Genomic DNA, 123537 nt, shown 5'->3' on the forward strand with positions numbered 1-123537 from the left:
ACTGCTACAGACAGGAAAGAGCCTTAGAGAACTCCTCAGCTTCAACCACACGTCATTTCTTATGGAAAAGGAAAGGGGACTCATGGGGCAGAACCAAGAGCCCAGAGAGCAAAGATCCCTGGAGAACGATCCCAGGCATAGGACTGAGCCCTAAGCAAGGAACCTGCAACATCCCCTAGCTGAATTTCAGAATAGCCCCAGACAGGTAAGTGCTGTGTACTCTCCTGTTGCCTGTTTTTGAATGGGAGGGTTTCATTCCTGTATGTTGAATGTGTAAGGAACAGAAAACTTGTCTCTTCTCTTCAGAGTCTTCAGATTAAAAGGAATGAAACTCTGACATGGATGGACCCAGAGATTATCATACTAAGTGAAATAAGTCAGACAGAAAAAGACAAATATCATATATCGCTTATATGTGGAATCTTAAAAAATGATACAAATGAACTTATTTACAAAACAGAAATAGACTCACAGACATAGAAAACAAACTTATGGTTACCAAAGGGCGAAGGTGGGGAGAGGGATAAATTAGGAGTTTGGGATTAACAGATACACACTACTATACAGAAAATAGATAAACAGCAAGGACCTACTTCTAACACAGGGAACTATATTTAATATCTCATAATAACCTCTAATGGAAAAGAATCTGAAAAACATTATATATATATATATATACATACACACACACAGACACACACATATATATATCTGAATTACTTTGCAAAAAAAAAAAAGAAAGAAAGAAAGGAAAAGGAAAAAAAAGGAGTGAGATTCAAGGAGTTGTACCTGAGGAATGGTACCCCACCGAGAAGCCTCATCTGCACTTGGACCTGATCAAGATGATAAGATCCTGGGCTTCAGGTTAATTCTTAAATGGATGACACTTGGTGGTCTTGGGGATAAGGAATGAGTTTATTTTGCACATGTGAGGGATGGAAACTGTTGTAGTCATAAGGCAGACTGGGGAAGAGGGTATTTTCCAAATATGGCACAATAATACTGTCATTCCACATGATCTTTTTACAATGTGACTTTGAGTCTTCTCCCATTAACAGAGGAGGTCAATAACAGGGTTGCCAGATTTAAGAAGGAAAAATACAGGAAGCCCAAATAATTTTTAGTGTGTAACCCAAATATTGCATGTGACATACTTAATACTAAAAAAAAAAAAATGTGATTTATCTGAAATTCAAAGTTAACTGAGCATCTCATATTTTATCTGGCAACCCTAGAATTCCTCACCCTTAAATCTGGGTGACTTTATGATTATGGCAGGTATGATGCTATGTGACTTCCAAGGCTAGGTCATAAAATGAGGTACAGATGCCTGGTTTCTCTCTTGGGTCGTTTGCACTTAGAATATAGTCCCATGCTATGAGCAAGCCCAAGCAGCCTGCGGAGGGGCCACATTAAGAGGAACAGGGGCTGCTGGCCAACAGCGCTGGCTAAGCTCCCAGACAACAGCTGGTACCAACTTGCTAGCTGTGTGGTTGTGTGAGAGCTATCTTAAAAGTGGATCTTTATTCCACCCCATAGTTGAGCCATCCCAGTTGTGCCACTAACTTTCAGGGTTGTTTGTTATGTAACAATAAGATAACTAGAAAACTAGGGGGGGAAAATAGAGAGATAGAGATAGAGAGAGAGAGAGAGAGAGAGAGAGTGAGAGAGAGAGAGAGAGAGACTGAGATTTTAGGGAACTGGCTCATATGACTTTTGAAGCTTCGCAAGTCCAGAATCTGCAGGGTAGGCCAGCAGGCTGGAGACCCAGAGAAAAGCTGTATTCCGAGTCCAAAGGCAAACTTCTATCAAAATTGCTTCTTGCTTGGGAGAGATCAGTCTTTGTTTTATTAAAGCTTTCAACTAACTGGATGAGGCCCACCTATGTTATGGAACATAATCTGCTTTACTTAAAATCCACCAATTTAAATGTGAATCTCACCAAAAAAACACCTTCACAGAAACATCCACAATATTGTTTCACCAAATATCTGGGCACCATGGTTCAGTCAAGTTGACATAAAATTAGCCATCACACACGTCAAAGGCTCAGAGCTCAGGATTGCAGCACTTTTCTTCTGGGCCCTGGAGAGGCCTTGACGCTTTATTATGTACAGCTTCACTGGAAATGACAGAAGTATATGCTCTTTGCTGCCAAAATTTACCATTGATTGGCACTGATGCTAAGTACCTAAATTGCAACTCTGGGGGTGTACATTCATTTGATGACAGAACAGATTTGAAAAATCCATTCAATGCCATATAGGAACTAACCCAAGCAGCAGGATTCTTTATCAGAACCTCATGAAGTATGGGAGGAAGACAAGGTATAGTCTTGATAACAGGCACACGTGCTTTAAGGCTTTAACACTAATGACCAGTATCCAGAGATGAAAACAGAGGTGAGGGTTAATCAGTACTTCTACAACCTTCAGTACTTCCACTTATCCCTGACCTATGGAGAATGGGGAGATGAGAACATTCAGTGCTGTTCCAAAACTGTTTCTGGAACATACCCAACAAGGGATGGACATGACAAGAGCTTCTCTTCCCACCTTGCAAAAATCCTATGGTGGATGGAGGAGTGTCTTGCTTCAGGGAGGCCTTTCCACAGCTCTCCCTTATCTCTCCACCTTCAAGTCGTATACTGACCCCATCCCTCCTCTTGTTTAATCAAATCAATTTCTCCTCCTTGAAGGAAAAGGAGGGGTACTCTTTATGTTATAGACCAGAATATTTCCAGAAATCTGGGTAGAGAGTGATTAATACGTGGTATCTTGCAATATACCTGTTTTTACTGGGTAAAACTCTACCTCCAATTTGGATTAGCACTAGAGAGTCAAGTTCCAGATACCTGGGCCCTTACTTCCCAACTATTTCACATCCATGATACCCATATCTCACATCTAGAAGAGAATTTGACCATATCTACAAGACCAACCTCTTCTTTCTCTAACTGGACAGTCACCCATTATCCTGAATTCCTATGATGCTTGTACATCATTTTACTCACTTATTTGATCAAAAACACAAAGTTGGGCCACCTCCCTGAAGTTTGAATAAATCATTTAATCCCTTAACATCTCTGAGCTTCAGCTTCTTCTTCTGTAAGAGTAACAGTTGGAACATGGCAATTACTATGCCTGCCTCACAGACTGTTGTGACTATCAGATGAGACAAATCGGGGGAAATGCTTCAAAATTTAAAAAGCAAAGAAAATCACAGAATATAAATTATTATATTGTCAGATCTGCCTTATACTGAAAAAATTCAGAAAACAGAAATTTTGTCTGTCCTCCCTTTCAATGTCATCATTCATTCCAAGTTCAAAATTCTGAAGTCATTTTCAATATCACTCTTTTTCATTCTCTAGTCCAAAGTTCATTAAACCTTTGAAAAAATCCCCTACATTCTTCTTTCACTTTCCATCTAGGATGTTCTCAAGGCTGTCTTTAATTCTCCCCTACCCACCTCAGCCAGCAACCTCCAAATCCAATCCTTGTGACACATGACTGCCGTGTTAGTCTTCTTAAGCCATTTATGTTTAGAATTCCATTCCCCTCCTCAAGAATTACCAGAATCTCCTCACTTTCCTGTAGGATAAATTTCAAAGACCTTCACTTATCTTCTCTTCCATTGTTCCTCTTTATAATCTGCCCAATCAGTAAAATCTTTCCTCATGTCTTGGTCATTCCAATGCTCATACTCTCTAATACTTTGCTTATAAACTATTTTTCTATACTGGATGATTCTTGTTTTATCCCATTCTGATAAGAAGTCTAATGTGGTTTATGGTGCTCAGCTCAGCCATGAATCATTAGAAGGAAATGTTGGTTTGTGTCTGCTCTCATAATAACGCTAGTTCCATCAACATCGCTGATGTCCAGCCTCTTGGTACATATGAATCCGGGTAAGATGCTTGATTAGGTTTATAAGTACATCTTGTCCTACAAGACTAAGCCAACAAGGGTAAAGACATTTTATTGAACAAAAAGTGTCCAATGATTAAGAAAAATTAGTACTTGCAGCAATCAACCACATTCCTCTCTGTTTACATCTAAAGTTATGACCACTTAGAGCAATGGAAAAAATTTTGTGTTCTAGAACAGAAAGCAACATTTTAAAAGTATAAAGTAAACAAGGAGCAAAAATGTCAGAAAATCACCTCAAGAAGTCCGCCTCATCTTAAGAAGTTATCCACTTAAAATATAATTTCAAAAAGTTAAAATGACTTTTAACTTGCAAATACAAAATGAACACAAGTCAAAGATTTTATTCGGTATTTTATTTTACTCAGGCTATTAATTAGTAAGAGAAACAGTAAGATATTAAGACTAGCTTAAAGGAGAATTTGAATATATATATGTCCATATATATGTATATATATACATACATATATATTGAATTTATATTTCTGAAATATCTTTGGAATTCTGAAATCGATTACCTAATAGATGTAAAACTGATTAATATTCTTAAGCCCAACAAGATATTAATGTTTAGCCTTCTCTTTTTTTTTTTTTTTTGCGGTATGCAGGGCTCTCACTGTTGTGGCCTCTCCCGTTACGGAGCACAGGCTCCGGACATGCAGGCTCAGCGGCCATGGCTCATGGGCCCAGCCGCTCCGCAGCACGTGGGATCTTCCCAGACCGGGGCACGAACCCGTGTCCCCTGCATCAGCAGGCGGACTCTCAACCACTGCGCCACCAGGGAAGCCCTAGGCTTCTCTTTTTTACCGAGAGAAATAAATTTTACCTCTACCAGACAAAATTCATTTGCATTACTAAGGACAATAATCATGTACTACAATCAGTTTTTTATAAATTACCTTCTACCCCTATAGAAGGCCCATAGAAAACCAGTGAAAGAAGCACACCTGTTTTCAATTAGACAACCCCCAAGTGTACACTAGACAATATCCAGCACTACATTGAAAGGACATACATCAATCTCTTGCCCATTTCCATGTCTGGGACAATGTTTCCTGATGATCCCCATGTAAGCAACACTCCACAGAGAAGTATAATAGGGAAAAAGAAAGCAGGGGTGGTCTGTAGTTAGATCAGCCAAGGCCACAAAATGGAAAAAGAGGAAGGGCAAATTAAAGCTGATGCCCCAATAAAGCACTGTGGGTGGACAGAGGTGCCATCTTGACTTTCAATGCGCTGCTTCTAGGACCTTTGTTACTGTCACTAAGACCTTGCAAACAACCCAGACTCCTATTTGCAACTCCCTAAAAACTTCCCAACTCAGCCAGACAACAGAGGAGTGCTGTACCACAGGCCAAGATGTGGTGGAGGTCTTGAGCTGATTCTGATCAGTTCAAACTAAACCTAAGTCACAAGTCTTTGGTCTCACTCACCAGGATGCTGCCTTCCTTCAGGAGGATTATGGGTGTCCTAGGACACCAAGTAAGAGGTAGTCCCATACAGAGTGGTTGGGTACATTCCAATCAAAAGCTCTGAAAAGAAGGTCATAACTCCTCCTGCTGAGGGGTCATGAGTGGCAAGTTGACCACTGCTAGGGAGTTTCTTATTAGGCAGCTAAACCCAAGGGCAAGTAGTAAAGCTCCTCAACCCAGGGGATGCTCAAAAGGAGAGACAGCCTGTGGACACTGGTCTAACTCCTTTATGGCTCATGGGTAGTGAATACTTTAGCTGCTTGCTCAAGCGGGACATGGAATGGTCTCCAGATGCCATCTGTCTTCCTTTCCCCATGGTCCATCCCAGTTCCACCAAGCTCTCCCCTAATTGGTTGTATCTTCCCCTTTCTCTCGCAACCCTCCCAGCCTAAAGAATGTCCCCAAGCTTCCTCTTATCAAAAAGTCTTCCAATCTATAGTCCAGTCACTTGAGTTTCTCCCCTTTCACTGAGGCTTAGAGTTTTGAAACACAAAAACAAGGATGGCTTTCTTTCTGTCTTCTGCTGTGTCTTTCCTACCCTGATGCAGGGAATGTGGAGTGCCCATTTGACTGGCTGAGAGAAGGGCCAGAAGGACACAATAGGAACAAAACTGAATCAGGTACTATTTCAACAGCATCATACCACAAACATTGTCTCAAAAGCATGGAGTGGATTTGAGACACCAGTGACCCAGCCAAGATGACTGGCGACATAGCTTACACCATCCACAGCTGCACTCAGAGTCAATGCTTCTCTTTCACGATGCTGTTTATTCATTCATTCATTCAAAGATGTTAATGTTTTGAAATTATATTTTGTTAACTACTTTGTCCAAGTAAAGGAAGCATGATGTATAAAATATCAAATAAAAATAAAGGAAAAAATTACTTTGGAGGTGAATATAGTATTCAGAGTCAACATAGGTCAGAAAACATACTGGATGAGAGAACTCCTGAGTTCAAATCGTCATTTGAACTGAGAAAACACTTGTGAAGAACAAAGGAAAATGTAACTGACTGAAGTGCCCTGGACCTTGCAATACACTCAATGGTGATAGAAACAAACTTCCATCTCTATGCAGGTAGAATTGGATACAGAAAATCCATATACCTCTGAATTGAGCACCTGCTGTAGGAAAGGTATTTTCCTGTTAAAGCCATAAGTAAAAGTAAGGTGAGACATCAAAGGAAGAAGATTTCTGTGAGAATAAAAGCTACTTTTTTCAGGAGAAAATCAGTTGGTAAATGGGAGTTGGGGGGGTGGGAGGGACTTAACGTGTTGGAATCTCATTCACAAGAGCTTGGAAAGCTGGTGAAGAAGTTGTGATGAAAACTGTCAACCTGCCAAAACTTATTATTTATGCTATGGTTCAAGGATGCTCTGGAAAATTTGATTTAAAAAAACTGTGAATTTCTTCTCAAAAATGCATAAATACACAACTTTTAAATGTTTTATTTCATTGAAAATTGATTTGTTCGATAACCTGGTATCGATATTGCATAGTGGAAAGAATATTGAATGGGCTCTGCCACTGACATAGGTGAGTTCATGTAACCTCTGTGGGTCATCTGTAAAATGAGAGGGTTGGACTAAATGACCTCTATGTGCCCTTCTAGAACTAACATCACACATGTTTGTAATTGAAGAGAAATTCCATATTCCTTAACGAAGGATCTTGCATTGAAAGTAGGCACCCTTGGGGAAAAGGGTGTCTTCCCCCACTCACTCTTTCCTCCTGAGTTCTCCCTTACTCTTAAAGTCCCTGGTTGACTTTTGTAGTTACCATCATGCTGACTTCAGAAGGACTCTGCATATCCTCATGCCCAAGATGGACACAGGCCCTTGCCTTGGTCTCCTGAATAATGCTTAGATGCACCTGAAACATTTAAAATGGAAATATACACAGAGAGTAGCACACATCTAGAATAAATTGAATCATAAGCTATGACTTACTCATGCTCACTTTGTGATCTGCTGCAGGGGTTCCACTCAGTCTACATCCTCATGGGCCTCCAGGGATAAAAAGGCAAACTTGAACACTCCTCACCTGAAGGTGTCCTTATAGAAACCTAGACTCCTCATACTTCAGGCTCAGAGAGGGTGAGAAAGGCTCAGTTATTTCTTTTATCCACTGAGTTCCCCCTTACAGTGGTTCTGGCCTCTCATCTATATGACAGAAACCAAGAATGGTCTTTTGAGACCTGAAACCATAAAACGTCTAGAAGAAAGCATAGGCAGTATACTGTTTGACATCGGTCTTAGCAAAATTTTTTTGGAAACGTCTCCTCAGGCAAGGGAAACAAAAGCAAAAATAAACAAATGGGACTATATCAAACTAAAAAGCTTTTGCATAGTGAAGGAAACTATCAACAAAATGAAAAAGGCTGCCTACTGAATGGAAGAAGATATTCTCAAATGATGTATCTGATAAGGGGTTAATAGCAAAAATATACAAAGAACTCATACACTCAACATTTAAAAAAAAACAACCAACTTGATTTAAAAATGGGCAGAGGACTTGAATAGACATTTTTTCAAAGAAGACATACAGATGGCCAATAGGCACATGAAAAGATGCTCAACATTACTAATCATCAAGGAAATGCAAATCAAAACCACAACGAGATATCAGTTCACACCTGTCAGAATGGCTATTATCAAAAAGACAACAAATAACAAGTGTTGGTGAGTATGTGGAGAAAAGGGAACCCTCAGGCACTGTTTGTGGGAATGTAAATTGTTCAGCCACTATGGAAAACAGTATGGAGATTCCTCAAAAAGTTAAAAATAGAACTACCATATGGGGACATCCTTGGTGGCACAATGGTTAAGAATCCATCTGCCAATGCAGGGAACATGGGTTCGATCCCTGATCCAGGAAGATCCCACATGCCACGAAGCAACTAAGCCCGTGTGCCACAACTACTGAGCCTGCGCTCTAGAGCTTGTGAGCCAAAACTACTGAGTCTGTGTGCCACAATGACTGTAGCCCATGTGCCTAGCACCTGTGGTCTGCAACAAGAGAAGCCACCGCAATGAGAAGCCTGTGCACCACAAAGAAGAGTAACCTCTGCTCGCCACAACTAGAGAAAGCCCATGCACAGCAACGAAGAACCAACACAGCCAAAAAATATTAATTAATTAATCGATTTTTTTAAAAAGGGAAAAAAGTCTTAAAAAAAAAAAAAAAGAACTACCATATGATCCAGCAATTCTACTCCTGGTTATTAATCCAAAGAAAACAAAAACACTAATTTGAAAAGCTATATGTACCTCTATGTCCATTGTAGCATTATTTACAATAAGCAGGATATGGAAGCAATCTAAATGCCCATAAATAAATGAATGGATAAAGAAGATGGAGTACATACTTACAATGGAATACTACTCAGCTATAAAAAAAGAATTACATCTTGCCATTTGAGACAACGTGGATGGACCTAGAGGGTATTGCACTAAGTGAAATAAGTCAGACAGAGGAAGATAAATACTTTGTGATTTCACTTATATGTGGAATCTAGAAAACAAAACAAAGGAACAAACATAACTAAATAGAAACATAGTCATAGATACAAAGTACAGACTGGTGGTTGCCAGAAGGGAGGGGGTGTGGGAGAAGAGAAAGAGGTATAAACTTCCAGTCACAAATGAGTCACAGTATGAAATGTACAGTGTGGGGGAATATAGTCAATAATTATGTAATATCTTTGTATAGTGACAGATGGTAAAAAAAAAAAAAAGAGGCAGAAAAGAAATGAATGACCTTTTGGAAGACCTCACCCTCACCACCACCACGAATTCAAGAGTCATGCTCTGGCGGGATTCCGTTTGATCCTTCTATTAGGACACAACACAGTAACCCCAGCTCTCCTACTAGGAAATAACACAGGAAAGATATATATGAAAATAGACCAATATTATACACTTTGGTAACTGCTGTAAGGCAGATGTATCAGTCAAGATTAGAGTTGGTGCACGTAACAGAAAACCTAAATAGGGCCAGGTTAAAACACCATAAATAAACCTCTGTCTCTCATGTGAAGAGTTCAGAGGTACATAGTCCAAGGCTGTTAAGGCAACCTCACAGTGTCAATCTTAAATTTCTCCTTCTTTCTGCCCCACCATCTCTAACACATGGTATTTCTTCAAGGGAGCCTTGTGGTCCAAGATGAATGCTGGAGCTCCAGCCAATACAACCACATTTCAGGCAGTATGTAAAGATATAAAATGCCAGTTCCAGTTTTTGCCTTTTGAGAGGATTTCTTAGAAGTCCCAGTCACCATCTACTTGTATTTTATTGGCCAGAGATTGATCACTTGGCCAAAAGGAGTTTAGGAATTGGGCACACTGCCACTCCAAATAAAATCAGGAATCTCTTATGAATGGAAGAGGGGAGAAGGGATATTGGATTGGCTGTAAATTAGCCATCTTTACTTCAGCAGGTGTGTACAAAATACAGTGGGAACTCTGTAGAATGCCTGAGGCAGGGTAGGAAAGGCTTCACTGAAAAGGTTCAGAATTTGAGTTAAAGCAAAAGGAACAAAAGGAATTAATTAGCTTCCCCAGTTGGTGAAGAACATCCCAGGCCACACAAATAGGATGTGCAAAGACAAAGGGATCAGAATATAGCTTGTAGGGAAACTCTAGAAAGTTTAGACTCCTGGAGGGTGGAGATGAGGCCAGAATGGATGATTAGGACCAGATCGTGAAGACCTTATTATGCTCGATAGAGTGTGGGTTTCACCTTTTTTTTTTTTTTTAAGTTTTTTTTTTTCTTTTTTAGATGTTGGGGGTAGGAGTTTATTAATTAATTTATTTATTTTTGCTGTGTTGGATCTTCGTTTCTGTGCGAGAGCTTTCTCTAGTTGTGGCAAGCGGGGGTCACTCGTCATCACTGTGCGCGGGCCTCTCACTATCGCGGCCTCTCTTGTTGCGGAGCACAGGCTCCAGACGCGCAGGCTCAGTAGTTGCGGCTCACGGGCCTAGTTGCTCCGTGGCATGTGGGATCCTCCCAGACCAGGAGTTGAACCCGTGTCCCCTGCATTGGCAGGTGGATTCTCAACCACTGCGCCACCAGGGAAGCCCTGGGTTTCAGCTTTTAGGTAAGAGGGAGCCAAGAAGCAATATTAAGCATGGGAGTGACACAGTCTAATGTTCACAACTCAAAGATCATTCAGCACTCACGTTAGGATATATCCATTAATGAGTGGTGCAAGGGGAATTCTGTCACATCCTAAATGGTTCACCCCAATAGAGTCACTAAGAGATGTTAAGAACATCTCTAGTGCTGGGAGAAAAAGGAAGGAGGAGCAAGGCAAACAACTGGGCTAAAAACACTTTCCAAGGGCTTCCCTGGTGGCGCAGTGGTTGAGAGTCTGCCTGCCGATGCAGGGGACACGGGTTCATGCCCCGGTCCGGGAAGATCCCTCATGCCGCGGAGCGGCTAGGCCCGTGAGCCACAGCCGCTGAGCCTGTGCGTCCGGAGACTGTACTCCGCAACGGGAGAGGCCACCATAGTGAGAGGCCCGCGTACCGCAAAAAAAAAAACAAAACAAAACACAACACTTTCCAAGACTTCCTTCCAAAGACACACACATACACGCAACACACACACACACATGCAACACACACACACGCAACACACTACAGACAAACCCAATATAAACACATTCCAAATCTGCAGAAGTTTACAGGGAATCCTGGGGCTCAGATGAACATAAAGGAGGGAAAAAATTAAGAGATGGATAAAAAAGTAACACTTAATTCTGATCTATTCTTTTGTTCTGTCTTTTATAGATCAGTCTCCCCCACCACCACTTAAATCCTATCTCACTCTTAACATAATAGAGAGCCAATTTTTTAATCAAAAGCCATTTTTAGGATCAAAGAGAAACATATTTCTAGGCGGATAGTATGTTAGTTATATCTTGTAACATCATATGGTAAGGGGTATTCAACTAAAATTAGAGATGATATTCACTGAAATTCTCAAAAAACTCAAATGCCTCCAAATCCAGGGGGGGAAATTGAATCTTTTTTCTTCCAGGATATTTTTCTCAAGTACCAGCGGAAGTGCTAATGAGAGACAGGCCTCCTTGCCATTCAGTGACAAATGTAATAGGTTACATGAAACCACAGAAAATGAGTCTATTTAAAAATGTCAGATACAACACTAAAGGAAAACTAGGTCTTGTATTTTTTCCTCTTGATCATGGTCTAATAGAGACAATTCAGAAATGATTTCTTCTGAACTTGGTGATATTCATGATTGAAATAGTGCTGCTAATGATAACAATGTGTAGAATTATTACATGGAAAGTACTAATAATGCAAATCATATGGTCTGTAGTTGCAGTTCCCCTGCAGATTATTTTTTCCTAGGCATATTTGATTACTCAGAGATTAGCATACTAAAACTCAGATTTGTACTAACATATAGAGAATTGGGGTTTATAAGAACAAAATTAGACAATTAACCAAATTCTCACTTATGCCAGCTTTGCCATGTAAAATAATGACAATGTAAGGCAGGGGGCACTGAACCAAAAACATTATATTCAAATATTTTTGACATCTTACATTTTTGCTTAGATCTATCAATAAATATTTAATATTCTATAAGACATTACAATATCTGAAAAAATTATATAAGCACTTGCTAAATCAAAGGCACAACTCTTAATTTATTGTGTTAAAAATAAGATGCATATTTTGGAATCTTTAAATATTACCTGACTTCTTAACTATGTTTTCAAGAAAAAAATAGAGTATTTTCTTTTCCCTGTTAAGAATTTTTTAAACTATCTTCATATCCCATACTGTTTATATATCTAATGGTTATAGAAGACCATTTTTTTCCTTCTATAAGAGAGATCATTTATAAAGATATATTATATCACTATGATTACAGGTCATTTCCACTGGTTTTAAGGAGTAATAAAATGAGAATTTAAAAATTGCAAAAAGTACAGGCAGTGTCCTTTTTCATATTAGTGAATTTCTATAACCATGTCCCAAAGCTGATGGGTATAGAGCAATGGGATTTTCTCAAAGAAACAAACCTGTAATGGAGGAATTTTTTTGACCAAAGGCTTGGCATCAAACAAATCATGACTATGACCACAAATGTGTCATAAAAGCAAAGACACAACTATAAATTTTGATAAAATTTAATTAGCAAAAATTACATCTTAAGTTCCATAAAATATACTTCTACATTATTTGTTCAAAAGATGTTATTATGCCATATTTGAGTATGCATGATCTATTATATGTATATATAATATAGTGTATAAAGGTACATATAAAAGAATATATATACGTAAATATATTCAATATATGCTGTGTCAGACACTTTTGCCAGCTGATGATGCAATAACAAAAAAACTCAGAAATCTCAGCAGTTTACAACAACAAAGATTTAGTTCTTTCTCCCATTACACATCCTTCACTGGTTGCTTCCACCTCTATTCCATGTCTTCCTCATTCTGGGACCCTGGATAAATGAACAACCCCAATCTGGGACATACTGATCTTGGGGCAGAGAGATAAGAGGAATGACAGAATCCCATAAGGGTAGAAACCCTCAATGGACCATCTGTTAACATTTCATTGTCCAAAACAAGCCACAAGTTTGATACCAATGGGACACAAAATACAATCTCTCAGTGGGAAGGGCAGAAAATTATTGGGAACAACTTTATTGCTTAAGAGACTTCCTGGAAACATGTTTATCCAAACAATGGACTGTTCAGCTCTCTTCTTCACAGGACAGTAGTTCTCTCAACTGGGCAAATCTGCTTGCTTATCAAATGACTTTACCCATCAGTACATCAGAAATACGGCATAGAAGCAAAGCAAAGCTCAGAAGAAAATTCATAGCTGGAAAGTTTATATTTACAAACAAGTCTCAAGGTAGGAAAAAAGGAATGTCAAGGAAAGCAGAAGGGAAGAATCATAAAAAGTATTCAATAATGAATTTGAAAAGAAAAAACATAAAACTATTACATAAATCCAAGAGCTGCTTCTTCCAAAAAAAACCCGTAGAAATATATAAACACAAACCATTAGGTCATCTGATCAAGTGGGGAAATGAGATAGCACAAAAGTACAAAAGTTGAAAATGATGATGGAATAACCACAAACACAGAGAAAACTGGAAGATTCATAAGTGACTACTTTGCTCAACTCTAAGCAAATAAATATGAGAGCCTGAATTAAAAGGGTGATTTTTAGAGAAAATACAAATTATTGATAGTTCCAATACTATTTAAATTGTTCCAGAGCACAGAAAATAAAAAGAATGAAAACTTCTAAATTCTTTTTATAAAACTAGTGTAATACTGGTAACAAAACCCCTAAAAGCCACAAATTAATCCCACTTAAGAATATCAATGGGGCTTCCCTTGTGGCACAGTGGTTGAGAGTCCACCTGCTGATGCAGGGGACATGGATCTGTGCCCCAGTCCGGCAAGATCCCACATGCCACGGAGCAGCTGGGCCCGTGAGCCATGGCCGCTGAGCCTGCACGTCCGGAGCCTGTGCTCCGCAACGGGAGAGGCCACAACAGTGAGAGGCCCACGTACCGCAAAAAAAAAAAAAAAAAAAAAGAATATCAATGTATAATTCTACGTAAAATATTAGACAATAGAATATAGCAGCATATTAACATACCATTTTATTATTATTTATATTTTTGACAAGACCCCCAAAATAGTACCCTTCATCTAGATTCTGAAAAAACTGAGAAATAAGACCCTTGTCTTCTTTATGCTTACAGAACACCTGGAGGCCTAAATATCATCTCGACTTCTGATAAAGGCTGCATTAGGGCCCATAGCTAGCATGCATATCAGAAGGGCTTGCAAAGTGAACCCCAGAATTAAACAGACTTACCCACTCAGTCAGAGGCAATCTTCTACAGGGGTGGAGAGTTGCCTAGGTTATATCATGGAAGAGCAAAGACCTCCTACTCCCTATGGGATGCTATGGAGAAGAAGAAAGAAAACAGAAATGAGTTAAGCATGAATAGTTTATTCTTCCAAAAGTTACATTATCAGGCAAGTCACTCCACTTTCCCTTGGCAGAGTGCAGAGGGGCTTGAGAGAGGCCAGGACTGTTAAACTAATTGAGGTCCTTCATTTTGAAAAGAAAGATTGCGAGTGAAAATTATATTCCAGCTTGTTGGTTTTGTTGGTTTTTTAAAAATTCATTTGGTTTGACCATTAGCCTATGGTCTATATCCATCAAGAGAGAGACCCATTAGGAGAGTATTGCTCCCAGCCTCAGGAGGCTATTCTACCAATAACTGCTCTTTGGATGTCCTTCTAGAACCACTGATGGACAAGATAGATTTTGCCTCCAGAAGGCTATCAACTTGCTTAAGAGTACATTACTTAATAAATCCAAGGCCATGCTATGATTCATGCTCAAAGCTGAAACTTTATTTTATCTACATTTCATTTTCCATTTTAAATTTTGTCCTTGCTACACAGTCTAAAATAGACCATCAGAGGCTCTGCAATGAGAGCAAATGACAACATTAATATACTCCAGTGGTAAAATGCACTTACTGTTGTCCTAGAAGCCCCAGATCGGAACCATGAGGACACAGTCAGCTAGATCTATTTTAGAGAAATTGAATATGAGATGGATATTTAAAAACATTAAAGAGCTATTGCTAATTTTGTGCAGTGTAATAGTGGTATTGTTGCTCTTTCTTTGAAACTCCTTATCTGTTAAAGATTCATACTGAAGTATTTAAGGTTAAAATATAGTGTCTGGAATTTGCTTTTAAATGTTCCATCAAAACAAATAAACAACAACAACAAATAGTTGTGTGAACATACTGTAGAGGTAATAAATGTAAGACTACAGATACGTTTAAGGTATCTTGAAAGCCAAGTAGTCTAATTCTGCCTAGGAAAGTAAGGACAGTGATATTTGAGTGTTGAAAGCTGTGTAGGAATTTTCTGGGCTAATGGGGTAGGGTTACTGGGGAAGAGAATAGCATTCCGGGAAGAGAATAGCATTCCAGGCAGAGGACGTGAGATATGTAAGCTCATGAAGGTTTGGAAAGTATGTTGAAATGGACATGAAGGAGCACAGGGCAATTCTTCAGTAGAAGTTGTGAACAACCTTAGTGAAAATATCTGAGGTAAAAGCATTATTCGTCTTATTCTCCAGGATAGAGCATATCTTGGGTCACAAATCAAGCCTTGGTAAATTTAAGAAAGTTGAAATCGTATCAAGTATCTTTTCTGACCACAACGCTATGAGACTAGATATCAATTACAGGGAAAAAAACTATAAAAAATACAAACACATGGAGGTTAAACAATACACTACTAAATAACCAAGAGATCACTGAAGAAATCAAAGAGGAAATCAAAAAATACCTAGAAACAAATGACAATGAAAACATGACAACCCAAACCTATGGGATGCAGCAAAAGCAGTTCTAAGAGGGAAGTTTATAGCAATACAATCCTACCTCAAGAAACAAGAAACATCTCAAATAAACAACCTAACCTTACACCTAAAGCAATTAGAGAAAGAAGATTAAAAAAAACCCAAAGTTAGCAGAAGGAAAGAAATCATAAAGATCAGATGAGAAATAAATGAAAAAGAAATGAAGGAAACAATAACAAAGATCAATAAAACTAAAAGCTGGTTCTTTGAGAAGATAAACAAAATTGATAAACCATTAGCCAGACACATCAAGGAAAAAAGGAAGAGGACTCAAATCAACAGAATTAGAAATGAAAAAGGAGAAGTAACAACTGACACTGCAGAAATACAAAGGATCATGAGAGATTACTACAAGCAACTATATGCCAATAAAATGGACAACCTGGAAGAAATAGACAAATTCTTAGAAAAGCACAACCTTCTGAGACTGAACCAGGAAGAAAGAGAAAATATTAACAGACCAATCACAAGCACTGAAATTGAGACTGTGATTAAAAATCTTCCAACAAACAAAAGCCCAGGACCAGATGGCTTCACAGGCAAATTCTATTAAACATTTAGAGAAGAGCTAACACCTATCCTTCTCAAACTCACTCTACGAGGCCACCATCACCCTGATACCCAAACCAGACAAAGATGTCACAAAGAAAGAAAACTACAGGCCAATATCACTGATGAACATAGATGCAAAAATCCTCAACAAAATACTAGCAAACAGAATCCAACAACACATTAAAAGGATCATACACCATGATCAAGTGAGGTTTATCCCAGGAATGCAAGGATTCTTCAGTATACGCAAATCAATCAATGTGATAAACCATATTAACAAATTGAAGGAGAAAAACCATATGATCATCTCAATAGATGCATAAAAAGCTTTTGACAAAATTCAACACCCATTTATGATAAAAACCCTCCAGAAAGTAGGCATAGAGGGAACTTACCTTGACATAATAAAGGCCATATATGACAAACCCACAGCCAACATCGTTCTCAATGGTGAAAAACTGTAAACTTTTCCTCTAAGATCAGGAAGAAGACAAGGTTGTCCACGCTCACCACTATTATTCAACATAGTTTTGGAAGCTTTAGCCACAGCAATCAGAGAAGAAAAAGAAATAAAAGGAATCCAAATCAGAAAAGAAGTAAAGCTGTCACTGTTTGTAGATGACATGATACTATACATAGAGAATCCTAAAGATGCTACCAGACAACTACGAGAGCTAATCAATGAATTTGGTAAAGTAGCAGGATACAAAATTAATGCACAGAAATCTCTTGCATTCCTATACACTAAGAACGAAAAATCTGAAAGAGAAATTAAGGAAACACTCCCACTTACCATTACAACAAAAAGAATAAAATACCTAGGAATAAACCTACCTAAGGAGACAAAAGACCTGTATGCAGAAAACTATAAGATGCTGATGAAAGAAATTAAAGATGATACAAACAGATGGAGAGATATACCATGTTCTTGGATTGGAAGAAACAACATTGTGAAAATGACTCTACTACCCAAAGAAATCTACAGATTCAACGCAATCCCTATCAAACTACCAATGGCATTTTTCACAGAACTAGAACTAAAAATTTCACAGTTTGTATGGAAACACAAAAGACCCCAAATAGCCAAAGCAATCTTGAGAAAGAAAAACGGAGCTGGGGGCTTCCCTGGTGGCGCAGTGGTTGAGAGTCCGCATGCCAATGCAGGGGACACGGGTTCGAGCCCTGATCCGGGAAGATCTCACATGCCGCGGGGGAACTAAGCCTGTGCGCCACAACTACTGAGCCTGCGCTCTAGAGCCCGCGAGCCACAACTACTGAAGCCCCTGTGCCTAGAGCCCGTGCTTGGCAACAAGAGAAGCCACCGCAATGAGAAGCCCGCGCACTGCAACGAAGAGTAGCCCCTGCTCACCGCAACTAGACAAACCTCACACACAGCAACGAAGACCCAACACAGTCATAAATAAATAAAATAAATAAATTTAAAAAAAAAAGAAAAACGGAGCTGGAGGAATCAGGCTCCCTGACTTCAGACTATACTACAAAGCTACAGTAATCAAGACAGTATGGTACTGGCACAAAAAAACAGAAATATATATCAATGGAACAGGATAGAAAGCCCAGAGATAAACCCACACACATATGGTCACCTTATTTTTGATAAAGGAGGCAAGAATATACAATGGAGAAAAGACAGCCTCTTCAATAAGTGGTGCTGGGAAAACTGGACAGGTACATGTAAAAGAATGAAATTAGAACACTCTGTAACACCATACACAAAAATAAACTCAAAATGGATTAAAGACCTAAATGTAAGGCCAGACACTATCAAACTCTTAGAGGAAAACATAGGCAGAACACCCTATGGCATAAATCACAGCAAGATCCTTTTTGAGCCACCTCCTAGAGAAATGGAAACAAAAACAAAAATAAACAAATGGGACCTAATGAAAATTAAAAGTTTTTGCACAGCAAAGGAAAACATAAATAAGACGAAAAGACAAGCCTCAGAATGGGAGAAAATATTTGCAAATGAAGTAACTGACAAAGGATTAATCTCCAAATTTACAAGCAGCTCATGCAGCTCAATATCACAAAAACAAACAACCCAATCCAAAAATGGGAAGAAGACCTAAGTAGACATTTCTCCAAAGAAGATATACAGATAGCCAACAAACACATGAAAGGATGCTCAACATCCCTAATCATTAGAGAAATGTAAATCAAAACTACAATGAGATATCACGTCACACCGGTCAGAATAGCCATCATCAAAAAATCTACAAACAATAAATGCTGGAGAGGGTGTGGAGAAAAAGGAACCCTCTGGCACTGTTGGTGGGAATGTAAATTGCTACAGCCACTATGGAGAACAGTATGGAGGTTCCTTAAAAAACTAAAAATAGAAATACCATATGACCCAGCAATCCCACTACTGGGCATATACCCTGAGAAAACCATAATTCAAAAAGAGTCATGTACCACAATGCTCATTGCAGCTCTATTTACAATAGCCAGGACATGGAAGCAACCTAAGCGTCCATCAACAGATGAATGGATAAAGAAGATGTGGCACATATATATACAATGGAATATTACTCAGCCATAAAAAGAAACAAAACTGAGTTATTTGTAGTGAGGTGGATGGACCTAGAGTCTGTCATACAGAGTGAAGTAAGTCAGAAAGAGAAAAACAAATACCGTATGCTAACACATATATATGGAATCTAAGAAAAAAAGAAAAAAATGGTTCTGAAGAACCTAGGGGCAGGACAGGAATAAAGATGCAGATGTAGAGAGTGGACTTGAGGTCATAGGGAGGGGGAAGGGTAAGCTGGGACGAAGTGACAGAGTGGCATGGACCTATATACACTACCAAATGTAAAATAGCTAGCTAGTGGGAAGCAGCCGCATAGCACAGGGAGATCAGTTCGTTGCTTTGTGACCACCTAGAGGGGTGGGGAAGGGAGGGTGGGAGGGAGATGCAAGAGGGAGGAGATATAGGGATATATGTATACGTATAGCGGATTCACTTTGTTATAAAGCAGAAACTAACACACCATTGTAAAGCAATTATACTCCAATAAAGATGTACAAAAAAGCATTATTAAGTTTGATTGTGCAAAGTTGAGACTAGAGTCAACTTTTCTCCACAGGATCATGCCACTTAGACCATTTAATTTAGACTATTATATTTTGTTAAATCAATCTCCTCATCTAGAATGCCATTTTCTTTCTCCTTTATGCAAATAGTAGCTATCTTTCAAGGCAGGACTCAAGAACTCCTTTCAGTCAAAAGCTCTTCTTACCCATTTGTAGTTCAGTGAATTCCCCCTCTTCTAACTCTTAAAAGCATGCTATTCAATATGGCACTTGATAATGAGCTTGTCTATAATATCAGGACAGTTTTCGGTAGGATACTCTCATTTCCTCAGCTAGAAGGAGTTACCTTGAACCAAGCCCAGCACAATGCTTAGGATGTTATAAAATTTATCATGTGGAACATTTCCCCAAGCATTGGGAGAAGGCCAGATGTGGGCAGCCAAAAGTTCGGGCATCCACTCAGTCCCCAGAGATACTCTTTGTGGTCCATATCTCAATTTTACCATCTGGGAAAAAAAGATCCAAAAAAAAGCGAGAGAAAAGGAAAATGAATGTGGTTCTCTGACCTCTCTGAAATGTTACAAAAATGAATGATGCTTAAACTAAAAGTTAAGATGCTTTAATAATGTCAGAAATTCAACATTAAAAAATTTTTGTTGTTTAACGCTATCAATTTTAGTAAGGAATTCTAAAGAAGACCATAAATGAAAATGTACTCTGTGCTAATGACATGACTACTTTTTAGTTTTCAGGAACTAGACTATGAAAAGATAGGAAAGCATGAGACTCTTTTAAAAGGATCTAAATCGAAGAGAGCAGAAGTTGAACAGAAAAAACATAATAACAGAACAAGAGAATAGTAGACATTTTAGTTCCTCTGTTGTGTGGTACCCAGCATTGTGAAGAACAATATCTCTATTGGATAATTCACAGAGAGCTAAACCATAGGCCTGGGCCTCATTAAGGTTGCTACTGAGAGTGTGAAACAAATATGTTAGTCTGGTTGGTTTGGACTGAGAATAGAATTCCTTTGCAGTTTTTAAGGACGCAACATAATGAATTTTTAAGCTATAAACTTAAAAACTAATACACATGGCTAAGCCAAAAGAAACCCAAACGTTAGAGGAAAACATATATTAGTCAATTAGCTTTCTCTCTATCAAGATTAAACACTTATCAAAAGTCACATGAAACAGGAATACAGTCGTCCCTTGGTACCCACAGGGGATTGGTTCCAGGATTCCGGCACCACCAATTCCAAAATACGCAGATGCTCAAGTCTCTTATATAAAATGATGTAGCACTTATTCAGCAAATAGCAGAACGGAGGAACAATGAAAGAGAAATGGGCTTCCGTCATGTTTGGAAGAAGAGAAGCCTTAGGATTTGGGTAACAGCCTGTACTCTGAAGACTGAATTCTACCTGGCTAATATTATTCACTTGTTTACAAAACAGAAATGTCTAAGCCTTTATTTAGTTGGTATATTAGTTTCCTATTGCTGCTGAAACAAATTACCACAAATTTATTGGCTTAAAATGTATTATATTACAGTTCTGGAGGTAAGAACTTCAAAATCAACTTCACTGGGCTAACATCAAGGTGGTGGCGGGCCTGTGTTCCTTCTGGAAGGCCTAGGGGAGAATCCATTTCCTTGCTTTTTCCAGCTATTGGCTGCCTGCGTTCCTTGGTTTGTGGCCCCTTCCTCCATCTTCAAGCCAGCAGCATAGCATCTTCCGATCTCTCTCTGACTATGACTAGTGCTTTCACCATCACATTTTCTTCTCTCCTTCAGCTTCCAGTGTCACATAGCTTCTGTGACTCTGGTCTTCCTGTTTCCCTTTTACATGAACCCTTGTGATTACATTGGTCCCACCTGGATAATCCAGGCTACTCTCCCCATCTCAAGATCCATAACACATTTTAACCATATCTGCAAAGCACTTTTTGTCGTGTAATGCAGAATACTTACAGATTCCATGGATTAGGACAAGGACATCTTTGGAGGGCCATTACTCAGTCTATGACGGTTGAACACATGGATAATACAGATAGACATTTTGATTTATGAAAAACTCCATACTTATTTTACTGGGGAATATAAAGTCTCCATTAAAAAATCAGAAGGAACGATGTGTAAAAGTTCTGTAGCAGCATAATTAGCCCACAAAAACCTTGTTGAAAAGAGCAATTAGTTCCCGAGGAATCCAATAAAGTGGGAACATACTATCCTCTAAGGGGATATTCATCTGTAGCTAGTCCCAATCTCTACTTTGTTTTTAATTTATAGAGATAGTTGAACTACATTTCCCATATTTTTCTCATCCTTAACGTACCGTGCTCTGCCACTAAAAGCTTCTTTATGGTATGGTTTCATTGAGGGGGACTAATTGATCATATCAATGGATAACAGTAAAACATTTGGAGTTGCAGTTATATAACATGTGGTGAATGACCTTGAAAGTCTTAAAATAAAAATATTATTCTAGTCTCTTTCATATATACACATATATATGTATATATATACATATATATGTATTATTTTTGATGGCCTGAACATCTAAATGTTGATGTTTGCCAGATATTTTTTAGTTCATTCTTTTTATTAGCCAAGTGCCTCTACGAAGGCAATGCTGTCAGTGAACAGTCCTATAGTGAGACACTCCAAGTCTCACAGTTCAAGGGTGCTGGCTTTTAGGACCAGCTATCACTTGGTCAGGAGGAACAGTATAACTATAGTATGGGGGTTAAATGTGGTTTTGTCGATTTTTAGCTACTGATTTTAAATTTATGTTTAAGAGAATCATTATGTGGACTTCTTGACCTAAAATGTTTGAAAAAATACATTTATGTAGATCGCAGGGTACACCAGAGCCATAAGGAGGCTGCATGGAGCAATGGCATTTTTACAAGCATTTAGAATTATTTACACTTAAAGATTTACAAATGAGAAAATTCACTATTAGAACCAATTCACTATTACAACCAACAATTCAAAATTCACTGATACTCTCTCTAGAATATATATTGAAGATAAATCTTAGTTGTCTTCTACACTTAGAAATAAATATTTTTTTCTCTTTTTTCCTTGCTCTTCTTTTTCTTTCTCTTGTTCCTTTTTATATAATATTCAATCTACATATCTTAATTCAAAGGGTGTCTAAAATAAGAGTTTCAACTTTCTGTGTAATGAAATAATAAGATGGGAACATACTTTATTAATAAGTACAGGTCCTTCTAACATTCTCATAACATCCACCAGAAATATTCTTTCCTGTTTTTCGAAACAAAACAAAACCACACTCATAGATACAGAGAACAGATGGGTGGTTGCCAGAGGAGAGGGAGTTTGGGGGTAGGTGAAATGGGTGAAGGGGGTCAAGAGGTAAAAACTTCCAATTATCAAATAAATAAGTTGTGGGGATGTAATGTACAGCATGGTGACTATAGTTGATAATATTGTATTGCATATTTGAAAGTTGTTGAGAATGAATCTTAAAAAGTTCTCATCACACACACACATACACAAAAGAAATATTCTTTCCTATCATAAAGATCTAAGTGTTACCTACCACTCTGTCTCACTCTCATTGCTATTGTGGGCCCTCAATCACTTCTGCAAAGTGTCCCCAACTACTCTCTTACCTCTGCTAAAGTGTCCCCAACAGCTGTGGCAGTTTCTAGGAGCTGTTTTTAAAGATCCCTGCATAGTTGATCTGGGCCATATCAGAAATGCAAACTTTTTATTTTTTTCCTCTTCCTCTTCAATGATGTTGCCCATGAAATGGCAGGAGTCTGAGACACTACCTCCCCTGCAACTTCTTCCCTGTAAGTGCTACATGTAGTTGACAGTCTCCTTAAATCATCCCCTGTCCACGGGACACTGCACAGCTTCCCTGCTCAACAGAAGGCAGGTTTCCTTGGTACTCTGTCACAGTGGTTCCTGAGCTGCATTGCCTTGGGATGCCAAAATCTCTCAGAGATTTTGTGGGAAATTTCTTCTTTCTGCTTCCTGCCATAATCCTTCTCTTGCTAGGACTCAGACATGAATCCATATGGTTTGGGCAAAGAGGGGACCATTTATCTGAGACCGTCATTCTGAACTCTGTCCTCAAACTTCTCTTTCCCTTCTAGACCTATGTAAAGCATTCAGCACAAAACTTGGCACAGTAAATGTTCAGGAAATATTAGCCATTACTCTCATTTGACAAAAGTCTCTCCTTCTAGTAATTTACATTCCTTAGAGTTCCATAATTAGAATAATTATTCTACATAAGCCTAAATTTACCTTTTGAAGCTTTCTTTCTGTAAATTATTCCTTGCCATGCAGTCATGAAGTTAAACAGTCAGAAGACCCTGCACTGCATCTCTTTGTGGACACTGCTAGATTAATGAAATGTGGAGTCAGCCCCTGAATGCTTTTATGAGTCCCCAGATGCCCCTGGAGTAGGTCAGCCTCTGGCCAACAGCCAGTGAGGAACAGTGGCTGACTAACAATCACGTGACTGAGCTTAGTGCTGGATTTTCCAGCCTCAGTGGAGCTTCGAGATATCTGCAGCCCTGACCAACCAGCTTGGCTGAAACCTCAAAGACTTTGAGCTCCAGGTAGGCTCTCCGGGATTCCTGACCCTCAGAAACTGTGCGAGATAAGAAATGTTTTAAGCTGCTATGTTTTGGGGTAATTTGTTAAGCAGCGGTAGGTAATGAATGCACTCCTCACTCTCTTTTACCCTGCCTTTTAGTTCCTCTTCCACTGTCACTATATATCAATGTATTTAATTTGTTTATTTTGGGTTTTGGTGAGAGCAAGTGTTTTTCTCTCTGGGTTGCCTTTGAGTCCTCTGTGCCTGGAAGAGTGTTTGGAATGTAATAGGTAGTCAATAAACATTGAATGAGTAATGAGAGTCTAAAATTCTTGTAAAAGGTGAAACTGTTTCAATTTCATTTATTGTTTTTAAATCAGTATACAATGGTCTAATTTTATAGCCATGTCTGCTTGTAGTAGACACCTTTGTGGAATGTTTGCCTGCTCACTAAAATACCCTTCACTGTAGCAGAGGGTCCCTGTCTATAAGGTACAGTATGACCCCTAGTGCTTGTTACTGATGATTGGACAACTGCTGACAACCAGACACAAGATGAGGCAATCAGAAAGTCTCCCCTGAGTATTTAGAATTAAAAATCAAGAGCCTGAGAAAAAAGATCCTCTGTGTGTGGCTGTCCCTGTGTATCAATTAGGACAGGCTACATTGTAAGAACACCAAAAGTAACAACAGAGGTTTCTTTCTTTCTCCAAAGTATTCGTCACAGGATGGTCAATAGGCTTTATGTAGCAGCAGCTACTGAAGGACACAGGCTCTTGGGACAGACATCATTCAAATGTTGCCATCACCTCACCAGGAAAAAGTGAAGTTTTGGAGCATCTCACACAAGAAATCAACTGCTCAGCTGGAAGTTACACAGCATTCTCCTCACAACTCATTGGCCAGAATTACTCACATCCCCTTGGTCCCTCCCTTCCTCCACTCCCCACCCCTGAACTATAAGGGAAATGTGATCCTAATAAGTGCTTAGAAGGTAGAAAGTAGAAACTATATGAACAGCAAATAATATGGAGATAATAATACAGACTGGCCAAAGGTCTGGAAAGATAGATTTAAAAAAAAATGGAACCCCTTTGGTTAACTTTTCTGGCACAGTCTTATTTAATGAAATCAGAGACACAAATCACTTGAGCAATGCACCATAAATGCATATGCAAGAATTGAAAGAACTGCTGCATTTGAACCACACTCATCGGAATTTTGCACACATTGAGCTGTGCATTAGTAACGAGGGACAACACCTTGAACATACCATGTAATGTCACTGCAATGTAATCATTCACTTATTTTGTGCATTTGTCTATGTTTCCAGACTCTCTGGTCACACGTTAATACTGACTTCATTGGGGTTGCTGTGAGGATTAAAAATGAGTTGATTCATGACAAGCTCTTAGCACAGTGAGTGGCATCTTCTAAACTCATTGGGTTAACTATTATATTTAGGAAGTAAGTGAAAGCAGGGAAGGTAATAAAGAGGTACCAGTCAACTTCCAACAACTGGTTGGAAGGTGGTGCCTATAAGAGGTACCAGTCAACTTCCAACAACTGGTTGGAAGGTGGTGCCTATCACTGACATGTTGAATGAAAAAGCATCAAGTCTTCTCCTCTATGTGTGGGGGAGATTACTGATTTGCCAGTTTACTAGTCCGCTTCGACCCCTGGCTATAAAACTACTTTGTTTTCTCTATTGCATTTTTGAACAGATATATGCCGCTCACCTATTACGTGCCAGGTGCTGAAGATGCCAACAGTTCGCAAGATGAATATGACCTTTGTCTTCATGGAGTTCGGATGTGGTAAGCTCGAAATACCTCTGGAATCGGCATTTTCAGCATTTTGCTAAAGGGCCGAGTAGCAGAGGCTGGGCATATTAATGCTAATAAACAGGGCAACTGAGAACCAACTTGCCTGTGAATGTGGGGAAAGGAAGGGAAGAGATGCAACCAGTAACATATGAAGGGAAACATGGGCATGGGGGAGAACTGGAGAAAGGGAAGCTGAAGTGTATCAAGGATGACTAAAATAAAAGGCGGATGAAATTCATATGAAAGGGAAGAGAAAGTTTCAGCGTAGCGACAGCTTCCCAGCGGTCTCGTTGGATCTGGGCCACAGGGCCTAACCCAGGGTGAAGAACCTCCCAAACCCCAACACACCACGTCTGGTAAAGGAACCAGTTCCCGGGAGCGGCGAGCGGCGCGCGGCGCGGCGCGGCGCTGTGACGTCAGAGGGAGGCGGGACTTCCCGTCCCGGTGACGCCTAACCAAGACGGCCACGGTAGAGCCAGCTGCTTTCTAGGCTGACAGGTGAGGACCTGCCTCCCACGCTCGGGGTGACTTTGTAGGAGAAAAGACGGCTGGGCAGGCACGCGGGAGCTGGAACCCTTCCTCTCTGTGGCTCCTCGCAGAGCCCGTGCTGTCCTTAGCCTAACGGCTGCGACCGCTCGGGGGTTCGGGGCCACTTTGGCCGGGAGCCCCTTTGGCTGCTTGCCCAGCGGGAACGTACCATTTGTTCTGCTAACTGTAGCCCGCCTGTGGAGAGTCTTATGGCGGCTCCTCTGGGGGGGTAAGGTCCAGGACGTTGGGCGACTGGCAGGGCAGAAATGACTAAAAGTGACTAGAGTCTGGGCCGGGGACTCCAAAGGTCTGAGTTCTTGTACCAACCAAGCCTGTAGCCCTGGGCAAGTCACTCTCTTCCCTCCCTGGTTCTCAGTTTCCAACCTTGTCCATTAACGGACTCTTTTGATTTGGAATCGAGTTTCTCATCAGGATCAACTTCCTCCCCCACGCCTCTCCCAAATTTGTTACACCAGGTATCCTTGAGAACTGACTCTTGCACCAATTTCTGAACTTGACACTCCCCTAGCCAGTTATTTGAGGTTCACTCTAGCTGCTGTAATATTTCTCCGTGGCGCCAAGGTCAAAACGGCGCTTGCTCCCTTGAATTTGGAGTGCAGCATTTTGGGGAAACAATTGCGGGTCTTGTTGCCTCTACTGAGTGCCATGCATCATGGTATTTTTCAGAAATAGTCTGTCTCATTTTTTCTCATGTATAAATGGGGTACATTAGTAGCCACTTGATAAGATTATTTTATTAACTGACATAATTCATACAACACTTGGAACAGTGCTTTATGTGTAATAAGCACTTAGTAAACATCAACTCTTAAAGAATGACCCGTACACTGACTTTCACAGCTCTCTTGAAGTTTTTTGCAGCAGACACCTAGTGCTCATGCTGCTTTTCATCCACACATAGGCCTTACTGTAAACTGTCACCCTTGTTTTTTTTTTTATTTTTCTACACGAGACAGGTTGCATAATTCCTTTAAGATGCATCCAAGTTGTTTAGTGTGTCAATAGTTTGTTCCTTTTTATCGCTGAGTAGTATTCTATGGTATGTTTGTACCACAGTTGGTTTTACCATTCGCTTGTTGAAGGACATTTGCGTAGTATCCACTTATGGGCTGTTACAAATAGAACTGCTGTGAATCTTTGCTTGAAGGTTTTTCTGTGAATATGTTTTCATTTCTCTAGGAAAAATGCCCAATAGTACAATTATTGTGTCATAGGGTGTGCATTTAGTTAATTCATGTGATCATATGTTTTTTCTTTAGCATCTTGATATGGTGGACTACACTGATTGATTTTTGAATGTTGAGTATACATGGAATAGATCCCACATAATTCTTCTTATACATTGCTAGATTCTATTTGTTAATATTTTGTTAAGGTATAGATATGAGAGGTATTGGTGTGTAGTTGTGTTTTGGGGGTTTATTTGGTTTGTTTCTTTGTTTGTTTTTTGGCCACACCGCATGGCTTGTGAGATCTTAGTTCCCCGACCAGGGACCAGGGATTGAACCAGGCACAGGCAGTGAAAGTGCCAAGTCCTAACCACTGGACTGCCAGGAAATTCCCGTGTAGTTTTCTTTTTTTGTACTGTCTTTGTCCAGTTTTGGTATCAGGGCAATAGTATTCTGTAGGGTCTTTAGTGATAACCCCTGTTTCATTCCTGATGTTAGTGATTTGCATCTTCTCTCTTTTTCAGTGGTGGTTTATTGATTTTATTGATCTTTCTCAAAGAACTAGCACTTTAATTTTTCTGTTTTCAATTTTATTGATTTTTGCTCCATCATTTTCTTCTGCTTGCTTTAGGTTTAATCTGCTATTCTTTTTTCTAGTTTCTTGATTATTCATTTGAGACCTTTTCTTGTTTCTAATGCTAGCATATAGTGCTATAAATTTCCCTCTCAGCATTGCTTTTGTTGCATCTCACAAATTTTGGTGTATTGTCTTTTCATTTTCATTGAGTTCTATGTATTCTTAAAATTTCCTTTGCAACTTCCTGTTTGACCCATGGATTATTTAGAAGTGTGCTCTTTGGTTTCCAAGTATTTGGAGATTTACCTGTTGTCTTTTCTGTTACTGATTTCTAGTTTTATTCCATAATGGTCAGAAACATAAGCTGTATGATTTTAATTCTTTTAAATTTACGTTTGTTTTATGGCTCATGATGAGGTGTATCTTGGTGAATGTTCCATGGGCACTTGAATGTGTATTCTGCTGTTGTTGGATGTCAATTGCATGTCAATTATATCCTGTTGGTTGATGGTATTGTTAGGCTCTTCCATATATTATTGATTGTCTGTCTAGTAGATGTTTCCATTGCTAAAACTTTCCAACTATAATTGTGGAATTTTCTGTTTCTCCATTTAGCTCTATTGGTATTTGATTTTTGTATTTTGAATGTCTGTTGTTCAGTGCATATATATTTAGGATGTCTTCTTGGTGGATTAATCTTATCATTATGAAATGTCCTTGTTCAGTAATTTTCTTTGCTTTAAAGTCTACTTTATCTGATAGTTGCATAGCCATTGTTGCTTTTGTAAAATAATAATATTAGCGTGATATATCTTTTCCCATTCTTTTATTTGCAACCTACCAATGTCATTATGTTTGAAGTGAGTTTCTTTTAGGCAACATATAGTTAGGTCATGTTTCTTTTTAAATCCATTCTACCAGTCTCTGCCTTTTAACCAGTATAATTAGACAATTTGTATTTAAAATAATCATTGATATGTTAAGGCTTAATTCAGGCATTTTATTATTTATTGTTGTTGTTGGTTTCCTCTGTTATCATTTTTCTGTTTCTCTTTTCTTGCCTCCTTGTAGGTTACTTAAATGCTTTTTAGAATTTTATTTGACTTATTTACATTCTTGAGTATAGCTCTTAGTATACTTCTTTTTTTCATGGTTGCCCTAGGTATGACAGTATATATACAGAACATCACACAGCCTACTTTTGTATTGACATTTTACTGCCTTAAGTGAAGCGTAGAAAACTCACTTACATTTACATCTTTTTACCCTTTTCATTTTTTAAATATAATTATCAGATTTCCTCTACATACACTGAATACCACATTAAACTTTTGCTTCAACCATGAAATATTATTGAAGAAGCTAATGACGAGAAACATAATCCATTATATTTACCACTGCTTTTACCTATTCCATTGTTCTTTTTTATCTGAAGTTAAACCTTATTCACTTATTCCTTTCTGTTTGGAGAACTTCCTTTAAGAGATCTTACTTGAGAGGTAGATACGTTAGTGACAAATTCCTTTAGTTTTTCTTCATTTGAGAATATCTTTATTTCTCCTTCATTCTTGATGGACAGTAAGGATAGTTTTTTCTGGTAAGGAATTTGGGGTTGAGAGTTACTTTCCTTCCGCACTTGAAAAACGTTCGCCACTTCTTCCTAGCCTCCTTGGTTTCTGATGAGAAATCTGCTGACAGTCAAATTATTGTTTGCCTGTAGGTAATACGTCATTTCTCTCTGGCTGCTTTTTAGATTTTTTTCTTTGTTTTTAGTTTTCTGAAGTTTGACTATGATATGCTTTGTATTGTATTTCTTTGGTTTTATCCTATTTGGGGTTAACTCAGCTTCTTGAATCTGTAGGTTTTATGTGTTTTGCCAAATTAAAGAGGTTTTTTATAACATTTTCAGCCCCATACTCTTTCTTCTATTTCCCTGGGAATCTGGCTATACAAACGTTGGGCCATTTGTTATTTTCCTACCAGTCCCTGAGATCCTTCTCATTTTTTTAAAAGTCTGTTTTTGTCTTGTTTAGATTTAGTAAATTCTATTGATGTGTCTACAAGTTCACTGATCCTGTTCTGTCAATTTAACTCTACTAGTGAACCCATCCACCAAGTTTTTAGAAATGTATTATATTTTTCAATTCTATAATTACATTTGGTTCTTACTTTTATAAAGTATTTTATTGTTTAAGGATAATTACTTTGAATATCCCTGTAATTTCTGAGCAAGATTAATGATAGCTGTGGATTATTTGTGCATATAAACTAATCATCTTAATCAAGATTTTAATCTTCTCAGCAGAATTATTGCTTTAATTAGCAGAAGAAAAGTGAACACATGTAATTTTTCTCTCCTTGTTTCAGTTAATTTCTTATCAGAAACCTAATAAAAGGGAAATGGGGAAGGAAATGAAGAAGGAAATTTAGGCCCTGGTAAATGGCAAATTGTAGTATCCCACTAGCAGGTGGAGTGGGAATTTTGGAATTCTAGAAAAAAGAAACCAAGAAGCAAAAATGAAATGAAAAATTTACATTTGCTTACTAAAACTTTTAAAGGAGTTTTGTGATATAGTTCCAGATTCAGAAAGCTCCCTCCTTTCCCCCTTTTTCCCTTGAATAACACTGACGATTTTAAGTACAACAGGTAACTTCCCTGGCCATACTTGAGATTTAGGTAATGTTGATTCTTGGTTTTATTGGTTCGATTTCTACCCTTACCAAATAATTAAAAATTAATCATGGACCCAATTGCCAGATTCATTGACATTATAGCACTGTGATTAAGAACGTATTTCCCAGTAAGTATGAAAATTTAATATATGAAAAGGTGGGGAAAAGATGGTTTTTAAAAATTAAATAGGATTAGCACAAGTAGCTCTCTATTGTAAGAAAAAGAAAATTGAATTCTTATATAGATGGCTTAAAAGTTAAAATGTAAAAACTAGAATAATAAAAATTACAATAAACATCTAGGAAGCTATATGTTAAATATAGGAGTCCAGAAAAGGGTTAGTATCAGCAATATACGAAGTTGTCTCACAAACCAATAAGAAAATGATAACCCACTTGGAAGTCAGGCAAAGGATATGAATAGACAATTCACAGAAAAGGAAGTCCAGAAGGCCAGCAAACATGAAACGATATTCAAGTATACTAGAAGTCAGAGCAATACAAATTAAAGAGTGAGATATTTTATACCCAAAGACTACAAGAATTAAAAGTAATGGTACCGCTTACTGATGATAGGATTGTAGTGTTTCCATTCCCCTCATCTTTAGCATCAGAATCCAAGTCATCTTTGTCACTTTCCCTTCCCTGGATTCCCTTACAGAATTATTACCAAGACTTCAGTCTCTCATTCACTCCTTTCCCACTCTTGCCCTTATTTCTTGCTTAGGTTATTTTGATAGCTTCCAAACTCTAGTGAAATCTTGTGTTTTCTCTGTCTTTCACAATCTTCTTAGTAATATAATTTGAAAGCGTCTGCAGAACTAAAATCTTTGTTTAACCTATTTTGACAGATTGTGTTTTCCAAAGTTGGCCACAACAATAACTCCCATACCACATACTATTCATATGATATGATACTTCCCTTATTTAGAGAGGTCCATTTTGCTCCCCTTGCATATAGGTGAGCTTGTGGCTAACATGCAAGTAATGCTGTGTGACTTCTGAGACTAGGTCTTAAAAGGTGATGCAGTTTCAGTCTGTTCCTCTTGAGACAATTGCTCTTGGAACCCAGTTCTCATGCTCTGAACAAGCCCAAAATAGTCCATGTGGAGAGACCATACAGAGTGGACATGTATAGATATTCCTGGCCAGCAACCTATCTGAAAGCAGCATCAGTCATCAGACTTGTGAATAAAGATACTTCCAGAGGACTCTCACTTCCAGAGGACTCTCACTTCCAGAAGACTCTTGCCCCCAGTGAACATATCACACCCACCAGTGACCACAGGAGAAGCAAATAATAATAAAGATAAATAAAAGAAATAATAAAATTAAAAACCATAGTACAGCCCTCGTTGAGAGCAGTGGGAGAGGAGGGGCTGCCCTGAGTGTGGTCCTTGCCTGGATTTTGACACAGCAACTTTCTGTAGTGAGCACTTTGTATAAATTGTGGACTTCCTTTTCTCAAGTTGTGGGTATTTATTCTGTAATCTGTCTAGAGCACACATTGAAATCCAACTTCTAATAAACATAATGGTGCAATCCCCCCTGCCGCCCACAGTAAAAAGTCTCCTCAGCTAAGGCCCCAGATATTACAGATTAGAGATAGGCTATTCTTGCTATGCCCTTTCTTAATTCCTGACCCACAGAATCCATGAGTATAATAAAATGGTTGTTTTAAGCCACCAAGTTTTGGAATAATGCAGCAGGCATAACTAGAACACCCATATAATGTATATAATCTTGGTGTTTGTGACTAATGACAGCTATCTTTCTTCCTATCCAATCTATATATATTTATTTCTCTTCTGTGTCTTATTACATTGGTAGAGACCTCAAGTACACTGTAGAATAGAAGTGTTGACAGCAGACTTCCTTGTCTTGATGTCAAACTCAGAGGTACCTTTAGTATTTCACCCTTAGTAAAATATCTACTGTAGGTTTTGTTGTTGTTGTTTTTGCTGTAGGTTTTTTATAGATTCTTAGATTCTGTAAAAGATAATCCCTCTATTTCTTCTTTTTTAAGAGTTTTTCGTGACTGTATTGTATTTTATCAAGTGTATTTTCTGTTGGTTGAGATGATTATATATCTTTCTCTTTTATTCTACTAATGTGTTACATTGATTACATTTTGAATGTTTAAACAACCTTGCATTTCTGATCTATACACAATTTGGTTGTCGTGTGTACCCTTTATGTATCACTGAATTTGGTCTCCTAATATTTTGAATAGAGTTTTTGCATCTATGTTTCTGAGAGAGGTTGTCCCATATGTTTCCTTTCTTATAATGCCCTTGTCAGGTATTATACCAAGGGTTTACTGGCCTCATAAAATGAGTTGATAAATGGGCACTCTTTTTCTGTTCTCTGGCCAACTCTGTAAGATTGGTATTATTTCTTCCTTAAATGTTGACTCTCATCTGGACTAGGAGTTATGAATTCAATGTCTGCTGGATATAGGACTATAAAGATGTTTCTAGCCTTTTTGTGTTTGTTTCAGAATTTGCCCACATCAAATTTATTGGCATAAAGTTCCTCATAATATTCTTTTATTATCTTTTTAATGTCCATAAAATCTGGAGTGATATCTTCTCTTCACTTCTTATATTGGTTATTTGTGCCCTTTTCCTTGATGTGTCTTCTCAGGGATTTGTTTATTTATTTATAGGTCTTTTCAAAGAGCAAACTTTTGGCTTTGTTAATCTTTTCAAATGTAAACTTTCTTTTCCTATCCCATTAATTTCTATTTTTTGTTATTTTACTTTTTCTATTTTATTTATTTGGATTCATTTAGTTTTTCTAACTCCCTAAGATAGATAGTTAGATCCTTGATTTCCAGCCTTTTTTTCCTACTAGTTTAGAAAATATTTTAGAAAGTATTTTAAGACTTTAAATTTTCTTGCATTCATGCCTTTGTCTGTATCCTATACATTTTGATATATCATATTTCATTATTTGTTTCATTATTCTATTCTAAATTGCATTGTGATTTCTTCTTTCCCTCATCAGTTATTTAGAAGTATATTGCTTAATTTCCAAAAATTGGCAGATTTTCTTATTATTTTTGTTATTTATTTTTGGCTTAATTCCACTGTGGTTAGAGAACATCCTCTATATTATTTCAGTTCTTTGAAATTTGTTGAGTCTTGCTGTATGGCCAAGTATGTGGTCAGTTTTGGTAAATGTTCCATGTACACTTGAAAAGGATATGCATTTTGCACTTATTTGGTGTAGAGTTCTATATATGTCAGTTATGTTGATTATGTTAACATAAATATTAATTATGTCAATCAAACTTTATATATTTCTGTTGATTTTTTCTGTGCTCATTCTATCATTCTAAGAGGTGTCTTAGAATCTTTCACTATGCTTGTGGATTTGTCTATTTCTCTTTTTACTTATGTCCCCATACAATGTTGTTACAATATTATTGACCATATTTCTTATGCTGCATATTACATCCCTGTGACTTATTTATTATATAACCGGAGGTTTGTACCTCTTAATCCCCTTCACCTATTTCACCCACCTTCCTACCCACTTCAGGATCAAACTTAATTTTAATGTTTTTTTTTTTTTTTTTTTTTTTTTGCGGTACGCGGTCCTCTCACTGTTGTGGCCTCTCCCGTTGCGGAGCACAGGCTCCGGACGCGCAGGCTCAGTGGCCATGGCTCACGGGCCCAGCCGCTCCGCGGCATGTGGGATCTTCCCAGACCCGGGCACGAACCCGTGTCGCCTGCATTGGCAGGCGGACTCTCAACCACTGCGCCACCAGGGAAGCCCTAATGTACATTTTAAACTAAAAAAGCCTCTCTAATTTAAAACAACTCCTAGACTCACTTCTATTATATACCAAACATTTAATATACTACAGAGATCACCAGCATGTCAAAGTTTGCTACCAGCCTAATTAAAAAAAAAAAAACTTGGAATAAAGCTTCCGCTGCCAATTTTGTATGTATTTGTACTTCTTATATTGTGTTTTGATAACAATTACAAATTTTGTATCTCTTCCCTGGGCCTTTAAAAATTTAATGCTCACTTGTCTAGTCACTAAATACTTTACAAGTAGGTTTAGTACTATGCCCAGGAATACCACTAATTAATTGCCAGTCAAAGTGCAATACATGCAGAGTGTACGCTCTGCTTTGTGTAACTGTGGGACAATAACACGGGTCACAATTTATATTTGATAATAATATATATAAAATTTTTGTCATTTGAAGAAGTTTCAGCAGCTTCTTATCTGCCTTATATACATGATAAATAATACAAGTTATTTATAGATTTTGTTTGTGCTTTAACTTTGAAAGAAAAGTATCTTACTATCTCTTTTTCAAATGTAATGTAGTTTCATTGAAGACTACCTGGACATTGCAACGAGTTCTTTAAAAAATTTTTTTATCATGTGCAGTTCTTACATGATGGATAAAGTAGAATTCTGAGTAGCCAAAATAAAATGCAGACATTACTTGGATGCTAAAGCTGAGTGAGGGACTCATTTATAGTGGTCAAATGCTGCTTTTCAGTTTTGTGTATAGGTTTGTATAAGATTTAATTGGAAAAAAATTCTTTTCTAAAAAAAGTTAGAAACCCATTAATATAAGCAGATGAACACCTATGCTTAGCTGAGTAAGGATTGCCTAAGTTGTACAGATTATATCTACACTGTACACATGGTTTTTATCCAGGCTAAGTCTTGCTGCTTATCAAAACTGATCATTAAAATTGCTTGTAGGTGGCAGCTGAAGGCGGGGCCATCAGCCTTTAATAATATATATTAGAACACATTGTCCTGTCTTAACCTGCCTACTGTTGGCAGCATTGAATTACCTTGGGTTCTTAGGTAAGGAAGAAAGTAAAGCTTTTCTTTACTTTTTTTATTTGGCTGTGTGAGATTCAGAAACATAAGAGTGAAGTAAAATAAAAAGATGCTTTACAAATACATACATTAACACAGTGTTTCTCAGCTGTATTTTACTTGAAGTGCTTTAGAGTTGTTGCTTTTTTGTTTTCTAATTTTCATAGACTGTTTAAGTTTCATATCTACTTGCATTCTCATTAACTTTGTGGCTAATCAAACTCCTAAGATGTCATTTACTTTGAAGTTAAGTATTTATGAGTTGAATACAGTTAATAACTTCGGATTCTCTTGTGGTGCAGATCTTAAATTTAGCCAGTGTTCTCTCTGTCAGTGCTCTAATTTAATACTGTGTATAACAGTTAAATCTAATATTGTTTCTAACACTTTACAAATGTCATAAGACCTTTATAAATATACTGTATTTTGTGATAGTTTCAAAGATTGGGCTACAGTGACATTTATAAGTGAACTAAAAATCAATCCACAAGAAAAGGTGAGATGATACTTTTATTTATTTAGTCAGTCAGTATATTTTTAATATAATTTTGAAAGGAGTCCCCACTTTTTAAGTGAAAAGTTTTCATTCCAGATATTTTTCCAGCCTTGGCACTGTTGACCTTTTGGGCTAGTGATTCTTTGTTGTGGGCGCTGTCCTGTGCAGTGTAGGATGCTTAGCCGCATCCCTGGCCTCTACTCACTAGATGCTGGTAGTAATACCTCCCCTGATACCAAGTTGTGACATTGAAAACTATTTTTATTTATTGCCATATGTCTTCTGGGAGCAAAATTGTCTCTGGTTGGAAGTCACTGCTCTAGAGAGACCTCACAGCCTGAGCACGGGGGTGAGGGGACAAGTGCTCCAGAAATCTTCTGAGAGGGTACATTGAAACCAGGGGAGAAATCCTTCTTCCTGCAGGGTCTCTCTTTCAGCACACTCTTCAAGGTTAACATCATATCAGTTGGCAGAGGAAAAATATTTAAAAGACCCAGATCCATTTTTCCAGAGAAGGCAATGAAGGATGAATTTGGAGGCAATAAATTGATAAGTTGCACAAGGGGGAAAGCATTCCAGAAGCGGTGGCAGAGTAAAACCATTAGCAAAGGTATAGGAGCAGAAAAGCATGAAGACACTGAGGAAATGCAGGGACAAGACAGACCAGAGGACAAGCTTGGCATAAAGTGGAAAGAGGAGAAAAAGCTTTAGGGGTACTTATAATCTAGACTCTAGAGGGCTCTGAATGAAAGGAGGATAGCTGAAGAGGAGGATAGAAAGAACAATGAAAGTTTGGGACATGGTCGTATTGATAGACACAGGGAAGGCAGAGGAGGAGGGGTAATATAAATAATTTGGGACTGCATTTTTGCACATATATTGATTATTCAGAAAATTGTTCATGATGTTATCTCATATTCTGTTTTCTTCCACCTATCCATTTCATAATTTAATGGTATAATGCTTTAATAATGTATAAAAATATACTTACAGAATTTGGGATGAGAGGATTAATAGAGGAGAAAACTCAGAGCTCATCAAGGAGTTCACTGTCCCTCTTTACAGTTCTATCTGAGAGAGTACAAGGGCAGCCATAGCCTCTGTATTTTTTCACCAGGTGAAGGTAGGGGGACTTCTCTCACTGGTAGAGCATATAGCTATATAAGAATTCCAGCAGAGGGAAAGTGGAAGTTAGCCATGGATATTGTCAATTTAGACTGGAGAGGAGAGTGGTGGGATTTTTGTTTTGATTCACACTCCTCTATAGTCTTTAATTTCACCAAAGACATGCCCCTCTTTCTCTCTTCTCTTGTGGTTTAATTTTTTTTTCAATCCTGTAATCTAGAATAGCTGAATAGTCATATATCTCTCATATCTCTTTGTGACATTTCCTTCTAGGTATATTGAATTTTGTCTTTTTTATTCTCGAATATTGTCTTTGGCTCAAAGTTTTATATTTTAGTGACTCTTCATATTGTTCTTCTCGCCTTATTTAGAAATGGACTCAGAAATCAAGGAAGAAATTCCTGTGCACGAGGAATTCATTCTATGTTGTGGAATTGAAACCCAGGTTCTAAAGTGTGGGCCCTGGACTGACCTCACTAGCGATCAAATTGCCAACAGGCCTAAGCTGCTTATTTTCATTATTCCTGGTAAGTTTAAAAATCTGGATGAGAAAACTGTACACAGATACTTGTAGCTATTTCTGATTTTAAGAGAATTTGATAAATATAAAAATCCTTATAGAAGGAAATACACTCAAACCATTGATAACAACCACCCTTGATACTTTAGTGGCTGGACGTTTTCTTTGTTATCTATGCATTAATAGTATATATATTATATACATTTTTTAAATCACAATGTATACCATAAGTAGTTTTATAATCTGCTTTTTAAAATTTCTTAACAATATTTAGAATAATTAGAACTTTATCAAATAATATTTTTTGATAGTTTTTAAAATAATTTTTACTGTCTCATTTCAAGATGATTATAAGATTATGGTAGAACATTTATTTATTCTGGGATTTGTCAACTGGGTCATTTGTGATTTATGCTGGATCAGTATCAATAGAATGTTAGGGGAAGATGCTTGATTGTAGGTATTCGAAGCAGTTTTTAAAAATATGAGCTTGAAAAGTATGTGTGTGTGTGTGTGTGTGTATATATATATATATATATATATATGTATATCAGCCTAAAGGTTGAAAATGAAACTGTTAATATGTATCATATTATATCATCTCATGTACACAGCTAGGCCTATGGGGTATTATGGTTTCTTTTCTTGTACATTTTTGTTTGTTTTCCCTGGATTAATGGTTGTCCCTTTTATTTGCTTAGTTTTCTATGTTTCAATTGGTAATTTATCCTAAAATTATTCTCCAGAAGTGAAAAAAACTTCTCATTTTTTGAGTAATAGGGTTTCTGTTTTGTTTTGTTTTGTTTTTGGGGGGCTGTCCCTCCCAGAACTCTGTGTTCTTCGGCTCCAGTCCAGACTGGTTGCTCTCTAGGCTTCTTACACAGGCCATCCTGGGGACTCCTTTCGCTTTTCTCCTGGTTGGATTCCTTGTTTCCTGGATCCCGTATTTTTTTTTTTTCTGGGTTTATTCCCTTGTTTTTGGTGGAGCATACCTTCTAGGAGCTTCCTGAGAAGAGGTGCATGGGAAGTGATCTTTCACAGTTCTAGCATGTCAGAAAATGTCTTAGAGTTCTAGGTTGGAGATCGTGGTTTCCTTGGAATTTAGAGGGCATGTTCATTGTTTTCCAGGGTTCAGACTGTTTTTGAGAAGTCTTGATATTATTCTGATTTTTTATCTTTTGTATGTGAAGCTCCCCCCCTCCCCCAGCAAAAAAATATTTTAGATCTTTTCTTTGTTCTAAGATTCTGAAATTTTATAGTCAGGCACCTTGGTATGGCTGTTTTTCATACATTGGATTTTGGTGGACCTTTTTAAGCCAGAAACTTCACTTCAGTTCTCAGAGCTCTGTGTTCTTTCTTTTTTATAGTCTTCTGTTTCGTGTGTTTTGTGGGTGCATTATCTTTTTTTTTGGCTTCCTGCATTGTTAGAGTTTTTGCTGCATTCCTTTTTCTGTTTCTATTAGTGTTTGTTTTTCCTCAAATGTTTGATAATCCTTGACTACCCTTTCATTTTGAAGAGGAAGATGTAAAAAATTTATTGGAAGCTTGTATTCAGGGGTGGGGCTTGTCCACAGGTATGCCTAGGGTGACCAGCCATCCTAGTCTGAGGGGTGTTCCAGGACACATGACTTTCGGTACTAAAACCATGACAACAGATAGGCAAAACGGAGTGGTTGGTTACCTTAGGTAATCCTCACCTTAAGGTGATTGGGTAGGGACCCAGCATTTCATTGGAGGATTTCCAGCTTTCAGTATCTGTAGCTGTTTCTTGGATTGTTCAGTTTTCCAGGAAGGAATCTTCCGAGTATCCTGTTTGAGGAATGGAAGCCTGTCTGCTAATGTTCAGAGCTGAACAAGGGAGAGGAGGTTGGAGTTTCAGTGTTTCTTCTCAGTATAGTGCTTTCTCAGTATAGTGCTTTTGTTCTCAACTGGGCTAAGACTTCTGATCCAGAATCTCTTTGGTTTAACCTGTTCTGAAAATAAACTTCCAGTGTTCTGCCATGATGTAACAGTCTTTTTGGAAAGCAGCCTGTCAGCATCTATTAAAATTAAAAATACAGGGACTTCCCTGGTGGCACAGTGGTTAAGAATCCACCTGCCAGTGCAGGGGACACAGGTTCGATCCTTGGTCCAGGAAGATCCCACATGCCGCAGAGCAACTAAGCCTGTGTGCCACAGCCACTGAGCCCGCGTGCCACAACTACTGAAGCCCACGCGCCTAGAGCCTGTGCTCTGCAACAAGAGAAGCCACCACAATGAGAAACCCGTGCACTGCAATGAAGAGTAGCCCCCGCTCACCACAGCTAGAGAAAGCCCATGCGCAGCAACGAAGACCCAACGCAGCCAAAAATAAATAAATAAATTTATTTTTTTAAAGAAAACATATGCTCTGCCAATAGTGAGGGAGAGTTTGAAATTCTAGGCATGACAAGTGCTATTAGATGAAGCCGAGATTTGGAGGCAATGGTAGAGTGTGGGATTGAGAAAATAATTAGAAACATCTTGGACTGGAGAAGGAATATCTTTCTGAGGCTAGAATGGAGGTGACGTTGGTTGCTGAAATGGAGAAGTGTGAAGGTGTGTCAGAGGAAATAAAGTAGTTCCTGCCTCCTGACCTCTGTTTTCTCTGTTAGTTAAGAGTTGAGGTGATCTGTGGAGAGTAAGGATGGCAGAGGGTGGATTGGGGCCTTAAGGAAATTGGTCAGCATTGAAAATAGCAGATATGCAGGATGAAAGGAATTATTGACCAAAAACAAGTAGATAGATTTTGAGCAGGGCTGTGATCAAATAGCAGGTATATTGGGAGTGAAGTCTAAAAGGGTCAAAGATTGAGCTGGAGAAGCGCTATCAGAGTTAGGATGCTTTGGATGTAAACCATTTCTGGGTAATGAAAAGACATAGGCCTGTCATTGTTAAAGTTGTTGTCAGGATCAGCAGCATCACCTACGAACTTGTTACAAATGCAAGTTTTGGGACCCTATCCCAGATCTTGTGAACCAGAAACTCTGGGGGTGGGGCATCTGGGTTTTAAGAAGCCCTCTAGTGGATTTTGATATGCACACCACTGATCCAGGCTGTGGCTACTGGAATTCGTTGCTTAAATTGGATATAGGTGAAGTTCTTTGAATTTGATCGAGATAATGAATTATGGGACAAAGGTGTTGGCTCAGTCAGGCCTCCCAGATTTTGAAATCACCTAACTTATGGAATGGCAAGTGAAACTGACATTTAAGGGTCAAGGTTTTCAGGGAATGTGTGAGAATGACTAGAAAGTTGATAGATGGAAGCAGATGGCTTCAATCTTAGAGGAGGAGAGCTTGTTAACAGTAGGATGAACTATAAGTGGAGCAAACAGCCCACTCTATACTTCCCCAGTCAGAGGTGTTTTCACTCACTCATTGGTATTAGGTGCTAGGAGTGGTGTGTTGCAAAAGCCTTTGCTCTCATTGAGGTATATGAAGTGTTAGAGAATAGTGAGGTCTCTTCTGCAGGGCCTTGAAAGGAAGAGAGTCTATCATAGCGGAGAGCCAAGTTTAAGATATGATGAAGAGATAGAAGGAGCATTCATTGAGGACACTGAGGAGAAAGGGAAGTTTAAAACACTTGTTTTTTGTTTTTGTTTTTGGTTTTTTTTGCAGTACACGGGCCTCTCTCTGTTGTGGCCTCTCCCGTTGTGGAGTAAAGGCTCTGGACGCGCAGGCTCAGCGGCCATGGCTCATGGGCCCAGCCACTCCGTGGCATGTGGGATCTTCCCGGACCGGGGCATGAACCCGCGTCCCCTGCATCGGCAGGCAGACTCTCAACCACTGCGCCACCAGGGAAGCCCCAACACTTGTTTTTTAATAGTGTCATTGTTTTATAGTGGCTTTGACATTTTCAGATCATTTTGTTTCCTGGTGTTCTTTTATGTTTGCCCTTCTATTCTCCTTGCTGCCCTTGGCCCGTTTCTGTGGGCTTTGTGCAAGCTGTAGGCTCTTGCTGCTCTTTAGTTTGTGGAATTCAAAATTGTATTTTATTTGGGGAGCTAGTACTTTTATATTGTGGGGAAAATTAGGATGACAGTATTTCAAAGATTGTTAAACCACTATAGACCTCATGTTTAGTCCATCTCTGATAGACTGACGTAAAATTTTATTTTAAATCACTTTTTCTTTTTAACATCTTTATTGGAGTATAATTACTTTACAATGGTGTGTTAGTTTCTGTTTTATAACAAAGTGAATCAGTTATACATATACATACGTTCCCATATCTCCTCCCTCTTGTGTCTCCCTCCCTCCCACCCTCCCTATCCCACCCCTCTAGGTGGTCACAAAGCACCAAGCTGATCTCCCTATGTTATGCAGCTGCTTCCAACTAGCTATCTGTTTTACATTTGGTAGTATATATAAGTCCATGCCACTCTCTCACTTCGTCCCAGCTTACCCTTCTCCCTCCCCATGTCCTCAAGTCCATTCTCTACATCTGTTTCTTTATTCCTGTCCTGTCCCTAGGTTCTTCATAAACATTTTTTTTTTTAGATTGCATATATATGTGATAGCATGCAGTATTTTTCTTTTTCTGACTTCACTCTGTATGACAGATTCTAGGTCCATCCACTTCACTACAAATAACTCAATTTCGTTTCTTTTTATGGCTGAGTAATATTCTGTTGTTTATATGTGCCACATTTTCTTTATCCATTCATCTGTTGATGGACACTTAGGTTGCTTCCGTGTCCTGGCTATTGTAAATAGAGCTGCAGTGAACATTGTGGTACATGGCTCTTTTTGAATTATGGTTTTCTCAGGGTATATGCCCAGTAGTGGGATTGCTGGGTCACATGATAGTTCTATTTTTAGTTTTTTTAAGGAACCTCCATACTGTTCTCCATAGTGGCTGTATCAATTTACGTTCCCACCAATAGTGCAAGAGGGTTCCTTTTTCTCCACACCCTCTCCAGCATTTCTTGTTTGTAGATTTTTTTTTAACATCTTTATTGGAGTATAATTGCTTTACAATGGTATGTTAGTTTCTGCTTTATAACATAGTGAATCAGCTGTACATTTACATATACTCCCATATCTCCTCCCTCTTGCATCTCCCTCCCACCCTCCCTATCCCACCCCTCTAGGTGGTCACAAAGCACCAAGCTGATCTCCCTGTGTTACGCAGCTGCTCCCCACTAGCTATCTATTGTACATTTGGTAGTATATATAAGTCCATGACACCCTCTCACTTCGTCCCGGCTTACTCTTCTCCCTCCCCATGTCCTCAAGTCCATTCTCTACATCTGCGTCTTTATTCCTGTCCTGCCCGTAGGTTCTTCATAACCATTTTTTTTTGAGATTCCATATATATGTTAGCATACGGTATTTGTTTTTCTCTTTCTGACTTACTTCACTCTGTATGACAGACTCTAGGTCCATCCACCTCACTACATATAGATCAATTATATTTCTTTTTCTGGCTGAATAATATTCCATTGTATATATGTGCCACATCTTCTTTATCCATTCATCTGTTGATGGATGCTTAGGTTGCTTCCATGTCCTGGCTATTGTAAATAGTGCTGCAATGAACATTGTGGTACATGACTCTTTGAATTATGGTTTTCTCAGTGTATATGCCTAGGAGTGGGATTGCTGGGTCACATGATAGCTCTATTTTTAGTTTTCTAAGGAACCTCCATACTGTTCTCCATAGTGGCTGTATCAATTTACATTCCCACCAACAGTGCAGGAGGGTTCCCTTTTCTTCACACCCTCTCCAGCATTTATTGTTTGTAGATTTTTTGATGATGGCCATTCTGACCAGTGTGACGTGATTCCTCACTGTAGTTTTGATTTTTATTTCTCTAATGATTAGTGATGTTGAGCATCCTTTCATGTGTTTGTTGGCTATCTGTGTATCTTCTTTGGAGAAATGTCTATTTAGGTCTTCTGCCCATTTTTGGATTGGGTTGTTTTTTTGATATTGAGCTGCATGAGCTGCTTGTAGTATTTTAAATCACTTTGCTTATACACATGGCAAAATTAGTTCATCACTTTTAAGTTAGTAACGATAATGAGGAATTATTTATTGGAAGTCACAGATTGAGGAGGTTTTAATTTAGTTTCATCTTTTCCAATGAACTTTTGTAGAATTTCTGCTAATAGCATCCTTGGACTTCCTTTAAGTAGTGAAATAAGCAAAGGAAGGCAGTATGAGAACTCACTATAGAACATATTGAATCATTATAATTCTCAAGTGGTCATATGGGGATAATGGAATCATGTGGCATGTCTTATATTGTGAGTACAGTGATTGGAGATGGAGCAGACAAGGCTCCATGGTGAAGCCCAAAGTTCTGTCCACATGACAACCTTCTCTAGATGCCATGCCACATTAACTTGATATATGGAAGTTTTGTCCCATACAAGATTAACTAGAAGGCATAAGTCTACAATTGCAGTGTTGAGTAGTTAAGGGTTTATTGGCATTCAGGGTCTAGAGATGATCACCACAGCCTCTGTTATACGTTGCTTAGGCATTTCACTATGTGTATGTTCAACCATGTGTTTATAACACCTTTTGATATCCTTTGATAAAATGTATAACTTGCATTTCTGTATTGGAATGCTTTTGAACATCTTTACACCTGGAGTTAGATATATATATATACGTACATATATATCTGATTTTAGTTGTATAAACAAGACCCTTTTAATTTTCTCTGTGATCTCCTAACCAGGAAGTTTAGTTCATGGTTCATAAAGTGTAACATAAGCCATAACATTTAAGCGGTGAAGTATGCAATGACATTTAAATGTTTTACATTATATTTTCTACCTCTGTCTCTGTTATAAGTTGGATCTCCATGTTAGTGGCCAATGTGGACTTTCTTCAGGAGCCAAGCCCTTTATTACTTGAGGGCCTTTGCACCTATTCTTCCATCCTAGTATTCTTCTCCCTCAAATCTTTACATGGTGGATTTCTTCTCATCTTTTGAGTTATAGCTAAATGCCACCTCCTCAGACATTTTTCTCAGGCCATCCTAATCTTGTCCCTTCTCTATCATATGATCCTGTTTATCTCCTTCATAGAAATTATCACACTCTTGAACTATCTTATTTACCTACTTAGTTATGTGTATATATTCTCCTACTAGAATATAAATTACAAAAAAATAACTAAAAGAATACAGTAAGTCCCCTACATACGAACGAGTTCTGTTCTGAGAGCACGTTCATTAAGTCCAATTTGTTTTTAAGTCCAACAAAGTTAGCCTAGATACCCAACTAACACAGTTGGCTATATGGTACTAAACTGTAATAGGTTTATAATACTTTTCACACAAATAATACATAAAAAACAAACACACAAAAAAGAAAACAGTTTTAATTTTACAGTACAATACCTTGAAAAATACAGTAATACAGTACAACAGCTGGCATACAGGGACACGTTCGCATCTTTGAAAGTTCGCAACTTGAAGGTTCATGTGTAGGGGACTTACTGTATACAAAAGAAGCTATGTTACTGAATGGAATAAATGGACATGGAGTAGTTGGCATTATCATTTACTTCATGGTGATAAAATAGTAAATCAGAAAGTTTAAGGGGATTTGCTTAAGATCTTACAGTCATTAAGGGAAAGAACTCAGACTTAAACCCGGAGATACAGAGAAAAAGTTGTTTTTTAGCAGTTCCATTATCTAGTACTCATTCATTCTGGTTTTATGTATCCTGTCATTGCGACCATTGTGTCTAAATCATGTAGTTGTTATCTTTGGATTCTCCTTAAAGTTAAACCAGTTTAACACTCTCTACATCCTAAACTTACAGAATGCTACATGTTAAATCTATTCAACTTAAAAAATTAAAAATTAAAAATGTAATAATAATTGTAGTAATAATAGCAATGATAGTAGTAATGATAGTAATAATAATAATGGCTGTCCACTCATTATCCTTGGTGATAATGTCAGCTACTTTATAGCGCTGTTGTAAGATTAACTAAAACAAGGTATGCAGAAGATCCTAGACTAGGTAATTTTATGTTCTTTTTAAAATTCGGTATTATTTACTTTTTATGTTCTTTCAGTCTTCAGATATTTATTGAGCACTTATCATTTGTATGATAACACTGGTAACACCTTTGGCAAGTTATTTAACCTCCCTACCTCAGTTTCCTCACCCATAAAATGGATATAATAATAGTACTACCTCATGTGAGGACTGAATGAGTTAATATATGTAAAACACTTAAATACTGCCTGGCATGTAATAGGTTATAGTACTTAAAAGTGTTATTATTTTCTAGTCCTATGAAGAAAACTTATAAATCTTTACTGAGAGACATAAAATACTTGAGTATGAGACATGACATATTCCTAAAAGGTTATACTCAGTAATGTGGAAAATATCAAATATTTCTAAACTTATGTATAAATGAGATAAAATTTCAATCAGAATTCCAAAGAAATTTTTAAAAATTGAAACTGTTGAAAATAATTCTAAGGGCCTACCAGTTACTGAAACATTAAAAAACAAACAAACAAACAAAAAACCACAATGTAGTAATCAAGACAGTATGATGCTGGCAGAGAAGAAAAGGAAAAAATAAGTGGAATTATTTGGAATCAGAATTAGCAAACAAATGTAAGAATTCAGTATTGGATCAGAGGACATTTCAAATCCATGCAGAAAGAATGGGTAATATAATAGATGCTCTTGGGACACTTGGCTATTCACTTGAAAAGAAGCTGGATTACTGCTTTGTACTTTACACTCAAGAATATTCCAACTATACTGAAGATTTAAATATAAAACATGAAACAGTGTCATCACATCCACCATTGATGTTACAGTAACTCTGTGCTGATACACACCCTGTTTCCCTTCTTTCTCCTCTAGCTGCACAGCAGACACTTAATGAGCTGACCAAAGAACACATTACTGTATTTGAGGAAGTCTTCACCTATTTAACAAAGATGACACTAGCACCATCACAAAAAGGAATTTGGAACTTGAGTCACTAGGTCAGACTGCAACAGAAGCAAAGTAACAATAGGGGTGATAAGGCCTTCATATATTACCATCATGGCTAGACACTGATGACAAGTTTGAAGAGCTAACATTTATACAGCAAGCAGTGTATTGAGCAATGTTTAAGTATTTTACATATATTAGTTCACTTAGTTCTCACATGAGGTAGTATGATTATTATCCTCATTTTATGGACAAGGAAACCAAAGCCTGAGAGGTTAAATAACTTGCCAAAGGTCACACAGTTGGTAAGTGGCAAGGTAAGAAAACCATCCCAGGCGGTCTGGCTCCAGAGTCTATGCCCTTAACCACTTTGCTACATTGCTTATCTAGGAAACTAAAAGATATAGACAATGAAGAAGAAATCAGTAAAATTTGACAAGGATGGCAGAGGTTACATCAGTACAGCAAAACCCTGTCATGTAATTGCAAAGAGGAGAAAACCTAGCAGCATGAAGAAATAGATAAATTGATTGGAGAAATAGATATTGAATGAAATGGACTAGTATTTATGAAGGTGTTATACAGATGATGATTGTAAGATGAAAACACCATTTCACTCTTTTCCCCCAAAGATGTGTCAGATTGACTATTTTTAAAAAAGATCACTTATTCATTCTGTCTCTTTATAGCAAACCCACCTCAAAAATACCTTCTGTACATACACAAGAAAAATCTACATATATTAGTTGGTGGTCTTTTCCCCCAAAGATCAAACTATACATCTCTACAATATAAGTACTTGTGATAAATGACCAGAAAACAGTTAGTAGATTCCGTAAAGTTGTCTTTGTGAACGATTCTGACACTGATTGGTTTTTGTGCAGCTTGGTAACTGATCATAGTCAAATCTTGAAGGGGCTGACAGGCAGTATTAATGATTTTAGACAATGTGAAACGACTGGAAGGTGTTTAAGTAGGGTACTGCTCTGATTCAATTTGAGGTTTGGAGATATCTCTCTGGGTACCCTGAAGAATGGATTCCCAGGGGACAAGAGTAGATAGAAGACCTGTTAGGAGGCTGTTGTAGGAAACCCAGTGGGAAGTGATAACACTAATGGAGAGAATTGGACAAAGTTGAGATGTATTTTGGAAGCAGAGTTGACAGGACTTATTGATGAATTGGATGCGAAGAACAGGAAGGAACCAAGAATGACTCCTGCTGTTAGGACTTGAGTATTTGATTTATGATTGGTGCTTCCACTTATTAAGATGAGGAACATGGAGGAAGAATTTATTTGAAGCAGTTGGAGAACAAAGCAGGAGCAGAAATTTTCTAAATGATAATTCCCAGACTTAAGGTATAAAGCATATTAAAATTGAGTTGTATGGGTAAATGTTACTACGTTTGTATAGTAACATTTAGGGAAGTATAAGGAGAAATAGATCTTTCTTTTTCAGTCAGCACATTGTCTTATGTGAGTTTATTGCTTTGGTTAATCTAAAAGTCTGCTTCTTTTCTTAGGTAACCCAGGTTTTTCTGCCTTTTATGTGCCTTTTGCAAAGGCTTTGTATTCTTCAACAAAAAGACGCTTTCCAGTTTGGGTTATCAGTCATGCTGGGCATGCCTTGGCCCCCAAAGACAAGAAGATTCTTACAACCTCAGATGGTATGTGTTTGTTAACATCTGCTTTCCTTTACAGTGAGTGGGTGTTCATATTTCTAGAAAGCCTGCTAAGGTTAAGAGTTATACCAGTGGAAACCGCCACTTGTGGCATTGGGCCCATGATGCCACATTCTGGTAATTTTAGGATTTGGGGGGGTCATTTTAATCATTCTGCAGGTAATTTTCTTTAAAAGTTTGGGCAGATCAAGCAGTTTGTCTAGGACTTGCCATCTGTATTTACCTACTAGTAACCAACTATATGTTTATCGATCATGTACTATAGTTCCAGGGTTGTATTAAGAGGAACAGTGAAGTAGTATAAGACGACGTGCTCCTTAGCCACAGTTCCTACTCTAAAGAAGCTCTCATTCTCATCTTTAGAGAGTGATTAAGTGATAAACTCTGGCCTGCTGATTATGTGGATACTTAAGGAGTAAACAAAGGAGAGAGTAAAAGAGTTTTAACAGCTGAGTAGAATTTGGAATTGAGGGGTGGAGGTGGGTGCCTTCTGTATAATAGGCAGAAGGATTAGCATAGCAGGAGGAGAGATTCAGTAGGTACTTGAGTGCTAGGCAGGGTCAGATTGGGAGGAACCCTGAAAGCTGAAGGGAGAACTAGGACATTACATGGTAAATTTCTGGAAGCCTTTAAATGGAGGAAGTAGTACCACAGAGTTGCAAATTACCTGCTTCTAATTCATGAGTATTCTAGCATGTTCACTCTTCTAAAAAAAAAGTGAGATGAGAGGAAAAAAGAAAAACATAATTTCTGTGTGGGCATTCCCTAAGGGTTCCACTTTGTTAATCTGAGGTGGGAGAGAGGTGGCTATGGCTTCATTGCCTAGTTTGCCCCTGGTTCTGGTATGCCTCTCCTATGGTATGAGCATCTTCTTGTACTTATTGAGCATCTAATGATAGGGAAAACCATGTGTGGGGAGGGAGGGAGAAAGAGGTAGGTGATATGGGAACTTTCTGGACTAATCTGTTCAAATTTTCTGCAACTCTAAAACCATTCTAAAAAATAAAATCTGTTAATAAAAAAATACTGGAGGGCTTCCCTGGTGGCGCAGTGGTTGAGAGTCCACCTGCCGATGCAGGGGACACGAGTTCGTGCCCCGGTCCGGGAAGATCCCACATGCCATGGAGCAGCTAGGCGCATGAGCCATGGCCGCTGAGCCTGCGCATCCGGAGCCTGGTGTCTGCTACGGGAGAGGCCACAACAGTGAGAGGCCCGTGTACCACACACACACAAAAAAATACTGGAGGTTTTTAATAATTTTAATATTTACATTATACTTTTTATCATTGTATTAGTTCAGACTCCCATAACAAAACCCATAAACTAGGTAACTTAAATAGCAGGAATTTATTTTCTCATAGTCTGCAGACTATAAGTCCAAGATTAGAGTTTCATCATAATTGTGTTCTGATGAGAACCCTCTCCCTGGCTTTGAGGTGGCTGCCTTCTCTTTTAGTCCTCACGTGACAGAGAGAGAGAGGGAGAGAGAGAGGGAGAGGGAGGGAGCATGATAGAGCGAGAAGGAGTGCAAGCCAGCAAACTCTCTGGTGTCTCTTCTTATAAGGGCACTAATCCCTTCGTGAGGGCCCCACCCTCATGACCTCCTCTAACCCTAATTACCTCCCAAAGTCCCCATCTCCAAATACCATCACAGTGGGGGCACGGGGGTTGTTCAACGTAAGAATTTTAGGGGACACAAATATTCAGTCCATATAATCATGAATGGGAATGTTATGTTTTAAATCTGATCACAGGTATAGGTCAGCATATACATATGACATTGTACCTGAGCAATAGTAGAACATACAAGTTATCTCTTAAAACATTTTTGCTAAATATTTGTTCAAGTTTTATTAGCTTACCTTTGGTCCATCCTCAGAAGTATTACCTTACAGTTGTTAGAAGCAGTCCCTCTGAAGCCTCGATCCTGTTGAGTAGCAAAGGAAAAGTTTCTGTTCTAAGTGGCAGCTCCTTCCACATTCATGAACATCTGCAGGCAAGCTAAATTGTAATAATTTTTTTATTTGAAGAAGTGGGTGACAATTAAGAGGTGATTCCTATTTTTATCCATGTCCTATTTTTGGCAGTTAACTGATACATATGGTCAGGACACAATGTAGTTATTACAGAATTTAAGAAATGAAATCACCCTGTCCATACAGAGTAGATAGATACTCTTTGGTTCTGTAGTTAGTATGGGATTTGGTTCTCTTTTCTTTTCCCTCCTGAAGCCATAGCTCAAGCTATTCATGTGTCATCTCACTGTGAACGTCACAACTCCCTGGCTCTTGATCTCTTAATTCTCACATATCGTGGTATATATCAGCTTCCTGAAATGTTAGTTCTGGTTCCAGAATCCTGTGTTAATTTTAGATTGACTTTAACATCAGATGCCAACTCTTGAGAATGGAATTTAAGCTTTCTTTTTTCCTAATTCCATTTACTCAATTTAATCTTTTTTGAGTACCTGCTGTGAACCTGCCTCTTTGCTAGCACTTAACGGAAAAATACCTCTGTGCTTAAAGCAAATCTGTTGCACTTACATTGTTTATTATTAGGTTATCTCACCATCCAGACTTCCTGTGTCTTTCTTTTTAAGGCATCACATGTAAGATTACCTTTGTCTTGGCTAATCTCCTCCTCTCTGTTAAAACAGTTTCCACTCTCAGTGATCAGGCCCTTGATAAGCAGGATCATCCAGACTTTGTTTCAGCTCTTTAGTTGCTCAGATTTCTTCTACTACCACTTTCACCTACTTTATCTTTTTTATTTCCCTAATTATCTTCTATTTAGAATTATAAATTTACAGATTAAGTGCAATCCCTATATAAATTCCTACAAAAATTACAGCTGCAATTTTTCACAGAAATAGAAAAAAAGTCCTAAAATTTGTATGGAGCCACAAAAGATATCAAATAGCCAAAATAATCTTGGGGAAGAAGATTGAAGTTAAGGTTCAAAGGTGAAGTTATCACACTTTCTGATTTCAAACTATATTACAAAGCTAGTAATCAAAACTGTATGGTAGTGGCATAAAAACAGACCAGTGGATCAGAATAGAGAGCCCAGAAATAAACCCACAAATATAGGGTCAGCTAATCTTTGACAAGGGCACCAAGAATACACAATGCGGAAAGGATAGTATCTTCAATAAATGGTATTGGGAAAACTGGATATCCACACGCAAAAGAATGAAATTGAACCCTTATCTTACACCATACACAAAAATTAACTCAAAATGGATTAAATACTTAAATTTAAGACCTGAAACCATTAAACTCCTAGAAGAAAACATAGGAGAAAAACTCCTTGACATTGGTCTTGGCAATGAGTTTTTTGGATATGACACCAAAAGCACAAGTAACAAAGGCAAAAATAAACAGTTGGGACTGTATCAAACTAAAAAGCGTCTGTACAGCAAAGGAAACAGGCAACCAAATGAAAAGGCAGCCTATAAAATGGGAGAAAATATTTGCAAACCATATATCTGATAAGGAGAATTTCCAAAATATATAAGGAACTAATACAACTCAATAGCAAAAACACTTAATAGCCTGATTTTTAAAATGGGCAGATTTTTCCAGAGAAGACATACAGATAGCCAACTGGTATATGGAAAATGCTCAACGTCATCAGTTATCAAGGAAATGCAAATCAAGACCACGATGATATTATCACCTCACACCTGTTAGGATGGCTATTCTCAAAAAAGACAGAAGTTAACAAGTCTTGGAGAAAAGGTCACTTGAGCAGTTATTTAGGTTACCCAAAGCTTTCTGAAAGGGAAAGCCTTCATGGGTGGGGGTGGCCTAGTTCCTTATCTGGTTGTTTTGCTAGTAGCTGGGTCATTACAGCTGGCAATATGTTTATTCAAAGTGGATGTCTCATCAATCAAAAGCTTAATGTCAGGCACTTAACACTCAGTATGTGAGGTGATGAATGTGTTACTCAGCCTGACTGTGGTAGTCATTTCACAGTGTATATGTATATTAAGTCATCACCTTGTACACCTTTAAAAACAATCGTGTTGTACAACCTAAATATATACAGATTTTCTTTGGAGTCATACTTCAGTAAAGCTGGAAAGAAAAGGGAAAATAATTTTTGAAGCTGGACCATGGGTACATGGGGGTCTATTATACTATTCTCTGGACTTTTGTGTATGTTTCAAAATTTCCACTATTAAAAAAAGGTTTTAAAGAAAGAAAAAGAATTATAGGATCTTAGAGCTAAAAGTATCTACCATATGATCCAGCAATTACACGCCTGGGTATATAACCAAAGAAAGTGAAAACACTAATTAGAAAAGAGATATGCATCCCAGTGTTCATAGCAGCACTGTTTACAATAGCCAAGGTAATGGAAGCAACCTAAGTGTCCTTCAGCAGATGAATGGATAAAGAAGATGTGATGTGTGTGTGTATACACACACACACAGTGTTTTACTCGTCCATAAAAAGAATGAAATGTTGCCATTTGCAGCAACATGAGTGGACCTGGAGTGTATTATGCTTAGTGAAATAAGTCAGACAGAGAAAGACAAGTACTGTATGTTATCACTTATATGTGGAATCCAGAAAATAAAATGAAGGAATATAACAAAACAGAGAAAGACAAGTACTGTATGTTATCACTTATATGTGGAATCCAGAAAATAAAATGAAGGAATATAACAAAACAGAGAAAGACAAGTACTGTATGTTATCACTTATATGTGGAATCCAGAAAGTAAAATGAATGAATATAACAAAACAGAAACAGACTCATAGATATAGAAAACAAACTAGTGCTTACCAGTGGGAAGTGGAATGGGGGAGGGGCAACACAGAGGCAGAGGATTAAGAGGTACAAACCACTGTATATAAAATAAATAAGATACAGGAATATACTGTACAGCATGAGGAATGTAGCCAATATTTTATAATACTTTTTAATGGAGTATAATCTATTATATAAATGTTGAATCACTATGTTGTGCACCTGAAACTAATATAATTTTGTAAATCAACTATATTTTAATTTAAAAAATCAACCTAAAAAACAAAAGTATTTACATTAAATTCCATCTTGAACCCTTATTTTTCAAGGAAGGAAAGTAAGGCCCAAAAGGGCTAAATGACCTTGTGCTGGTGAGTGGTAGGACGTGGTCAGGAAGCCAGCACTTGTGATCCTGAGGTCAGTGCTCTAGTCCTGTGGTAGGTCATCTCAGGTGGCTGGTGCAAAGTGCTAGTGATTAGCCCTTCCACGGTCACAGATTGTACCTGGTCTGTCACCCTTTTCCTGCTATGACTTGTAAAGGGGACAGGATAAATGGAGTGTAGATGAAACTATGCAACTCATGGCAAAATCTTGCCTAAATACCTCAAAGTGCCTCTTTTTATAGTGTCTTTTTCTATATGTTTACGTGTATGTGTGTGTGTGTTCCTCTGTGAATGCAATTTACTTTCGAGCCTTTTACACTTCTCTTAAAGACTAGGGTATGCTTTGAAAGGCAAGCAACTATTGATTACCTAGCAGTGAGAGATTTTGTGAAGTGAAACCGAATATACAGATTTTATTGCCTTGATTAAAAACATCTATTTCAACAGCTGTCACAGAAATGTGGCTGAATGTGAATCAAATGTATAGTATATACTTGCTTTACCTTGAAATAGTTTAAAAGATACATATTTATTGAGTTATTTCTTCATATATACCCAAAGAAATTTGGGGGTTTTAATACCACAGTTTTTCCTCTGTCAGGAAATTTGTACGTCTGCTTAGAATGTGCTTTGGCTATCTTATGTGGTATTGGAAAACAGAGGTGTTAAAAGAATTCTTAGAAAACAGGCTTGTTTAACTTGCTAAATCTCGAAAAGCTACCAGTTTTGCTGGCCTGTTATCTTAACTCTGGCAAGAGAAGAGATAACCAAGGACAGGAGAAGCTAGGAAGTAGTGGAAATACCTCATAGTACTCATGAAGGATAATACCTCTCCTTTCATGGTGTTCAAACTTAGTGATGATTAGCTAAAATGTCTTATTCCTATATTCTTACCTCAGTGAGAAAGGTCATCATAATAGAAGCTATATATTGAATTACCTAATGAAAGCAACATCCAACTCAGTTATCACAGTAAGCCCTTAAGTCGTACTTGAAGACAAAACAAACGTTGAGCAGAACATGAGTAGCAACTTTGAAAGTTGAAAATAGACTCAAAGAGTAACCCTACATCAGGGGTTCTCAAACTTTGGCCGGCATCAGAATCACCTGGAGGATTTATTGAAACACAAATTACTGGATGCTACCTCCTGAGTTGTTGATTCACTACAAGTGGGGTAGGACCTGAGAATTTGCATTTCTAACAAGTTCTTAAGTAATACTGATGCTGCTGGTCCTGGTACCACATTTTCAGAAGCCCTGCCATAGATCTTCGCCAGTAAACACTGGTGGGGAAAACCAGCAGAAAGTATCTATTGTGTCTGAATTTCTGAGAAATGTATTTAATTCTTGTTTTAAATTGACATATTATTTATAACTTTATTTTGAGTATGTTTATTGCTTAGGCTGCTTGTGTGCTGTTGAGTTAATGACTTAGTAATTAGAGCCTGGGTCCTTTGCTGCTAATGAGAACAGTGCCATCTAGAGGCATTAGCCCAAAGGGCCACCACAGGGCCATAGGAAGCTGTGGTTTCTAGAGGGGGGTGAAAGGGCAACTCATCCATCATCAAGGATTTATCGACAACCTACTAGATTATTATGTGTGGTGCTACAGAGGTATACAAAGAAATGAAAATGCTGCCTTTTAGTGACTTTGCATCTGTGTTGTGAGTAGCCCAAAAGTTCTGTAAAGGGCACATGGGGCTCTGAGCTTCACTAGTCCCCCCGATTGAACCAGAACAGTTCTGCCTTCATCTGTTTTACAAATTGAAGGTTATGTTTATAAATGCATGCTACAGTAGACTGAAATGGATAGGCAGGACAGATATATTATTCATCATCCAAGATTATTGTTCTAAAGTACAGGTTTTCTGACATGCAAAATATGGTGTGAAAAATACGTAATCATTGAGAGAAAAGACATAAGCTATAACCACACATCAAATGTTGAAAGTACGTTTTGCTTCATATTAGCACATGTTAAAATCATGAACAGTTGGAAATAATATTCTAGTTGCACCACATTATCACAATCATAAATTGGGTATAATTGGGAGAACAGATGTTCACCAGTGTCAGAAGGAGGTGACTCAGGAAAAAAAAAGTGTGAAAAGAAAATTTGAGGAATTAGAAGTATAAACTCTTTCTGGCTTTGATTTACTATGGAGTCAGCTTACTTGATGGCAGATTCATTATCAACTATTTTGTCATTTGTTCCAAACGTGTAACAGAAAAGCTAGAAATCATAGTGGTTTAGTTTCAACTGGTAAAACATTACCTAAAAAAGTTACGTAGTCTTTCAGCTAATGATGAATTTGCGTCATGTTTATCCCAAGAATCATTAAACCACTCCCACTCTAGTACCCAAAACTGAAAGAAAGAGAAAAAACAGTAGGGCTTTCTCTTTCCAGGACTCTGGCAGAAGAACATGGAGGCTACAGGGAACGACAAGATTCTCCTGAGGCAGGGACAGTTAGTCAAGTCTCAGGGCTCTCAGTCACTAGAAATAAACAAGTAAGTCTCTCAGTAGGTGGGAAGAAGCAGAAAACCAAAGGGTAGAGCAAGAAGAAGAGTTAAGAATCGAGCAAACTGTTAGATTCTCAGGGAAGACAGAAATAAGAAGCAGACCAGAGGAGGGAGAAAAGCATTGTAGCTGATGTCCTATAACACAGACCGGATCGTTGTCCCTCCCTTTGAGATCCTTGGGCATCTTCTCACTGCTCACACAGTGGAGTCCAGATCCCTTAGTGATGTTCAGGGTCCTACTTGATCTAGTCTCAACCTTCCTTTCTAACCTTATTTGTTCCATCTCTCTTATAACCACAAACAGGCACAGTACTCATCGCAGTGTCCAAAATTACACCTCACACTTTTATGCCTTTATGTTCTAGTATCATGAATTTAGAGTAAATTTAATTTCTCTTTTTTAGTTATGTATATGTAATGCTAAACAATACATGATATTGTTTTGTGTGTTTTTCAAAGCTTGACCTAAAGAGTAAACTGTATATTCATCTTGCTCAAAGCATTCTTTAAAATATGAAGTGCTATTTTTAGCCTTTTAATCTCCACTTGTAAGTTGTTTAATTAAAGTTATTATTAAGGTATAGCTTTGGAGTAATGATGGGAGCAGGATGGAAGACTTCACTAGTTGAGAAAATTCTGGTGTAAGATTTAGAGAGTTTCTGTGTGCAGACTCAGTCCTAGCAGGAGGCTCATGTAGCACTAATCTTTGGTCTTGTTAGCTCTGTGGTCGTTGGTGACTTGTAAATATTGTTTGTGTGACAATATATAGTAAAACTTATGCATTTATATTCAGTGTGTATCTAGATAAACATATATGTGGATGTGTTGTTAAATTTAGACCATTGTGATAGTATTCAAATGTGTAGTTAAGATTACACAGTTATAGTAATGTGCATGTAGTAAATAGTATTTTCCAGGTATCTCTCTTGGTTTATTTGGAGAAAGGCATAGTACTTTTTATGAATTCAAAGGGGCATTACCTTTCTATTTTGACCCAATAAAACCCTCTTATTTTCTCAAGGAGATGCTTGAGCTATACTTACTTCAGTGTTTTATAATAATGTTTTTATCTACTTCTGTTTCCTCTTATTAGACTGTGAGCTCCTTGAAGACAAGGGAGTATATTGTATTTATATCTGAGTTTTCAATATTATCATGGGCCAATTAGTCACTGTTTTCTGTCAGAGTGGTCAATTTACTTCATGAGAAATGGAAGAAAATAATAGTTATCAGATTTACCTGTCTCCTGAAGCTATAAGGGATGCATGATATTTTGATCCAGAATTGACAGAATTTTAATAACTGGATCAATCAGTTTGAACAACTAGATGAAAAGTAAATGCGAAGTACTGATATTACTTAATTCCCCAAAGAACTACTTAGGAACAGATTATACATACCTTTTGAAATAAACTCCAGAATCAGTAAATGATCTATGAAGTGAATTCCATTGAGATGGGTCTAAGAAACAGGCTCGGGTTCTAAAAGGCAATTGTCAGTACTATATTCAGGACCATATATTGGTAAAGAATTGGTGAATTGGATTGCCATCTATCAATTCAGGCAGTTTTCAGTTTAGAAACAGTTTACTTTCCAAATATACTTAGTTGATCGTAACTTGGAGTACATTTTCCCTATAAAAAGAACGGTATAAATCATTTCCATATTATCACTCTGATTTTGATACAATTGAATGTGAATTTTTTACAATATTTTTATGGAGAGTAAATAAATGATTCCTAGAATTTTTTTCAGAGTATATTAAAATCATAATAGGAGAGAAAGTATAGAGTATACAGTCCAGTATATAGATATTCTTTTAGCTTTTAGTTTTTGCTAGTAAAATAATATCCAGAGTGCACATTGAAATTTTCTATCATAGATTATTTATTTATAGAAAGTACTTTCCCCATTAATCTCATTACTTCAGAAAACACTAAGAAGTGTGTTTATCTTGGAAATCTACTGAGCAATTCCCAGAGGTAAAGCCAGACTTACTTCTGAAATATTCACTTCGATAATGATTTGAATTATAATGGTCATTAAAGTTCATCTGAAATATGTTTTAGGGCCTTATTTCTAGAATCAATGAAGTTTCTAAATGTTTATTGTATTTAGCTCATTTTCTTTCTCTTTGCTCTAACCATATAAATGTGTATTTGAGGGAGGCCTTAAATGACAGGAATTGAAATGATAGCAGTCATAAGTTTCATTTCTCAAATAGTTTATGCCAGACACTTCCTATGTGCTTTAAAGTGTTACGCAAGCAACATTCCTCGGAGGCTAGAATTACTATCTCTGTTTTATATGTGAGGAGACTGAAGCCAGAGGTTAAAGTATTTGCACGGAGTCACATAGTAAGGTGCTTAGCTGGGAGTTAGAACCAGGTTTATCTTGTCTCCAACGCCCTTGATCTTTGTACTACACCATACTGTCCCAATGAAAGGAAGACTTCAACATTTTCAAAAGCTGTATATTTTGAAAAATAAAGAACTTGGGTTGCAAATATTATAGGTATTTGGGGTATCAGAACAATACGATCACTCCTGGGTAGAGTGATCAGACAAGATATATGACAGTAGTGGAATATGAACAACTCAAACTTAAATAGAATATTAAATAAATAAAAGCTTGGATTTGGAGCCATCGGAGGCCCTACGAACATCAAATTTCCAGATTCTGTCTCTTCCCAATTCTGTTTTATGGGGAACTTCCTTATGAAATAGAGAATGAATTCTAGGCTGACCTGGGAAGAAGGGTTAAAGCAGAACATGTCTCACCTGGGAAATCTCTTGTTTCAGTAGTACCAGTGAAATGGGGAACTAAGCCTCATTAATTCAATAAAAAGCACTTCAATAACTGTATGCCAGGCATTGGAGAAAGAGATAGGCAAGACAGGAAGTACAGAAGTAAATTAGGAGTAGTGTGGTGAGATAAATATGGGATGTGGTGGAAACTGAAAGGAAGGCCACTTTACTCCTCATCTACTGAATCATAAAAAGGCTTCTCAGAGGAGGTAACACTTGTTGAGAGTTTGAAGGATAAAGAGGAGTTAGCCAGATTAACAAGGGGGAGCTGAGCACTGAAGGAAGAAAAACCAGCATGTACAGATAAAACTGAAGAGCAGTTCTTCCTAATGAGTTTTGGGTACCTTTGTTATAGTTTGCGTCAGTACCTTGAAGGCAATTGACTACCTTGTGATATCTTGAAATATTACACCCTGTCATTGGGGTTATATATATGTTCATAGGGAAAGCCTATTGAAGTTTTCTCTGCTCATAGAATATTGGAGCTGGCAGCATCCTCAGATTGTCTAGTCATTTCATATTTTCATTCAACAATAATATTTACTGGGTGCTAGTCACAGAGGACACAGAAATGAAAGATGGACCTTGCCTTCAAGGAGCTCGCAGTCTCAGGGAGGAAACAGACAGTTATACAAATATGATAAAGTGCTATAATAAGAAGTGAATACTAGTTAAACACAAAGGAAGGCTCATTCATTTTTCTTGAAGATTAGCTAGATAAAGTTTTGAGTAGGTCTTGAAGAATCTTAAAGACGTTCATTTGTGAAAGGAAGAAAGGATATTTCAGGTCAGGACTGTGCTGGTTAAAAGGAACAGTTTAAAACATTTCTACTTATGCCTTTCAGTCTTGACTTTTTTAAACAAAGATTATCTAAAATAATGAAGCAGTGTCATGGATTTTCTTGGTTATATATTAATCATGTAACCTAGCCTAACCAGTGGTTCTCAATGTGTGGTCCTGGGACCAGCAATATCAGCATCTTCTGGAGGCTTAGAAGTGTAAATTTTCGGGCTCCAGCCCAGACCCACTGGATCAGAGACTCTGATGGTGAGGCCTAGCAATGAGTGTTTCACCAAGCCTTACAGAGAATTCTGATGCATACTCAAGTTTGAGAACCAGTGGCCTAAACTGTAGTAGTTGATGGAATAGTTGAGAGTTCATGGGCTTTGAGGACAGACACCTGGGTTTGAATCTCACCTGTCACACTTAACAGGTATGTAACTGCCAATCTATCACCTAACGTCCGTGAGCTTTGGGATTTTCATCTATAAAATGAAGATAGGAATACTTCCTTTCCAGGGTTGTTGTGAAGATATAATTTAAATAAAGTGCCAACACTGTGGCTTGCACATGGTAGGCTTTCAATAAATGATAGCAACTGCTATTATTATTGGTTTGTTTTTTTTTAGATATTTTCCCCAGTGAAGTGATTGCTTTCACTTATTGAATGAAAACATAACTTATATTTTTTATTTTAGATCCAAATGCTCAAGAAATTAAGGACATCTATGGACTCCGTGGTCAAGTAGAACACAAGCTAGCTTTCCTGAGAACTCATGTGCCAAAGGAAATGAAACTTGTGGTCATTGGCCATTCCATAGGCTGCTATTTCTCCCTTCAGGTTCTGAAGCATGCCCCTGAGCTCCCAGTAAGTACGCCTCAGGAGGGGACTGTCGGTGCTCGATTGTGCACTCGCACAAATCCTCTCAGATTTCCTTTGCTTTTTTGTCTCGTATTGAATTGATAAATAAAACACAGAGAGGGATACTTGTTAGCTGCCTTTATCCTTATCTCTATATTACTGTGGGCCTGTGTGAGTGTATGTTCATACATTTCCCATAATGTTTCAAAAAAAGAACGCTGAAGGAGGTGGGAATTTTCTGAATAAATGCCTCTTCTTTTTAAATTGAAGTATAGTTAATTTACAGTATTTTATTTGAACAAATGCTTTTTAATCTAGGGTTATCTGGAGTTCTTAAATTACATACAACTTGCTGTCTTTGGTAAAGGAATATTTCTTTTTTTATATTTATTTATTTATTTTTTGGCTGTATTGGGTCTTAGTTGCAGCACGCAGGCTCTTTGTTGTGGTGTGCAGGCTTCTCTCTAGTTGTGGCACGTGGGCTTATTTGCTCCGCAGCATGTGGGCTCTTAGCTCCCTGATTAGGGATCAAACCAGCGTCCCCTGCATTGCAAGATAGATTCTCAACCACTGGGCCAGCAGAGAAGTCCCTGTAAAGGAATATTTAAAAGCAGTCACCAACTAGGGCTGAGGCAATAATCTTGTCTAGGGAGAGTATTATGCAAATATTCATGCCTCCTCTCAAAAGGAAGAAAAATTATTATTATCACCATTGTTGATAGGCAAACAGTTATTCTTAAGGAACATTAAATCTTTATTTAGTCATAAGTCTGAATCCTTATCTGTTCTATAGCTTGGCAGCCTTTTTGAGACACTCATTTATTCATTCATTCATTCATTCATTCACAAATACTTACTGGGTGCCACTATGTGCCAGATATTAAGTGAGACACTGGAGATATAAAGACCTATTTAAGGGGCTTCCCTGGTGGTGCAGTGGTTGAGTCCGCCTGCCGATGCAGGAGACACGGGTTCGTGCTCCGGTCCGGGAAGATCCCACATACCATGGAGCGGCTGGGCCCGTGAGCCATGGCCGCTGAGCCTGCGCTTCTGGAGCCTGTGCTCTGCAATGGGAGAGGCCACAGCAGTGAGAGGCCCGCGTACCGCAAAAAAAAAAAGACCTATTTAAAGTGCCAGGAAAGCTAGTGAACTATACAACACTTCAAAACAAAACAAAACCTCATACTTTCACTGACATATACCATTGAAATGACCCATTAAATGAATGTGATTCACAGCATAAATTATTTCTTCATTCAACAAACTTATATTAAGCACTTGCCATGTATCAGGCCTTGTGCTGTGTTTTGAAGATATCCCAGTGAATAAAATAGTCTTTGAGGTAAGAGAGCCTGAAGTCTAAGGGAGGACACAGACTAACCCATAGGTGTGATACCTACTTCTTATGTAAATAGAGGGTGTGTGAGATCATGAAGGAGTGCTGTTTAACCTGGTAATCTGAATACAAGATAGGAAGTGATTCCTTCCTGGAATCTCCCTATCCTGGGATATTGACTTTTCTCACTCCATGTGGTAAAATATCTTCAGTGGAGTCTTGGAGCTCACAAGGAATTTGCTTCTTTCCCCTCCAGCTTGACACACTTACTTCTTACTTATAATTAATTGCCTTTGGGAAAAGTACAACTATAACGTCCTTGGGTGTGCTTTTTAATACCAAATGGAGGCTGTTAATTTCTTACATTGGGTATCAGAAAGTATATTTTTCATTTCTAAGTGTGAATTCAATAAATTCTAGATTGCATTCCATTCACTATATTATTGCTTCTTCTCTGGTTTTTTCCCCCTAGATAAGGCATCTTAATAAGAAAACGGGCTTTCCTTTTAGCATTTTTTTTTGTTTTTAGCATTTTGCATGGCTTCTAATCTCTGTTGTGCCTCTAAAGCTCCTCTGGTACCACGTTATGAGGTTACTGTTTTCATAGTGTCCAGTCTTAGCCCTTAGCGGTTCTCTTTGCACAGTTGCCACAAGTCCTCACTCTAGAAACAAGACACCTACGTTCAGATACTTGCTGTCATACTTTGTCTTGGTGACCTTGGGCAAGTTATTGAGTCTCTGTACCTTTGTTTCCTCATCTGTAAAAGGGGGATAGTAATATGTTCTTCAGAGGATTTTTGTGAGGAATTATATAAAGAATTAAGAATGGTGCCTAGAACTTAAAAGTTCCATATAAGTATTAGCTATTATTATTATAATGGAAATGACTCAGTAATTAGGTTAACTACTGTGTTAGTAATCTACAGCTGTGTAACAAGTTACCTCAAAACTTAACAGCAGACGCAAGAGGGAAGACATATGGGAACATATGTTTATGTATGACTGATTCACTTTGTTATAAAGCAGAAACTAACACACCATTGTAAAGCAATTATACCCCAATAAAGATGTTAAAAAAATAAAAAAAAAAAAGAAAGGAAAAAACTTAACAGCATAAAACAATACACATTTATTCTCTCACAGTTTCTGTGGACCTGGGACTGGTCACAACTTAGCTAGGTTCTGTGGTTCAGGGTATCTCACAAGACCGTAATCAAAGTGTCTTTCAGGGCTGTGGTCTCATGTGAAGATCTGAATTGAGGAGGATCTGCCTCAATTCACTCCCTCAAGGGTTGTTGGACGGAGGAGGGCCTTGGTTCATCACTGGCAGTTGGGTGGAGGCCACCCTCAGTTCCTTAGAATGTGGGCCTTTCTAACTCACCCCATGAGAGCAAGTCTGGGAGGAGAGCCAGGGAAAGAGTCTGCTGGCAAGATGGAAGTCACAGACTGTAACCCAATTACAGAAATGATATCTCATTACTTTTACAGTATTCTCTTTGTTAGAAACAAATCACTGGCTCCAGCCCAAACTAAAGGGGAGGGGATTAGACTAGAGCATGAATATTAGAAGGTGAGGATCACTGAGGGCCATGTCAGAGGCTGCCTACCCCACCACTACTACAGTTAGGACTTCACTTGTGTGATGTACCATCAAGCATGTAGATATATAGGTATATATCAATATATAAGTTAAAATACTGAATTTATTTCCTGGTGTAGGAAGTAACTTGGTCCTGTCAAATAAAATGTTGCAAACTGATATGACATATAATTTTTGTCTATTAGTTGTTCCAGGTGTTTTAAAAAGAGTACTTGCACGTTTGAAATAATAATAACATTATTATTTGTGATGGTTAATTTTACATGTCAAGTTGATTGGGCTAAGGGATACTCAGATAGCTGGTAAAACATTTCTAAGTGTGTCTGTGAGTACTTTTCTGGAGGAAATTAGCGTTTGAATTGGACTGAGTAAAAAAGATCTGCCCTCACCATTGTGGGCGGGCATCATCCAATCTGTTGACGGTCCAAATAGAACAAAAAGTCCCAGGAAGGGCAAATTCTTTCTCTCTTCTTGAGCTGAGTCAGCCATCTTTTCATGCCCTCTGACAGTGGAGTTCCAGGTTCTCAAGCCTTCGGCATCATCTGTTCCCCTGGTTCTCAGGCCTTCGAACTCGGACTGAATTATACAACTGGCTTTCCTGGTTCCCATCTTGCAGATGGCATGTTGTGTGGGACTTCTTGGCCTCTATAATTTTGTGAGCCAATTACTATAGTAAGTGTCCTTTTATCTATATCCGTATATATAGTCTGTTTCTCTTGAGAACCCTGACAAATACACTACTCTAAACATAGGGAAGAAAGTAACCATTTGAGTCTTTCAGTTTGTTAACTTAATCAGAGATCTTTCCTTTTGGTTTTTGTTTGTTTGCTCCACATCCATTCTGCATGTAATGTGTAATTTCTCTTATGCATACTTGAAAACAGTTGTTCAACACATTTGTTTTGAACCCATCTCTCTTTTTTGGCTCGCGTTCACAGCGTCTGTTGGGAAAGAATGCATCTTAAGGTTAATGTAGCTTCTTATAGCTTCCTCAGCTCTATAACTTTCTAATTAAGGCAGGAATAGTGGTGAAAAGGAAAAAGGCAGATGAAACATGAGCTTAACCTAGTCTAATTGTGAAGACATAAGTCATACTGTGATTATAGAGTTTTCAGAGAGACATGAGAAAGTGTGTTTTCTTAAAAAGGGTGTACTCTAGAAAATAACGCATATAATAAATTGTCCACAAAGGTTACCCGGGGAGGAGGGTGAACATCTGTATGATTTTTTTATTATTCAAAAGCTTTATCTGGTTTCAGTTAACTACATTATTGAAGTCCACGCCGCCCGCCCCCCCGCCGCCCGGCTTAAACACCTGGCCCAGTTAATATTGGTGGTGTGACCCCTGCTGAAGTGTTGAAATTTCAGTGTCTCTGGGCTACTCTAAGATGGCACAGTGCCTGCATGCCTGAAGTTAGCATGACATACTCCATTTAAGATGCATTTGACAATCAAATAAGTTTGTATTAGCCAGAGTGTTGCAATCCCTAATCATTTTGCCAAAAATAAGTTAGCTGTTATGTTTTACAACATATGAAGTGTGATAATAAGAAACTTGTGTTTCCATCTCTCTGTTATTTTTACTGGAATATTTGACTCCTATAAGATTTTAAGGACATATGTGTAGTTTAGTAGCTGGTTTATTTGGTTTTATTTTGGTTTAATTCTTTATAATATTTTTGTAACTAATTATAGGAAACTTTGGTCTTAAAATTATTTTAAGAGACTTACTGCGTATTTTAGACATAATGTCTGACCTATTTTTTCATATTCTGAAGAAAATAATTGACTCTTAAAAATCTGGTATTAAAAATTTTGTTTGTTTCTTTAAGCAAATTTGGTACATAGAATTATAGAAAGTCTTCATATATTTTGACAGTAGTGTCCAGAATAAAGAACTTAAAAAAGAAACTTAAGAAAATAGATAATCGGAAGATTGTTAAATAGTACTGTCATGACTTAAAATAATACACACAATTTCAGATTCATAGGATTTTTAGAGACAGTCTAGTCCCATCTTTAATTTTATAGGTAGAAACTGAGAGAAAAGTGCCTTGCCAGGATCCAGCCAAGGCTCTGTCTTAATCTAGGGGTGGGGTATGGTTATGTTAGCTGTGGATATAAGGACAGTCTACAAAGATATCTGATGGTCTTGTCAACCTTTGGATGATGGCAGAGACTCTAGATAGTATGGCGTGTTCCTGGAGTGTTCACAGCTAGCTCCACATGACTCATTACATTGCAGCTCAGGGAGTAGGAGACTCCATGAATACTGTTCTAGTAGTTGGGGGCAGATGGGGTGACATGGGAATAAAAAAGTAATCATCTTACCCCCACTATCTAGAATCTTCTTTCCTTCAACATCAATCCTCTATATGTTTAAAATGTGCCATCTGATTTTGCCAATAAATTGCATAAAGTTCAAGGTTGGGCGTTGAAACCCTCAATTCTTTTTTTTTTTTAAATAAATTTATTTACTTTAGGCTGCATTGGGTCTTCGTTGCTGCGTGCGGACCGTCTCTAGTTGTAGCGAGTGGGGGCCACTCTTCATTGTGGTGCACGGGCTTCTCACCACGGTGGCTTCTTCCATTGCGGAGCACGGGCTTCAGTAGTTGTGAAAGCCCTCAGTTCCTAACTGAGCACTGCACTAAGTCATGAAGTGAAATTCAAGTAACTTAACTATTATTTTCCTCTAAGAATTTATATGGCATTTAATGATAATACTTCCTCCCCTTCCAGGGGTATCAGATCCTTCAAAACTTAATTTTTTATATTATTTGGACTTCCTTCGGGAAGATGCACAATAACATAGACCTTCCTTTGTCTGTCTGGTTGGCAAAAATATCTTCTCCCTAAATGAAATTTCCAGATTACTTAAACTGACTCCTTTAAGCCCCAGACTATTTTATCTAGTTGGGTAAAAATTTGTCTAAAATATATTTTTTACTTATCTGCCTTCTTCGACAATGTAGGTTGATTATGGAAGAATTTTTCCCTAATGATTCAAGGACATCATTTTGATACTGTTACTATACTATGGTAAAATACAATTAAAGGGATTTTGCCTATGTCCTGAAATTTCTTAGGTGATAGTGCTTCGTTAAAAGGAATTCTCATGTCTGTTTATTTTATAGTTTTTCCATCTCCTCTCCTAGTGTTAGGTGACATTTCTCTTCCCTACTTACACCTTGTTGCTACTAATTTGCTGCAGATAGAGAAAACAGATAACCGTGTTAGAATTTTGTCTCAAGTAAGAATGAACACGTCTTAAATGAAGATATGAGAGTAAAATTACAAAATTTAGTAAATGGATTTTGTTATTGTTCAGAGCAATAAAAAAAAAATTTTCTTTTGTTTCTTTTGGGATCCCCAGTGGTGTTGTACATACTCAGAATTTTAGAGACTCAAAACACACCATAAGTACAGCTGAGAAGCTTGAAAAACTTTACCAAAAGAGTCAAAATAGTACGTTAGATCATGTATGTGTTGAGTCAGGAGTACATCTCATCTAAATTAGGAAAAAAATAGATTCAAATATTCTGGAAGTAATGAGATCATTGAGCCTGTGGTGTACTTACACTATTCTGATGAACCTGCGTATCTGCAAAGTTAGACATGCTTGTGAGAAACATTTATATGACGTCACTAAGTTGTGTTCAACAATCAAGGTAATCTGGAGGTGAGGGAAGAATCGGAGATAATTCATTTGTCAGAGTAACTGTTGTCAGAGTCCTGTCCCTAGATTAATTGATAAGAAGCCAAAGGCAAAATGAGGAGGTACCATGAGGCTCTGAGTGTTTTAAAAAGAGAGATGGCTTCTAACTGGGAAGATCAAGAAAAGCATCATTAAAGAGCTGGTATTTGAACAGAGGAAGGATGAGTCAGTATTTAGAAGTATTTATAAGCAGAATTTGATGGGGTTTTTTGGGGGGGTGGGGGTTGCTATGCCTTCTAAGCAGTAGGAAATGTATGAAGAGAGGAGAAATGGGCTTTACCACTGGGCACATGAAGAGAGCAGTGGGTGGTCGGATTTCAATGCAGCACAGTGTGTGTGAAGGGAGCAGTGGGATAGCAGAACCTAGGCTGATAGAGTGGAAAGGCAAGAGAGTTTGCACTCTGTTTTCTGGACAGCAAGGAGCCACTGAAGGATCTGTGATAATAATAGTCATTCATTGGGTAAATTAATGTCTCATTGAAAAGGAAAATAAGGGCTTCCCTGGTGGCCCAGTGGTTGAGAGTCCGCCTGCCGATGCCGGGTTCGTGCCCCGGTCTGGGAAGATCCCACATGCCACGGAGCAGCTGGGCCCATGAGCCATGGCCGCTGAGCCTGCGCGTCCAGAGCCTGTGCTCCGCAACAGGAGAGGCCACAACAGTGAGAGGCCCGCGTACCGCAAAAAAAAAAAAAGGAAAATAAAATGGAGAGAGAGTATAGAGTAAAACGTGAACAACCAAGTGATAGGCAAGTTTGCTAGTCCAAATGAGAAATAATGAAGACAGTATATGGGATTTGCCCAGGGAAATTGTTAAGAGAGAAAAGAAACAGGTCATAGATGTCTATTAGGGGAGTGACTTTATTTGGTGGAAAGGAGGATGAAGAGGAGGAAGCAGAGAAAAAGGCAAAAGGTATAATAATTTTCCATGCTGTTGGCTGCACTCTATTGGTGGGTCCTGAATTCACTTCAGTGGGTTGCAACTAGTGGATTAGTCAAGATGCGGTAGACGGTGCCATGGTAACACAGTGTCTGTGGCTTTTAACGACAAAGATTTGTTTATCGCTCATGATACAAGTCCTTTAAGGGTAGGCTGCCCTTGTGTAGTTCTCTCCATGCACTCTTATTCCAGAATCCAGATTGATGGAATAGCTTCTATCTGGAATATTCCAGTCTCGTGGCAGAGAATAAAAAGGAAGTAGTGAACTACATGCAGCATTTTAAAACCTCTGCCTGGAAGAAGTGACATTTGTCATTCCTCATACTGCATTGGACACAGCAAGTCACATAACCAGGTCTGCCAACAGGTATTGGTGATCGGAAGGCCATTAATGGCCTGGAAGAGAACATTTTTAGTGAAATAATGGGAGAAGGAGCTTGCAGGAAGTTAGGTGATCCAGGAATTGGCCAGTGAAGGGGAGAAGACAAGAAGATAACTTAAGGAAGAAGCTGGTCAAGGGAACATCTTTTCCCTGTAAGTGGGAGAGAATTTAGCATACGCTGGGGGGAATAACCCATGCAGAGAGAGAGATGCTGAAAATGAAAAAGAAATAGAAATGTTTATCGGAGCAGATTTCCTTCTCTTTGTACTTTAAGCCTGCACACTTGAAAACCAGGAAAATTGGATTTTTCTTAATCTTCACATCCTTGCAAAGGTGTTTTGGTGCCTTATACTTGGTTCTTCATTTGAGCCCAGAAACCTGAAACAGTTAAAAATTGAGGTTATTGTCATTACTAACAGTTATACATGCATTTGAAATTTATAAAACATGTTCATAGGTAACAAGGTTATTTAACAACCTAATTTTTTCCCATTTTACAGATGAGACCGAAGTTCCAAGGAGTTATGTGTCTTATCCATATGTCAGTTAGCTAAGTAAATGGCAGAACTAGGACTCTCTATTCTGTTCTCTAACTTTTCCATCATCAGCCTTCAGGTGAGTTAGTTACGAAGGTTACGATTATAAATAATTAGAGCAAGTTACTTCGACAAACCATCAAAACCTATTTAACCTAAACTTAAGGTTTCTACTGTTATTTCTTTGAGAACTGAGGTCTTCGGATACACAAGGAGGGTTTTAGCAGTTATGAGTGAATGCTTTCGGGGGAGGTCAGAGAGAATTGGGAGAAACGAGAACATGTCTTGAGTGTCTGGAGCATAGAAGATCAAGGGAGCTGGTAGTGAGGTATGGACCAAGGGCAGAAATTAAACTCCGAAGACAGTGAATCAGAATCCTAGAATTGAGCTGGGGCAGAAGGAAGATTAGAATGTGAAGGGAACTGAAAGATGCTGCAAACGCACTGTACAATAGTCTACAGTTGTGTCTGCATAACCCATTAGTGAACCCCAGTGTGTGAAAACCACAGGGGTCAGGCAGTTGACAACTACTCTGGTTTGTGAAAGACTCTTCATTTCAGAAAACAACAAATCCCCTGTTCTGAGGAAAGTTTGTACTGAATATGATGAAATGCTATTTTTCTAATCACTTATGCATTTATTTATATATATGTTATCTGTTTATGTGTACACACAAACACATTATCTTTTCTGAATTACCCACAGACTACCTTATTGAAAACTAGACACATGGAAAGTTTCAACTTTTCAACTTCAGCCATTTTTTAGTTATCTGCATATTAAAGAAAGATCCTGAAATTGCTTTGAAAGTGGAAAAATTGTGTGGGCTTTTTCATTTTTCATAACTCAAAAACTATTTAATATATTTTTCTCAAACTTTGCAAAAAAAAAAAATCACCTTTGGGCTGAAACCAAGCATGGAAAATTTCACCACAAAGGGCTAATTTTTTGGAAAGCTGCAAGAAAATGAAAACAGTGGTTTATAATAGAACGTTCTTCATGCATGTTAATACTTAGTACTTTATCTAATGCATTTCATCTGAGAATTTCTGAACACTTTTCAGATTTAAATATTGAGCCATTTTAATATATGTGTATCCGTAATAGACTGTTAGATATGGAAAATTCCCCCCATGCTCTCAAAGGTTCAGTATATATTGGGAGTTAGTGAGATGTGTTTAAAGGGACAGGTAGGACAAATGATGTGAAGTGGCTACTAGCCAGAGAAAGCCTTACATTAACTGCCTAAACATATTTTATCACCACCTCTTCCTCGCCCAGGAGTAGTTGTGAGTAGAGTATACTTGATGACATAAGGTATTTGATTCATATATCTGAGCCAGTAGTTCTCAAACCAGTATCAGCATCACCTGGGATCCTGTTAGAAACACAAATTATTGGACCCCACCCAGACTTAAGGATCAAACTCTAGGGCTGAGACTCACCAATCAGTGTTTTAACAAGTACTCTAGGTGATTCTGATGCATGCTGTAGTTTGAGAACTAGAACTTTTTCCAAAAGCTTGGAGCGTAGAATATTCTGAGATGTTATGGACAGTTAAATCTGTCCTCGGTCTTTCCATACATGTCATCTCTGTCTTCTCATATCATTCCTTGGAAGCAGGAGGAATACTTATCAAGTTCTCTAAAAGAAAGATCTTCTTTCCTGTGTTTCATGTATTCTAGCTCTTTGCACCTATGACCTTACCACAAGCCCAGTGAGCCCCCTTGAGTAAAGATGTTGATATAGGGAAACAGCACTACCAAGACGTATTTTCTCATTTCCATAATTCAAGCCTGGGATGGGACCATGTATTTCATTCTCATTTCTTTGAAGTCTTAAGATCCAAGATTTAAGCAGCAAGGTAGCAGAGGTCTGTCAGTGGAAGCTGATTTAAGCCCTGCTCTTTTATGGGCAAGTTCTTAATCTTAAGTTTCGTTAAGGGCCCTCTGCATACCAGCAAACTCCAGTGTCAGTATTTTTGTGTTTAGGCACTGAAGTAGTTGTGTATGTGGCATTGTAACAGATTTTAAGAATATTCTCCTGATGACAGAAGTGGACTTCTGGCTGATCACTGGTGCCCCAGCTTGTAAGGGTGAAGCTTAGGTATAGCCTGGGAGAGGTGTTTAAGCAGTTTAAGGTTTATGTCTTCAGTTGCAACCCATCTTGACAGAAGCATGAATATAGCTATCTAAGCTAATATCAATGGAAAGGAAAAAGAGACATCTTTTTTAATTGATCATTTAAAATTTTTATTATGAAAAGTTTCAAACAAACAAAAAAAATTGTTTAATGTATCTCCAGACACCCATTATCTAGATTAACATAGCTACTAATATTTTATCTTTACCTCATTTTTTTTCCTCAAATACTTTCAAGTAAATTACAGCCCTCATAATATTTCACCCTTAAAAACTTCATTGTGCATCTTTTAAAAAGGACTTTTTCTTATATAACTACCATGTCATTATCACACCTAGCAAAATTAATGGTAATTCTTTGATATTGTCTAATACAGTTCATATTCAGATTTTCTTAGTCCCCAGAATGTCTTTTTACAATTGGTTTGTGAGATCTTTCTTTAAATTAGAGGCTTTTCTTTCCAATTATAAAAGTTAATATATTTGTAAATTTCAGGAAGGTAGGAAAAGCAGTAAAAAAAAGTAAATGTGCCTTTGAGGATTGCTGTAGTATCCAGAGAGACATAACATACTTACCACGAATTGCTTTTATAAAACAACAAGTAGCCTATTAAAACAGAATGTGAAATTGTTTAAAGAAAGGTACCAATGGGTCTGAGAATAATTTGTTACAAAGAAATTTGATGCAAGAGTTCATGATTTTAAAAGTAATTAATTTGCTCCTTGAGTTTTCATGCTTAGACCAGAGAGGATAATGCAATACCCCTTTCAATTTTGTTTTTATTTAATAAGAAAAAAAGGAAAATGTGGGATGTTTTTGCACTATTATTTATTAGGGTGTATTTAAGATACTTAATTCCCTTATAGATATTTAGCATAATTAAAGGTTAAATTATTATTAACTATTTTACTATAATTATTATTTATTATATTACTATAATTATAATTTAAGGACCTTATTCTTTCAACAGCTCTTGAAGGGGGTTATTCTTTTCCCATTTTATGCATGAGGAAACTGAGACTTAGAAGGACAGAAGTAACTTGTTCAAGTAGACAGCTAATAAGGGGCTGTGCTGGGATTTGAATCCACATTTGTTTGGCTCCAAAGTCCATGTTCTTAGCCACTAGGCTAAAAGTTAATCTCTTATTATAAAGAATTTGTGGACATCAGTAAAAAGAACAGCAGCTTCTCAGATAAAGATGCAAAGGACATGAACAGATAATTCACTGAAGAAGAGCTAGATAATAAAGTCTATCAAAAAATGTGTACTTAGCACAATGTATGACACAGTGCTTAATAAACTAGTGTCTGGTAGTAGTTAATAATGTCTGCCTATTAACTGAAAAAGTTCAGTGTTGTATGTGTATACTTCTTTATGCATTTTTAGGAAGTCTGAACAGGTGAATACCAGGTGGCTTACAGTGGTTATCTCTGGGGGTTAGAGGTAAGGGTATATGTAGGAGGTGGAGACTCTACATTGTTTCTACTCTTTTACAATGACCATGTGTTACCAGAAAAAAAAAGTTCCTATAGAAAGTGTTCATAGCCTTTGAACGTACTGATTCTCTTTTTTTTTTTGCGGTACGCGGGCCTCTCACTGTTGTGGCCTCTCCCGTTGCGGAGCACAGGCTCCGGACACTCAGGCCCAGCAGCCATGGCTCATGGGCCCAGCCGCTCCACGGTGGGATCCTCCCGGACCAGGGCACGAACCCGTGTCCCCTGCATCGGCAGGCGGACTCTCAACCACTGCGCCACCAGGGAAGCCCTGAACCTACTAATTCTTTTCTTTGGAATCTATATTAAGAAACTAATCTCAAAAATAAAGAACACATTTGTGTACAAACATTATTTATTGTATCAAAAAATTGTAAACATCCTAATGTCCAACTCTAAAGGAAAGTTTGAATATGGAATTTGCAACTATTAAAATTATATTTTCAAAAGACATTGTAATACGTGAAAGTTAATTGTAGAATATTAAGGATGTTAAAATATAAAGAGAATATAGAGTACAACTATATGTCAAAGAAAACATACATTTAAAAGCTTGAAAATAAAATGACCAAAATGAATACAGTGGTTATGTTTGGTGAGTTTTGGAGTGATTTTTTTCTATTTATTTTTTGTCCTTAAAATTTCTTTTAATGGCATATATTTTTATAATGATTTAATGGTTATGTATTTTCTTTCCTTTTTTAAAAAGCAGTTTGATTTTATGACTTCATAACAGAAAGTTGGTTCAGGAGAGATAAAGTTTTCAGTAACTTGTTACACAGCAGGAGACAACAATCACAAGGGGAAAGTAAAAGGGTAATGTAATGTCAGCTTCACGGTTTCTCTGCAGGAAAACCCACCCCTGAGACCAGCAGTGGCCCTTGGTCTGTAGCAGCATCTTTGGCAGTAGCAGCCATCCTAGCCTTTTAACTCATCCTTCTCTACTCAATTAGCGAGGCTTTTCCCCTTCCTTGCAATTCTTTATAAACCCTGCCTTCCCCCACTTCACAAAATAATTTGGGTTGTCGTTAGGTATATATTTTGATGGCCTGCCTCACGATTGTTATTTGAATGTGATAACAAAACCACAGGTTGGGGCTTCCCTGGTGGCGCAGGGATTGAGAGTCCGCCTGCCGATGCGGGGGACACAGGTTCATGACCCGGTCTGGGAAGATCCCACATGCCGCGGAGCGGCTGGGCCCGTGAGCCATGGCTGCTGAGCCTGCGCGTCCGGAGCCTGTGCTCCGCAACGGGAGAGGCCACAACAGTGAGAGGCCCGCGTACCGCAAAAAAAAAACAACAAACAAACAAAAAAAACCCACAGGTTGGGATTAGCATCATCATTCATCCTACTGCTAGGGTGAAGCAGACCTTATTCAGATCTCATTGGACTACAAGTTTCATAGTGGCTAGGACTTCAAGAGGGTCTGGGGTGTGAGTGAGTGAGTGGCCCGTGCTAAGGCAGAGATGTTGTATTTGTGAATACCCTGGCAGTTGGATGGATACAGGTCTGAAAACTATAGCTTGTGCCTTGCTACATTTAGACCTTGTTCAGCCAATGAACTGGATGTTCACAGAAGAGCAGATTCTCAGAGCCTCAGTGGACGGAGCATAGCAGTCAGAAAAGGGATAACATAGAAGAAAGTAGAAACAGATGAGCAGAATTCTGTGAAATTGTTTTTTTGTGGCTATTGTTGATTCCAGCCAGAAGATTCTTTTCAGGCCTATCAGTTTGTGGAGATGAGAACTATGAATATGATCTTTAAGGAAGGAAAAGACTCTCTAACACGGTTACCCTGTGTGCATGAGGCTGTTCTACCCTCCCTTCTTGCTAGTATGGAAAATCTGTGAACAATATGCAATGTAGGCCACAAAAAATTCCCTGAAGTGGAAAAAGCCTAGCAGGCACTAAATGAAAGATGCTTCACAAGAATGAAATGTGGTTGCTTTGAGACCTTACATTCCGAGCCAGTTCAGAGCCATTGTATTTGGTTGGGAAGAAGCCAGATTATCAGGTATCAGGGAGGTATATTGACAAACGGATAAAGACTGAAGCCAGCATCATTTCTGACAACCTGTTCCTAGGAAACCAGACAATAAATCACTTCCCATTATCAGTCATACAGAGACCAGAGGAAACATGCATGAATGAAGTCTGTAGACAGTCCAGAAACTCCATTTCAACAATTTTATCTCCTCACCAGTATAGTTGTGGGAACTTCTGTATAAGCCAAACTGAGTGTTAGAGATTCAGGCTTTTCCTCTTTCTGAACGTACTACCTTCAGAAAAATGCTGAGGAGTTTCTTGTTCCTATTGCAGAGGAGAAAGGTTCTAGGACTTCAGTAATATTACACAAATGTTGATTGAAAGTGATTCAGAAGTGATTTCATAAAATCTTAGGGACGATTCTGATTATCTGGGTGCCAGGGGAGCTCTCCTCAAGGTCCTCTGAGGGAGATGGCCTCAACTTGTACCCTTCGGTGTAGGTGTAGTCCCTACACCTGCCCTGTACATACCTAGTACTCCTCCTAAATATTATTATTTCTTGTCGTCCACTTCGTTTCTGTTTTTCCTACCACCACCTAACAGATGGTGTCTATCCACCTTTTCAAGTCATCTCAGTGCAAACTTCTGTGTGAGCTCTTTCCTGATTCTTCCCAGTTTTTACTGTCCTTCCCTTATAACCCTTTTTCTCAAAATTCTACCTTGTATTACAGGCATTGCATATTTATTTGATTCTCCCTATTAGATCACTGAGCTTTTTTTTTTTTTTTTTTTTTTTGCGGTACGCGGGCCTCTCACTGTTGTGGCCTCTCCCGTTGCGGAGCACAGGCTCTGGACTCACAGGCTCAGTGGCCATGGCTCACGGGCCCAGCCACTCCGCGGCATGTGGGATCTTCCCGGACCGGGGCACAAACCCGTGTCCCCTGCATCGGCAGGTGGACTCTCAACCACTGCGCCACCAGGGAAGCCCTGAGCTTTTCTTTTTTAAAATTAAGGTGTAACTTTCACACAATAACTCTTTTTTCTCTCCCTGCTTCAATCTGGTTATTCTGTCCTATTTTCCAGTTCACTAACCCTCACTTCAGCTATGTATAAACTCCTTTTAAACCCATCTGTTGAATTCTCAATTTCATTCATTCTATTTTTTGCTTATAGAATTTCCGTTTTATTATTATTATAGTTAACCATTTCCTAAAATTCTACATCTCATCATTTAATTTCTTTTTTTTAATTAATTTATTTATTTTTGGCTGCGTTGCATCTTCGTTGCTGTGCATGGGCTTTCTCTAGTTGCAGTGAGCGGGGGCTACTCTGCTGTGGTGCGTGGGCTTCTCACTGCAGTGGCTTCTCTTGTTGCGGAGCACGGGCTCTAGGCGCACAGGCTTCAGTAGTTCTGGCACGCGGGCTCAGTAGTTCTGGCTTGCGGGCTCTAGAGCTCAGGCTTAGTAGCTGTGGCGCACAGGCTAAGCTGCTCCGCGACATGTGGGATCCTCCTGGAGCAGGGCTCGAACCTGTGTCCTCTGCATTGCAGGCAGACTCTTAACCACTGCGCCACCAGGGAAGCCCTTGTCATTTAATTTCTTGATCGTATTAATCACTGTTATTTTGAAGTTCATGTCTGACTTTATTCTCCTTTGTACTGTCAACAATTTTTTGAAGTACAATTTTACTCTTAAAAAATAAAATTCAGAGGTGACATATTTGAAATAAAAATAAATGAAAATCATAACTGATAATTCTAGTGTCTAAGCCTCTTGTAGTTACATTTCTTTTCTGCTTTTTCCTTCTTTGTTTTTTGGTCATGTTGCCTTGTCCCTCAGTATGTTTGTATATTAGTCAGGGTTCTCCAGAGAAACAGAACCAATAGGATGTGTGTATACATAGAAAGTGACTAACTATAAGGAATTGGTAACACAGTTATGGAGGCTGACAAAGGCAAGATCTGTAGTCAGTAAACTGGAGACCCAGGAGAGTCGATGGTGTAAGTTCTAGTCCAAAAGCAGGCCAACTCGAGACCCAGGAAGAGTCAGTATTTCCGTTGGAGTCCAAAGGCAGGGAAAAAAAACGGTGTTCCAGCTCAAAGGCAGTCAGCAGAAGGAATTCTCTCTTACTCAACCTTTCTGTTTTATTCAGACCTTCAACTGATTGGATGAGGTGCACTAACACTGGGGAGGACAATCTTCTTTACTAGGTCTACTGATTCAATGTTAATCTCATCCAAAACATCCTCTCAGACACACCCAGAATAACTTTTGACCAAATATCTGCTAATCCCATGGCCCAGTCAAGTTGACAACGAAAATAAACCATCACTGCTTGGTAAGGTTCTTTTTAAATTGAATACCTGACATTATATACGAAAAATTATTAAGACAATGTGAGGCTTCTGTCTTCCTCCAGAGAGGGTTTACCTTTGCTTTTGACTAGCAGTTATAGTGAGGATCCATCACTTTAATGTGATAAGGAATTGGACTGAATCAAAACTATCTTTGTGAGGCCTGGTTCATCACTGCTTCTAAGGGGTAACCCTTTAGTAGTTCCCACAGAGAGCCCAGGTGCCTTCTCTTTAATGGGCACCAAACGCCCGAGTTTTGACCCTTGAGCCACAGAAGATTTTCAGAAACTGTTCAGCTTCTTGGCCTTGTAGCCATTGCTTGCAAATTGGTAAATAACTGAGAAGAACTGTTTCAGCACACCTCTCAAAGTTTCCTTTTTCTCTAGAATTTTGGCCCTTCAAATCTCCTCTGCCTTTGATGCTTCCAAAGAGACTTTAAAAAAATGCTTTTTCCAGCTTTTCTAATTGTTCTTGGCAGGCAGATGGCTCTGCAGTAGGCTAGCCTGCCACGCCCACTCCCCATGGCCACTGTTACCACTGCTGCCTAGCTTCCAGTTCTTCAGGCTTTGCCCTGAGAAGTATTCCATTTCGCGTTTTTTGTTCTTTATGTGCCCTGTTTTTTCTCTGGACAGTTTTGGAATCTTCACTTTATCTCCATTATATTTTGTGGTGATACTCCTTGGACTGTTTATCCTTTTTAATCTGGAAACTGGCATCCTTACGTACTGAAAACTTTTCTCGTATTTTTTTCTACTTGTTTTCTGATTATTCATGTGTTAAACCTCCAGAAAAGATTCTCTTGATTTATTTCATTTTCCGTTGTTCATCTTTCTCTTCTCCTTTAAAGTTCTATACGATGAGAAATGGATATTTTCCCCAGCCTTATCTTGGAATTCATCTAATTAAACTTTTTATTTCGAGCCTTCATACAAACAGTTTCTAAGATAATTTCTTGTTCCTTGTTCCGTTTTTGTACAGTCCTTTTTATTCATGGGTATTTCTCTCTCCCTCTCTGTCTCTGAGGAAAGCAAATTTTGGGCGTTTTGCTGTATTCTTGCGCTGTCTCTATTCATTCTGAATTTTCTTTTTCACGTTTTGCTTATGTTGATCTAGAATAGAAGGTTTCTCAGATGTCTAACATTCCTTTTTATCTATTCACATTTAAGGAAAGAAGCATTGGAAATCCTAAGAGGTTTGTGTGGGGGAGTGGGCCTTGTCAGCTAGGCAGCTTCACCGCAGGGTCATGGGACAGGGGTCCTGACTTTCTTTTTTGGTGTTGTTTCCCAGTGTCACTATTAGTATGTTTTTTCTCTAGAGCCATTCAGTTTCTCCCCCTAAAATCTTCAGATCTTCTGCCTGAGAGCAGCATCATCTAAGTGAACCATAAGAGGCTGATGTTTGCTTGTGAGAGTGTCAGCATTCATGTTGGGCTTTCACTTAATCCTCCTTTCCATTGATGGCCCTTTTCCCCAGCCATTCCCTATGCCTTCAACTTCTGTACACGATAAACCTCCATTCCCGAGGTGCAGCTCCGGAGGAGGAGCTGCTTGGGGGTACTGGATGAGGCAGTCAACATGGAGACCCTGCCCCTTAGCCTGGCTTTCATTTATTCAGTTTGCTGTGTCCTTGCACTGTCACTGAGCACCTGGTATGGACTTGAAGGCACCCATGATCAAAACAGGAAAAAAGCCCTGACCTTTCAGAGGTCATAGTCTGCTAAGGGGAGATGGTAATAAACATAAAAATTAATACGTTCAAAGGTGAGACTGCCTTGATAAAAAGTGGAGCAAGATGTGGGTATTAGAAGTGCCGTGGCTGGGGGATAGAGGGCAGTGGTGGACTGGACTTTAGTTTTTAATACTTTATGTGGAAAGAATTTAAAACTTACAGAAGAGTTGCAAGAATAAGAATAGTACATAGAACACCATATACACTTGATCCCAATTGACTGTTGTTAATATTTTACCTCATCTTACCTGTTATTTGCTCTCCCTCTTCTGCCCCCTACTGCTCTCTCTGTCTCTCTCATGCATATATATGAGGGGGGTAGGGAGAGTAAGTGTGCGTGTGTGTGTACACATACATATAAATAATATATATATGTGTGTGTGTGTGTATATATATGTGTATATATATGTGTATATATAAATGTATATATATATAATATTTCTTTCTGAACTACTTGAGAGTAAGTTAAATATATCATGGTCCTTTGAGCTGAATGAATGTTTTTAGTTGGTGGCTAAAATTTGAACTGGTAACAGAGTATATGATTCCCATTTTCATCATACAGTATTTTCAGATACCATGGGACATTTTTAGTTGATAAATTAGTGACTGTCATATTTGTCTGTCAAGTGCAGCGTAACAGTTGGCAGAGATGTTTAAAGGCTCTCGGGAATGCAGGCCAATCCTGTTAGGGAAGGTAGGGCCTCCCCGGGGGCATTTGGCCACTCTCTGAGCTCTGTAGAAGCTGAGGCCTCAGAATCCCAGCGAGGCAGAGGTAAGACTCAGGAGCGAGTGCGGTGTTCGGCTAAGCCTAGGGGTTATCATAGCAGCGCCAGGAGGGTTGCTACCCTCAGGGAGCTGGTGCGTCTGGGTGACAGTGGGAGAGGAAGCACCCCCTTCAGAGACCTGTGAGGGAAAAGATATGTTAAGATATGTACATCTCTGATACATCTTTATTTTTTCCTGAATTGAAAGGAGGACAGATTCTTACCTGTTTCATTATCATAGCTGGTATTAGGGTTTATGGACTTTCTTCAATTATTTGGGCCTAACTTTTTGTTGTGAGTTAACTACTTTTTTCCCCAAGTTTTAATCTGTATCTCACGGGTCTTAGCTTCCCTAACTGTTGGATTTGCCTGCTGTCAGATAAAATGGGACATACTTTGCCGTACTTTGTGCCTTGCTTTTGACTTCTGAGAAGCTAGGAGTGTTTACTGGGACAACTTCTGTGGCAGAAACCCCTCGTTGTCTGGTGCTTTGGCCTGCACCCAGTGTGTGTCTCTGCCATGGGCCCTTTCATTGTCTCACTCTCCCTAGTCTGAAGCCCTGTGATGGATAACTTTGCCTGGTCTTCGTACAGGTATGAAAGTGGTATTTTAGTGTGTGGAACTAAAGCATATACATTTCACAGTGTCTTTCAGCAAAGTTAAACAGGGAAGAATCTTTTTTACTGATTTCCCTGGATAACCCTGAGGTCTGTCATCAGCACTTTGCTTATGTAGATATTCAGTGAATGTTTGTCAAACAGTTTCTCTTTCCATGGCCCTTTTCAAAGGTTCCTAGGTGCCAACTTAAAAAAATTGCAGAACATGAGAGTTGTGAGTTAAGTTTTATTGGGGGCAAAATGAGGACTATAGTCCGGGAAACAGCATCTCAGATAGCTCTGAGAAACTGCTCCAAAGAGGTAGGGGGGAAGGTCAGTATACATGTGATTTTGGTGACGGGGGAGTACATGCAATCAGGCACATATTTTTTGCAGAAGGTTTCTGCTAGTCTCGTGAAGGTTACTGCTAGTCACAAGGAGCAGAGGTCACCATGAAGGATTTTAGTGCTTTTCTAGATTTGAGGAGATACAAGAATTGGGCTCATAAAATCAGCTCCTGAAAATACCTAACTATCTGCAGACCTGTCCTGCCAGTTTTTCCCAGAGCACAGAGTGCCTCATTTCTGCTCTCCACCCTGAACTCCTTTCAGGGGGTGTTGGAAGTCAGCAGCTACGGCAGCACATGATTTAATCCATGTAGAGGTAGATGGCAAGTGCCAATTTGTAGCTGACATACACCACGATGAATAAGAGGTTTCTCGTGCCCATTTTATATGTTTCTATGGTACTCTTTATTTCCCTTAGCATGGTACCTATCGTGCGTTACTGTAGATACCTCTCCCATTCGACTCTAAGTTCTCTAAAAGCAGAGGCTCTTTCACCATTTCGTCTCCAGCACTCACCACAGCATCTGGTGTATCGTAGGTGCCAATATATCTTTAATGAATGAACAAATGAACAAACTAACAAACAATCAGTAAACCCAATGAACGACTCTTCCCTCTCAAGTGGCTTAACCTTTAAAGACTGGAGTTTCTACCTTAGAAAAGTCCCAACCCCATTGTCAAATAATTCATGTTTCTTGCTTCCTGACTCACACAGAGTATTCCAGCTCCAAGTCTAAGGAATTGCCAGATAACAGTTTCTTGATCAGCAAAGCTATTCCTTCAGATTCTGTGTAGCTTTGCCATTATTAACCAAGAGAAAGCTGATGTTGCCGAAGGCCATAGTAGCTACATGAGAATATCAGCGCTGTAGACGTGAGGATGGGTTTGTTATTGCCACCATTCGTTGAATTCTGAGGCTGCCTGGAAAACACTGGTCGATGCTGAATAACAGCTGCTCTGCAGTAGATTGCTGCACTCCAGAGCAGCTGAGCGTCCTTAATTTTCTGTTGGAGTTCTTAGTGATTCTGAATCTGAAAGACTCAAAAGGAAGTAGATTACAAGAGATTTTAAGATGAGGAGAGCATTTTGCTTTCAAAATAAAATAAATCTGAAGTGTATAAAATGACAGAAGCTTGAGAAGAATGGGTTATAGGAAGATTTTGAAGCTATGTTTCAAATATTTAACTGTAATCATATGCAAATATCTCTGCAAATATGCAGCATTCCTTGTAATTAACAACCCTGACATGTAGATTAAATGCATGAAATGGCTTTTTTTTTTTTTACATTCAGGTAATTAAAGTGTAGAAAAACCTCTGCCCCAGAAGATCTGAGTATAATTCACATGAATGGGAAATGGTAAAAGTGGTCAGTTTCATGAATACCATCTATCTTAAGCAAAACATATTGAAGTGGCATGATTTTTTTTCAGTATCAATTTTGAAGGATCTTCCTTCTTAGGATTTAACGTTATTTCTGAAACTGAATGATTTGAAACACTTATAAATATTGAAATATTGGCCTATCTCTAACAATAATGGTAGCAGTTGTTTAAACCACAGGGAATTATGTCACCAAACAATAATTATTACGAAATTCTTTTGTTTGCAAGTATGTCACCAAACAATAATAATTATTAAGAAATTCTTTTGTCTGCAAGTATACCGTGTAATTAATGGTTAATGGCATGGGCTCTGAAGTTACCCTCCTCGGGTCCATACTTCGTCTTTATCACTTAGTAGCTAAACCTCACTTTTCTCATCTATAGAATGAAGACATTTACTTGATGAGGTTGTTATGCATATTAAGTGAGATTATGTATATAAAGTACATCAGCCTAGTTCCTAGAAGATAGTAAGCTATCATTACTACTGTTATTCCAAGCAGTTCCCTACTGTGGGGCATATTCCTGTCTTACTAATGTATGAAATTGTTAAGACAGAATAGAAGATCTCAAAAAGCAAGCTCTTGATCATTAAAATAGAATGGAATTTGCAGTTTATAAACTGAATACATATGATTCAATAAGCTGAATAGTCTCATCCTAAAGAGAGGAAAACATGGCCTTTTGGGGAGAAGAGATAAACTAAACTAGGATTATTCCTAGGTCTGCGTTTTGACTACCAACAGCTTTATCTTTGAAGGCTGCCTGGTTTATATTGCATGTTCTCTGACATGTCTTAACAATGTTGGCAGTCATACGAAAGGAAAAACTATGTGCTGTGTTTTCTTGTTTTCAGCTTGTTATAGTAGGGAAGTATCCTGCCATTACTGCAGCAGGTGGGCTCAGCTGATAAGCAAATAGGGAAAGTAGCAGTGATGCCATTCTTTCAAAGATGTTGACGTACTGTTTATCATGGCTTCATTTAGTCATAACATATAGGCATAATTGCTGCACCCCAGAAAAGTAAGCTATCTGAACAGTATAAGTGTATTGAAGATATTTTTTAGATTTTACTCTGTTTAAAAATAAAATGCCTATTTAATGAAACAGGTTGTACAAAAACCACACCTGAACATCATACTCCTTACTTTATGGCTATACTTCAGATTGTTTCCTAACTTCCTTTCTGGAAAATGATTAATAATAATAATAAATTCAGGAAAAATAAACATCAAAATACTGTCTCCAATTCCCCAAACGTACCCTGTATAAAAAGTCCCACTGTGTATATTTGCTTTCCCATACTAGTCAAGAAAACATGGTTGTACTTCATTATCAAAAGTGACTCAGATTTCAAATGAGAATGTGAAATATATAAAAATGTTTCCTTAGAGTAGAATGAATTGGCCAGCCTAGAAGTTCTTTCTTTAATGAGACAGTAACATAAGAAAACGTTTTGTCATGTACACAGACTTGGAAACTTTTTCTGCACAGCTGTGTTATAAAATTGGGTATACTTCCTTGACCTCAGTGATTTTTTTGCCAGTAGGTGTCTATATGAATAAAAGAAATTTTTATTACTGTTCTTTAACCTATCATATTTGGACTATAAATTTCACTGAAATTATTGTTATGGTATCTAGGAAAAGTATAAGTTTCACCCAACAGGTAATAACTGTTGCTCTCCAAAGGCAAGAGAGGAAAACCAGTTTCATCAACTATTAGTTGTGATAAACAATCTTTGGTTTTCTTGTATTATTGAGAGGCAATGATGCCTTCAGAGTACACATTAGAACTTCCTTATTGTTTCAGTACATTCCCATGATTTCAGAGTGCACTTCAATTCTCAATTTATTATTGATATAGATCAACCAAATGTAACCCTGTAGTTCCTCGTGTATTTTTAGAGTTTTTCCTTGCATGCAGTTTTGTTTAACACAGGTCACAGTAATGGATCGTTTATACAAAGTAACGGATTGTTTCCTCTTTCTGCCAACTGATTTGATCAGCCTGAAGTTCCTTAGATACTGTGGGTTACATAACTAGTATGGAATCTGTATGGTACATTTTTTAGTATGACAGTAACTGTATTAACCATTTAATCCTTTAGGACATTTTAATAAACACAAGGAAGCCCGTTATTTTGAAGTGAATAAACTTGAAACTAAAATGAGCAATGAGTTACCATACCGGACTCAATTACCAGACTTCTTGGAAAACAGACTATTTTCATTAGTTGATTGTTCTGGTTAACTGTGGATTGGCCAGGAAAAAAAAAAGACAAAAAAACAAAACTTTTTCTTTCGAACTTTCCCCTTTTAAGTGTTTGTAATGTGTTTTAGCATATTCTCCTGCTTTTGTAAGCAGAGTACAATAGAACATAATTTAGTTTTACTTTCCTGAAGAATTTGTAACACCTAAGAGTCCTAGTTATGAATATTTTCTCTTATCATCTCTGGTGCCATTATAAATGCAGAAGGTTTGAGAGTTGAATAGTTAAATTCTAGTCAGTGGAGACTGCATTATTCAGTGACATCTAATTTTCCAGGTATCACTTATAGGATATAGTTGAAGAACCTGAAAATAAGCAAAATTACCTTTGCCCTTTCAGAATAAAAAGTTCAGAGAACATACGAGCCCCAAGGCTTAGAATGTCTTCTTTGAAGCTTGCTAATTCCCTTTTATTCATAATTCCAACTATTTGGTTTCCAAGAAGAAACAGAATTTGGACACCCTCATTGTCAGCACATGCGAGTCTGCCTACTGTTCATTATAGCGTAGTATTCCATTAACTGGATATATCATAATTTATGTAACCAGTCCTAATTATGGACATTCATCTCCAGTCTTTTGCTCTTCTAAATAATTCTGTTTTCCAGTTTTCCCAACTGCATTTATTGAACAGCTCTTTTTTTTTTTCTCCACTGATAACCTTTATCATAAACTTAATTCCCATATATATTCAGGTCTGTTTCTAGACTCTTTTTTGTTCTGTTGAGCTGTGTGATCCTTTTCTGATCATACAGTTTTAACTACTGTAGCTTAATAATATGTGTAATGTTTAGTAGAGCTAATCTCCCCTCTTTCTCTTCTTTTTCAGAATTTCTAGGTTTAGTGCCTTTCATTTTCCAGATGAACATTAATATAATTTGTCAAATTTCAAAATAAAGATCATTTTTTAGTATTTTAATTGGTATTGAATGAACTGAATTGATTAACTTTGTGGGAGAATTTATATCTCTTTTGCAATGGAAGAACAAATGTCCCTTTGGATTTTAAAGTTTTCTTTACATAAGTGTAGTACATTTCTTTTTACAGTGGTATTTAGCTATTATTTTTATACATGAGATTTTGTTAATGTTTAAAACATAAGCTGAAAATAATGTTTAAAACATAAGCTGAAAATAATGGTAATTTTACCTTCCCAATATTTCTTACTTTTTTAAAAATCTTGTCAAATTTCATTGATATAGTACTTCTAGGACAGTATTAACAATACAATAACCAGAGTAATCCTATTAAGATGGAAGTCAAACATATCACCCCTGTTTTCAAAACCCTTCAAAGGCTTTTCAGTTACTCAGAGTGAAAACCAGAGGCCTATTGGACAGTCCATTGTCTGCTGCCCCTGTGATCACAGCTGCCGCAGCCTGAGCTGCTGTCCTCTAACATACTCGGCTCCAACTGTACTTCTTGCTTTTTACTCAAACACCAAATTAGGTTCTGTTTTATGGCCTTTGCACTTGCTCCTCCCTCTTCCAGAAAAACTCTTTTCCCAAATATCATCAGCCCACTCCATAACTGCCTTTGCACAAATGTCACCTTTCACTGAAGCCTTCTGTAAACACCCTATTTAGAGCTACACCACCACTTCCAGCAATTCCTGGTCTTTTTTCATTATCTTATTTCTTTCCTACCCCACCATAGGACTTGAGATTTACTAGTATTATACATCTCTTAATTACTTATTATTATTTTATTTTTATAATTATTCATTCCTTAGATTGTCATATAATTATTTTTAAATTATTAATCATTTTGTTATTTATTTATTAATTATTTAATCATTGTGACTTACTAACATACACATTTTATTCATTGTTATATCATTTACTCAATTCTTTATTTAGTATTTACTGTCATTTATGTTTTTATTACTTATATCTTTCTCATGCGAAACATGGTAAGAAAGAAGAAAAAATGGGGTAAGGAGATACAAAAACTAGAAAGCACAAAATAAGATTTTAGATTTAACTCCAAAATATTGGTATTTTTTAAGTGAAAATGTAGTAAACGTATTAGTCATGTTAGTTAAAAGACATAGACTGTCAGATTAGATAGAGATAATAATCCAACTATCTTCTAAATATAAGGCTATAGAAAGGTAGACAGTAGAAGGGTGGGAAGGGTATATCTTGCAAATTCTAACCAAAAGAAAGCTGGTATAGCTATGTTAACATTAAACAAAATAAGCCCTAAGGGAAAAACATTACTAGAGATGAAGAGAGTTCCTTCATAATTATAAAAGGTTTACTCTATCAGGTACTAATAGTCAATAACAGAATAAAAGAGGTAATATCACTACTGGTGGTCCAGAGATTGAAGTATAATAGCAGGATATTATAAATAACTTCATGTCAATAAATTTAGAAGTTTAAACGAAATGGATAAATCCCTAGAAAAAGATAACATCAAAACAGATTCTCAAGGAGAAATAGAAAGCCTGAATGGTCCTAAGCCTTTAAAGAAATTGAATCAATCAATAGTCAAATCTTTCTAAAAATAAAACTCTAGAGATTTCCCTTGGTGGTCCAGTGGTTAGGACTCGGCGCTGTCACTGCTGTGGCCTGGGTTCAATCCCTGGTCAGGGAACTAAGACCCCATAAGCTGTGTGGTGTGGCAAAATCAAAACAAAACAAAACAAACAAACTTTAGGCTTCACTGGTGAGTTCTATCAAATATTCAGAGAATAAATCATTCTATTCTATTACAAAATCCTCTGAATAATGGGAAAGGAAACCATAGTCTCCAACTCTGTTTTCTCAAACTAACAAAACCTACATGCAAACCTGGAATAAATAATATAAGAAAAGCAAATTATAGGCCAGGCTTACTTATCAACATGCAAAAGTCCTACACAAAATATTAGGAAACCAAATATAGTAATATAGTAACATGAGAAGGATGTATCATGACCCAGGTGGGTCTATCCCAAAAATAGAAAGTTAGTTTCACATTAGAAAATCAATTGATAGTTTACCACATTAATAAATGAAAGGAGAAAAATCATACGATCATTTCAATAGGGACAGAAAAGGTATTTTATAAAACTCAGTATCCATATATGGGTTTTATCCATTTAAAACTCATATCCGTATCCAATGCAGAGAGCCAAAAATACTCAAGGCATTTTTGAAGAACAAGAAAATGGGGTTTAAGTTACTCTACCAAATACCAAAATATAAAGCTTTAGTAAATAAGATGTGTGCTCGTGGCACAGAGTTAGAAGAGTAGGCCAGTAGGACAGATTATAGAACCCTGGAAAGGACCTGTTCACATATACACAGGATTTACAACAGAAATGTCACTGCAGAAGGGCAGTCTTTGCAGTTAATAGTGCTGGAACAGTTGAGTTTCCATGTGGAAAAAAATGAAATTAGACCCATATTTCACACCACACATAAAAATCAGTTTCAGGTAGATTATGAACCAAAAAGTGAAAGACTAAGCCGTCGAGCTTTTAGAGATATTATTGAAGAACGTTGGCTGCCAAGGAGCCTGCAGTGACTGTGAACTGCGGCCAACCTGGCTTTCTTACCGTATCGTGTTCCTATAGCTCCAGGTGGGAGCGACAAACGAGAGCCCAGCTGAGGCTGAGAACTCAGTTTCTTCATCATTGTCTTTGCTGCCACTGCAGCTGCTAACAAGAAACCTGCTCTTCAGCATCGAGGGAGAACTCTTCCTGTGGGGTGGGGAAGGGAGCTCCTTCTTAGCCCTTCAGCTGGGAGGCCTCAGCAGGGCAGTGAGAAACCCTGCCTCTCTCAATACCAAAGATTGCTTTATACAAATCCACCCCTGTTTGAAATCTCTCAAGACTTAAGTCCAATAGAACATTGGTAGCACTTACAGGAGTTAAAGGACTCATGATATTAGAATTACGTCAAGAGATAGGGGAAGAAATCTGAATTTGAAGGTATAAAAGTCAGTGGTTAATTGTAGTACCACTCCAGTTGCTAAAAGATTTTTTATTGTTTCTACCCTTCAGAGTCTTAAAGCGTGCTGTTTGGTATCCAAGTGAAATGCCAGATCCCTGGATTAAACTGCTAACATTAGATGATATGATAAAATTTACTTTCTGTGTGAGCTCCAGACACCCACCAAAGGGATCATACTTTCGAAAACAGAAGAAGAAAGGCTAATAATTAATGCCATATTGTTTAAGAGTTCTTGCTGATCCACATCATTAGTACTTGGTATTGTTAGATTTCTTATTTTTTGCCAGTCTGAAGGGTATATTCCATATCTCTAAGAGAGACAGCAGCCCTATTTGACTTTGAGCCATTGGGAGCAGTCCTGAAGAATATCTTTGGACAGAAAAGGCAAAGGTGAAGCAGTAGCATACCCACTGTATATGGAATACGAGAATACAGAGACCTGTTCAAGAACCCTGGAGACATCAGGAAGCGATCAGGTTCTTTACTTATGCTTCCCAAGACTGAAGGTGACTACAATTAGGATGCTCACGCTACATACTCTGCTTATCCTGTGTCCTCAACACCATAGGCATCACTGATGAATCAGGAATGCTGTGTCCCTGTGTTATGCTAGAAGGGGAAGAAGAAGGTGACCAAGTATCAAATGTCCCAGGATCCCGAAGCTGATTTCATTCCTCCTGTGTTTGTGTTCAAATGCATTGAGTTAGGGACTTCCCTGGTGGTGCAGTGGTTAAGAATCCACCTGCCAGTGCAGGGGACGTGGGTTCGATCCCTGGTCCAGGAAGATCCCATGTGCCACGGAGCAACTAAGCCTGTGCATCAAAACTACTGAGCCTGCGCTCTAGAGCCCATGAGCCACAAGTACTGAAGCCTGTGTGCTCTAGGGCCTGCCTGCCACAACTACTGAGCCCCCATGCTGCAACTAGTGAAGCCCACGTGCCTAGAGCCCATGCTTCGCAACAAGAGAAGCCACCATGATGAGAAGCCCACGCACTACAACAAAGAGTAACCCCCTCTCACTGCAACTAGAGAAAGCCCGTGCGCAGCAACGAAGACCCAACGCAGCCAAAAATAAAATAAAAGTAAAAAAAAACCAAGACAAATGCATTGAGTTAGAGTTCACACTGAAATTGGCATCCAGGGAGAATGATTCCTTTAACTGACTTTTCTTGTCCAGTCAGACTTCCCAGAGATCCTGTAACCTTTGTGTGAATCTTTATATATAACCTTTGTATAAACCCATTGTAATGCAGGCAGCTGGCTCTGACTGGAAGATTCTGGATCATCCCTGACATTCTGGAGCCCACAGTGATCTGCATCACAAGTGCCCATGAATGCCCCATAAAGGCCCCAAGGGCCTTTATTAAGCACAGTCCATGCAGCATCTCCTCTGCTTTGTGCTTGAGAAGATGCCAAGGTGGCAGAAACTCCCACCTTCTGGGTGAAACTCAGCGTTCACTCAAAAAGCACATTATGAGCACTTTGCCGTGTGTTGTTACTGACCCAGCATTTTAAAATCATCTGAAAAGGCTGTGCCTCCCTGCTCCCAGAGAACACCAAGGCCACGGGGAACAGTACCCTACTTATGTGACAGAGGAGGAGATCTAGTAGAGATCAAATTACTGTGACCAAAAATAAACAACTAAAATATCTCAGATATTGTTGAGAGAAAAGGAAAAGTCTGCAGGAAATGGCTAAGCACTTAGCTGATAGATACGACCAAGGAAGAACAAGAAGATACCATGATTAGAAAGAAGAGTCCTCCACAGTTTTCACCCTCAAATCCCTGTTCTCTATTAGTGAGACAGACATGAAGGCACAATGACAGGTGTTACCTGATCAACTTTAACATTTGGTCAGTGCCATCAAATAGGTTACTATGAAAAAGGACTGTCAACAGTGGAAGGTAAAAAAGAGACTGAGTCCACAAAACCCCACCTTTACTGTCGGGGCCTACCAGGAAAAGTGCATCAAGTTCATCCAGGAGGAAGAATGTAAATACATAAGGGAAGTGGCAAATCACTGGTGCCTGAAATCAAAGGAACAGACTCACAGCTGAAGTTAAACACAGCCCAAGGCTTAAATCCACATTGTAGAACAGATAAGAGGTAGCATGAAAAAATATCTTCTAGAATTTCTTAAACCACAGACAAAGAACAATAACTGTAAGAGAAAAGACTTAAATTCAACTGCATCAAACTTAAGAACTTATCTCCATTACGAAAAAAAAAAAGAATAAGGGTTGAACAGGCAAGCCAAGAACTGCAACATGACAAAGGACTGGTATCTAAAATAAAAAGCAACTTCTACAAATCAATAAAAAATAAGACAGTCTAATAGAAAAATGTGAGACTTAAATAAGACATTTGCAAAGGATATATAGAAAATGTCCAGAAAGCATATAAAAGCCTTATCAGTCATCAGAGAAACACAAATTAGAGCCACAATGAAATACCTCTAAACACCAGGTCAGTCAATTACAATTATAATTACAAAGTTTGCCAGTACCAAATGTGAGGAAATGTAACAATATGAACCCTCATGTATGTTTTATATGCTTTTCTGTATGTAAATTGGTATAAGTACTTTGAAAAACTATTGGGGAAATTGGGATTGACATATATACACTAATATGTATAAAATGGATAACTAATAAGAACCTGCTGTATAAAATAATAGATAAAATAAAATTTAAAAAAAATTGGAACTACCTATTAAAGCTGCACGTGTGCAACCATATGACCCCACATTTCTACTTCGAGGTGATATAGTCAACAGAAATACATGCACAAGAGATGTGTGTAAAAATATTATAACAGCATATTTGTAATAACAACACAAATATCTGTCAGTAAAATAAATTGTGTTATGTTCTTACAGTGGAAAACTGTATAGCAAAGATAGTGAGCTATTGCTACGTGTATCAGCATGGTTGGATGTTATAAACAATGTTGAGTGAAGCAAGTAAAATACAGAAACATACTGCATGATTACGTTTATATAAAGTTCATTAATAGACAAAAATTAACTATGATATTAAGGGATAGGTATTAGTCTGCTCGAACTGCCATAACAAAATGCCATAGACTGGGTGGCTTAAACAACTGACATGTATTTTCTCATAGTTCTGGAGATTGGAAGTCCAAGATCAGCATGCCAGCATGGTCAGTTTCCAGTGAAACTTCTTCCTAGCTTGTAGATGGCCACCTTCTGTCTGTGTGTTCGCCAGACCTCTTCTCTGTGTGTTCTTGGGATGAGAGTAAGCTCTCAGGTGTCTGTCCTTATAAGGATACTAATCCTATCCATTAGGGCCCCACTCTTATGACCTTATATAACCGGAATTACCTCTCTCTACATGCAGTTACCTTGGGAGTTAGGGCTTCGTCATATCAATTTGGGGGTGACACAGTTCAGTCTATAGCAGTATGATAAGCATCAATATAAAGCAAAATAAGGAAGTGATTATAGTATTAAGGAATGATAAGTATTGATATAAAGAAAAGTAAGAAAATCAGTATAGAGATTACCTAAGATGTGAGCAGAGGAAGGGGTTGTGATGGGAAGATGCCATGCTGGCAATGTCTTCTTTCTTGACCCACACAGCTGTTCATTTTATAAATTATTTGTTAAATTGAACATTTATGTTTCATATGCTTTTCTGTATGTTATACTTAACAATTTAAAACAATTTAAAAAGTAAAAAAAGTTTTTTAAAGTTTTTTTTAAAGTAAAAAAAAAAGGTTTTTTTTAAAGTCCATTCTCATTTCCTGTTCTACAATCTGTTAACATTGATGAGCTGTTCCATTTATGTTATCCTATTATTAATATGGATTATACTTAACTATTTTGACTTTTCTGATCCCCATATAAATTATTTTTATATATTAATTTTTTAATATTAATATGGTAAATAATGGTAAATTTTAAATGTTTTAGCGATGCTCTTTTCATCTGGTGTATTATTAAAATACATTTCATGATATTCTGATGAATTGAGTTGAAATGATATTTTGTCCTTAAACATTTTCCCACATAGGTAGAAATTCCCAGCTTCCTTTGTCCCTGGCCTACACTTTATTGAGGTTGAATCAGTTGCTAAAAATATATTTGGTCCTATGAAAGATTATCTTTGGCTGGTAAGATTAAGGAATAGAGGAGCTTTTCAAAAGTGAACTATCTCCAAATATAATCAATAAAAGAAATTCTGACTAGAAATGGAGTCTTTTATGTAGCTTTATTCTCTTTTGGCATCATTAGTCAGTCAAGTTGGTATAACTACTGAAATGGTACATTCCTTTCTACTTTCAGCAATCCTTCAAAGGGATTGTGAGTTGCTGTCACAATCAATAACTTATCTAGGAATCTGATTTCCTCCTCACCCTAAAAATTAACCCCAGCAACTTAAGGGACATCCTTATATCCTACCCAGGTTGGTTGAGGGCTGAGAAGGCAGTGGGTGGTACTTCTTCTCAGTCTGAATAGATTGTTAGCCATATTATAAAACCCAGTCCTTTGTAGATACTATATAGAAGAAACAATAAAGCAATGACATATCCATTAAGAAAACTTCTCATCAAAGTGTGTTTTTTTTTTTTTTTTTATTGTAGGTAATTCGCTCTTTTCTACTCTTTCCAACAATTGAGCGAATGTCTGAGTCACCCAGAGGCAAGCTCGCCACTCCACTTTTGTGCTGGTTTCGATATGCTTTCTATGTTCCTGGCTACCTACTACTTAAACCGTGGCCTGAGAAAATCAAATCCTTGGTGATCAGAATGCTCCTTCGAAGGATGAACCTACAGAGCGAATTTTCGTTTCTGAATATGTTGGAACCGTTCTGCCTCAGTAAGCACATTTTAAAATGTATTATGTTTATTCTTGTATCAGAAAGTGTTAAGAGAATAATCTCAGACAGTGGATGAGTATCAAACAAGGAATTATTTGTTGTATTTTTCTCCCAAAAGTTTAAAACTAGAAATAAAAAGAAAATAGTGGGGGGTATTCTAAATGACAGAAAAGCCTCATCAAGCTTTAATTTTAAACCTTATCCTTCTGATTCTCCACTCTAGCTACAGGATGATGAGAAAGAATTCTTCTGTATCGAGTATATATGGAGTCCTTACAGGAATCCAGGGTGTGCCCTGTTAAGCTCAGTGTGTGAACTTTGCAAAAATCAGCCCAAGGAAATCAGGCCTAATATTCCCATAGAGTGAACAGGCTATGATTTTACTTTGCTCTTTAAAAGTTTTTGGAGAAGTTTGAGTTATAAAACTAATAATAAATAATAGTCATGGTAGTGTAACACTGGATGCGTTACTGATTATGGTTTCTGAATGTGCCAGGGAATGTTTTTGCTACTTTACTTCTTGGCTTCAAATGCTGTTTTTAAATGTAATTTATCTGTTTAGTTAATACTAATTTATATATTTACAAATGATTTTAATAATAAAATATGCTACTTTCTTAATCCATAAAATGGGATAATAATATCCCATACCTCAAAAGATTATTATATGATTAAATGTGATAATATATGCAAAGTGTCTATCTAGTATTTTATTTATAATAAGCCTCCAATGAATGATATAACAACAGTTGCAGCAGCAGCAGCTAATAGCTGCTCTTCTAAGCTTTAACCTGTAGTCCTCAGAAGAACTAATAAGGTTTAGGTATTATTATTGTCCCCATTTTACAGATAAAGATACTGAGGTTCAGAGAAGTTATGTGATTTGCCCAAAGTCACACAACTAGTGGGTAGTGTTCAAACTCCAGCAATATGCCACTGTGTTAAACTTCCTTTTACCATAGCTGCTGCTATTATTGCCTCTTTGCTCCTTTCAGTCATAAAAGCAGGACTCCTGAGTAAAGTTTACCATGCTCACCTACGTCGAGTGCCATGAGATCATGTGCATAGTGAATCCAGAAGCAAGTCACAGCCCTGCCTTTAGAATTGTACAGCTACAGATTGTATGGAAGGTGTTTTTCTAAATATGTAGCAAGAAGCAGTCATCACAAATACAAAGTTCAATATATTTTCTGTATTTGTGGATTTTTATGCTCTCCCCAACTCTCATTCTTTGTTATAGGCTTAGCATAGTAGCAGCAGAAGATGAGATAGGGAGTAGGGAAGCAAGGCTCAGGACAGTCATAAAAATCACGAAATGTTGAAGTTGGAGATGTCCCTTGAAGACCTTCTGGTCCAGCCCCTTATTTTTCCCTCATAGAAGAGAAAGAAATGGCCTAGTAAGTGAAAATGGCACTGACTACAAGTCAGAAACCCTCAACTCTCATTTTGGTTTTGCTTCAGACTCCCTCTGCGGCCTCAATTTAGTCCCTTCCCCTCTCTGGTTCTCAGTCATTGATCAAATCAAGAGTTAGACTGGACACATTTGGAAATTGAGATCAAATGGAAATCACTTGAAATTCTGGCAAACATATATAAAACTACTCCACATATACTTCAATAAGTCATTACAGTTTACAAGGTTTTTTTTTTCCCTTCTTTAATCTTTTTCTTTTTACCCTTAGAAAGGATTTTAAAAAAGCATTCTCTAGTTAAGGAATCCATTTTCCTCCAAGGACTTCTGCTTCCAGGAAGATGAAATAGATGTATTCGTCTCCCTGTTTCTCCTACTAAGTGCTAAAAATCCTGCATATTATATGTAAAACAAATATAAGACTCTGAAAGGTGGAGAAGAAAGCAGACTATGTAGGGACCTTGGGACCCACAGAGCAACACAGTGGTAAGTTCCCTGGGTTTTCTTTTTACCACATGTATCCTAGACTTGGAGCCAGTGACCCAGAAATACCAACGGGTGTGGATTTTTAAAAAGCCCTGAAAAAAGCCTGCACTCTGTAGCCAGAGGACCAGGAAAATGACAGCCTTTCTAAAAGAAACTTTTGGATAATGACTGCCCTAATCTAGCCATGCACCATAGTAAAAACCGTGGCCTTATCCCTACCCAAATCAGCAAAGGCCAAGTGGGAGGCCTGGACTTTACCCCACACCCAACAGTAATGAGGCACACCTCTCCTTCCTCACTCGCGTGGTGTCCAGAAGAGGCTGGTTGGAGAAGCAGGACTTTCACCACTGCCCAGCAGTAATGAGGCCACTACCACCACCACTTCTATGAGATCAGTGGGGATCATATGGGAAAAGCAATAAGGCAATTCTGCCTCTCCTGGCTGGGATGGTAATAATGGAAGCCTAGTGGGGAGTCAGAATTCCTACCCATGCCCAGCAATAATGAGGAGCCCCTCCACCCCTTGGTTGTCAATGGAAACCAAATGGAGAACCTGGATTTCTGCCTCACCTGGCAGTAGTGAGGTGGCACTTCTCCTTCCCCACTTCCCTTGCTGAAGAAGTGTCAGGGAAAAAAAAAAAACAAAAAAAAACCCACCTAAAATAGAAAATTTAAATAAGATCAGGAGTATCATAATATCCCATTGTCCTTGTTTTAGTTAAAAATCACTTGTCATACCAAAAACCCAGAAAATCTCAATTTGAATGGAAGAAGATAATAAATGCCAATACCAAATGACAGAGATATTAGAATTTTCTGACAAAGATTTTAAAGCAGTCATTATAAAATACTTCAATGAGCAATTAATAAACATGTTGGAAAAAATGAAAAAATAGAAAGTCTCAGGAAAGAGAAGATTTAAAGAAAAACTGAATGGAAAGTTTAGAACTGAAAAATATAATAGCCAAATTAAAAACTCAGTGTTTGAGCTCAACAATAAAATGGAGGGGACAGAGGAAAGAACCAGGGAACATAAAGATATAACAATAAAAATAGGAACTTCCCAAATTTAGTAAAACACATAAACCTGCAAAATTCAAGAAGCTAGATGAACTCCAAATAAGTAAACCCAAAGAAATCCACACCAAGACACATAAACATTTGAAAACGAAAATAAGGAAAATATCTTGAAAGCAGCCAGAGAGAAATGATACATATTTATAGAGGAAAATCTATTTGAGTGACAACTACTTTCTCTTCAGAATCTATAGAGGCCAAAAGAAATGGCATATATTTCAAGTGTAAATAGAACAGAACCATCAATACAGAATTCTATATCCAGCAAAAATGTGCTTCAGGAAGGAAGAGAAAATTAAGACACTCTCCAATGAAGGAAAACTAAAGGAATTTGTAACTATCAGACCTATCCTAAAAGAATAGCTATAGGAAGTTCTCTAAACTGAAAATAAATGATCAAAGAAGGAATCTTGAAACATTTAGAAAGGAAAGAACAGAAAGAAAAAATGTGGGTAATTACATTTTTCCTTCTCCTCTTGAGATTTCTAAATTATGTTTAACAGTTGAAGCAAAAATTATAACATTGATATGATCTAAGTGTATACAGAAGTATTTAAGGCAATTATATTATAAATAGGGGAGGGTAAAATAACATAAAGGGAAGTAATATACTTCTGTACTTCACTTGAACTGGTAAAATGTCAACACCAGTAAACTGTATTAAGTTACATATCTAATGTAATACCTAGAATGACCACTTTAAAATCTATAAAAATAGACATACTCCAAAACACTATAGGTAAATCAAAATAGAATTCTAAAACATTTATTAAAAAATATAGGAAGGCCAGAGAAAGAACACAGAGAAATAGAAAACAGACAACCATCAGAAAACAGATAATAAAATGGCATACAGGCTCTAACATACCAATAATTACATTAAATGTAAATGGTCAAAATATACCAATTAAAAGATAAAGATTGACAAAGTGGATTAAAAAACAGAACCTAAGTATATACTGTCTTTAGAAAACTTGGTTAAAATATAATCGTATAGGTAGACTGAAAGTAAAAGAATGGGAAAAGATACATCATGCAAACATTAATCAAAAGGAACTAGTAGTGAGTGTATTAATATCAGATAAAGTGAACTTCATAGCAAAGAAAATTACCAGGAACATAGAGTGACAATACATAATAATAACAATAAAAGGTTCAATTTACCAAGGAGTCATAGCAATTCTAAATGTGTATGCATGAAACAAGTGAGCGGCAAAATATATGAAGCAAAAACTGATAGAACTGAAAGGAGTAATGGACAAATGCACAATTATAGGTGGACGCTTAAACACCCCTCTCTCAACAATCAGCCAAATGATAGAACAGAAAAAATTAGCAAGGATATACATAAATTAGCAACAGTATCAACCAACAGGATTTAATAGACATTTATAGAACACTCCACCCAAAACATCTGGGTTTCTGATAGGCATTAGATAGGGAAATATTTTCTAAACCCAAATCAGCACATGGGATATAAGAAAGTTTTATTTGTTTTTCTATATATATTTAGTGACTGTGTAACACATCACATATGACATATGACGTGTTTAATGTTTTTTCATTAAAATGGGTACTTATATAAAGATTTTTTTTGCAATTTTTCTACAACAGAATTGTAAACACCCTCTTGAATAAGTAGGCTCCATAGGCTGCACTTGAGAGAAAGGAATCCTCCTTTCAGCTGCAGTGATTGACCTCTTACTGAGTCTTCCTGGAGCTGCAAGTGCAGGCATCAAGGAGCAAGACAGTTTGGACATAGGACACATTCTTCTCCCTGACTCAAGGCAACCAGAGCCTTCCAGCTGCATTGTTGCTTGGGGAACCCTGGGATTTCTTTCTCATAGTAGAGTTATACTGTGTGCAAAATAGACTTTTAGACCAGACTAAACACTCAGCCACATTGCTTTGTCTCTGTTCCAAACAACCAACTTGCAAACAAACTTTTGGAGCACAGCCCTTATGTTTCTGACATCCTTTCCTTCTCTGATTTTCTCTTCTCTTCCTTCTGGATCTGCCTTTCTGATATCCAAGTAACTAGTACTTCAGTAGTCTCTTTTGTTTCCCCATTACCCACCCTGTCTGTATAACTTTGGGTAAAGAGAAAGGAGGCAAGAATTACCTGTCTTCTTGCTGCTTTGTGTTGTTGGTTTATTCTCTGCATGGGAACTTAGTTCAGTCTCCTAGTAGTGACCGTAGGCTAACCCTTAAGCAGGCATTGCAATCATCCTAGCCGGCCTCTTGATACCTCTCCCCTTTGGGTCCCGTGTCGCCCCTGCCTCCTCTTGCAACAGCTACCACAGAACCTGCCTTTACCCAGGCTTGCCCTGGCCATGCCTCTAGTGATTCCTGTTCCCTTGCTTATGACAAACGCAAGAAGGCCCCTGCGGAGAGGGACTGATACTCATCAGATAAGACGCTGGCCCTTGTGGATGGTTAGTGCGCTTCTCCCGAGCTTGTATCCCATGAATGGTGAAGGGTAATCGATACTCAAACCAGTCACTTGAGCTGGTGACATGATTTTCATGTTACACAAAGAGAGGGGTCATTAGGGGAAAGGAATACCAGGTCTGAGGTCATTTTCAGTGGTCAAATCTATGCCGTCCGGACCTTCCTCCTCCAGACCTGCTTCTCTGTGGCTTGACTGTCATCCAGACAATGACCTTTAGCGTACCAGTTTGACTTTTAGGAGGACTTGGGGTGTTTTCACATTATGTAATGTCTGTGCTTCAGTAGAAATCTTATGGAAACAAATGGAGGAAGTTTGCCAGTCCAAGTAGTGGATAATAAATCCTGACCTATCTGGATAGAAACTGATTTTCTGTATCCTTTAGTTTATACACATATTTTTTTATTGTAGTAAGGTCTGAAAAATTCAAGGAACCAAATTATTCAAGTATTTCAAATGCTGTTGTCCTTTTGGCAAAAATGGTGCTTCTTATAGGCTGAGGTGCTACGTATTAGCCTTCTTCAGCAGACTGAGTGAAACATCCTTTCCTATCCAGCATTCAGGATAGAGGAGCCCTAATTCAATTAGGATACTTTATAAACTTTACCACACTGTTCATTAGATCAATTGATATAACTAGATTGTTTTGAATGTTATTTTTAAAGAAAATATATGTTTTTTTTCTTTAATTTTAAATCTGGAATATTTGCTACTACATATTTTCTTTAGAATAGATGTTCTTCTGTTTCATGAGAAATAAATTTTTGAGGGAGACAGCTGAATTGGATTTTCTGATCAAAGCTAAAAGCAAATATATTTTAGCTTAGCAGTATCACAGGTCAAGATAATTAATGTTAAAAAATATTCTAGGGTCTTTTTGTTAGGCCAAATTGATGTTTTAATTCCTTTCAGTTACCTAACTAGAAAAACATAGGGCAGACAAACATAGGGCAGCCTGTGCAGACAAAGGGCATTCCTGGTAGATTACGTTACTTCTGTTGCATACATTCTTGTAAAAGACACTTTCATAATCTTTCCTTTCCTTAATCAAATATGGAAATAACTTTTAAAAACATATACAGTGATATGAAATGAACAGAACTATTCAATGAACTGACACATAAGCTTCACTAAAAAATCACAAATTTCTTCTCAGCATATTTTTGACTTAATCCCAGAATAATATTTTGAATAAGACAAAACCAGACTGCCATGTTACCTATTCTCTCATTTATGTGTGTAGCTTAGGAAAATCCATTTATAAAAGCCAACTTCAGCTTTAGTTATTCATGGAAGTTTAGCCTAAAATTCAGCAATGAAGGAAAAGATTTTGTGTGTGTGTGGTCAGTATCAGGATTTAGGGCAAAAGGTGATTAGATACAGTACTAGGATATCATCTCTGGTTTAGAAGTAAATGACTCAGTGAAGGTTTTATTATTTTTTTCTATAGAAATTTATATATATATATATATATATATATATCTTTAAATTATCTGCCACTCTAAAAGTTGTATTATTTTTTAAAAAATCATACACCTTGAGTTGTGTGTTTCACTTTGGTGAACTCAATATCACATAGATAAGACTATCTGTTTGCAGACTAAATCAATGGTTATAATAACAAAAGTCTTGGCTTATGGAGAAACATGGGAATAGTAAACATTACTCCAAATTACGCAGAAATTTTAGAATGGGAGAATCACTTTTTTAGATCTGGTTTTCACATTGTTAAAAGCCACAATTGACACAGATAGAAACTGTAGAAAACGATCGGGGAAAAAAATAAAGACCTACCAAAGAACTGGCCCTTGTAAGACTTCATCTGGGTTTCTGAGCCTGTGTAATCCTGCTTAACTTCTGACAAACTCTCCTGGTTTATGCTTCTTGATTGCCTAGCCTTAACTTTGCCTGAGCAGCTCTGGACAGAACTCTGCTGGAGCGTGGGATACTCACATCTCTAGGACTATCCAGTTTCACAGTCTGTCCTCAGCCCCAAGAATTTTGCTACCATGCAGCCCTGCTTGGCTCGCACCTAACTCCTCTACATTTGGCAACATCTTGCCAGCCTCAGGACCAGTTAGAAGATGTGCTAGGAGGGGCTATCCTTGGAACGGCTTTTTTGCAGTCAGCTCCTACCTCTTCCCTCCTAGAGGGAGGATCTAGCATGTATAGATAAAGCTTGATGCCACCCTCCTCCCCTACTCAAGTACCAGATCTGATAGGAAGTTGACAACAACATCAACCCCTGTTAACCAAAAACACCCAGAAAATCGAGAGACCCCATTTTTATTTGCTTTTATTAGCTAAGACTGAATTTGGCTATAGATAATAGAAAACTAAATTACAGTGGCCTAAACAGATAGGGATCTATTGATATTTTTCTCATGCACCAAGAAATATAAAGGGGAGAGTCCAGAGATGAATAGTATCTCAACAGTGCCATCAACGATGTGCGTTCTTTCTGGATTTCCACTCTGTCCTCAGCACATTTATCCTCATGCTCGTCATCTCATGATCACATGATGACTTCTACTCTAGGCCTCATGTCTGACATTCAGATGGAATTAAGGAAAATGGGGCAAAAGCAGAGGCTTATTCCTGATGAGGCTTTGGCTTATGTAGGAAGAGAAGTCCTCCCCCAGGAACCTTGCCTCTACATTGCCTCTAGTAGCCAACACTAGGCCATATCCCTAGCTATAAGGGATGTGGAAAAGCCATATGTTTTGACTTTCCCATGTCTCTAGTCAAGGAAATGAGGGGGTTTTTATTGGCTTTTGGGTAGGTACTAGTATTTACTACATCCCTACTTCAAGATGGTCTTGGACCTACCTACCTACCCATCTTCCATGGACCTACCAAACACCTAGCTAGTAACTCCATCCATACTAGTTAACTAGTAACCTAGACAGTTAACTCCATCCTCTTCACCATAACTAAAGTCCACCACATCCATGCCCCCTCCAGAATGTCTTTGGGCTTCACAAGCCCTGACAAGACCACCTCAGACTGGGGTCTGCAGTTTATTTATGGGAGACCCTCTTGGAAGCACGTCTAGATGCACCTATCCACAGGAGAGCCTGTCTTGGTTCCCGTGATTATTAGTAGTACCCTTATTATTTTAAAGAGAATTTAAATGAAAACTTTTTGCTGTTTACCTCTATTTGTGTGCTTACTAGTGGCTTCTGTCCTCAGCCACCCTCCCATCATGGAGGTAAATATACCAAACCCTTTTTCTAATCCAGCAAATCTTGTAAGGAGCATTTTTTTAAGAGACTGGTTTTTTTCTTCTAAACCTTATGGCATACTTTGGACATACAGAACCTAACAGCCATTTTAAAGAATATTAAAGTGACTAGAAATAATATCTTGGTCAGAACAGCCCAGGAGTAACAATCACATTTTACACTGCAGTGTACACACCCATGTATGGGAGATTTCCTACCTCCAAATTTCACCTGCCCTAATTAACCTGTGCCCAGTTCAAGTAATTCCCTTTGCTTCAGCACCATCAATCCTCCCTCCCCAATATAAAGGCAAAACTGAACAAACTGGGGCATTCTACTGTGAAACTGTGCTAATGGCATTGGATCACATGCCACCAAAACAGCAGGACAACTTGGCTTCCAACCCCCAAGTTCTACTTCAGAAAACTGTTCGTACATCTCCCCCAAACCTCCTATTGTATCATTCATTGTGGTTTTTCTTCCCTCTGCATTTTCCCTCACTGCTATGGCCAGTGCTTTATGTGGCCTAGTCTGGGGCCAGTCTCAACAGAAGCTCTTAGATTGCCACTCTTGCCTGCAATGATTTGTCCCAGTTTTATACCAGTATCTGCCAGCTTGGCTTACCATGTCAGTGTTCTGGCCTCTCTTGTGATGTCAGCTCTTGCACCACTTCAAGGAAGGCAGCAGGTATTTCCTCCTAACCTGTTTCCCTCCTACCCCCGCAAAAAAGGAAAACACTGGCCGAGTCCCTTCCCATTTATTTTATTTAACAGCCCTTAACTCACAGCTGCCATGAACCAAGCACTTGTGTAATCACTGGAGAGAATAATAAATGAAATATAGCTGCTGCTATATTTATATATATATATATAGAGAGAGAGAGAGAGAGAGAGCACGGTAGGGGAGATAAATGTGAAGAATTTTAACATATCACACTTATGACTGTTATAAATACAGATACAGGTCAGGAATGGTACCAAGAAAAGGAGAAATTAGTTCTATCTAGATAAGTAAGGGAGAAGACAAATGAATTTGGACTTGAAGATGAGTTGGGAATTTTCCAGACAGACAAAATGGCATCAAGATAGGTGATTGAGTTAAACAGAAGGCAGCCTTCTATTGTAGATTATGTGTACTTGGAGAATTTAGTGGTACCATTTAGCCTGGGAGATGAATGTCCTATTGGTCTTCCAACTTTAGCCCTCACTCATTTCGTTCCTCAGCCACTCCACTGGAAGTTGATGTCCTGTAGTGATCTTTAAACGCTAAGCAGATTTCAGAAGATGATGGTAGCAAATAAAATAGAACATTAGACTCAGTGAGGTTTTTATTACACCTGTATTTAGATTTTTAAGGAAATAAAAGTAAATAAGTACCATTCTTCTAAACCATTCTCTTCCCTTCGTGTTTTGTTTCCATTACTCCTGCTACTAGATATTTCCTTCCCTGTGGTGCTTGAAACTGAATTCTGCTGGGTTTCCAGGAATGCTGTTGATAGTCATTGCCAGGAGAAATGTGTTTTCCCCTTAGGAAATTACACTTCTATTTAGTATTATTGTTTTTGGCCACTGTGCTGTGTTATGAGCTTTTTTTTTTTTTTTTTTTTTGCGGTACGCGGGCCTCTCACTGTTGTGGCCTGTCCCATTGCGGAGCACAGGCTCCGGACGCACAGGCTCAGCGGCCATGGCTCACGGGCCCAGCCGTTGCGCGGCATGTGGGATCTTCCCGGACCGGGGCACGAACCCGTGTCCCCTGCATCGGCAGGCGGACTCTCAACCACTGTGCCACCAGGGAAGCCCTATGAGCATTTTTGAGGAAAGAAAAAGATAATTGCTTCCTTGGAGCAATTACTGGAAATGAAACTGGTATTCTACTTTCTAAAAACAACAAAAAAGTACACTTAGATGGGAAACTACCAGGAAAAACAAGAATAAGAATAAAGGTGAGGTGAGGTACATTCCCTGATGAAAAATTTACTTTTAGAAATGTAAGATTCCTTACAAGTTTTTTGAATGTTTATATTTTTTCCAATTCAAGAATAACACTACAGAAAAGTGCTTAAGATGTAAATGTTTACCTCCATGAATTATCAGAAAGCAAGCTCCCATATAACTCCCTCCCAGCTCAAGGATCACCATTGCCTGGATCTCAGAAGCCTCTTTTATACCCCTGCATATCCCACAATCCACTTCTGAGCTCATTCAGGTTGTTGGCAGAATCCAGTTCGTGTGGCTTTTTGACTGCAGTCCCCATTTTCCTGCTGGCTGTCAGCCAGGGGTCCCTCTCAGCTCCTGGAGGTCACTTTCAGGTCCTTTTCACATGAGCTCCATTTTCAAACCAACAGTGGTGCATTTAATCCTTCTAGTGCTTTGAATCTGTGACTTCTTCTGCCACTAGCCAGAGAGAACTCAAATTTTGAAGGACTCGTGTGATCAGGGTAGGTCCACTGGGATAATCTCCCTTAAAGTCGTGTCAACTTTATAACATAATCTAGTCATGGGAGTAATATGTCATCATACTCACAGGTTTCACCCACACTCAGAAGGGAGGGATTGTAAAGGGCAAGGAGTATTTGTGTCATCTGGGAATTCTGCCTACCACAGACCACCTGTTTTCTGCTGCTCTGAAATGCTACCTTTGTCAAAAATTAAATATCTATATATGTGTAGTCATTTGTGGAAGAATTTATTTAAAATCAATATTATTTCTTCCTTAAATGTTTGGTAGAGTGGACCAATGAATTCATCTTGCCCTCGAGTTTTCTTTGTGCAGAGGCTTTAAATTACAAATTTAATTTCCTTAATAGATATAAGACGATTGAGGTTATCTATTTATTGTTAAGTAAGCTTCAAATTTGTGTCTTTGAGCAGACTGGCTGTTTCATCTAAGTTGTTGAATTTCATGACATAAAGTTGTCCACAAAATTACTTGATTATCCTTTTGATGTCTGTATTATCTGAAGGGTTGTCATTTCTCTTTCCTGATACTGGTAATGTTTTATGTCTTCTCACATTTTTTTCCTGATCAGTCTGCCTAAAGATTTATCAGTTATTGAACTTAATTTTAGTTTCATTTAGTTTCTCAATTGTTTTTCTGGTCTCTATTTCATTAATTCCTGCTGTGAACTTTATTATTTACTTTATTCTGCCTACTGACTGGAGTCAGACCAAATATCTTTTATATCAGTATACGTGAGTATGTTAAGTCCCTTTATTTAAGAGAGAGAGACTTTAAATTTTATTTTTAAAGAAATCTACTTATGATTTCAAGAGACATAACTTATGACAAAAGATTAAAAATAAAAGACAAATAGGCAGATGATGCCAAAAAGGAAGCAAAGTAACAATAATAACACCAATCAAAGTAGAATTCAAGGCACAAAGAATCAAATGAAAATTTGTGTAACAGTACCAGAAAATCACATAAATTCATGTTATCTCTGGCGTTCTTCCTTTTTCTCAGTTATTTGACATCTCGAAAATGAGGGTCACTCTGCTCATTCCACAGTCAGTATAATAGAACTAACCCTCATAAGCAACTCCTAAAGATCACTTAAACCTGTTTTAAAATAAACATTCTTTTTAGTTGTGTCCTTTTTAAAAAATTATCGAGATGGTTTCATGTTCATAACTATGTGTGGTTTCCCTGGTATACATGATTTATCTGTCAAAATTTGTGATTCTAATCCTTAAATCATAAAAATGCCTTGATCAGGTATGATTACACACATCTGCTGTGGTATCTGACATTAGGCCATCATACTGCTAACGTTGCTATTGAGAAAGCCAGGTGAGGGTGAGAGAGGTTCTTCCACAGGGCATGCTCTTGTTTCCAGAGACAGTGCATGTTGCTGACTCACATGCCTCTCTTGGCCTCACTAATATCTCACATCACATAGCATTTGGCAAAAGAAAAGAGTAAAACAGGAATATACTACAATTAATTTGACATTTGTGTTTGTTCTATATATTCTAACTGTTTGCCTTTTTTTTTTTTTTTTCAATGTAGTTAATGCTGCCTACCTTGGGAGCCAAGAAATGATGGAGGTGGTGAAGAGAGACAATGAAACCATAAAGGAACATTTATCTAAGGTAATCACTTTAGTGCTACAAGGAGGTAAGTAGATGGGCAGCAATACTTACTGAGGATGAAAGGCTAGAGTTGGTTAGAATCTGTAAGACCTCAAGGGTTTGTAAATTTCAGATCAAGTTCTACTTCTAGTTAACATTAAGGCAGTCCTTGAAAGTTGCATAGAAAGTAAGTAAAGCTGACTACATAGTTACTTAAATATGTTTTGTTTTTGTTTTGTTTTTGTTGGGTTTATTTTTAGGATCGATACTTCTCTCTAGAGCTTTGTACTGAAAAGACTCTCAATAATATTTATGGAAGAAATGAGTTATATTAAAATATAAGTGAAACATTGGAAAAGAACTAACATGCCTATGATCTGATGATCCAGTGAGCCCGTCTCTCTTATTCTCCAATGCATTAGAGTAGGAATGCCCAGCTGACACCAAGGCGAGTTTTCTATACAAGCAGGTGCAGAAAGGCAACAACTGAAATATTTAGCATTTTTGAGTTGCTGCTGTAAGTGCTAGAATCTTAACACAGGCGTATTTGGAAGCACAGTTTCTGAAACTGTGAGGGGCCATGGTTTAGAATATGTCTAAGCACCCTAGAATTAAGGTGGCCCTGGTACTCCCATGGCATCATCTGTCTGTCTGTCCATACAGCTGTCTGTCTGTACAGCTGAATAGGATAGAGCTGTACCATCTAACACGGTAACCACTAGCCACATGTGGTTATTTGTGGCTACTCTGAATTGAGATGTGCCATGAGTGTAAAATACACATTGAATTTCAGAAACTTAGTACCGAAAAAATAAGTAAAATAGTTCATTAATATTTTTATATTGATTACCTGTTGAAATGATAATATTTTAGATACGTGGGGGTAAATAACATATATTATTAAAAGAAATTTCATTCGTTCCTTTATACTTTTTAAAATGCAGTTAGTAGAAGTTTTTAAATTACCAGTGTGCCTTTGTATTTCTGTTGGACTGTGCTAATATAGAGCTTTGCAGTCCAGTGCTGAAACGTGACATCTGCTGGATGCAATGAAACGAGCCCCACTGAGTGACCAACTCTTACAGGGCCCAGGAACCTACAATCTGCAAGTAAAATCTTAGATATCCTGCTGGGTTTAGAATCTCTTCATAAACTTTGAGACATTTGACTTAAACTTGCCTATAGTGTTAATTCATATTTCTATAACCTCCCAATACAATTATCTTAAAGCAAGAAATATATATGTTCTTAAAACAATATTTTTAGAATATCGATCTATCGTAGCTTCACCCAGAGAGGACTTTTGAAAGTGCCAGTCTGTGTTTGTCTTACGGCCGTAGTGGTCATCATATTTCTAAAATAGCAGTTGGCCAGAGATTGAAATTTTGAAGACAGAGGAAACCCTCATTACCTGAATGGGGGAGGTTGGGGCCTCATAAGGACCCTCTTTCCAGGGCTTTCAACTGTTTCCACTCATTGACGTATGTGAAAATGCAAGAAAAACAGTATTTTATTTTTTAGTTAAATTATAAGTGAATTTGTTTCAAAGCTGTGCTTAAGTTCTCAAGGCTGGAAGTTCATAAAAACAACTCAGTTCCCAGTTAATAATAAGACTGGCAGATGCTCATTTCCAAAATTCACACTTGCTGAATGACTAGACCCGTCATGTGTCAAAGCCTGTCTTACCACCTGTGGAAGCCAGCTGCTGTAAAGTACTCATCATTCCTGGATTCTGTTTGTATGTTGTGCTCAGAAGGAGGTCAAAGGAAGGTGCTAACTTATTCCTGTCCTAAGTTAAATCCATATGCAAGTGTAATCATTCCCAGATAGAGGGCTGCTCATGGTAACTGTGTCAGGACCGGACTTTACTGACACTTTTGTGGGAGAAATATGGGGGTATAATGGTAGATGGCAGGCATTTCAAGGTTAATATTAACACACGGTCACAGGACTAAACTTTTCCAACTACAGGGAATGGTTTTATTTTGTTTTTAAGATAACATGACACGTACTTGTGGAGTTTGGGAAAGCAAGGCATTGTTTAGTTTAATGATGCACAACTACCTGCGATTAATTGAATGTCCTTTCTACCAGCTAAGTTTGAACTCTCCACTAGAATAATACAATTCCAATTCCTAAGTGAAACGAGGTATAGAAAGACAAGAAGTTTATTGCAATTTTTTTGTTTCTGTAATGAAAAAAAATAGAAACATGCTGTAATTTAATATTGGTAAAAGTTGAATCAACATATGTCTCAGTCTGCTTGAGAAAGTAAGGAAACTTAAAAGGGCACATAGTTCTAGCAAAATAGTGGGCATTTTCCCCTGCATTCCAAACAACCCTGATAATTAGTCAGACTTGAAAATCAGTTCCCAAGACTAGACATATCCCTACTTTAAATATTCTAGTCAAGGATACTCTGTCTCATTTCTGCCCAAATACAAGCATTCAGAAACCTTGTGCCTCTCCAGGACTGTCCATTGTAAAGATGTTTTGAGCCACACATTTCGTTGCAAGAATCGTTAAATATATCTATTATTCAACTTTTAAAACAGTTCTGGAAAATGTATCTTTGTGCCATCCAGTCAGGAAGCCACAGGAGATTTAGTCTAAAAACAGTCATTCTACTACCACATGTGGATGGCTTTTGGATTCTTTCTCCTCCTCTAAAAAACTATTCTATCATAATCAGCAGACTTTGGTTCTAAATTCAAATTTTTTACCACTGAATTTCCACATGAAGAGAACTTTTTATCTTCTTGAGGGAAATGTGCCTTTTTAACTCTGAAAAATCTCCGGAGCTGATTGTCTCCCTTCCTTCTTTCCAAGGTCTAGAGACTTTACAGACAGTGTCAGACACTGCTGCAGCACTACATAAGGTTATTTCCCTTTCTTGAAGCAAATATGTCAGACTCAGTTGTTTCCAAAAGAATATAGTAGGGCCTATGGCATCATAGGTTGTGTTCTTTCTTCACCTGACTAAATTCTACCTGTCCATTAAGACTTGGCTCCATTGTCATCTTTTTTTTTTTTCTTGTGCGGTACGCGGGCCTCTCACTGTTGTGGCCTTTCCCGTTGTGGAGCACAGGCTCCGGGCGCGCAGGCTCAGCGGCCATGGCTCACGGGCCCAGCCGCTCCGCGGCATGTGGGATCCTCCCGGACCGGGGCACGAACCCATGTCCCCTGCATCGGCAGGCGGACTCTCAACCACTGCGCCACCAGGGAAGCCCTCCATTGTCGTCTTTAAGAGGGCTTCCCCAGCCCCTGGTTTTGGTTAGAAGTCCCTCCCCTCGGCTCCCATGGCTCCATATGTAAAGTTATCATATTGCATTTATCACACAGTATTTAAACAGTCGGTTTTCCCCTCTCACCCACCTTGAAGGTTTTTCTCATCCTGGTATCCCTGTGGCATAGCACAATGCGTGATACCTGGTGAACCATCAATAGATGTGTACTAGGGCTTCCCTGGTGGCGTAGTGGTTGAGAGTCCGCCTGCCGATGCAGGGGACACGAGTTCGTGCCCCAGTCCGGGAGGATCCCACATGCCGCAGAGCGGCTGGGCCCGTGAGCCGTGGCCGCTGAGCCTGCGTGTCCGGAGCCTGTGCTCCGCAACGGGAGAGGCCACAACAGTGAGAGGCCCGCGTACCGCAAAAAAAAAAAAAAAAAAAAAAAAATAGATGTGTACTAGATGAACGGACGGGAACGCTGTTACAGATTCTAAGCTTGTTTTGTGCCGTGGATCTCTCCAGCTGTGTCGTGTGTGGACTCCTTCTCAGAATAATTTTTTTAAGTGCATGAAATAAATACATGAGATTACCAAAAAAAACCATTATATTGAAGTATAGTTATCAAAATATATTAAAAGCAAATTTGTGATATATAATTTGTGCATCCTTATTAACAAACTAAATAATGAGATATAATAGCCGTCAGAATTACTATTGTAAATATGTAGTGATATGCATAAACTTTTAGTTACTTAAAACAATTTTACTGTAATTTGAAAATTTCAGTAATTTTATAGATGACAAAAGATAGGTATTTCTAATATTCTGTGGTTTGTTGCCTGTGTTCATAATTGAAGGAAATACTAAATTATTGTTAGAGGTTAGCAAAAAAAAATGATATATTCTTTTTCCCATCCAAGTTTACATTACTCCGCTCCCCTCAACTGCCACTGCATCTACCCATGAAACTGCGTGGACCTGTAGATCCCAGGTGAAGAAGTTGCTTTGAGGCACTAGAAAAGGTTAGGGAGTATGGTAGTGTGGTTTGGTCACTGGCCTGAGAACAAGAAGCCATGATATGCTACACTAAAGAGACTATTTTGATTTGTTAGGGAACCATTGAAGGATTTAAGGAAGGGGGTAGTAATCAGGGTGATACTCAGAATGTTTGACAACCATATGACATAACCACTGACCCATCAGAACATATGCCGTCTGTGAACGGCCAGTTCAGAGGTGCCAGTTCATATCAGTTAGTCCTAGGAATGTGGTTAGATTAACCAATGAGAGGGATTATTTGGGGGGAAATGTGTATCAGAATGTTGGAAAAGAATGAAATTTGAAGTGGGAAAACTGTTTAGAAGACTTTTACAAGAACTAAGGCAGTGGAATTGGGGATAAAGAAGGGGTAGAATTTGGAAAGATTTAGGAAGTAGAATCAAAGACACTTAGTACTCATAGGATATGAGAGAATGGAGATGGAGTCTAAGGTTAGTTCTCTGTATTTGGATTTTGTAACAAGATAGGGAATATGGGAGAAGAAGCGCCAGCACGTTGTGGGAGCTGGTTGAGAAAGCAGTTCATTTTGGTACTTTCGTTTGAGATACCTGTGGGACATCCGGGGGACACATGTCTGGCAGGTAGCTGGATATATGGGTGTGAAGCCTAGAAGAGGAATCTGGGCTGAATTTTGATTTGGGAATGATGAGGATATATTTGGAGTCATGAGCATGGAAATAGTAACCCAAGGAAGTATGTAGTATGAGGAGAGAATACATCTAAAGGTTGACCCTTGGGGAACACATTTAAAGGTTGGGAGGAAGGAGAGGAACTAATGAATAAGACGGAAATGGAGGGGGGGAGGGACGGGAATGAGAACCAGGATGGAATAAAGCAGAGTAAGAGAATCAACTGTGCATTTTCACCACGCCGGTCCCAGTCCTTCCGGGAGCCGCTGGGGTATGCTGTGCGTTATGAGGCACCTGGTGTGTCTGAGGCAAATAGGAGGTCAGCATTCCCATTCTGTCATTGTTCTCAGCTATAAGGGGATATAGTCTCATTCAAAGAAAAGTGAATTAGTGTTTGGTTTAGAAACTTGAAGTTTTCATTTAAAACTCACTTAGGAGGGAAATTCTAAACTGCCGTGACCATCCTTGGCCTAGGCTTATGGAAACAGCTGGTGTGTGCTACTGCCAGACCAAATCTGAACATCACTATCAGTCAATAGGGGTCTGAAATTGTTCCCAGCGAGAGCACATGAGACGCTGCTTTCTGATGAAGGTAGGCAGCGGTGGAAGGACTTCCTGCAAAGTGGTGCTGCCCCTGCCCCCAGAGGGCCAGCCTGGGGCCAACAGTGTGGTTGGGAAAGGGGCAGCGTGTCCTCAGGAACAGGGACCCCTCTGCTACGGCTCTCCCCATCCTGCTTAGCCCGCCTGAGCCCAGAGGCGCATGTTGCCTTTGGGAACAAACAAACCTTGCACAGTTGTTTGCAGATCTGGGCATGCAAATCCTTCGGACATGCACACGTCCCGCTTAGTGGAGCATAGGATGTGCTCTCTGGATCAGCTAACCAAGACGGCCTTTCCGCCAACCTCGGTCTGAAACTGATGGTGTTAGTTCTGCCTGTTTAATTTGAAGCCTGTTCAGAATATCATAATCATCCTGGAAATAGATAGGTTTGTTTGTATCTCAATCATTTTGACCTTGAGAGCTTCATTTTAGGCACTCATTTGTGGCAGCATACCCTTGAGTTTTCTAGTGGAGCGTGATCGGGGAGCAGAATCTTCAGAGGTACAGCATGAGCTTCAAACTCCAGCTCCACCATTTGCTTACTTATGTGACCCTGGTTAATTTACTTGACCTCACTGTGTCTCCTTTCTTCATCAATAAAATGGTTTAATAATACTATCTATTCTCACGCAGTTGTTCCAAAACTATAATGCTATATGCAATTCATATAAAGACCTTGCAAGAGTGTCTGGCCATGTACTAAGCATTCAATAAAAGTTTATTATTACAAAGTTAGTTATATCCTAGATATGCCTCTGAGTACTTTAAAAAGACTTTGGCTATCTTTTCCTCCCCCTGCACACCCCTTCAGATATTTTCATTCTTTAATGAAAGATTTTGGTTATATTAAATATGTAGCCAAGTGACCCTGGAATGCCCCAATCCCATTCTGGCCACTGCTTCCCATAAAATGCCTAAGGGAGATGTTGTATAGGAACAGCAGTGAAGGAAGACACAGTAGTACTTAAACTTTACCAGGACTTGGGCCCAGTACGGAGAATTCAGATGAGCTGGAATTGGCCATTTCTCTAAGTTAGTTAAGCAAGACCCTTCCCAGCACGTCTGCCAGTTTCCTGAGGCATATAACCAGGGAGAAACAGAAGCACAGGAGGATAAATTTGCTCCCAGTGCCTCATACTCTGCTGCCTCACCAGAGGAAGATAGATGCCTTGGGTCAGCTTCTCACTCCAGACCCAGGTAAGAAAGAGACGAAGCTAGTTACTCTGGAAGGAGCAGTGACTTACATTTGGGAATGAACAGGGTCTGGCCCTTTACACTTGGATCGTGCAGAAAGAAGAGAGCCCCACTTTGCAGGGCTTTTGATGCATGACTATTCCAGTTACTGGAGAGTAGCCCAGTCCCTAACCCGCTTGGACTTCCTACTCCTTTCGCACCCAATTCCCACTGCTCCCCTAGATGCCTTCAGGGGGAGCAGGGCTTGGTGCTTGTGAAGGATTGTGTGTTCACCTCTGTCCTCAGCCACTTTTTTTAATTTTTAGGGATTTTAGTTCCCTTTTTTAAAAAATAAATTTATTTTATTTTTGGCTGCCTTGGGTCTTCGTTGCTGCACGCAGGCTTTCTCTAGTTGCGGTGAGCGGGGACTACTCTTCCTTGCGGTGCACAGGCTTCTCATTGCAGTGGCTTCTCTTTTTGCGGAGCACAGGCTCTAGGTGCGCAGGCTTCATTAGTTGTGGCTCACGGGCTCTGGAGCGCAGGCTCAGTAGTTGTGGCACACAGGCTTAGTTGCTCTGCAGCATGTGGGATCTTCCTGGACCAGGGATCGAACCCGTGTCCCCTGCATTGGCAGGTGGATTCTTAACCACTGCACCACCAGGGAAGCCCTAATTCTCATTTTTTTAAGAATGGAAATTGAGCCAGTTCTAGATAAAAGAAAGAAAGGAAACAAGGTAAATCGGAAAATGAATTTTCTGAACTATCTCCCTTTCTTCAGCAGTTGTTCAAGTTCTTAAAAATGGTTGCTCAGAAAGGCTGCAGTGAACTGTTAAAGCTTTGTGACTGCTACCTCTCTGTTCCTGAGAGGGCTGGGATTTTCAAATAACTGAAAGGAGATGCTTATGTTACAGAATAGGTTTCCTTTAAGGTTGCAGGGTCGAGGCTTAAGTGTCTGACTTCGCGGGGAGGGTAGAAGCAGCAGCCTGTTGCTCCTGTCCAGCAATTCCTATGATGCCTGTAGTCCTAGTCAGCTACTGAATAGAAAGAAGTAATTCAGATAGAGATTTTTTTTCCAGTTTTATTGAGATAGAATTGACACATAACATTGTATTAGTTTAAAGTGTACAACATAATGATTTAATACATGTATATATTGCCCAGTGATTATCACAAGTTTAGTGAACATCTATCACCTCACTTAATTACAGTTTTTTTTCTTGTGATGAGAACTTTTAATGTCTACTCTCTTAACGACTTTCAAATATTACAGTATAGTGTTAACTATAGTCACCATGCTGTATATTACATCCCCAGAACTTACTTATCTTATAACTGGAAGTTTATACCTTTTGACCACCTTCACCCGTTTCCTCCACCCCCTACCCCCTGCCACTAGTAACCACCAGTCTGTTTCTGTGAATTCGGTTTTTTGTTTTAGATTCCACATGTAAGTGAGATCATACAACATTTGTCTTTACTTGTTTGACTTCACTTAGCATAAAATACCTTCAGGGTCCATTCATGTTGTCGCAAATGGCAGGATTTCCTTCTTTTTTTATAGCTGAATAATATTTATTATCACCAGATAGAGACTTCTGTGTATGGCTTTTTTCATGTTTAATATTTTAAGATGTTGTTATATCATTGGAAGTGATTTTTGTTAGTTATTAGCTAAATCAAATATATAAACTTGTACCATAATGTGGTTTCTAATATGTCTTTTGTTCTTAAAATAAATCCTCTATTAGTAATGCATAAAAGCCAGCAACTCAGTGAATACGAAAACAAAGCTTTGTTGCATCAATCAGGGCAGAAGTCAGGTTTTCCTGCTTCTGGCTCCTACAGTACTTTGTTCGTACCTCTCTCTGCCTGTTGTGTTTAAGGGCCAGCTTGTACATGCCTGAGTTCTTCGCTACTCTGGAGCTTCTCCAGGGCAGAGCTGTCTTACTTCTGAATTTCAACCACTTAGCCATTGCCAGATGGGAGATAGGTTTAGAGTCATTTTGGGTGGAAATGCTGGGAATCTGCAGTTTCAGGAGCAAAAAGTTAAAAAAAAAAAAGCCATTGGAAAAGACAACTGTGGCTGCTCTATGGGGGCAAGCTGCAGCAATTTGCAGGGACATTTTAACAGGGACATGTATCCTTAGGGGCAACTGAAGAGTTAAAGGAAAATATATCTGTGAGCACAGAGACTATCTGTGATAACTATGGTTATCACAGTAACCATAATTCCACCTTACTATAGAAGGTACACAGAGAAAAGCAAAATCCTGGGCAATCAAAACCTAGAATTGAGAAAATTAAATGTTGTGTTTAATAGAGAAACGATTACTTAACATAACAATTTGGAAATAGAATAATTTTCATCTCAATAATGTATACTCTTTATCAACTCTCATGCATATCAAAGCAAGTGCCAAGGAGAAATAAGCTATAGGAAATAATTTATTTTCTTGTAAACATTTGATTTAAACATCCTTCTGATAGCCTGAGATTCTTGGTTAACAATTCCAGTATTTCCATCACCCCTGTGGCATGCAGCACCCCAGAACTGTATACATCAACTTTGTGCGTGTCGGTGATTGTCACATGCAGGTAGTTTTCATAACCAGTTTAAGACCTCTCAGTCTTCAGGTTTGTGTTTTCATACCATGGTTCAGTTTATTCTTAATTGTAAATAGTAGTAAAAGGTACTGATTAGGAATGCCATCTCTGGATTTATAACTCGGTTTTTCACTGGGTTATATTCACTAATTGTTTCAACTTAAGCAAGTTAGTCTCTCTAAGCCTAAGTTTTCTTTTCTGTAAAACAGGAATAAAATACCTTCCTCAGAATATTATTATAAGGACTCAGTGAACACAAAACTTAGCATAGAGCCTGGCAAATCATTCTCAGTTTTCATCAGGTCATCGTTATTTGTTGCGAATCATTTTTACGTATCGACATAGTAGTAGTGTACACTCTTCACCACTACGCTTTGGTGTCCGATTATTTCTTTCTTTATACTTCACCTGTCCTTCCCCCTCCCCCACCACTACCACCACACACCCCATACTTTTCCAGTTTCCTGTTTCAGGTTACAGGTGCAGAGTCCTCTGTTCGGATCTATTGCCTGTGACTTATAATCTGTAGGGATCAGGAAGTATCTTGAGCCAGTGTATTATGTAAAGGCAATAGAAATAACCACGTGTTTGACTTGTAAGCCAAGATTTTCTTACAGAGCCCTTCTTCTGAAGAAGAACTTAAATAAACAATACAAAACAAAACAAAAAGACCTTACCCCACTATCACTTAGAAATGTAACCAAATACAGCCCCCTCAAAATGATTACAGTGTGGAGGATTGAGAGGTGAAATCAGATGAACATATGGGAAACCTATGATCCTCACTGTTATGCCGTCTTGAACACTGACATCACTTTGTGTTGAGGTTCCTAGCATATGCCTTGGGCAGCGCATGCCCCATAACTACCTGGACAGGACTTGTCTCTTGATACCTGAAGGTAGGGGTGGGTTCCTGTAATCCATATTTATTACTCCTGCTCAACTGTCTGATACCTTCATGCATGAGGGGAGGAATGGCGCTTCCCCAGTGCTCAGGCTTATCAAGCTGGATTTCTCAGTGGAGATGGTTGCAGTTGTAATCGCCTCACTGAAAAGGAAACGCTCCATAGAAATCGTCTTTGAAGAGTTAGGCGGAAAGTAACAGCAGGTGCCACAGTGATGCTTTCCTCCTTGTCAAAGCAACTTCATTGGGGGAGGTCTTTCCTGCCTTGCTTTCCTTCTAGGTGACCCTTTTGTGTTAGGGTTTTTCATAAGACCTCACCACCGTAGCTTGTACTGGTGTGAGGACTCCCACAGTACCCTTCTCAGTGTCCTAGTGTCTTCGGGCAAGGGTGCAGTGGAGCAGAGGAACAGACCTGATGGACACGAGCCCAAGTCTGAATTTCGCATTTCTAGATTTCTCAACACTGTTTCATACTCTGAGGAAGTGTTGAACAGCTGTGCATAATGACTGTTCCAGATGCTATTTCCTAGATATAATTTAAAGGATTCTTGGTGCTAAGAGTAGGGAGTGGTTTAGAGAGAATCTAAAGTTATTAGCCCTATTGGTAGATCATTAATGCCTGCAGACAGCTTGTACTCCCAGCAGTATTGCAAGGGGAAGCTGGCAGGGTGGTTGCTGAGGAATTCTGAGAAATTTATTTTTTCCACAACTGGCCAGAATAGTCACCCACTGGTTGTGAGGTTGCAGCATTTTAGAGCTACAGAGAGACCGGCACCAGGAAGAAGGAACCAGGCAACTGCCAGGCTCTCCTGTTCTCCAGGAATCAAGAGGAACTTCATACACTGCTGAGAGCCCTAGCAAGATGAAGTGTGGCTTGGGACCTTTGGCATGCCCAGAAATGGTTGTAGTGACAAAAACAGGAGAGTAGGAAGAGGAAATTCAGTGAGAAATCTGTGAGCCACAGATCCTTTGCAGCTTTCAAAACCAAAGCCCAGGTGAAAGCCAGAAAAATCCCTATGAAGTGTTTTGGAATAAGTCTACAACTCAAAGTTTATTTGTCAGTAATTGACTCTCTGGAGTACTACATTAAATATTCTCCTCTTTAAAGTGTTTTTTAATTAACCATCTCTTTAAATGTTGGTTACATCATAACATTACTGTAATAAAAGTTGGTATTTTTATAAGAGTGATCTCACCTGTCCGTATTCAGATAATGGATTTAATGATACAAGTAGAAAATTATCCAGTGGGCAATAACACGTATTTCCCATATCCTCCTCCCGCCTCTGCTTGATCCCCTCCAATCTCTTCGTCACTGCAGCTGGAGTAAGTTTCCTACCATACAGACTTAATCACGTCACTTCATTGTGTGAAGTCTTTTGTTAGCTCCTGTGGACTTCAGAACAAGGTACCACCTCCTTAGTGGGGCACAGAGGCTGTTCATGATTTCATCTCTCTCCACCAGCTCTCCAGACTTATCTCCGATATTCCAGCCTTTTTTTTAAAATTTATTTATTTATTTATTTTTGGCCGTGTTGGGTCTTCGTTGCTGTGCGCAGGCTTTCTCTAGTTGCGGCGAGTGAGGGCTACTCTTGGTTGTGGTGCGTGGGCTTCTCATTGCAGTGGCTTCTCTTGTTGTGGAGCATGGGCTCTAGGCATGCAGGCTTCAGTAGTTATGGCGTGTGGGCTCAGTAATTGTGGCGCACGGGATTAGTTGCTCCACAGCATGTGGGATCTTCCCAGACCAGGGCTCGAACCTGTGTCCCCTGCATTGGCAGGCGGATTCTTAAGCACTGCACCACCAGGGAAGCCCAGCCATTTAAAATTACTTCCAATTCCCAAGCGTGCCATGCTCCTTCATACTTTTTATTTGCTTGGTATACTCCCCACAGTGTGCTCCCCCAACTTGAAAACTCAACTTGGACATCAGTGCTCTAGGGAACCTTTCCTGCCCACTGGTTCCCACCCGATGCCCTTATCTGGGCTAATTATCTTGTGGACGTGGTGCCTCCAGTCCCTCCCTCCCCCAGAGACTGTCTTATTATCTGTTTTCCAGGTTCCTAATACAGAGTAGATGCTCAGTAAGTATTTGCTGAATAGATTAATGATTAAGTGTTTGAATGAGTGAACAAATTTGGTGTGTTATGGAAACTACAAGAGACTGTAACTAGCCACTTATGGCATAACTCTTTGTTTTCAGTGATAACAGATGTCAGAGGGGCCTTAAAATTTAGTTTTGGGGGGTTTTTGGTAGAAATTACCAGTATGTACCCTTCTGAATAGGATTTCACTTTTGTTGCGTTTTTTTTCTTGTCAGAAATACAGAAGTAAAACATAGTTTTTCAGTGAAGAACAGCAGCTTAGAGCTAGACGTAGAGATAAAGATGTGTGTGTGTATACGCTTATAAATGTATATGTGTATATACACATAAATACACATACATACACATATATACATATTTATATATACATAGGTGGTGTATATATGCTTATGTGCCCATACATATGTACACATATGTGTGCATATGTACACATTTGTATGTGTATATACATATATGTGTATGCGTGAACATGTGTGTGTGTGTGTGTATCAGAGATTGGTACAGATCAATAGTCAATAAGCGTCTTAGTGATGCCTCAAAGGAAGATCTGTCTCCATCCAGCCTGCTTGCTTTCACCTGAAGTAGGATTGTAACACCTTCCCACTGAATCAGCACACTCTCCTACTACCTGGAGCCTATTCCTAGAAATGTCATAGACACTCAGAGTTCTGATAACATTTCATCTGCTACATTAAGAAGCAGAGTCCATCTGATTCATCTTTGCATACATCCAACAAACATGTCCCATATGCCTACATGTGGCTGTATGAAAACTATTAAGTGCATAATGAATGGTTACTAGTTACTCAGTGATTATGTCTCAATAACTCTTCCTTGCCCTCATCGGCCATCTCTCCAGTGTCCATCTCAACCTCAACATACACAACTTTGCTGGCGAGTCCTTTTAGTGGATCATGGGTGATGTATCACACCAGGCTCTCCCTGCATGAGTTCCTTTCCATCAGATGCCAAGGTTCGCTCCCATAAACCATGAAAGCTCACTGCCTTGAGAGCCACTCTCCGGAGGGAGCCTTGGGACTCGCTTATAGGGCCAGGTGCAGGGGCTGTTTTCAAAGCATTACAGGTTGCTGGTGTCGTATCCGTGTTGGGAGGGGAAGTGTTTTCTAATAAATTTTTTTGTCTTGTCTTCTAGCTTACATTTTACTATGGTACTATAGATGGTTGGTGTCCAAAAGAGTACTATGAAGACATGAAGAAAGATTTTCCAGAAGGAGATATTCGACTCTGTGAGAAAAAAATACCTCATGATTTTATCCTCTATTTTTACCAGGAAATGGCAGATATGGTAGCTGACTGGCTAAAGGATGATCTGTCCAAAATATAAATACTGACACAAGGAGCAAGCACTGACAGCTAGTACATAAAGGCAGTAGGTGTACTTAGTAGTAAGTAGTATACTTAGTAGGTAAATGTTTAATTTGAATGTTGGATATTAGAAGAGAAAAACAGTGAGACCCTCTTGGCTTAAAAACTATCAGCTCCCAGCTCCCCATGCTACAGACTGAAATAAACACAGTTGATCAATATTCCATAGGATTAACAACACATTTTCCAAGACTCAGGGAACACAGTGATCTAAACAAAGTCTCTTATGTTTGCACGAGATGCCCAGTGGCACCATACAGTTTATTTTGGTAGGCAAGATCCTTTCAGACAAAAGGAAATCTAAATTTAGTTGATTTTAATTGAGTTACAATGTAGAATAGGCTCCCCTAGAGAAAATTATGAAAGACCTACTAGAAAATGTAAGAGACCGCTGAATGTTAAGTGTGTAGTCGGATATGTGAAGCATGTGAGATCATGAGAAGGATACACTCAAGTCCCGCTGACTGCAGAGATGGTTGATGATAGATAGAAACATTCCATTTTCTCCTAGAGGAAATCCCTCACGGTGTCCCATTCCTTAAGGACAATGGGATGTTGTCCTTCTTCTCAAACCCTAAAGCCCCCTGATGAAAGATTCACCTCTGATATGTGCCAGCCCAGTGGTGAGCACTGTATGAGTTATGACCCTTTGGCGTGGCTGCCATGTCAGAGCAAATGACTTCTCAGAGGGGAGGAGCCACGCTCCAGGCAAGCAGTGCTCTTGGCCCCGGAAAGGAGCCGGTAGATGCCTAAGCCTCTGGTGCAAGGCTGCATACAGAGTCCTTATTGGCAACTGTGTAGGGAAGCCTTCTAGAAATCTGATGTTAGGAGCTCGGTCTCATGGCTTGAAGTGCCTTGCATACAGGAGATGCTCAGTAGTACTAAGCAAGTACTGGGTACGTCATGCTGCTGGAATGAAGAGTAACACGCCCAGCTTTCCTTTTAGCGTGACCTTACAACATCGCTTCCTATTTCAGGAGTCCACATGTATGAAATTATGTCTGATAAACCAAAGGTTACCAGAGCTTAAAAAATGATAAGAAGTAAAATGATAAAGTAAATTTCCTGTTTATCATCTAAGCACCAAATGAATTTTCAAAATAAGTGTTTTACCCCCACTTTCTGACCTTGCCTGGCCTGATCTCTGTGTGTTGGGGGAGGAGGGGTACAATCCTAGCATCCTCCTGAGTTAGACTCGGGTCAGAGTCTCTCTGTTAAGCTGAAAAGCCACTTTCTCAGTGCTTCTTGTAGAGAAGGAAGAATCAGATTTCAGGAGATTGAAGTTCATTTTATTTCATTAGGAATTAAGCAAAAATGTTTCCGTGCATATGTATTAGGTGATAGGGTATGTGAACTCTGGAGGTCTTACTGTCTGTGTGATTTTAGACAACTTCATCTAATTTCTCCATGCCTCAATGTCCTCATTTATAAGATAGGATTAATAATAATATGTACCTCATATTGTTGAAGAATTCAATGGGGTGATTAAATAAAAGCCTTTAGCACAATGCCTGACCAAGAGTATCTTCTCAGTAAAGACTGGCTATATTAATAATAATTATTATTAAACATCATCATAATAAAAAATAAAAGACTAAAGTTGGTAAGCAGTGGATGAAATCCATTTTCCAGAAGCATTTCTGCCTGTATATCCCGGTCAGCCACTTGAATGGCCCTTGTCAAAGATTTAATAACTTCATCTGGGGTTATCTAGGGCTGATTGAAAGGCCTAAACTGGAAATCATGACCAGTTGTTCTCAGTCTGCTCTGGACCATGGGGGAGAATCTCCAGAGGCAGCCCCTGTGGCTTTTTGTGGCCAGGTGTCCAAGGCAGCAGCCCTTTCACCATTGGCCTCTCCACTCAACCCTTGGAGAGCCAGTGACCTCCAAAGGCTTGATTTTTCGTTATCCTACATTATATTAAAATTAAATTTAATTCCAGACGTGAGGAGACACAACAACTTAATATAATACCTGATTCTGGATTAGATGTTTTTGTTATTAAAAAAAGCTGTTGGGACAGTTTGCAAAACTTCATTGAATGGGATCTGAAGATTAGCTGGGAATAAGAGACCAATGTTAATTTTCTGATTTCACTGGTTGTATTGTGGACAAGTAGGAAAATGTCCTTATTTGTACTGAAGACACACAAGTGCCAGGGAACCATGGGGCATTATGTCAATTTACTCTCAAATGGTTCAGAGAAAAAAAAAGTTCTTTGTTCTTGCAACATTTTTGTAAGTTTGAGATGATTTTGAAATATATACGAATAATTATTTTTTAAAAAAATACACTCTCCTTCTGCATCTGTCTCTTATTGCTTCTTTTACAGAAAGTGAATTACTTCTTCTAGGAAGTAAATGAAGACTGGGGTTCAAATCCTGAATCTGTCATTTGTCAGGTTTGTGATGTTCAGAGGCTTAACCTCCCCGAGCCCTCTCCTTCGCTCCCCCACTGGCCCTCATCTACAGAAGTACTTGCGTTAGCTTTTGGACTTCGGAAGGGTTTTTGTTTGTCTTTAATGGGGTCAAACGAGGTCTTGCATATAGTATTTAGCACCCTGCCTGGTAGATGCTCTATTAAATGGTACCTAAAGGAGAAGGATAGCAAACTTGTCTTCTACACTCTCTTCTCTTTGGTGCAATGGAGGACTCCTCGATGTCCCAGCTTCTGCAGTGTTTCACCCAGCCTGAAATTTGATTCTAATCGTCTCAGCGTTTCTGGTTCATATTGGTGAAGGAGGAGGCCACTCGCTCACCCGACACAGCTTTCTGACCCCAGGCCATTGCAGGCCTCCCACACACAGCCCAGGACACCCAAACATCCCGTCGAGGAGCTTACAGTCCTTTGAAAAGATGTAGGAAGCAAAGTGTTTCTTAAATAACACGAGGCATCATCTTTGTTCCTGGCCCCCTCTTGCCAGAGAGAAGAGATGTCCTTGGGCTTCTCCTTTCCTTGCTGGGTGGGGCTTAAGGAGCAGGCAGTGCCTGGGCCTGAGTGTGCTCTGTGAACTAGTACATCTCTGAGGACTTAAGGCTGAAGCTGTCCTGTAGGAGTGCCGAGGACAGGAAAGATTTCCGTTCCCAAGGGGCTGAGATTCCTGCCTCTGTGCCCTGGAGGTGTAGGCGAGTGATCACAGTGGCCCACGTGGGGAGCCAATGGGGGACATGGGTCTGTCCTCTCCAGCAGGTTGAAGGCATCTCCAGAGCAAAACGGTGAGGGCCGGGGAAGGCTCTGGGTTGCCACAGTTCTGTAAAGAGAAAACTGCTGGAGGGAGGGTGTGGCAGGGCTGCTCCTGGTGCCAGGAGGACAGGTGGAACTTGGGTGGGTTTGGAAGAGAAGAGAACAAGTCCAGAGAAAGAGCGTGCTGCTCACCCTGCACTTTCACAGCGTCTCATTCAGGCCTCACAGTCGTGTGTTACCACGAGGGTGCCAAGCAGGTGACGTGCTCAAGACCTCACAGCTACTGAGTGACAGCGGGGCTCTGCCCCAGCGACACGGCTTCACCCCTTCCCACGCACTGTGCTGCCTCCTGAAGGGGACAGCGGGCAGGCGGCCAGAGGAGTGGAGGCTTGGGGAAGGGGTCACGCGAGGGCCGGCGAAGGCCAGGTTGTCAGGGGAAGGGAAGAGGAGAGCGTTGGGAACAACTGAGTAGCGTCAGAAGAACAGAGGATACAACAGATGCGGCTTTGGGGTGCGGGGTGCGTATCAGGCAGCGGCCTGTGCGGGTCAGAGCGGGGGCTGAGTCCCGCGTTCGGGTCTAGGCAGCTTTGCTACGGCCACCGGGTGCTCCAGACGCACTTACTTCCCTCTGTTCCTCCAAACTTGTGCTGTGCCCTGAACCTTTGGGATCAACCGCTCCAGCTTTGAGAGTGCCCGTGCCTCGACCCCTCCCCAAAATACAACCACTTCTGCCCCACAGAGTGGCCTCTCTCTCTCTCTCTCTCTCTCCCCCCCCCTCTGTCTCTCTCTCTGTCTCTGTCTCTCTCTGTCCTCTCTGTCTGTCTCTCTGTCTCTGTCTGTCTCTGTCTTCTCTCTCTTTCTCTCTGTCTCTCTGTCCTCTCTGTCTCTCTCTGTCTCTGTCTCTCTGTCCTCTCTCTCTGTCTCTCTGTCCTCTCTGTCTCTCTGTCCTCTCTCTCTGTGTGTCTCTCTCTCTGTCTCTCTCT

At 38.7% G+C, this 123537-nt stretch overlaps 1 protein-coding gene across 3 annotated transcripts; it reads left to right on the top strand.

The window, feature by feature from the left end:
- Nucleotides 1-26334: 26334 nt before the first annotated feature.
- LDAH (lipid droplet associated hydrolase) lies at nucleotides 26335-120879 on the top strand. Of its 3 annotated transcripts, XM_027113740.1 has the most exons (7): nucleotides 26335-26390; nucleotides 37714-37869; nucleotides 48337-48480; nucleotides 60446-60615; nucleotides 92734-92968; nucleotides 105625-105707; nucleotides 119139-120879. In XM_027113740.1, exons 2-7 carry the CDS (start codon nucleotides 37716-37718, stop codon nucleotides 119328-119330), a joined length of 978 nt encoding a protein of 325 aa, XP_026969541.1. In that variant the 5' UTR covers nucleotides 26335-26390; nucleotides 37714-37715; the 3' UTR covers nucleotides 119331-120879. The 3 variants fall into 3 exon arrangements, with proteins under 3 accessions (XP_026969541.1, XP_026969542.1, XP_026969543.1); XM_027113741.1 differs by lacking the exon at nucleotides 48337-48480; XM_027113742.1 differs by lacking the exons at nucleotides 92734-92968; nucleotides 105625-105707; nucleotides 119139-120879 and adding an exon at nucleotides 69078-71260.
- The last annotated feature ends 2658 nt before the right edge of the window (nucleotides 120880-123537 follow it).

The sequence above is a fragment of the Aethalodelphis obliquidens genome, unplaced genomic scaffold (genome assembly GCF_003676395.1).
Source record: "Aethalodelphis obliquidens isolate GAN/ISIS:26980383/991018 unplaced genomic scaffold, ASM367639v1 scaffold12, whole genome shotgun sequence".
In the NCBI taxonomy this organism is placed as follows: domain Eukaryota; kingdom Metazoa; phylum Chordata; class Mammalia; order Artiodactyla; family Delphinidae; genus Aethalodelphis; species Aethalodelphis obliquidens.

Coding starts and splice junctions, on each gene's coding strand:
- LDAH (XM_027113740.1), top strand. CDS start 37,716: ATGGACTCAGAAATCAAGGAAGAAATTCCTGTGCACGAGGAATTCATT. Junction 48,481..60,445: donor GATTCTTACAACCTCAGATG/GTATGTGTTTGT, acceptor TTTTTATTTTAG/ATCCAAATGCTCAAGAAATT. Junction 60,616..92,733: donor AGCATGCCCCTGAGCTCCCA/GTAAGTACGCCT, acceptor TTTTTATTGTAG/GTAATTCGCTCTTTTCTACT.